General features: G+C 46.6%; 1 protein-coding gene across 1 annotated transcript; it reads left to right on the forward strand.

Annotated features, from left to right (window-relative positions):
• The first annotated feature begins 30,935 nt into the window (after positions 1-30,935).
• On the forward strand, positions 30,936-33,049 carry LOC149434752 (uncharacterized). Its single transcript, XM_089663441.1, has one exon. The coding sequence runs from the start codon at positions 31,235-31,237 to the stop codon at positions 32,381-32,383; it is 1,149 nt and encodes a 382-aa protein (XP_089519567.1). The 5' UTR covers positions 30,936-31,234; the 3' UTR covers positions 32,384-33,049.
• The last annotated feature ends 111,130 nt before the right edge of the window (positions 33,050-144,179 follow it).

A 144,179-nucleotide genomic window follows, 5' to 3' on the forward strand; every position in this document is an offset into this window, starting at 1 on the left:
CTGTGAGAAATCCTGGAGATGAGCATGGGAGGAGGAGACAAGGGAGCTAGAGAGTAGGAGGTCTTGCGAGGAGTGGAGAGTACGGTTTGGGTGGTATTTAGAGACAAGGTGGGTGATGTAGTTGAGGGCAGTGTTATGAACGGCTTTATACTTCAGTGTTAGTGTTTTCAATTTTATCCGCTGGGCAATTGGAAGCCAGTGGAGGGATTGGCAGAGAGGGGTGGAGGACACTGAGTGGAGGCCAGTGGAGGGATTGGCAGAGAGGTGGCTGATACAGAACGGTTAGTAAGGTGACTGAGTCTGGCAGCAACATTCATGATGAACTGGAGTGGAGATAGTCTGTGATGAGGTCGGCCAGTGAGGAGGGAGTTACAATAGTCAAGGCGTGATATAATAAGGGAGTGAATGAGTTGCTTAGTGGTTTACAAGGTTAGGAACGAGTGTATCTTGGAGATGTTGCGGAGGTGAAGTCTACATGAGTTTGTCAGTGATTAGACCTGGGGCTGAAAGGACAGATTGGAGTCTAGGATGACACCTAGTACCCTGGCATGAGAGGTGTCTTGGAAATTCGCTTTAACGAATTTCTCCTTACCGTGAGTACTCGCAGTTGGATGCGCAGAAATCCCCCATAAAGCTGTGCGAATCTCGCTTACCACGACTGCAGCTAAATTACACGATTCCTGCCCATCCAAATACTTTAGCTCTGTTGAAATGTGGGGGAATTGGAGCTCCGTTACCCTAGAATGATCACACGACACTCTAAGGCTAGTGTTGCAATCCACATAAGGGCCGGTTTCATACTCAGCCCCTGGTTTTATTAAAAATACACACATGCCCCCCACATGAATAAAGTCAATCCCCTCCCACCGAACAATGCAATGGGGATTGCCTATACACAGGATGTACATTCCGATTGGAGCATAGCCTTTCCTATTATCTATCACTGGTCCTCCCCCATGAGCCTTCTGAGGTCAGCAGACTTCCTCCCCTTCCCCCCCATGAGCCATCTGAGGTCATATTTCCTGTCCTACTAGCTCCCATTGGCATGCAAATCCTTTGTACAAGTATTCCCTAAGCTAAACACCAGTCTGTACCTGGATGGGCCCGATACGATCTTTATTAAAACACATCCATCCAAGATACAGTTTCAAGTCGGTAATGGGTTGTAAGATATGCATAAGCCTACACGTGGAGTTCACACCGCTTGGCGCCTTGCGTTATGAAGCCCATGTGGTACTATGCTGCTGATATGTGGATACAGGCCCACGGTCTACTGCCAGCAACATTCGCATCGAATGCCGTGGTGGTATACACGCCGGTCTATAAGCGCAGATCTGCCATCTCATCCATTACCAAGCTGAGTACTGTAATACATACATTGTACATGCGCATGGCCCAATTGCAGCCTTCAGAGCTTTAATTAAGCCACACGAGAGACATATGAATAACACGAATATATGACGCATTTAAAGTTCGACCAACAATACAAAATTTCCATGACAGAGGTGGGACTGAAAATTACTAAGATCTTCTCTGAAGCTCACCTTACCACCTGCCCCCTTGACCCTGTCCCTACACAACTCCTACGATCACCATCCTCCTCCATCCTACGCTCCCTCACCCACATCTTTAATCTTTCCCTCTCTACTGGCACATTGCCCTCCCTTCTGAAGAATGCGCACATCACTCCCATACTTTAAAAACCCTCCCTGGATCCCTCTGACCTAAACAACCTAAGACCCATCTTCCTGCTGCCATTTACATCCCAACTCCTTGAACGCTTAGTCTATAATCACCTGAGTTCCCACCTCACCGACAACAACCTCCTTGATCCCCTACAATCTGTCTTCCGTCCCCTACACTCCACTGAATCCGCTCTACTCAAACTCACCAATGACCTGCTAGCCTCCAAAGCCAATGGCCACTACTCAGTCCTTCTACTCCTCGACCTCTCTGCAGCTTTCGACACGGTCAACCACCCCCTCCTCCTCAAAAAACGATACTCTTTTGGCCTCAGAGACTCTGCTCTCTCCTGGCTCTCTTCCTATCTATCACAACGCTCCTTCAGTGTTACCTATAATGCTGCCACCTCTCCCTCTCTGTTGGGGTCCCTCAAGGTTCTGTCCTCGGGCCCCTTCTCTTCTCCATCTACGCCTCCTCCCTTGGTCAACTGATACACTTTCACGGCTTCAACTACCATCTCTATGACGATGACACTTAAATCTATCTCTCTACCCCCCGTCTCACCCCTTCAGTCTCCGCCCGAATCACTAGCCTTCTGAACAACATATCAGACTGGACATATCAGACTCCAATTCCTCAAATTAAACCTTGCCAAAACCGAGCTCCTAGTTTTCCCCCCAGCCCGTGCCCCCCCTGACCTCTTCATCACGACCAACAACATCACCATCAGTCCCACCCCACAAGTATTGGGTGTCATTCTAGACTCCAATCTGTCTTTCCAGCCCCAGGTCCAATCGCTGACAAATTCATACAGACTCCACCTCTGTAACATCTCCAAAATACGCACGTTCCTAACTCCAGAAACTACAAAGCAACTCATTCACTCCCTTATTATATCACGACTTGACTACTGTAACTCCCTCCTCACCGGCCTACCCCAACACAGGCTATCCCCACTTCAGTCTATCCTGAATTCTGCAGCCAGACTCATCCACCGTGTACTGTCTCCCATTATAATGTACAGCGCTGAGCAAACTGTTGGCGCTATATAAATACTGTATAATAATAATAGTGTTGTTGATCTTGATGGAAAAGTCGGGAGGGGGGGGGGCACGGGTTGGGGGGAATACTAGAAGCTCAGTTTTGGAAAGGTTGAGTTTGAGGAAGTTGAGTGACATCCAGTCCGATATGTCACTTAGTACCCTGGTGATGCGATTGGAGACTGAGGGGGTGAGGTGAGGGGTAGAGAGATAGATTTGTGTGTCATTGCCATAGAGATGGTAGTTGAAGCCGTGGGAGTTTATCAATTGGCCAAGGGAGGAGGTGTAGATGGAGAAGAGGAGGGGTCCGAGGACAGAACCTTGAGGAACCCCGACAGAGAGAGGGAGTGAAGGGGATGTGGCAGCATTATAGGTAACACTGAAGGAGCGCTGTGATAGATAGGAGGAGACCCAGGAGAGAGCGGAGTCTCTGAGACCAACTACATTGGAGACCCATACTTGAGGTATGATCCTGGAGACACGGGCCTCATTGAACGGTGTCAGATATCTATGTATGTACTGGGGGGAGTTACTTGCCGTGTACAGCTGAATTGTTCTAGGCTGTTTCTTCTTTTCTCTGTTCATTTGTTTATAAAAGGTAAAAGTGACACCATAGACAAAGCAAGTTATTGTTCTGTATGATCTGTAACAGTGCCACAACTGCCTATACGTGAGAATGTATGACTCCATTGTCTGGGCTGAATGTTGGGAATACTGTGCACACTTATAAACTTTGTTAATAAAATCTATTTGATTAAAAAATACTGTAGATAATGCTGTACATATTCTTTCTATTCATAAGATATATTTAGTAATGAACATTAAAAATAGAAAGCAACTTTATGTAGCCCTTTATATAGAATTATTTTTTCTTTCTCTACAGGTAGATTGATGAACCAGGTTTTAGGACATTTTGGTCTTCATGAATACAGCTGAGTCACATGGAAAATAAAACACATGGATGTCTTAATTGACTGAAAGTCTTTACTGCAGTTCACTGGAGGATTCACACGGGATACAAGTCATATCTGTGTTCTAAAAGTCATGGTTTGGATCCTCTTCCACATTGATCCAGCAGGAGAAAGGTAATTTCAGTGTTCTGGAAGTGACAATGGCTTTACAATAACGTCCAACCCCAGTATACATAAGAGGAGTCATTTCAAACTACTTGTTTGGAGATTTTACAATGGAGAGAAAATATATCATACACCAAAAGGCTTGCAATGGAGGGAAGTCATATCATTGTTCTGAATGTGATAAAGCTTTTACACGGGAGTCACATCTTATCACACACCAGAGGATTCACAATGGAGGGAAGTCATATCAGTGTTCTGAATGTGATAAAGCTTTTACTCAGAAGTCACATCTTATCGCACACCAGAGGATTCACACTGGAGAGAAGTCATATCAGTGTTCTGAATGTGATAAAGCTTTTATAGCGAAGTCAGATCTTATCAGACACCAGAGGATTCACACTGGAGAGAAGCCATATCAGTGTTCTGAATGTGATAAAGCTTTTACAGGGAAGTCAGATCTTATCACACACCAGAGGATTCACACTGGAGAGAAGCCATATCAGTGTTCTGAATGTGATAAAACTTTTACAGTTAATGCCGGTCTAATTTATCACCGGAGGATTCACAAATTTCTTCATTGATTAAATTCTGGAATAAAAGGGATATTAAAGAAGTTTCAGGTGTCACAAGTTAGTTTCACATCCCCAATGTCATCCCACAAACTAGAGAAAGGAAAAGATATAATGCTACTTTAAAAGACACAAACTAAAATCTGAGCAAACTGGAATGTAATGATTGGATGAACTGAGTTTAGTGCTTATGTCCATCAATACACAACTAGAAGGGATTTGAATATTTTATCTTTTGACAATCTTTTTAAGATAAGCATCAATAACTGAACAGCTTCCCTCATGATTCTCATCTTTATCTTTTTTATGGAGCTTTGAATGAACATGTAATGCATTTTCATGATTCACCAACTGAGTTGTGTTTCCAAGCATTTTCTTCATTTCTGGATCCTGAGGTAAAACATGCCCAACACTGCCTCAGTACCAGAGACTAGGATGGGGTCTATTGTCATCTTACCAAGTCTCTGAAGCCTCAGTGGGAGAGTCCATTCCAGGTTCTTCTGACTATTGATACATCATCAGCCAGGCTTGAGGTCTCCAGCTAAGCCCACCTTGTCCACTCCTCCCATTACCTGTTCCATCTCCTCTCCCATTATCAATGCCTGCTTTCCACATTTCATCTCTCATTAATATTATTATTATTATTATACAGGATTTATGGCGCCAATAGTATGCTCAGCGCTTTACAATATAACGGGAGACAATACAGCAACAATACAGTTCAATACAAGAGGGATAGGAGGGCCCTGCTCCTCGGAGCTTACAATCTAGGAGGGAGGAGCTAGTGGTACAAAAGGTAGTAACTGCGGGGGATGGACTGGTAGGAAGAGTAGAAGATTCCATTATTAGCTGAGGGCAGGATAGGCTTCCCTGAAGAGAGAGGTTTTCAGAGATCGCCTAAAAGTGAGAAGAGTAGGCGATAGTCTGATAAATTGGGGTAGAGAGTTCCAGAGGATGGGGGAAGCTCTGGAAACGAGCATGGGGGGAGGAGACAAGGGAGCAAGAGAGCAGGGGATCGTGCGAGAAACACAGGACGGTTTGGGTGATATTTGGCGACAAGATCGGTGATGTAATTTGGGGCAGAGTTATAAATGGCTTTATATGTTATTGTTAATGTTTTGAATTTTATTCATTGGGCAATGGGAAGCCAGTGGAGGGATTGGCAGAGAGGGGTGGAGGACACTGAGCGGAGGCCAGTGGAGGGATTGGCAGAGTGGGGTGGAGTACACTGAGCGGAGGCCAGTGGAGGGATTGGCAGAGTGGGGTGAAGGACACTGAGCGGAGGCCAGTGGAGGGATTGGCAGAGAGGGGTGGAGAACACTGAATGGAGGCCAGTTGTTAGGATCCGCCAGATGGTGCCTCAGGCTGCCAGCTGACAGACCTACCCAGAGCGTGGAGTCTAAGCCCGGTCTGTGCTTTCACCAGGGCCCCAGATGGTGGGGATGGACTTGTAACAGACCCGGGCCAGGTCACGACCTCCAAGCAGGCCCACCAGTGGCAGAGGAAGCCTCCGGGGACCTATGCAGGTACCGGGAGAGCCAGATGTGAAGAGGATGGCGGACCTAGCAGGGTGGTCACGGGCCGTGGTCCCGAGGGGGTAAGCGGAGTACCGAATCGGCAGGCAAAGAGTAGTCAGGTCACACGCAGGGTCAGCAGGGTAAGTCAGTCTGTAGAATGGTCAGACAAGCCGGGGGTCAGAGTAGGAGAAGGCAGAGTAGTCAGGGCAATCCGGGTCAAATCACATGAGAAGGCAGCGTAGTCAGGGTCAATCAGGGTCACTTAACAGGTACAGGAACTCAGGATCACAGATAGACCTTGCGGCAATCTGTGACAGTGCAGGGCATCTTTAAATAGTGCGCCCTGCATTGTCATTGGCCGGCCAGGACGCGCCCCCGGCTGTCATTGGATGCCTGAGGCGTGCCCGCGGCTCCTACTGCGCATGCGCGGCATCCTGTCAGCCGCGGCTCGCCGGGACCTAGTGCCTGTGTCCCGGCGTGATCTGCCGCCAGTGCGCATGCTCCGGGAGGGGGGCCACGGTCGCTGAACCCAGAGCCGCGATCCCTGACACCAGTGGAGGGATTGGCAGAGAGGGGTGTAGGCCAGTGGAGGGATTGGCAGAGTGGGGTGAAGGACACTGAGTGGAGACCAGTGGAGGGATTGGCAGATAGGGGTGTAGGCCAGTGGAGGGATTGGCAGAGTGGGCTGAAGGACACTGAGTGGAGACCAGTGGAGGGATTGGCAGATAGGGGTGTAGGCCAGTGGAGGGATTGGCAGAGTGGGCTGAAGGACACTGAGTGGAGGCCAGTGGAGGGATTGGCAGAGAGGGGTGTAGGCCAGTGGAGGGAGTGGCAGAGAGGGGTGTAGGCCAGTGGAGGGAGTGGCAGAGAGGGGTGGAAAACACTGAATGCAGGCCAGTGGAGGGATTGACAGAGAGGGGTGGAGGGATTGGCAGATAGGGGTGTCTGATACAGAACGGTAAGTAAGGTGGATGATGGCAGTAGCATTCATGATAGACTGAAGAGGGGATATCCTGCAATGAGGAGGGAGTTACAATAGTCAAGGCGAGATATAACAAGGGAGTGAATAAGTTGCTTAGTGGTTTCCGAGGTTAAGAACGGCCGTATCTTGGAGATGTTGCGGAGGTGAAGTCTACAAGATTTGGACAGCGATTGGATTTGGGAATGAAAGGACAGATGGGAGTCTAGGATTACACCTAGTACCCTGGAATGAGGGGAGGGACTGATGATTGTGTTATTGATCTTGATGGAGAAGTCAGGGGTAGGGGCATGGGCTGGAGGGAATACTAAGAGCTCAGTTTTGGAAAGATTGAGTTTGAGGAAGTGGAGTGACATCCATGCCGATATGTCACTCAGTAGGGTAGTAATGCGAGAGGAGACTGAAGGGGTGAGGTGAGGAGGAAAAAGATAGATTTGTGTGTCATCAGCATAGAGATGGTACTTAAAGCCATGGGAGTTTATCAAGTGACAAAGGGAGGAGGTGTAGATGGAGAAGAGTAGGGGTCCAAGGACAGAACCTTGAGGAACCCCTACAGAAAGAGGGAGTGGAGAGGAGGAGACAGAGTTAAAGGTATTGCTGAAGGAGCACTGTGATAGGTAGGAGGAGAACCAGGAGAGAGCGGAGTCTTGGAGGCCAAGAGAGTGGAGTTTTTTGAGGAGGAGGGGATGGTTAACCGTATCAAAAGCCGCGGAGAGGTCATGTAGTAAGAGTAAGGAGTAGTGGCCATTGGTTTAGCAGTTAGTAGATCATTAGTGAGTTTTAGTAGGGTAGTTTCAGTGGAGTGTAGTGAGCGAAAGCCAGACTGTAAAGGGTCAAGAAGGTTGTTGTTGGTGAGTTAGGAGCTCAGGCGATTGTAGACTAAGTGTTCTACTAGTTTAAAGGTAAACAAGAGCAGGGGGACGGGTCTTAAGTTGTTCAGGTTGGTGGGGTCCAGGGAGGGCTTTTTAAGTATGGGAGTGATGTGCGCATGCTTTAGAGGGGAGGGGAAGGCACCAGTAGAGATGGAAAGATTGAAGATTAAGGGAGCAAGGGATTGAAGATGTAAGGGATGGAAGAAGAGGTGACCGTAGTAGTTGTGAGGGGACAGGATCCAGGGGGCAGGTGGTGAGACAGGCTTCTGAGAAACCTTGTCTGGCAGCATGGAGGGAGGAATTGTATGTGAAGAAAGCAGATTTATATCGGGTGAATGCTTGGTGAGATTTGGTTTTACGCCACATTCGCTCCAGCACACGACTATGTCGTTTAAGATCTCTGGTGTTGTCAGTCTGCCAAGGTTGTAATGGTTGGGGCCTGATGCTTCATGTTGTTAGGGGAGCAAGTGAGTCTAATGTGGATGAAAGTGAACTGTTGTAGACAGCAGTGGCCAGGTCAGGGCAGGACAGGGGAGAGATTCTGTCATAGAGGCGGTCAGTTGCAGAGTGGAAAGGAGAAGGGTTCAAGTTGTGAAGGTTTCTGCAGGTAATTGCTGCTTGGAGGGATAGGTGTTTGAAGATGAGGAGACTGTGAAGGTGATGACATTGTGATCATAGAGAGGAAAGGGGGTGTTTGTGAGGTTGTAGGATATCTTCTCATGGGTGACAACCTTTCAGGCAGGTCTGTGTCTGTGACACCAGCTAGAAAGAAGTCTCTGTTCAGTGAGAAAACAACATCCCAAGCTGATGCAGGCCTTCCAATACTGAGTTACTGCTGATTTAGGGGATGTATTCAGCAGTAAAACGTAAGCCCAGCTGGCCACTTGTGTTCCATGTGGTTCTGCCAAATGGGATTCCATCAGGTGAAGATCACAAATCCTTGTTCCATGTTTTCTCTTTCCAGCTATTACTCCTCTCCATAGACTAATCACACAATACAACTGCCAGAGATCTGAACTTACAAAGTGCTGAGTGTGCGGTCATATTCCTACCACTTCTTCCGGGGGACTGACATTCCTCTGATTGGGGTTCACAATAATCACTCTGAGTGCACACATCTCTTTTTGGTGGAAAGTTTGTAAAGAAAACTTCTTCTCCCTGGAAATATTACAACGTTGGCACCAAAGTGTAACTATGGGCAAAATCACTAATGACATTAATAATGAAATCTGTCATTAGCAGAGCAGGTTTTGTTTTTCTGAGTCTCCTATTGTATTATTTTTTGTTGTCCCTCCCAGTAGATTTTCTTTGTCTACTTCCTGTAGAAGGCCAAGTCTTTTGGGAAAAATGGCAGTTGGAGGGGTTGGGGCAAATCCTATAACACTGCTGGGGGTGCTCACAACTGTCAGTTGTCATTCATATGGGGGGTTGGACCTTATAGAGAACCTGTTGCTGTAACTGCTGTAGAAGCGTTAGCTGAAGTTGGGCTTTACTTGTTGTGTGTCTTACTTATAATCTATCTAAGACTTCCCTGTACAGGGTGACAACGCTGCTGTGTAATGTTCCTGCAGAATGATCAGGGTTGTCACCCTGTTACAGAAGGTGGGAAAATAACAGATGTACAGACAGGACCAACAGCTGATACAACTATGTTGCAGAGGGAACTCTGGGAATGCTAATGACAGATTGCATTACACATTCAGTTAGCAGACTTCCTGCTGTTGGTCTGATGTTTGAATTGTGTTCTGATATTTACTGTCCTGCTGTAAAAGGTGTAAATGATCGCCCGCATGTTTCCTGTAGTAGCAGGGACTACAAACTCATATCAGGAATAGTAGGATGGCTACCTACCCAAGGGGGTCACCTTTTGGATTTGGGGGAAACATTTCACATGGTTTCTTTCCATTAATGACACCGACAAGGGGAGTCTCACTTCACTAACAATAGGAGAGCCAATCACAGGCCAGTAACATTTCATGGTGTCTCAATGTATTGCAGAATGTTTAATCCCCATTGGTCCAATGGATTCCTAGTCCTTCCAGATACATTGCTTCTTGTGTGGAAGGAGCACCCTAAAATGTCTTCCCTTCAATTCCACCCATAGCTGTACTTTAGGTGATGTTGCCCCTCCCCCATATCTGTAAGGGAAAGCCTTAATTTCTCCCAATACTCCCCTGGCCTTCCAGTGAGAAGAAACATTTTCTCTGGAGTGGAGATGTTTTATGCAGTGAGCCCTTCATAGACGGGATGGGGAATCTAAGTAATCTAAGATGAGTAAAATGAACCGGTGTACTGGAGTCATGGATCAGATAACCAATGACACCATTGATGGTATAGCCGAGCTGACAGCAGAAGTGGCTCCATCACCTAAGGTGGTGTCACAGAACTACATGGTGGCTGACTATCTCTCAGAAGATCAAGGTGGAGCCTACAAACTGGTGTCGGAGAGTGTTGTACATTTATATTAGATCATGAGGATCTCAGAAGGAGATATCTACACAAGGTAAAGGAGTTCCAGCAGTCACCTGGGTGGGGGGAAGTGGGATCCATTTTCTTGGATGGGTTTAGCTGGAACTTGGTTGAGTAATATGGTGGCTTTGCTCCTTAGGCCATTAGTTGCTACTATAGATTTGATGATAATTTTATACATTGTTGCTGTTGTGTGTTTTGCTGAGTTGATTTTGCTTTTTTATGCACATGATTACATTCACATTTTAGAACAGAAGATTACTTGAAACCCACAAACGTTTTGTTTTCTGAAGCAGAGACCCTGGAGAATATAATGGTGGTGGTTCCCATTTTCTATCTCACAGGATATTAGCACAGCTATTTGTCAAATGCATATTTTCTGTAAAAAAATCCCACTAAAGATAATTTTAATACACAAAAAACACAATATATGACCCAATTTGTTTGGTGAAATGTAAAATATTGAGTTGGCATCAAGTATATAGATACCAAACATGCCAAAATTGTGCGTATGTGTGAAATGGTGACAAACTTCAGTACCAGATATTGTCCATAGGTGACGCTTTAAAAGCCTTTACAGTCATCAGTTTATATAGTGAACCATGAATGATGGCCCTAGAGTTATTCCTCTCCCTCTGGTGTGTGCAGAGATATGTACAATGTGTAGTGTGATTGATGTTTTCCTACATAACCGCACCCAACCCTTGCAATTGCTCATGTATACGGGAACTGGGGGCTTTAAAATGTGTTTTGTGTGTTTTTTCATTTACAGTGTGTTACTTTACACTTTTCTTCCTCTGAACTTTATTATTGCCATATAGAGGGTTAATAGCCTCGCATGTGATAACATATTGCTGGTCACAGATCCTCTTTAAAGAAACACAAGAGGTCTATCAGACCCCTAATGTCACCTCTGGTCCCCAAAAAAGATAGTCAAGCACAGATCATGTTTGATCAGCTCCTTGAAGACACGAATGTACATCTGCCAAATCTATATCTGAGTAGGCCATAGAAGCAGCATTAGAAAGAAATGTGAGCATGGCTTCAGTCAGGCGATGGTCCTGGTGGTCATGGTCTTGTTCTCCTTCAGGTCCTCTCACCTTGTAGATGGTGACATGGACTTGTGTGGGAATGAGCAGGAGGGGCTCGGGGTTCTCTTGTACCCAATCAGCTTTTTATGGATAAAAGATGAAAGTGTCTTCTGGGAAGTTACAGGGATTTGGATGTTTAGAGGGTTACATAAGTGGGTGGGGCTGGTATTAATGAGGGGCGTGTCATATGTTAATCAGTTTCTTAGCATAGATGATATAAATAGATCCTTGAAATGTAAACAATCTATCTCTTTCCTTCTGTTGTTAAAGTGTCACATATATATGATGAATAAAGTTGGATGATATTTTCACCGCACAATACTGTGGTCTGGGTTCTTCTACAACACATCCCCCCAAAAATGTCCTCTTCCAGTTCTAGGAGTCTGGTGGAATGGGACACAAGCTGATGGTATCTCTTAGGCCCCTTGTACATGGGGGGTCCGGCCCCTGTGGGTGCAATGCTGGCCTTATAATACACCTGGTAGGCAAAGCATCCAGCTCCGCTGCCTGCAGCCTGTCAAAGTATCAGGGAACGAGAAGATCACCACGACGCATAAATCTGCACATGCATAGGATTCCAACAAGACATAGAGGCAGGCGGGCACTAGGACCCAGGTGCGCCCGTCACCAATGACAGTGCTGGCAGGCACTAGGACCCAGGCGCACCTGTCAGTACCGGGCAGGCTATTTAAACCAGCTCTTGCAATGCTCACATTGCCGGTCTTATTCCTGTGTTCCTGTTCCTAGTGCCTGAGATTGCCTTTGTTGCCGAACCTGCCTGACCCGGATTATCGTGACTCTCTCCTGCCCTGATCCCTGGCTTGTCTGACCATTCTTCTGCTTTCTCCTGTTTACCTGACCTCCTGTTGCTGAACCTGGCTTGTGACCCGTTTATCCTTTTGCATGCTGATCTGTACCGTCTGCCTCTGCTGTTACCGACCTGGCCTGTCTGACTACGTTACACACTACCTCTTCACATCTGGTTCTCACTTATTACCTATCACTGGCAAATCCACCTCTACCACAGCTGGTTGAACTCGGGGGTCGCGACCTGGTCTCAGGCTGCTTCAAGTCCATCCCCACCATCAGGGGCTCTGGTGAAACAGCAGACTGAGGCTTAGATTCCACGCCCTTAAGGGATTCCGGCCTGTGGGTCGCTAGAGGCTACTGCCAGTCGGTCCTTAACAGAACCATACGGCCATGACTGAGCCGGGAAGAGGTCCCTCACCCTGGGATGAGATATGCCAACACGTGGCGGCACTCACCCAAGCTGTCAAAACACTCCAAGAAAGCTACACCCACCTGGAGGGATGTATTCAGACCCTAACCATGCCAGCAACCACACCATCAGCTCCGGTTGATCCTACTCTGGCCAGGGGCCGCGCAGAACCTTCCGCTGGAGCAGTGTTCGCCATGCCTCCGCCAGAACCTCGAGTACCAACACCCGAGCGGTTCAGTGGGGATTGAGGGAAGTTCAGAGCCTTCCAGAATTCCTGTCTGCTGTACTTTGACCTACAGCCACTGACTTTTTCGTCAGAATCTGTAAAGGTGGAATTCATTATATCCTTACTCCAGGGGGAACCCCAAGGCTGGGCCCATCGCCTGCTGGAGAGTCGCCATTCACATCTGGACTCGGTTTCCTAATTTTTCAGAGCAATAGCAGAATTATACGATGACCTGCAACAAGCTGCTTCAGCCGGAGCAGTGCTACATACCTTGCAGCAGGGTCGCCGCGCAGCAGAGGACTATGCCTCAGAATTTAGGCGCTGGCGTGGGGACACCCAGTGGAATGACGCAGCTTTGCATTACCAATTCCGCCTAGGCCTATCTGAACCTCTAAAAGACGAGCTAGCCAGAGTAGGGGTACCTGACTCCTTGGAAGGATTGATAACTCTGGCAATTCAGATTGACCGCGTTCTTCAGGAACGGAGGTCTGAAAGATCCAGTCCAGGGTTAAAACCCACATGGATGCTACCACGGGTTCTGACCATTCCGAACTCCCCTACCAGTACTCGGAATCCGGAACCAGCAGAGGGAGCCGAACCAATTTGGGTTGATGCGGCCTTCCCTAACGTCTGAAGAGCGCCAGAGATGCCGGGTAAACAACCTTTGCCTATACTGTGGAGCAGCAGGCCATGTGGTACGTTCATGCCCGGAGAAATTAAGTAAGTGCTCTTCTCCTACTTTTTCTATGACTCGTGCTTGTGTAGATAAACCCTCTCTCTTAGCCATACCAATCTCATTTCAACTCCCCGGAAGAACCGTACAGGTGACGGCCATTATTGACTCAGGGGCCTGTAGTTGTTTTGTTGACCTCAATTTTGCAGCGCAACAGCAGATTCCCTTACTGACCAAGGAGCATGGCCTGAACATCCTCTTGGCTGATGGGACTCAAGTTAAGTCTGGGTTGGTAGATCGGGAGACCCCTCCTATATGCAAGAAGTCCTCCGCTTGGACACCATTGCGTCCTCACTATTCCCAGTTATTTTGGGGCTGCCTTGGCTACGTGCACACGACCCCCAAATTAACTGGAGAACTGGGTCAATTCAGTTTAATTCACCCTATTGCCAGGAACATTGCTACCCCAGGTCACCACCAGACACCCAGACTTTGCTTTGTATAAACACAGACACTGAGCTAGCACAAACGGTTCCTACAGCATACCACCACTACCTTGCTTGGAGGTCTTGGGGAACATGGTCTTCAGGGAGATGAATCAGAGGGAAGCCAGGACGTAACCTGCAGAGAAGGTGGTTGGTTGGTGAGGTCTTCCCCCGATCAGTGGTTGGAGTGGGATCCCCGGAGCGGGCATGGAGATGTGGTCATCTGCCCGAGCTTGGCTTACACGTTGATGAGGCAACAGGAACATCTCACCACGGCATATAAGAGGCAGAGGAAAAAGAGAAGCATCAGGACATACACTCCCATTTCCTTCAACCAAGATCCGATGGAGAACAGGAAATCTCCCAATCCTCCCAAACCCTTGAACGGATTCCAACCCTCACTAGCTATAGCTCTAGCTTTTCCCTGTAGTTCACTAACTTTGTCCATATGGGCCTGGACCTTGTCATCGGTGTCTTCTATCCAAGTACAACAATCCTCTCCGATGAACTCACAGAACCCCCCTTTGGCGGCTAAAAGATAATCAAGGGCCATCTTCTCCTGAAGCACTAAAATTCCCATCTGCCGTTGTTCTTGGGCAATTTCTCTGACAGCCTCTACGGTCTCGTTAAACATACTATCCACGATGACAGAAAAATTGTTCAGGCGCTTCATAAGTTCTATTCCCCAACCTGTCCATGAGGGGAACCAAGCCCATGCCTGGTCGCCCTCAGAGAACAGCTCCCTGCGAACTCTCCCTGCCATCCTTACCTTCTTGTGGACCATCAACTCTTCATGATCCATCACTACATAGGATGCGAGGACTAGCTTTATGAGGGCACACAAACCTTTCGCGTTCTGAGGAAATGTTCTATAGGCTGCCGAACCACACAGAAAATAGTATGGACCTGTCAGAGTAGAGCAGGAGGAGTTCCTTGTTCGGCCTCTGGCACTGAGCAACAGTTGCACAGACTGGGGGATTGTTCCCTCAGTCTGCACATCACATCTGTCCTTCCAACAAACGTGGTCTGGTCGGTCAGTGTGGTTACTCAGAAGGGAAGTAGGTTAGTCAGATTGACAGTTATACTTCCCTCACAGGTGGTAGTGCCAACAAACTTGTTACCTGTGCCAAAGCTGATGTTAAAGCACACCTGAGGGCTGCTTAGCTGTCCAGTTACCCATAATGGACTGACGAGGGTCCTACAGGAGCTAGAGCTAATATTGGTGCTAAAACTGATGTTACCTGCTAAAAATGTGTCAAATGTCTACGTGGGGGCTGACCAGGGGTCCCTTGCTTTTTCATGCCGACGCGGATGTCATATAGGGCATGAACAGCGGCCATTGCGGACATGTGATGACTGGGTGGAGGCTTAGAGCATACCCAACAATTGGTTTTGTTGGCGGTTCTGGCTAAACGCAGATGCATTTTAAATAAAAGGTTGGGGTATCTGCCGTCTTTTCCTCCGTTCACACACATGTATGACATACAAACAAAAAGAAAAAGGAAAATGACACCCCTCATTCTCTGGTGTAGCTGAAAAGCTTCTTGCAGTGGCTTGCGTGCACCCAGTTGTCTCGTCCCTCGAGCTTGAGTGAGGTAGGTGTCGTCAGCTGGACTTGGTATGGTCCGGTGAACCGTGGTTCGAGTCCGGTTCTTTGATGTTTCTTTAGGACGACCCAATCACCTGGCTCAATAGGAAGAACACCTGTTATTGCATTTGGATCGGGGAGCGATTCGCAAACCCGATGGTGTATCTTCTGCAGCTCCCGTTGCAGAGATTGCATGTAACCTGTTAGTTGTGAATGCAAAGACGACAACTGTTGAGGAAAGTACAACCCTGTTTTGGGAGGTCCCCCAAACAACACCTCGTAGGGTGACAGCCCATGTGGTTGCCGAGGGGCATTCCGGATGGAATAGAGGGCAATGGGGGGACACTCAGGCTAAGGTTTTTGGATATCGGCCATGATGTTGGAGATCCTGTTTTTAAGGATTCCGTTAAGACGTTCAACCTTACCGCTACTCTCGGGGTGATATGGGGTGTGTCGCTGCTGACTCCAGTTCCACCAAAGAAATGCAGTCGTGTCCTTTGGAAGAGAGGTTAGTAGTGGACAAAGAAGACATGTTAGCAGAAGAGGTGTTAGTATTGTTAGTCGGGTTGCAAAATTTAGCACTGTCGTTGCTGTCCCCCCCCCCCCTTCTCATCTTCCAACACAGGAAGAAGAGAAGCTGGGTTAAGAATAGTGCATCGTTTGATGGTGAGGTTAGTAGGGGTTAGGGGGGCTTTCCCCTGAGAGGGGTACCTTGCCTTGGATGTTGTTAGGAATGGACTGGCCAGCAATGGTGGGACTCACCTGCCTTTTGATCTGCAGTACCAGGGCTGGCCAGCGGGTGCTCCCAGCAATCAGAGACTCAACCTTTCAGCCAGCTAACACCTGGAACTGATGATACTGGTGTATTTAAGGGATGGCCAGACTTGCAGACTCTGCCTTGGTGTTGTGTTTGTCCTGGGCCCTGTATCTGTCCTGCATCCTGTTTCTGTTCCTTTGCTGACTTCTCCTGCTCTGATCCTGGCTTGTGACCCTGACCATCCCTCTGTCTGACCCTCTGTACTACGCTGCTTGCTACCTGTTCTGATCCCTGGCTTGTGACCCGGACCATCCCTCTGCCTGACCCTCTGTACTATGCTGCTTGCTACCTGCTGAACCTGGCCTGTGACCCCGACCATTCTCCGCTTGCTCCCCCCGTACCTACCTGCCCAATTGATATAGACCCGGCCTGCCTGACGACGCTTGCATTGTATGTACTGTTATCTGTGGGTGGTTGGTTGGTTTGTTTGCACTGTATTATGTTTTAGTATTGCACTGCGTTTATGTTTGTTTGGTTAGTGTTAATAAATTATATTGTTTATATCATATCTGAAGTCTGCGTTTCCCTGCTTCAGTCACACACCTCTGGTCATACCCGGGAGCCCTGACATTACACCAAGGCCAATCCTGACCAGAAGTGGCTGCACAGGGAAGCCATCTTGGCTTGTTGATGGGAAGGATGGATCTGGATGAGGTTGTGTATTTATATCTGCTAGTGTTTGATGACAGGGAGTATGCTTATCAGACTCTGAAGGAGTATCCCCGGGATGAACTGCTAGAATGTATACGGCTCGCTCATGTTCTAGTAGATCAGGGCACAGAGTTCTCTGAGGTGCAGCCATTGATTGAGGTTTGTGCAGAGTTGGTTTCATCTGGTACCCCCGAATGCAGGGATGAATTTTTGCCACCATTTAGTGCAGACCAGGTAGAGTCCCTGGTGTGGTTATTAGAGGATGATGTGGGTTACTTTCTGGAGCGTTATTCCACATGTTCACCACAGACACTAAGAGATTGTATAAACGCAGTGCAGTCATTGACCAGACAGACTTTGTGTAAGCTCAGCTTTGTTCAACCCATACTGCAGACATGGACAGACTTGTTGCACCCAGCCTCAGTCAGCTTACAAAGACCCAGTCCTGCTTCTAACTCTACTCCTGTATTCCCACCAGCTCCTCCAGTTACAGCCCAGTATACCCTGCTATCTACCGCATGTCAGTACCCTGTTCCCACTCGCTGCACCTATCCTGCCTTTAACCCTGTAAAAAAGCCCTCTGTAGCAACTGCTCCCTCTCCTGTTCCATCCTCCAGTTCTTTTCTGTCTCCAGCTGCTCCATTCGTTTGCAGACCTGCGTTTACTTGCAGTGCTCCAGTAATTAAAACCAGAAAAAAGCGAAAATTCTTTCCAACCAATACCATCCTGCCAGTATCCAAACCGGTGAGCCTGCCGTCTGAGAACCTGCCTTCCGTGGTTCAGACTGATGCCTGTACGCAGCCTGATGCCTCTACTCGGCCTGAAGCCTCTACGCGGCCTGAAGCCTCTCCTCAGCCTGAAGCCTCTACTCGGCCTGAAGCCTCTACTCGGCCTGATGCCTGTGCTCGGCCTGATGCCTGTGCTCGGCCTGATGCCTCTACTCGGCCTGAAGCCTCTATGCGGCCTGAAGCCTCTCCTCAGCCTGAAGCCTCTACGCGGCCTGATGCCTGTACTCGGCCTGATGCCTCTCTTCAGCCTAAAGCCTCTACTCGGCCTGATGCCTCTACTCGGCCTGATGCCTCTACTCGGCCTGAAGCCTCTACTCGGCCTGAAGCCTCTACTCGGCCTGATGCCTCTACTCGGCCTGAAGCCTCTACCCAGCATGATGAACTGATCCAGCCTGACGATCCTATTAGGCGAGTTGACTCGATGCCCGCTGTTGATCCAGATGATCCGGTACCTGATCCGGTGCCCGCTGTCGTGCCAATTGACTCAGAGCCCGCTGTCGTACCTGGTGACTCGGTGCCCGCTGGCAAGCCAAATGACCTGATGCCTGGTGACCTAGTGTCCGCTGTCATACCTGATGACCCGATGCCCGCTGTCGAGCCAGACAATCCGGTACCTGATGACCCGGTGCCCACTGTCGTGCCTGTTGACTCGGAGACCACTGCCTTGCCAGATGACGCGGTGCCCGCTGTCGAGCCAAATGACCTGATGCCTGGTGACCCGATGCCCGCTGTCCAGCCAGACGATTCAATGTCTGCCCCAGTGCCCGCGGTCATGCCAGTTGACTCGGAGCCCACTGCCTTGCCAGATGACGCGGTGCCCGCGGTCGAGCCAAATGACCTGATGCCTGGTGACCCGATGCCCGCTGTCCAGCCAGACGATTCAATGTCTGCCCCGGTGCCCGCGGTCATGCCAGTTGACTCGGAGCCCACTGCCTTGCCAGATGACGCGGTGCCCGCTGTCGAGCCAAATGACTTGATGCCTGGTGACCCGATGCCCGCTGTCCGGTCAGACGATCCAATGTCTGACCCAGTGCCCGCGGTCATACCAGTTGACTCGGAGCCCACTGCCTTGCCAGATGACGCGGTGCCCGCTGTCGAGCCAAATGACCTGATGCCTGGTGACCCGATGCCCGCTGTCCAGCCAGACCATCCAATGTCTGACCCAGTGCCTGCGGTCATACCAGTTGACTCGGAGCCCACTGTCGTGCCTGGTGTCTCGGTGCCCGTCGCTCCGCCTGGGGGCCCGAGACCTGTTGCTCCGCTTGGGGGTCCAGCGCCCGCCGCTCCGCCTGGGGATCCGGCGCCCGCCGCCCCGCCTGAGGGCCCGAGACCTGTTGCTCCATCTGGGGGTCCGGCGCCCGCCGCTCCGCCTGAGGGCCCGAGACCTGTCGCTCCTCCTGGGGGTCCGGCGCCCGCCGCTCCGCCTGAGGGCCCAAGACCTGTCGCTCCATCTGGGGGTCCGGCGCCCGCCGCTCCGCCTGAGGGCCCGAGACCTGTCGCTCCGCCTGGGGGTCCGGCACCCGCCGCTCCGCCTGAGGGCCCGAGACCTGTCGCTCCTCCTGGGGGTCCGGCGCCCGCCGCTCCGCCTGAGGGCCCAAGACCTGTCGCTCCATCTGGGGGTCCGGCGCCCGCCGCTCCGCCTGAGGGCCCGAGACCTGTCGCTCCGCCTGGGGGTCCGGCACCCGCCGCTCCGCCTGAGGGCCCGAGACCTGTCGCTCCACCTGGGGGTCCGGCGCCCGCCGCTCCGCCTGAGGGCCCGAGACCTGTCGCTCCACCTGGGGGTCCGGCGCCCGCCGCTCCGCCTGAGGGCCCGAGACCTGTCGCTCCACCTGGGGGTCCGGCGCCCGCCGCTCCGCCTGAGGGCCCGAGACCTGTCGCCCCGCCTGGGGGCACGATGCCTGTCGCCCCGCCTGGGGGCCCGGTGCCTGTCGCCCCGCCTGGGGGCCCGGTGCCTGTCGCCCCGCCCGGGGGCCCGGTGCCTGTCGCCCCGCCCGGGGGCCCGGTGCCTGTCGCCCCGCCCGGGGGCCCGGTGCCTGTCGCCCCGCCCGGGGGCCCGGTGCCTGTCGCCCCGCCCGGGGGCCCGGTGCCTGTCGCCCCGCCCGGGGGCCCGGTGCCTGTCGCCCCGCCCGGGGGCCCGGTGCCTGTCGCCCCGCCCGGGGGCCCGGTGCCTGCTGCCCCGCCCGGGGGCCCGGTGCCTGCTGCTCCGCCCGGTGGCCCGGTGCCTGCTGCTCCGCCTGGTGGCCCGCTGCCTGCTGCTTCGCCTGGTAATCCGATGTGCCTCTGCCTGGAGTCCTGCCCGATGTGCCTCTGCCTGGAGTCCTGCCCGATGTGCCTCTGCCCGATGTGCCTCTGCCTGGAGTCCTGCCTGATGTGCCTCTGCCGATGTGCCTCTGCCCGGAGTCCTGCCCGATGTGCCTCTGCCCGATGTGCCTCTGCCCGGAGTCCAGCCCGATGTGCCTCTGCCCGGTGTGCCTCTGCTCGATGTGCCTCTGCCCGGAGTCCAGCCCGGTGTGCCGCTGCCTGGAGTCCTGCCCGGTGTGCCAGTCTTTGATATCCCGCCAGTTGCCAGACCCGGGCGGTGGAACATTTTGCCCAGCTAGGACTGTTTGGAGCGTCCTGAGGCCGCTCCTTGAGGGGGGGGGGTACTGTTAGGAATGGACTGGCCAGCAATGGTGGGACTCACCTGCCTTTTGATCTGCAGTACCAGGGCTGGCCAGCGGGTGCTCCCAGCAATCAGAGACTCAACCTTTCAGCCAGCTAACACCTGGAACTGATGATGCTGGGGTATTTAAGGGATGGCCAGACTTGCAGACTCTGCCTTGGTGTTGTGTTTGTCCTGGGCCCTGTATCTGTCCTGCATCCTGTTTCTGTTCCTTTGCTGACTTCTCCTGCTCTGATCCTGGCTTGTGACCCTGACCATCCCTCTGTCTGACCCTCTGTACTACGCTGCTTGCTACCTGTTCTGATCCCTGGCTTGTCTGACCATCCCTCTGCCTGATCCTCTGTACTATGCTGCTTGCTACCTGCTGAACCTGGCCTGTGACCCCGACCATTCTCCGCTTGCTCCCCCTGTACCTACCTGCCCAATTGATATTGACCCGGCCTGCCTGACGACGCTTGCTTGTATATACTGTTATCTGTGGGTGGTTTGGTTTGGTTTGTTTGCACTGTATTATGTTTAGTATTGCACTGCGTTTATGTTTGTACTGTTAGTGTTAATAAATTATATTGTTTATAACATATCTGAGGTCTGCGTTTCCCTGCTTCAGTCACACACCTCTGGTCATACCTGGGAGCCCTGACACCCAGACTCAGATGGCACTAGCAGTACTAGTGAGACATCTTGGGTGTAGGGGTGTGGCATTGCATGCCGCCAAAGCCTAGGCTCCCAAATCTAAGCTAAAATGGAGCACAGGAGGGGGGGTGCAGAACAATCCCCAGGTTGCGGGGCAACCAAAATTTAACAGGTAGAGGGAGAAAGGATATCAATGGTGTTAACCGCAATGATAGTCAAAAAAGAACACCATTTGGTGTGTTTGGCAAAAAAAGGAAAAAAAAAGATAAGCGTTCAGTCCATGGTATCTTGTGAAGATAGGCCCGGAGACGAAAGACGCCCTCTTTTGTGGAGGCTTAGTTGACCTTCAGTTGTACGTGCGGGGAAGGACTTCCGCGGCGAGCAGGATGTGGACCTCCGCTTGGTGCTTTCTGAAGGCGTCGCTGGGGGATGTAGTTGTAGGATCTGCAAGGTGTCTAAAAGGTCCTCTGGAGTCTTGCAGGTGTAATCTCGGGTTTGGTATCGGAATCGCACTGCAAAGGGGAAGCTTCACCTATATGGTATAGCGTGTTGTTGAAGTACTTGTAGGTGAGGTTTCATAGCCCTGCGCTTGGAGATAGTTGTGGGGCATAGATCTTGGAATAATTGGTAGGTATGACCCTGGAACTGTAGAGATTCTGCGTTACTGCAGCTTGTAGGAGTTGCTCCTTGGTGCTGAAAAAGTGGAGCTTGGCTATGTCACGTGGCGGACCATCAGTGCGTCGTGATGCTAACGCCCTGTGAACTCTATCCAATTCTAATCTTTCGATTGGGATAGCTGGGGCAAGCTCTTGGAACAGAGCTGTTACTATTGATTGGACATCGACGATCGTTTCCGGAAGGCCACGGATACATAGGTATGAGCACCATGCTCGGTTTTCAAAGTCCTCCAGTCGTGTTAATAATGTTGCGTTTTCATCACGCAGGAGATCAAGGTCATCCGTATGTGTCTGAAGCGAGGCGTCAAGACCGTCTACTCTCTGTTCTAGAGTGCGTTGTCCTAGTTCACGGATTTCCCTAGATAGCGTGGCAGTGATGCGGTCCGAGGTTTGCTTCAAAGCTTTGTGTAGCATTTTTTCAAACCATGACAATAGGTCAGGGGGTGTAAGGTCAGGCGTCAGGGCTTTTCCAGGGACATCTGTCTCAGTGTCAGACTCACCCTCAGACGTGCAGGGATGGCTGGGCTGTGGATCCTGAAGGGCTGCATATGCCTCTGCCGCCTGCTTGCTTCCACGAGCTGGGGGGGTGGCCATCTTTGTGGAGGCCTTTGCCAGGGCCTCTTTGATTGTTTTGGTTGAAGGGGGGACCTGGTGCTGGGGTGCCCCCTTAACCATTTTGCTGCTTGTCAGGGGGGGGGGGCTGTTAGGCTGATCTCAGCCCCCCTGCTCTCTCTCCTCAGCCTCGGTGCTGTGTAGACAGCGGTGGGCAGGCCTGTGTATGGCTCACAATGGGGACAGAGTCCCCTGTTGGATTTCTCCGACCTGCTGCGGAGGATCCGCCGTAGACCAGGGTGGATCAGACCCTGGGAGGGTTGCTTTGGGGATCTGATCCCCCCCAGGCTGTATTGCGGGCCGGGACCCGCTGCTCCTTGGCACTGTCACCCGACGGGGAGACGGAGCCTCATCGGGACAGGTCCGTCCTGCCGGCCGCACATGCGCACTCTCCCCGGCGCCAGCATCCTTAGTGTGGACAGCCGGATGTGACATCATGTGGCTTCACAGCCGGCTGCCCACTGCACATGTGCGAGAAGCGCTGTGCTTTGTGAATGGCCCCGTAGTCTTCTCGGACCTGTCACGTGATCGTTTTTCAGAGATCGCCTAAAAGTGAGCAGAGTAGGCGATAGTCTGATAAATTGGTGTAGAGAGTTCCAGAGGATAGGAGAAGCTCTGGAGAAGTCCTGGAGATGAGCATGGGAGGAGGAGACAAGGGAGCTAGAGAGCAGGAGGTCGTGAGAGGAGTGGAGAGTACGGTTTGGGTGATATTTAGAGACAAGATTGGTGATGTAATTTGGGGTGGAGTTATAAATGGCTTTATATGTTATTGTTAATGTTTTGAATTTTATCCGTTGGGTAATGGGAAGCCAGTGGAGGGATTGAGGACACTGAATGGAGGCCAGTGGAGGGATTGGCAGAGAGGGGTGGCAGATACAGAATGGTTAGTAAGGTGGATAAGTCTGGTAGCTGCATTCATGATAGACTGAAGAGGGGATAGCCTGCAATGAGGTCGGCCAATGAGGAGGGAGTTACAATAGTCAAGGTGAGACATAACAAGGGAGTGAATAAGTTGCTTAGTGGTTTCCGTGGTTAGGAACGGCCATATCTTGGAGATGTTGTGGAAGTGAAGTCTACAAGATTTGGACAGTGATTGGATTTGGGACTGAAAGGACAGATGGGTGTCTAGGATTACACCTAGTAATCCTGTTATTGATCTTGATGGAGAAGTCAGGGGAGGGGGCACGGGCTGGGGGGAATACTAAAAGCTCAGTTTTGGAAAGATTGAGTTTGAGGAAGTGGAGTGACATCTATGCCGATATGTCACTTAGTAGGTTAGTAATGCGAGAGGAGACTGAAGGGGTGAGGTGAGGAGGAGACTGCAGGAGTGAGGTGAGGGGTAGAAAGATAGATTTGTGTGTCATCAGCATAGAGATAGTACTTAAAGCCATGGGAGTTTATCAAGTAACCAAGGGAGGTGGTGTAGATGGAGAAGAGAAGGGGTCCAAGGACAGAACCTTGAGGGACCCCAACAGAGAGAGGGAGTGGAGAGGAGGAGGAAGCATTATAGGTAATGCTGAAGGAGCGCTGTAGGAGGAGAACCAGGAAAGAGCAGCGTCTCGGAGGCCAAGAGAGTGGAGTTTTTTTGAGGAGGAGGGGATGGTCAATCATATCAGAAGCTGCAGAGAGGTCATGTAGTAAGAGTACGGAGTAGTGGAAATTGGTTGGGATGAGTACAGAGAAGTGGCCATTGGTTGGGATGAGTACGGAGTAGTGGCCATTGGTTGGGATGAGTACGGAGTAGTGGCCATTGGTTGGGATGAGTACGGAGTAGTGGCCATTGGTTGGGATGAGTACGGAGTAGTGGCCATTGGTTGGGATGAGTACGGAGTAGTGGCCATTGGTTGGGATGAGTACGGAGTAGTGGCCATTGGTTGGGATGAGTACGGAGTAGTGGCCATTGGTTGGGATGAGTATGGAGTAGTGGCCATTGGTTTTAGCAGTTAGTAGATCATTAGGGCGTTTTAGTAGGGCAATTTCAGTGGAGTGTAGTGAGCGAAAGCCAGACTGTAAAGGGTCAAGAAGGTTGTTTTCGGTGAGGTGGGAGCTCAGGTGATTGTAGACTAAGAGTTCTAAGAGTATAGATGTAAATGAGAGTAGGGAGATGGGTCTTAAGTTGTTCAGGTTGGTGGGGTCCAGGGAGGGCTATTTAAGTATGGGAGTGATGTGTGCATGCTTTAGAGGTGAGGGGAAGGCACCAGTAGAGAGGGAGAGATTGAAGATGTGAGTGAGGGAGCATACGATGGAAGAAGAAGGTGACCGTAGTAGTTGTGAGGGGACAGGATCCAAGGGGGCAGGTAGTGAGACGGGCTTCTGAGAAAACCTTAGTGACCTCTTCGGTAGTAGCAAGGTCAAAAGAGGAAAGTGTTGAGGGAGGTTTAGTATAAGGTATGCTAAGTGGGATGGATGTCTGTGCAGTGAAGATGCCCCTATGAATTGCATAAATCTTGTTTTTGAAATGATTTGCAATCTCGTGAGCAGTGAGTGAGGTACTGGGTGGAGGTGGAGAAAGTAGAGGGTTAAAAGTAGAGAAGAGACGACGAGGACTGGATGACAAGGTATTAATAAGAGTGACAAAGTAGGCTTGTCTGGCAGCATGGAGGGAGGAATTGTATGTTAAGAAAGCAGATTTATATCGGGTGAATGCTTGCTGGGATTTGGTTTTATGCCACATTCGCTCCAGCGCACGACTATGTCGTTTAAGATTTCTGGTGTCGTCAGTCTGCCAAGGTTGTAATGGTCGGGGCCTGATGCTTTGTGTTGTTAGAGGAGCAAGTGAGTCTAATGTGGATGAAAGTGAACTGTTGTAGACAGCAGTGGCCAGGTCAGGGCAGGACAGGGGAGAGATTCTGTCATAGAGGCGGTCAGTTGCAGAGTGGAAAGGAGCCGGGTTCAAGTTGTGAAGGTTTCTGCGGGTAATTGTTTGCTGCTTGGAGGGATAAGTGTTTGAAGATGAGGACACTGTGAAGGTGATGAGATTGTGATCAGAGAGAGGAAAGGGGGTGTTTGTGAGGTTGTAGAGAGTGCAAAGATGAGAGAAAACAAGGTCTAATGTATTCCCATCAGAGTGAGTGGAGGACTGTATACATTGTGCTAATGAAAAAGATGAGGTTAGGTTGAAGAGTTGGGATGTAGCCGGGTTGTTCACATTAATAGGGATGTTAAAATTTCCGAGAATGATGGTGGATATTTCAGAGGAGAGAAAGTAGGGGAGCCAGGTGGAGAAATCATCAAGAAAGTGGGACACGGGTCCAGGAGGCCGATAGATCACTGCAATCCTCAGAGAAATGGGAGAAAACAGCCGGATGCAGTGAGTCTCGAAAGAAGAGAAGGATAGAGAGAGAGCGTTAGGGAGGACTTGAAAGGTGCTCAATGGGGATAGAAACAAACCAACTCCACGACCTTTCCAACCACTGGGTCTGGGTGAGTGGGTCCAGAAGAGGCCTCCATAGGAAAGTGCTGCGGGGGAAGTAGAATCTGCTGCTTGAAGCCAGGTTTTTGTAATTACTAGTAGGTTAAGGGAGCGGGAGACAAAAAGGTCATGGACAGAGGTGAGCTTATTACAGGCAGAGCGGGCATTCCAGAGCGCACATGAAAAATGGAGGGTGGTTTTGGGAGCACGGGGACTGATATTAAATTGGGGGGATTGCAGCTATTCCCGGAGGAAAGAGGACACCTGGTGTGGGGGTGAGATACTGGAGGACCAGGGTTTGGGGAGATATCCCCAGAGGTTAGGAGAAGGAGGGTGCCTGGTGTGGGGGTGAAATAGTGGAGGACCAGGGTTTGGGTAGATATCCCCAGAGGTTAGGAGAAGGAGGGTGCCTGGTGTGGGGGTGAAATAGTGGAGGACCAGGGTTTGAGGAGATATCCCCAGAGGTTAGGAGAAGGATGGTGCCTGGTGTGGGGGTGAGATAGTGGAGGACCAGGGTTTGGGGAGATATCCCCAGAGGTTAGGAGAAGGAGGGTGCCTGGTGTGGGGGTGAAATAGCGGAGGACCAGGGTTTGGGGAGATATCCCCAGAGGTTAGGAGAAGGAGGGTGCCTGGTGTGGGGGTGAAATAGTGGAGGACCAGGGTTTGAGGAGATATCCCCAGAGGTTAGGAGAAGGAGGGTGCCTGGTGCGGGGGTGAGATAGTGGAGGACCAGGGTTTGGGGAGATATCCCCAGAGGTTAGGAGAAGGAGGGTGCCTGGTGTGGGGGTGAAATAGTGAGGACCAGGGTTTGAGGAGATATCCCCAGAGGTGAAGAGAAGAAGAAGGGTGAGGAAAGTAAGATGGGAGCGGGATGTACATGAGCGCACATGCCTTCCAGTCCTGGTGTTTGGGTCAGCAGGAGAGTGAAGTATCAGCAGGAGGTGATGAGAGCAGTAGTAGGGAGATGGTAGCAGTGAGGGGGAGATGTACAAGTTTTGGGGTGGAGCAGAGGGGTAAAGAGATGAGATTTTGGGAACACAGGATAGTAATATGAAGAGGAGGAGTAGAGGAGACATATTACAAAGGTACATGAAGTGGGACTCAGACTGAAAATGTTGGGAAAAAAGGTTTTCTTAGTTTGTGTCATGAAATGTTGCAAATAGGTCATTTCTCGGTGTCACTGATGAGCATTGATGAGGTGTCACTGATAGGCAGCTGTGCCAGCACAGAAGGAAAGGAATGTCAATAACTGGCAAGTGATGAGCTGTGATTGGCTTTTCCCCACAATCTGCGATCAGCTGTGTCAGAAGGACCCCAGGGGGCCATGTGGGGGGCGTTGTTCTGGGGGGACGTCCACGGATATCCTCCCAGAATGAGAGAGCCGCACTGCAGCCATCTTTCATTTAGAGTGCGGTCAGGAAGTGGTTAATAAACATCATCTTCCAAGTAAAGTCATATTTTACAGCCCCTCCCCTGAATAAACTCCTCCCCCATGATAAACTCCTCCCCCTCTATCTGACCAGTCTATTAAAGAAAACAATACCTCTCTAATGTAAAAGTCCTTTTATACTTTCCTGTATCTGTGATCACATGACCACCCCGAGTCTGCTATTGTTTACTTCCTGGTTTGGGTCCTTCTTTGGGTGACCACATTGGTGCCTGCCTGACACAGACACTTCCTATTGGATGGGCTCCAGTGGGGTCCTCTCAGAATAGAGAAGAGGATGATGTCATCTCGGGGGGACGGCAGAGGAGAGGTGATCTCAGGGGGGGAATTGCAGAGCTGGATCAGCAGTTCCCCCACCAGGACCCGGAGGTGAGGGACCTGTATGGGGGACGTGGGTGGCTCCATCCATATACCGCTCAACTACCAATGACCGTGTACCTGGCTCCACCCACATACCGCTCTACCAATGACCAATCACCTGGCTCCACCCATATACCACTTAATGACTGTGCACCTGGCTCCACCCACACATTACTTAATTACCAATGACTGTGCACCTGGCTCTATCCACATACCACTTTATTATCAATGACTGTGCGCCTGGCTCCACCCACACACCACTCTATTATCAATGACTGTGCGCCTAGCTCCACCCACATACCACTTTATCAATGACTGTGCACCTGGCTCCACCCACATACTACTCAATTACCAATGACTGTGCACCTGGCTCCACCCACATACCACTCTATTATCAATGACTGTGCGCTTGGCTCCATCCACATACCACTTTATCAATGACTGTGCACCTGGCTCCACCCACATACTACTCAATTACCAATGACTGTGTACCTGGCTCCACCCACATACCACTTTATTATCAATGACTGTGCACCTGGCTCTACCCACATACTATTCAATTACCAATGGCCGTGCACCTGGCTCCACCCACATACCACTTTATTATCAATGACTGTGCACCTGGCTCCACCCACATACCGATTTATTACCAATGACTGTGCACCTGACTCCACCCACATACCACTTTATTATCAATGACTGTGCACCTGGCTCCACCCACATACCACTCAATTACCAATGACCCCCCCCCTATTTTTGCCACACTCCATACATCATACAATACTCACCACATGTCTGTATCCCCCTTCCCTCCTCCTCCCCTCAGTTCTGACATGTTGATCATTACATTTTCAATATTCATTACAAACATATTTGCCCTCTTGGTTCCCTTTCCCCCCCCCCTTTTTTTCCCTTGTCCCCGAAGTCTGCCACTTCCATAGGTCAATTTCCATTATAGAACATATCACCACAACACCACATTCACCCCCTCCAGCCATCCTCCACATGGCTATGCTGACTCAGTTCCCTTCTTCCCTCCCCCCTGGGAGGAGCCTTGCAATCACTGCACCTGTTCATGTTTTGTTCCAGAGATACCAGGCATGAGTCATCCGGAGTTTACTTCCTGTCTTGTGGTTTGCATTCCAGCAGCCATTTCCCCACAGGTATAAAAGCACACTCCCACACCATCCCACTCAGGCATCAACAGCGAGGCTCTTACTTTACTTTCCATTCATCATACATCAGCATCAGAGGTATCTACACCATATTCATATGTCTCATCCATTCACTTAACCATTGCCTCCTAAAGGCCATTCATTTACCCACACACACTCTTTATTTTATGTTTTCTAATGTTCCCAATTTTTTTTTTTTCCCCTACAACAGTCCAATATCACTACACAGCACTCACACAGTGCTGAGAGTTTGCTCAGCGCTTCACGTTTGAAGAGATATATATGGTCTACAGCCACACTCATTACTTTGAACTGATAATCATCCACTATCCACTAGTCTTACTACTTTTATTTTTATGATGTTTACTAATATTACTATTTTTATCATCATTGCCAGTGTTACTACTATGATTATTTTCATATACATTATTATTTTTTATATATTTTATTTTAAAAAAAATGTTTTCTATTTATTTACATTTGCAGGTGCTATATTCATGTATTTTTAATAATAATTTAATAATTTTTTATTTGCTTTGTTTCTTAGTGCATGTATATCTCTTTGTATATATGTATATGCATGTGTATATATGTATGTATATGCGTTTATAAAAACTACACAAGATTGCACTTTAAATAACCCCCTCCAACCCCTCATCTTATAACAAGTAGAGGAGGTGGAGCTTTGCTCCCAAGGCATCTAGCCCTGGTTATTTACTACTTGACCTCCATACAGGTTGGTCATCAGCTCTGAGGAAAGGGATTCGTCCCCGAAACGAGTCAGCCATTTGACCGCACTGACAGTGAGAACACCTTGCCCGCCGTTGTGGCCATTGTCATTTTTCTATGCTTCTTAGATACATGCTTCGTCTGTGAGTATGTTTTTATGATTTAATTCCTACAATAAACCTTGGATAATGCACTAGGTGTGTGCGCCACCTGTTTTCTCTCTACCAATGACTGTGCACCTGGCTCCACCCACATACCACTTTATTACCAATGACTGTGCACCTGGCTCCACGCCCAGCATAAGGCAGCTCAGGCAACCATCCTAGGGTGTCAGGATTGGGGGGGCGGTTATATTTGAATCTGCAGCCACTTGCTGGAGATTTGGATTGTTAACAATGCTGCAGACGTGTTATTTCCCCACAGTGCCCACCGCTATACAGCCGGGAGTGTGTGGACTTTAGTAAATCCGAATGTCGGCTGTCATGTGGAAGTGATACAAGTGGCTGTGAAGCCACCTATCATTCCCACCACTGAGATGTGCCCCTCCCCCATGACACCATGCGGGACAGCAGAGCCCGGTGCTGTCATGGTGGGTGTCACTGGGAAGGGTGGCGGGAGCTCAGTGGACCTCCTGTACACAGACCAGGAAGTGACATGTATGACGTGGATGACATCACTTCCTGGACTGGAGCTGTCATTCTCCGGGATCAGTGCCTGGGAAGCAGATGATGGAAGGCGGTCTGTGTTCCATCATCTGCAGTGGAGCAGACAGGAGACATCCAGAGTCTAATAGACCCCGGGAATCTTCACAAAGAGAACCTGTCACCTATATGCCATCATATAGGAGGCTATTGGTCCCCTACATGATAGCAATACACATTACAGTGCCTTGAAATGCCCCCCATGTTGTCATGTTACAATGTATTTATTGGGATTGGATGTGATAGACCGACACAAAGTGGCACATAATTGTGAAGTGGAAGTAAAATGAGAAATGGTTTCCAACATTTGTGATCAATAAACCTGTGAAAAGTGTGGCGGCATTTGTATTCGGCCCCCCGGAGTCAGTACTTTGTAGGACCCCCTTTGGCTGCAATTCCAGCTGCAAGTCTTTTTGGGGATGTAACGGAACCGACCCCAGACTGCGCTTAACTACTTTCATTAGAATACCGCTTCCCTGTCCAAAAACCGACCACAGACACCACAGACACCGCAGTAGACAAAGCAAGTTATTGTTCTGTATGATCTGTAACAGTGCCACAACTGCCTATACGTGAGAATGTATGACTCCATTGTCTGGGCTGAATGTTGGGAATACTGTGCGCACTTAGAAACTTTATTAATAAAATCTATTTGATTAAAAAATACTGTAGATAATGCTGTACATATTCTTTCTATTCATAAGATATATTTAGTAATGAACATTAAAAATAGAAAAATACTTTATGTAGCATTTTAATTTTTTTTTTTGTACAGGTGGATTGATGAACCAAGTTTTCAGTCATGTTGGTTTTCATGAATACAGCTGAGTCACATGGAAAACAAGACATATGGATGTCTTAATTGACTGAAATCTTTATTGCAGTTCACTGGAAGATTCATACGGGATACAAGTCATATCTGTGTTCTAAAAGTCGTCATGGTTTGGATCCTCTTCCACATTGATCCAGCAGGAGAAAAGTAATTTCAGTGTTCTGGAAGTGACAATGGCTTTACAATAAAGTCCAACCCCAGTATACATAAGAGGAGTCATTTCAAACTACTTCTTGTTTGGAGATTTTACAATGGAGAGAAAATATATCACACACCAGAAGGTTCACAATGGAGGGAAGTCATATCATTGTTCTAAATGTGACAAAACCTTTAGACGCAAGGGACACCTTATAGTACACCAAAGAGTTCACACTGGAGAGAAGCCATATCAGTGTTTTAAATGTGATAAAGCTTTTAAACATAAGTCATATCTTATCGTACACCAGATTGTTCACACTGGAGAGAAGCCATATCAGTGTTCTGAATGTGATAAAGCTTTTACAGTGAAGTCAAATCTTATCAGACACCAGATTGTACACACTGGAGAGAAGTCATCTCAGTGTTCTGAATGTGATAAAGCTTTTACACAGAAGTCAGATCTTATCAGACACCAGAGGATTCACACTGGAGATAAGTCATATCAGTGTTCTGAATGTGATAAAACTTTTACTCAGAAGTCAGATCTTATCAGACACCAGATGATTCACACTGGAGAGAAGCCATATCAGTGTTCTGAATGTGGCAAAAACTTTACAACCAAGAGGAAGCTTAAAATACACCTGAGAATTCACACTGGAGAGAAGCCATATCAGTGTTCTAAATGTGATAAAACTTTTACTCAGAAGTCAAATCTTATCAGACACCAGATGATTCACACTGGAGAGAAGCCATATCAGTGTTCTGAATGTGATAAAACTTTTACACAGAAGTCAAGTCTTCTCACACACCAGATGATTCACACTGGAGAGAAGCCATATCCATGTTCTGAGTGTGACAAAGGTTTTAAAAGGAAGTCACATCTTATCATACACCAGATTGTACACACTGGAGAGAAGCTATATCAGTGTTCTGAATGTGAAAAAGCTTTTACTCAGAAGTCAGATCTTATCACACACCAGATGATTCACATTGGAGAGAAGTCATATCAGTGTTCTAACTGTGATAAAGCTTTTAAACATAAGTCACATCTTATCATACACCAGAGGATTCACACTGGAGAGAAGCCATATCAGTGTTCTGAATGTGATAAAGCTTTTACAGTGAAGTCAAATTTTATCAGACACCAGAGGATTCACACTGGAGAGAAGCCATATCAGTGTTCTGAATGTGATAAAGCTTTTACAGGGAAGTCAGATCTTATCAGACACCAGAGGATTCACACTGTAGAGAAGCCATTTTAATGCTCTCAATGTGATAAAGCTTTTACAGTCAATGCTGGGCTAATCTATCACCACAGGATTCACAAATTTCAGCATAGATTAAATTCTGGAAGAAAAGAGATATTAAACCCCCTGGCGGTATTCCTCAGTGTAGCTTGGGGTAAAGTTTCAGTACCACAAGCTGTAACCCTGAGCTACACTCAGGAATACACTGCAGTGTTGCTCCGGGATCCCTCGATCACTTACCTTGTCCTGCGCTCCCACGATGTGCCTCCTGCAGTGTCCCCTGTAATGTCCTGCGGCGGATGCCGGCATCTGTCATCTGGGTTCCGTCCCCTGCGAGCGTCGGGACGTACGGGGGATGGAACGGCGGGAAATTTGAAAATGAAAAAAAGTGACATTCACTAAATACACTAAAATCACATAGTATTCCATTCCTGTATCAAACCATTTCACATATATTTTGTCCCGAGTGCTTTGTCCAGCACCCTGCCTGCATTTTTACTGTTCTTTCTGCTTGGAAACTGAGAAACGTCCATGGCGTCCAAAAAGCGTCCCGTTAGGTCAAAATCGGTTTTAGACCGGCTAGAGGACAGCGATAGTAAATCAAAACCACTTGCAGAATTGAGTGATAATGATTTGTTGGGGAAATTCATCATCAGACACTGAAAACAATTTTGCGACTGAGCTCAGCGATGTGCGAACTTGGCGCTCTATTTCACATTTCAGTGTTTTTGGTTTGATTATATTATTTAATTAAATTTTATTATTATATTATTATTTTTTATGATTATTAAATTATTTTGTTTATTATTAAATGAATAATAATAATAAATTATTATTTATTAAATGATTTCGTGTTTCAAATTTTATCCTACCCAGGATATTTACTAGACTCGTGTTCGGATAGATTTCAGTGAGTTATTCCTAAAAATTACAGACCTACAATAAAAAAAAATACATATTTCCATGCAAAAAAGTACCACTTTGAGCACAGAAATATGGACAATATCAGACCGCTAGGGAGGTTAAAGAAGTTTCAGGTGTCACAAGCAAGTTTCACATCCCCAATGTCATCCCACAAGCTAGAGAAGAAGGGAAACAATAAAATGTTACTTTAAAGGAACAAACTAAAATCTGAGCAAACTGGAATGTAATGATCGGATGAACTGAGTTTAGTGCTTATGTCCATCAATACACAACTAGAAGGGATTTGAATATTTTACCTTTTGACAATTTTTTTTAAGATAAGCATCAATAACTGAACAGCTTCCCTCATGATTCTCATCTTTATCTTTTTTATGGAGCTTTGAATGAACATGCAATGCATTTTCATGATTCACCAACTGAGTTGTGTTTCCAAGCATTTTCCTCATTTCTGGATCCTGAGGTAATACATGACCAACACTGCCTCAGTACCAGAGACTAGGATGGGGTCTATTATCTTACCAAGTCTCTGAAGCCTCAGTGGGAGAGTCCATTCCAGGTTCTTCTGACTATTGATACATGATCAGCCAGCCTTGAGGTCTCCAGCTAAGCCCACCTTGTCCACTCCTCCCAATACATGTTCCATCTCCTCTCCCGTTATCAATGCTTCCTTTCCAAATCTCATCTCCTCTCATGGATGACAAACTTTCAGGCAGGTCTGCGGCTGTGACACCAGCTAGTAAGAAGTCTCTGTTCAGTGAGAAAACAACATCCCAAGCTGATGCAGGCCTTCCAATACTGAGTTACTGCTGATTTAGGGGATGTATTCAGCAGTAAAACGTAAGCCCAGCTGGCCACTTGTGTTCCATGTGGTTCTGCCAAATGGGATTCCATCAGGTGAAGATCAGAAATCCTTGTTCCATGTTTTCTCTTTCCAGCTATTACTCCTCTCCATAGACTAATCACACAATACAACTGCCAGAGATCTGAACTTACAAAGTGCTGAGTGTGCGGTCATATTCCTACCACTTCTTCCGGGGGACTGACATTCCTCTGATTGGGGTTCACAATAATCACTCTGAGTGCACACATCTCTTTTTGGTGGAAAGTTTGTAAAGAAAACTTCTTCTCCCTGGAAATATTACAACGTTGGCACCAAAGTGTAACTATGGGCAAAATCACTAATGACATTAATAATGAAATCTGTCATTAGCAGAGCAGGTTTTGTTTTTCCGAGTCTCCTATTGTTTTATTTTTTGTTGTCCCTCCCAGTAGATTGTTTGTTTTTTTTTCTACTTCCTGTAGAAGGCCAAGCCTTTTTGGAAAAATGGCAGTTGGAGGGGTCGGGGCAAATCCTATAACACTGCTGGGGGTGCTCACAACTGTCAGTTGTCATTAATATGGGGGGTTGGACCTTATAGAGAACCTGTTGCTGTAACTGCTGTAGAAGCGTTAGCTGAAGTTGGGCTTTACTTGTTGTGTGTCTTACTTATAATCTATCTAAGACTTCCCTGTACAGGGTGACAACGCTGCTGTGTAATGTTCCTGCAGAATGATCAGGGTTGTCACCCTGTTACAGAAGGTGGGAAAATAACAGATCTACAGACGGGACCAACAGCTGATACAACTATGTTGCAGAGGGAACTCTGGGAATGCTAATGACAGATTGCATTACACATTCAGTTAGCAGACTTCCTGCTGTTGGTCTGATGTTTGAATTGTGTTCTGATATTTACTGTCCTGCTGTAAAAGGTATAAATGATCGCCCGCATGTTTCCTGTAGTAGCAGGGACTACAAACTCATATGAGGAATAGTAGGATGGGTACCTACCCAAGGGGGTCACCTTTTTAGATTTGGGGGAAACATTTCACATGGTTTATTTCCAATAATGAAACCAACAAGGGGAGTCTCACTTCACTAACAAGAGGAGAGCCAATCACAGGCCAGTAACATTTCATGATGCCTCAATGTAATTGCAGAATGTTTAATCCCCATTGGTCCATTGGATTCCTAGTCCTTCAAGATGATATTGCTTCTTTTGTGGAAGGGAAGTTCTAAAATGTCTTCCCTTCAGTTCCACCCATAGCTGTACTTTAGGTGATGTTGCCCCTCCCCCATATCTGTAAGGGAAAGCCTCAATTTCTCCCAATACTCCCCTGGCCTTCCAGTGAGAGGAAACATTTTCTCTGGAGTGGAGATGTTTTATGCAGTGAGCCCTTCATAGACGGGATGGGGAATCTAAGTAATCTAAGATAAGTAAGATGAACCGGTGTACTGGAGTCATGGATCAGATAACCAATGACACCATTGATGGTATAGCCGAGCTGACAGCAGAAGTGGCTCCATCACCTAAGGTGGTGTCACAGAGCTACATGGTGGCTGACTACCTCAGAAAATCAAGGTGGAGTCTACAAACTGGTGTCAGAGAGTGTTGTACATTTATTTTAGATTATGAGGATCTCAGAAGGAGATATCTACACAAGGTAAAGGAGTTCCAACAGTCACCTGGGTGGGGGGAAGTGGGATCCATTTTATTGGATGGGTTTAGTAATATGGTGGCTTTGCTTTTTTATGCACATGATTAAATTCACATTTTAGAACAGAAGATTACTTGAACCCTGCAAACATGTTTTATTTTCTGAAGCAGAGACCCTGGAGAATATGAATGTGATAGTTGCCATTTTCTATGTCACAGAATATTAGCACAGTTGTTCTCAAATGCATATTTTCTGTAAAAAAAACATACTAAAGATCATTTTAATACACAAAAAACTCAATATATGACCCAATTTGTTTGGTGAAATATAAAATATTGTGTTTACATCAAGTATATAGATCAGAAACATGTCAAACTTTAAAAATTGTGCGTATTTGTGAAATGGTGACAAACTTCAGTACCAGAAATTGTCCATAGGGGACGCTTTAAAAGCCTTTACAGGTCATCAGTTAATATAGTGAACCATGAATGATGGCCCTCGAGTTATTCCTCTCCCTCTGGTGTGTGCAGAGATATGTACAATGTGTAGTGTGATTGATGTTTTCCTACATAACCGCACCCAACCCTTGCAACTGCTCATGTATACGGGAACTGGGGGCTTTAAAATGTGTTTTGTGTGTTTTTTTCATTTACAGTGTTTTACTTTACACTTTTCTTTCTCTGAACTTTATTATTGCCATATAGAGGGTTAATAGCCTCGCATGTGATAACATATTGCTGGTCACAGATCCTCTTTACAGAAACACAAGAGGCCTATCAGACCCTTAATGTCACCTCTGGACCCCAAAAAAGATGGTCAAGCACAGGTCATGTTTGATCAGCTCCTTGAAGACACGAATGTACATCTGCCAAATCTGTATCTGAGTAGACCATAGAAGCAGCATTAGAAAGAAATGTGAGCATGGCTTCAGTCAGGCGATGGTCCTGGTGGTCATGGTCTTGTTCTCCTTCAGGTCCTCTCACCTTGTAGATGGTGACATGGACTTGTTGTGTGGGAATGAGCAGGAGGGGCTCGGGGTTCTCTTGTACCCAATCAGCTTGTTATGGATAAAAGATGAAAGTGTCTTCTGGGAAGTTACAGGGATTTAGATGTTTAGAGGGTTACATAAGTGGGTGTGGCTGGTATTAATGAGGGGTGTGTCACATGATAATTGTATCAATTATATATACATGATGATTATAATCAGTTTCTTAGCATCAATCATATAAATGGTATAAATAGATCCTTGAAATGTAAACAATCTATCTCTTTCCTTCTGTTGTTAAAGTGTCACATATATATGATGAATAAAGTTGGGTGATATTTTCACCGCACAATACCGTGGTCTGGGTTCTTCTACAACACATCCCCCCAAAAATGTTCTCTTCCAGTTCTAGGAGTCTGGTGGAATGGGACACAAGCTGATGGTATCTCTTAGGCCCCTTGTACACGGGGGGTGTGGCCCCTGTGGGTGCAATGCTGGCATTATAATACACCTGGTAGGCACAGGTACAGCGTCCAGCCCCGCTGCCTGCAGCCTGTCAAAGTCTACACTACAGCTGGACGGGGCTCAATGCTGCACCACGTTTACCTCGTGTTTAGGGTGCTTTGTGTTCAGGGAGAAATGGCCGCCATCCTGATCAGACAAAGCATAGAGCAGATGTAGGCCGGTGCAGTCTGCTTCTTCCCCTGTAGGAGGCGCCCGACCAGAGTGACATCCCAGCCTGGAGAGGAAGTCGGGGGACACTTGGCTTCTCTGTGGTTTCCCGGTTCCTGGAGACGGTGTGGAATGAAGGGGTCCATGGAGTCCTAGAGTTCAAATTTTTTTTTTTTTTTTTTGTTTACACTTTTTAAAAATCATTTTATTCCTGAAGATCACTAAACCCCAAATCTGATGTATTCTTTGATAGCAGACACCCTATATAATACAATGTTGGGAGTTGTCATTTTCTATGTTACATGATATTAGCACAACAGTTTATGAAAGGCAACATTTCAGGAACAATATAGTAACGTTTATTTCTGAGCACATAAATGCAATTCATGACCTATTTTCTGGTGAAATATAAAAGATGAGGTTGTGCCGAGGAAATGGGATTCCCAACATGTCAAGCCGTAACACTGTGTGCACTTGGAACGCTTTAATAGCCCCTCCAGGTCATCAGTATAGAGTTACACAGGAGCACTGGTGCTCCAATCATTGCTCTCCCTCTGGCGTGTGCGCTGATATGTAACGTGTGTGGGGATCACTGTGTTCCTATGTAGGCACCCCAATGTACATGTCAAATCCTGGTCTGTGTATAGGAGGTGCGCTGAGCTCCCTCTGTCCTTCCCAGTGACACCCACCATAACAGCACCAGGCTCTGCTCTCCCACATGGTGTCAGGGGGAGGGGCACATCTCTGTGGTGGGTGTGGCAATGATAGGCGGCTTCACAGCCAATTGTATCACTTCCATATGACAGCCGAGATTTGGGTTTACTAAAGTCCACACACTCCCGGCTGTATAGCGGTAGGCAGTGTGGGGAAATAACACGTCTGCAGCATTGTTAAAAATCTGAATTCCCAGCAAGTGACTGGAGATTCAGATTCCCCCCCCCCATCCTGTCACTGTAAGATGGTTGACAAAGCCTCCTTAAGGTGGTCATTGGATTTTGGGACCTGTATGTGGCAAGGCTGCCAGAAAGTCTGTCACTTGTGGTGTCCTCATACTGGGGAGAAGTAGCAGAATGTGTTTTGGGGTGTAATTCCACATCTCCCCATGGCGTGTGCCAGAAATAGCTCATTAAATTACATTTTGTTTTTCATTTTCCAATAACTTATGGCAAAAACTGTAAATGTTCCATGGACACAACATGCCTCTCAGCACATACCTTGGGATGTATCCTTCCCATAAAGGGGACATTTGGGGATGTTTGTAAGTAGAGATGAGCGAATTTCTCAAAAATTCGATTCGGCTGATTTGGCGAATTCCAGTGTGAAATTCGATTCGATGCGAATTTCTTCGCTACGAAGATGACTTATAAAAAGGGTTTCTAGGCTTCAGAGAGCCTTTAAATTAGTGCAGAACACTGTACCTTTAATTTAAATGCCCTTGGAGATGAGGAAGGAGAAGGAGAAGGAGAAGGATGAGAAGAAGGAGAAGGAGAAGGATGAGAAGAAGGAGAAGGATGAGAAGAAGGAGAAGGAGAAGGATGAGAAGAAGGAGAAGGATGAGGAGAAGGAGAAGGATGAGAAGAAGGAGAAGGATGAGAAGAAGGAGAAGGAGAAGGATGAGAAGAAGGAGAAGGATGAGAAGAAGGAGAAGGAGAAGGATGAGAAGATGGAGAAGGAGAAGGATGAGAAGAAGGAGAAGGAGAAGGATGAGAAGAAGGAGAAGGATGAGGAGAAGGAGAAGGATGAGAAGAAGGAGAAGGATGAGAAGAAGGAGAAGGATGAGAAGAAGGAGAAGGAGAAGGATGAGAAGAAGGAGAAGGATGAGAAGAAGGAGAAGGATGAGAAGAAGGAGAAGGAGAAGCAGAAGGAGAAGGATGAGAAGAAGGAAAAGGAGAAGGATGAGAAGATGGAGAAGGAGAAGGATGAGAAGAAGGAGAAGGATGAGAAGAAGGAGAAGGAGAAGGATGAGAAGATGGAGAAGGAGAAGGATGAGAAGAAGGAGAAGGATGAGAAGAAGGAGAAGGAGAAGGATGAGAAGAAGGAGAAGGAGAAGGATGAGAAGAAGGAGAAGGATGAGAAGAAGGAGAAGGAGAAGGATGAGAAGAAGGAGAAGGATGAGAAGAAGGAGAAGGATGAGAAGAAGGATGAGAAGAAGGATGAGAAGAAGGAGAAGGATGAGAAGAAGGACAGTTCTGTGACAGTTTCTGTCTATTTCTGACAGTTCTGGGACATTCACTCCATACAGCTGTTTCAACCGCTGTATGGAGGGAATGTCATGGAACTGTCAGAAATAGACTATTAATGACAGTTCTGGGACTGTCCTTCCATGCAGCGGTTGAAACATTGTATGTATTTGTTTCCATAAATGGATCCATTTATGGAAACAAATACATACAATGTTTCAACCGCTGTATGGAAGGACAGTCCCAGAACTGTCATTAATAGTCTATTTCTGACAGTTCTATGACATTCCCTCCATACAGCGGTTGAAACAGCTGTATGGAGTGAATGTCCCAGAACTGTCAGAAATAGACTATTTCTGACAGTTCTGGGACATTCCCTCCATACAGCGGTTTCCGGCAAAAAGTGTATGTGCAGAGTTCCTCTATTCTGCAGATACACTTAGAGGAGCTCTGCACATACACTTTTTGCCGGCTTGGAATTATTCTTATTTTCATCCTACTTCTTCTTCTTCTTCTTCATCCTCATCCTCTTCTTCTTCTTCTGAGGATGAGGATGAAGAAGAAGAAGAAGAAGAAGAAGTAGGATGAAAATAAGATTAATTCCAAGCCGGCAAAAAGTGTATGTGCAGAGCTCCTCTAAGTGTATCTGCAGAATAGAGGAACTCTGCACATACACTTTTTGCCGGCTTGCAATTATTCTTATTTTCATCCTACTTCTTCTTCTTCTTCTTCTTCTTCTTCATCCTCTTCTTCTTCTTCTGAGGATGAGGATAAAGAAGAAGAAGAAGAAGAAGAAGTAGGATGAAAATAAGATTAATTCCAAACAGGCAAAAAGTGTATGTGCAGAGCTCCTCTAAGTGTATCTGCAGAATAGAGGAACTCTGCACATACACTTTTTGCCGGCTTGGAATTATTCTTATTTTCATCCTACTGCTTCTTCTTCTTCTTCATCCTCATCCTCAGAAGAAGAGGATGAGGATGAGGATGAAGAAGAAGAAGAAGTAGGATGAAAAGAAGAATAATTCCAAGCCGGCAAAAAGTGTATGTGCAGAGTTCCTCTATTTCTGACAGTTCTCTCACAGCTTCTTCACATGTACAGCGGTTGAAACATCTGTATCCTAAATGGAAACTAATAGATACAATGTTTCAACCGCTAAACATGTGTTCCTTCTGTCAGAGAACTGTCAGAAATAGCGGAGCTCACTGCAGGGACACTTTTGCCGGCTGATCGGGAAATGTTCGATTCGCGCACCCGAAGTAGGCAAAATTTCGGTTTCGCCGCGAATCGAATATTTCCTGAAATTCGACTCGAATTCCGGTTCGCCTGGTTCGATTCGCTCATCTCTATTTGTAAGGTCCGGGCATTTTAGTGCCTCAAGAAATGTGATCGGCAGTCAGAAAGTAACAGCGACGTAAAAGCTGCATAAATTCCATTCTATATCCCATAGTTTGTAGACGCCATAACTTCACACAGACCAATCAATATCCACGGATTCAGCTATGCTTCTACCAAAGACACGGAGCAGAATACACGTTGTACTACATTTATGAAGAAATCTTATTTTATGGTGTCACGGATCCAATCGACGCACACGCCCACAGCGACTAGCTAAACGAGGCGTGCACGTGCGGCCATGACTTGGGGTAAGAGGGAATAAGGGGGAGTTAATCTGAATATATATACATATATAAGACTGGCCATGATATACTATCATAGCCCGCACTACCTCTGGCCACCACTGGAGGGAGACTCCACTCCAATCCAGCTGGCTGACCACACACACGGGCAGACAGACAATCTGGTTCACACTAAGGGTTGAGGAGCAGCCTAGCAATTAACACCCTTCTAGGATTCCTCCAGCTATCCTACAAGCTAGAACCCCGGTGTTAGTTCCTCTTCCACTGTCCACATACCCCCACACCAGACACACAATGAACGGTAGCTTGCCACCACCCAACAGTTTTTGACTGGCCTGCTGGGCCACCACACACACACAGATCTCTGTCTGGCAGACCTGTCACCCTTACAATATGCCAACACGCAGTGGAATTGCATCCAGATTGGCAAGGAACTTGACCGAGTATATAAAGACACTTCAATACAATACAATCTAATCTCTCCGGAGATATGAGCCCGAGCTTAAATACCCAGAAGTCACTTATTAATTTTATGATTTAATATCCCAAAAGTGGGCGGTGCATAAAATATGTACAAAGTATAAAAAGTTACAAATAATACACAAAATACAAGAAGACACACAATTGGCTATTGACTATAAAATAAACGGGAATAAAACAGAAATAAAACTTTTACCCAGAGTCATCCTGCGACTGGAGCAAGTCAGAGAAAGTCAGCAATCCGTCAGTCAATAGAACGGGCTTCATACAAATCACCACGTCCATATCTCAGGGTCCTCAATTTATGGGAATATGGACTTAGGCTGGACATTACTCCTTGGCCAATCAACTTTGGGGAGTGTTCCTGTACCAGACCACAGGACATTCTGGGTACTGAAGTGCCCAAAGTCGATTGGACCAGGAACGGTTTGAATCACTAAGTCAGGGATTGAATTTCCGACACCAGCGCATCAGTCCGATCATGACAGTACTAATCACTGTTTAGCTGTCTCAATCAAGCACCATATAACCATTTCCTGCATTTCTCTGGGACCCCACATAAGCCACTAATACAGTTTTACATGCAGATGTTGCCCACAGAGTGTCCAATCAGAAGGAAGTATTTTCATCTCTATGCAACTATTTTAGCTTTTATGAGAGATGAAACATATTCCTTTGATCTACTGATATACTTCAAAGCTCTGGTCTCCCGCTGTGTCATGAAGCCAACCTGTCTAGAGCCCTTTCCTTCCAGGTTTCCCAGGAGTTGACAAATCTTATTGGCACTTAGGTGTCACTTTCAGCCTAGAAGCTGCTCTGTCTTTTCAGATACTAATGGGTGGGCACATGTCTCTGAGTACCTATGACTGAATATATGACTGAATACATCTTTAATAACAAGGAATGAAACTAAATTTATAATTACATATTGCTACAGATCACATCTCAGCTACTCACATCTGTACATTTATGTCACATCAATTCTGAACACATCTTATATTATTATAACATGGAATGCTAAATCTACATTGTCATATTTTCTACAGATCACATCTGAGCTACTCAAATCTTACATGCACGTTACATATGGGATATGTTTTATAACAAAGTAGAAAATATCATTTGTTTTCAGAATTAAAAAATAAAACCCCCCCATGGTGTTTAAATACCACCAAAAGAAAGCTCTTATGTCAATTTAATTTGTGTACAGTGTAGCATGACCACACAATTGCCAGTTAAAGTAGTGCAGTGCTGAACAGCAAAAAAAAATGCCCTGATCATGAAGGGGGTAAAACTTTCCAAAGCTGAAGGAGGTTATAAATCTTGCTGTCATCGTACGCAGTTTGGTTTCATTTTCTTACATTTCACAGGCTGCCATTCTTCTGAGTTCCACAAGGTGGTGATCACACATATACGGAGACAGGAAGTGATGTCAGGTACAGACAGGAAATGATGTCAGGTACAGATGTCAGGGATGTCAGACAGGAAGTGATGTCAGGCACAGACGGGAAGTGAGGTCAGGTTTATTCAGGAAGTGAGATAAGTTACAGACAGGAAGTGAGGTAAGGTACAGACAAGAAGTGATGTCAGGCACAGACAGGAAGTGATGTCAGGTACAGACAGGAAATTATGTCAGGTACAGATGTCAGGGATGTCAGACAGGAAGTGATGTCAGGCACAGACGGGAAGTGAGGTCAGGTTTATTCAGGAAGTGAGGTAAGGTACAGACAAGAAGTGATGTCAGGCACAGACAGGGAGTGATGTCAGGTACAGTCAGGAAGTGAGGTCAGGCAAAGGCAGGAATTGATGTTGAGCACAGATGGGAAGTGATGTCATGTACAGAATGGAAGTAATGTCAGGTACAGAGAGGTGATTTCAGGCACAGACATTAAATGAGGTCAGGTATATTCAGGAAGTGAGGTAAGTTACAGACAAGTGATGTCAGGTATAGACAGGAAGTGATGTCAGGCACAGACAGGAAATGAGGTCAGGTACAGACAGGAAGTGATGTCAGTAACAAACGGGAAGTGATGCCAGGCACAGAGGGGAAGTTATGTCGGACACAGACAGGAAGTGAGGTCGGGCACAGACAGGAAGTGATGTCAGGCACAGACAGGAAGAGAGGTCAAGCAAAGACAGGAAGAGATATCTGGCTCAGACAGGAAGTGATGTCGGGAACATACAGGAAGTGATGTCGGGCACAGACAGGAAGTGATTTCGGGCTCAGACAGGAAGTGAGGTCAGGTATATTCAGAAAGTGAGGGAAGTTACAGACAGGAAGTGATTTAAGTTACAGACAAGAAGATGTCAGGTACAGACAGGAAGTAATATCAGGCACAGACAGGAAATGGGGTCAGGTATATTCAGGAAGTGAGGTCAGTTAAGGCATAAAGTGATGTAAGGTAAAGAAAAGAAGTGATGTCAGGCACAGACAGGAAGTGAGGTCAGGTACAGACAGGAATTGAGGTCAGGAACAAACGGGAAGTGAGGTCAGGCACAGACAGGAAGTGATGTTAGGCACAGATGGGAAGTGAGGTCAGGCAAAGACATAAAGCAATATCGGGAACAGGCGGGAAGTGAGGTTGGGCACAGACATGAAGTGAGGTCAGGTAAAGACATAAAGCAATGTTGGGCACAGATGGGAAGTGAGGTCGAGAACAGGAAGGAAGTGAGGTCAGGTAAAGACATAAAGCGATGTCGGGCACAGATGGGAAGTGAGGTCGGGCTCAGACAGGAAATTATGTCAGGCACAGACAGGAAGTGATGTCAAGCTCAGACAGGAAGTGAGGTCAGGTATATTCAGGAAGTGAGGTAAGTTACAGACAGGAAGTGATATCAGGCATAGACAGGAAGTGTTTCAGGCAAAGATATAAAGCAATGTCGGGCACAGATGGGAAGTGATGTCGGGCTCAGACAGATAGTGATGTCAGGCACAGACAGGAAGTGATGTCGGGCTCAGACAGAAAGTGAGGTCAGGTATATTCAGGAAGTGAGGTAAGTTACAGACAGGAAGTGATGTCAGGAACAGACAGGAACTGATGTCAGAAAACGAACGGGAAGGGAGGTCAGGTACAGATGGGAAGTGATGTCAGGCACAGACAGGAAGTGATGTCAGGAACAGACAGCAACTGATGTCAGAAACAGACGGGAAGGGAGGTCAGGTACAGATGGGAAGTGATGTCAGGCACAGACGGGAAGTGAGGTCAGGCTCAGACAGGAAATTATGTCAGGCACAGACAGGAAGTGATGTCAAGCTCAGACAGGAAGTGAGGTCAGGTATATTCAGGAAGTGAGGTAAGTTACAGACAGGAAGTGATATCAGGCATAGACAGGAAGTGTTTCAGGCAAAGATATAAAGCAATGTCGGGCACAGATGGGAAGTGATGTCGGGCACAGACAGATAGTGATGTCAGGCACAGACAGGAAGTGATGTCGGGCTCAGACAGAAAGTGAGGTCAGGTATATTCAGGAAGTGAGGTAAGTTACAGACAGGAAGTGATGTCAGGAACAGACAGGAACTGATGTCAGAAAACGAACGGGAAGGGAGGTCAGGTACAGATGGGAAGTGATGTCAGGCACAGACAGGAAGTGATGTCAGGAACAGACAGCAACTGATGTCAGAAACAGACGGGAAGGGAGGTCAGGTACAGATGGGAAGTGATGTCAGGCACAGACGGGAAGTGAGGTCAGGCACAGACAGGAAGTGATGTCAGGTAAAGACAGAAAGTGATGTCAGGCACAGACAAGAAGTGAAGTCAGGCAAAGACAAAGTGATGTCGGGCACAGACAGGAAGTGATGTCAGGCACAGTCAGGAAGTGATGTCAGGCACAGACAGGAAGCTCCATGTGGGAGGAATTATAGAGGAGACGTTGCTGGAAGTGTGAGCAGAGGAGGTAATGAGATTGTATTTGATGATATCTCCCATCACTCTCCCTTGTGTGACACCATATTTCTCTGTCCCTCTTTGCCCTGTAAATGTCCCTCTTTTCGGTGTGATGTACACACAGACATATGAACAGACAATAGAACGGCCCAAAGTCTTCATACGGCTCTCAGATTTCTCTCAGATTTCACATTATTTCCCATATTGAAGTGAAAACTCGGATAGAAAAGAAAAGTAATAGTGAGATCAGACATAAGTGGGTGTCACTGATCACATTGTCCCCAAACGTCACCCCAGATAAACGTTTTCCTGGTCAGGCTCCGGTCACACCAGGAACTGCACGTTTCTCATGACTCCCCACATGTGAGGTTACGTGCGTTCGCAGGACGTTTTTATCATCGGGAAGCACAGGTGATCAGAGGGGCCAGACTTGTATTTTGCTCCCAGAGTCACATTTATGTGCATTGCATTGCGTTTACTCACATTTACATGCGTTTATGCGCTCACAAAATCAGAAGATTAAAGTGGTTGTCAAGGTTCAGAATTTTTAAATAACAAACATGTCAAACTTACCAGCTCTGTGTAATGGGTTTGCACAGATCCACCAGGATCCTCCTCTTCTCGGGTCCCCACACCAGCATTCCAGGCAAGATGCTTACTTTGGGGCACTCATGTGTGCTCACTCCCGAACCGCCTCTATATAACTATGAGAAACACAGAGCACGGTCTGTCCCACCCCCACTCCCTCCTCACTGGCTGCTGTATCTCAGCCAATGAGGAGTCAGAGACCCTGGAGAGCTTCTATTTTTGTGCACAGTGCTGGATCGGGATCAGATAAGTATAAAGGGGGAGGAGCATCACACTGAAGGTAAAAAACCTTCAACTTCTAGATCCTCCCCTTTAACCCCTCGCCTACCGGGCACTGTCACCCCCTTCCTGTCCGGGCCAATTTTCAGCTTTCAGCGCTCTCGCACTTTGAATGACAATTGCGCGGTCATGTAACACTGTAGCCATATGAAATGTTTATCATTTTTTCACACAAATAGAGCTTTCTTTGGTGGTATTTAATCACCGCTGGGGGGAGGGGAGTTATAAACAAAAAAAAAGAGAAAAACATTTGAAAAAAAAAAGCTTTGCTTTGTTTCTATTATAAAATTTTGCAAACAGGTAATTTTTCTCCTTCACTGATGTGCATTGTTGAGGCGGCACTGATGAGGTGGCAAGGATAGGCAACACTGATGTGCATTGATGAGGCACCACTGATGGGAGGCACTGATAGCCATCACTGATGAGATGGCAATGACTGGTAGCACTGATGGGCGCTGATAGGCTGCACTGATGAGGTGACACTGGGGGGCATTGATGAGGAGGCACTGATATGCAATGATGGTCACTGATAGGAGGCACTGATGGGTGGCGTTGACAGCCCTGACTGGCAGCACTGCTGGGTAGCACTTGTAGGGGACACTGATGGGTGGCACTGCTGCATCCTGGTGGGAGGCACTGCTGGGCAGCACTGCAAGGCACTGATCATGAGGGCCCTGATGATCAGTGCTGATCTATGCTTTGATAGCTGCTGGTTACTGATAACCAGCAACTGTATTTACTGCTTGATCTGCTCTGTCATTGGATACAGCTGATCACGTGATAAAAGGCCTCATCGTCACATGATCAGTTGTGTCCGTAGGGCTCAGTGATCACGGATGTCGCCAGGTGCTCACCCCTGGGGGTGCGCTGCAGTGCATGTTCTGGAAGGACGTCATATGATGCCCTTCCATAACTGGGTAACCAGGGGTATATTGGAGAATATATAATTGGAGGAGCAGCAGCTGCTGCAGCTATATAACCCAGGCAGGCCGACGCATGGATTTTTTATTTCATTTTTGCATTTTTCAAAATCTTTTGATAAAAATTAGATCTGCAAAATACCATGCCTCTGATCAAATACTTTGGGGTGTCTACTTTCTAAAAAAGGGTCATTTGGGAGGTGTTTGCACTTTCCTGGCAATTCAGGACCTCTGAAACTGGAATAGGTAGTAAGGAAGCTAAATATGACCTTTGAAAGCCTGAACGTGGTCATTAGATTTTGGACCCCTGTACATGGCTAGGCTTCCAAAAATGCTCTCATATGTGGTATCCCCAGAAGTAGCAGAATGTGTGTTGGGGGTGTAATTCCACATATATCCATGGCTTGTGTGAGAAATATCTCGTCTCTGACAACTTTGTGTAAAAAAATAAAATCTTGCATGCACTCAACATGCCTCTCTGCAAACACCCACATCCCATATACAAGGGGCCTAAGAGATACCATCAGCTTGTGTCCCATTCCACCAGACTCCTAGAACTGGAAGAGGACATTTTTGGGGGGATGTGTTGTAGAAGATCCCAGACCACGGTATTGTGCGGTGAAAATATCATCCAACTTTATTCATCATATATATGTAACACTTTAACAACAGAAGGAAAGACATAGATTGTTTACATTTCAAGGATCTATTTATACCATTTATATCATCTATGCTAAGAAACCGATTAACATATGACACACCCCTCGTTAAAACCAGCCCCACCCACCTATGTAACCCTCTAAACATCCAAATCCCTATAACTTCCCAGAAGACACTTTCATCTTTTATCCATAACAAGCTGATTGGGTACAAGAGAACCCCGAGCCCCTCCTGCTCATTCCCACACAAGTCCATGTCACCATCTACAAGGTGAGAGGACCTGAAGGAGAACAAGACCATGACCACCAGGACCATCGCCTGACTGAAGCCATGCTCACATTTCTTTCTAATGCTGCTTCTATGGTCTTCTCAGATACAGATTTGGCAGATGTACATTCGTGTCTTCAAGGAGCTGATCAAACATGATCTGTGCTTGAACATCTTTTTTGGGGTCCAGAGGTGACATTAGGGGTCTGATAGACCTCTTGTGTTTCTTTAAAGAGGATCTGTGACCAGCAATATGTTATCACATGCGAGGCTATTAACCCCCTATATGGCATTAATAATGTTCAGAGAAAGAAAAGTGTAAATAACACACTGTAAATGAAAAAACACACAAAACACATTTTAAAGCCCCCAGTTCCCGTATACATGAGCAATTGCAAGGGTTGGGTGCGGTTATGTAGGAAAACATCAATCACACTACACATTGTACATATCTCTGCACACACCAGAGGGAGAGGAATAACTCTAGGGCCATCATTCATGGTTCACTATATAAACTGATGACTGTAAAGGCTTTTAAAGCGTCACCTATGGACAATTTCTGGTACTGAAGTTTGTCACCATTTCACAAATACGCACAATTTTGGCAAGTTTGGTATGTTTGGTATCTATATACTTGATGTAAACACAATATTTTACATTTCACCAAACAAATTGTGTCATATATTGTTTTTTTTGCGTATTAAAATGATCTTTAGTGGGTTTTTTACAGAAAATATGCATTTGATAAACAGATGTGCTAATATCCTGTGAGATAGAAAATGGAAACTACCACCATTATAGTCTCTGATTTAGAAAATAAAGCATGTTTGTGGGTTTAAAGTAATCTTCTGTTCTAAAATGTGAATTTAATCATGTGCATAAAAAGCAAAGCCACCATATTACTCAACCAAGTTCCAACTAAACCCATCCAACAAAATGGATCCCACTTCCCCCCACCCAGGTGACTGTTGGAACTCCTTTACCTTGTGTAGATATCCCCTTCTGTTATCCTCATGGTCTAATATAAATGTACAACACTCTCTGACACCAGTTTTTAGACTCCACCTTGAGCTTCTGAGAGATAGTCAGCTGCCATGCAGTTCTGTGAAACCACCTTAGGTGATGGAGCCACTTCTGCTGTCAGCTCTGCTATACCATCAATGGTGTCATTGGTTATCTGATCCATGACTCCAGTACACCGGTTCATCTTACTTATCTTAGATTACTTAGATTCCCCATCCCGTCTATGAAGGGCTCACTGCATAAAACATCTCCACTCCAGAGAAAATGTTTCTTCTCACTGGAAGGCCAGGGGAGTTTTGGGAGAAATTGAGGCTTTCCCTTACAGATATGGGGGAGGGGCAACATAACCTAAAGTACAACTAGGTGGAATTGAAGGGAAGACATTTTAGGGCGCTCCTTCTACACAAGAAGTAATATCATCTGGAAGGACTAGGAATCCATTGGACCAATGGGGATTAAACATTCTGCAATACATTGAGACACCATGAAATGTTACTGGTCTGTGATTGGCTCTCCTATTGTTAGTGAAGTGAGACTCCCCTTGTCGGTGTCATTAATGGAAAGAAACCATGTGAAATGTTTCTTCCAAATTCAAAAAGGTGACCCCCTTGGGTAGGTACCCATCCTACTATTCCTGATATGAGTTTGTAGTCCCTGCTACTACAGGAAACATGCGGGCGATCATTTACACCTTTTACAGCAGGACAGTAAATATCAGAACACAATTCAAACATCAGACCAACAGCAGGAAGTCTGCTAACTGAATGTGTAATGCAATCTGTCATTAGCATTCCCAGAGTTCCCTCTGCAACATAGTTGTATCAGCTGTTGGTCCTGTCTGTACATCTGTTATTTTCCCACCTTCTGTAACAGGGTGACAACCCTGATCATTCTGCAGGAACATTACACAGCAGCGTTGTCACCCTGTACAGGGAAGTCTTAGATAGATTATAAGTAAGACACACAACAAGTAAAGCCCAACTTCAGCTAACGCTTCTACAGCAGTTACAGCAACAGGTTCTCTATAAGGTCCAACCCCCATATGAATGACAACTGACAGTTGTGAGCACCCCCAGAAGTGTTATAGGATTTGCCCCAACCCCTCCAACTGCCATTTTTCTCAAAAGACTTGGCCTTCTACAGGAAGTAGTAAAAAACAAACAATCTACTGGGAGGGACAACAAAAAATAATACAATAGGAGACTCGGAAAAGCAAAACCTGCTCTGCTAATGACAGATTTCATTATTAATGTCATTAGTGATGTTGCCCATAGTTACACTTTGGTGCCAACGTTGTAATATTTCCAGGGAGAAGAAGTTTTCTTTACAAACTTTCCACCAAAAAGAGATGTGTGCACTCAGAGTGATTATTGTGAACCCCAATCAGAGGAATGTCAGTCCCCCGGAAGAAGTGGTAGGAATATGACCGCACACTCAGCACTTTGTAAGTTCAGATCTCTGGCAGTTGTATTGTGTGATTAGTCTATGGAGAGGAGTAATAGCTGGAAAGAGAAAACATGGAACAAGGATTTCTGATCTTCACCTGATGGAATCCCATTTGGCAGAACCACATGGAACACAAGTGGCCAGCTGGGCTTACGTTTTACTGCTGAATACATCCCCTAAATCAGCAGTAACTCAGTATTGGAAGGCCTGCATCAGCTTGGGATGTTGTTTTCTCACTGAACAGACTTCTTTCTAGCTGGTGTCACAGACACAGACCTGCCTGAAAGGTTGTCGCCTATGAGAGGAGATGAAATGTGGAAAGAAGGCATTGATAATGGGAGAGGAGATGGAACAGGTAATGGGAGGAATGGACAAGGTGGGCTTAGCTGGAGACCTCAAGCCTGGCTGATCATGTATCAATAGTCAAAAGAACCTGGAATGGACTCTCCCACTGAGGCTACAGAGGCTTGGTAAGATACAATTGGACCCCATCCTAGTCTCTGGTACTGAGGCAGTGTTGGTCATGTATTACCTCAGGATACAGAAATGAAGAAAATGCTTGGAAACACAACTCAGTTGGTGAATCATGAAAATGCATTACATGTTCATTCAAAGTTCCATAAAACAGATAAAGATGAGAATCATGAGGGAAGCTGTTCAGTTATTGATGCTTATCTTAAAACAATTGTCAAAGATAAAATATTCAAATCCCTTCTAGTTGTGTATTGATGGACATAAGCACTAAACTCAGTTCATCCAATCATTACATTCCAGTTTTCTCAGATTTTAGTTTGTTTCTTTTAAAGTAGCATTTTATCTTCTCCCTTCTTCTCTAGGTTGTGGGATGACATTGGGGATGTGAAACTAACTTGTGGCACCTGAAACTTCTTTAATATCTCTTTTCTTCCAGAATATAGTCTATGCTGAAATTTGTGAATCCTCTAATGATAGATTAGACCGGCATTAACTGAAAAAGTTTTATCACATTGAGAGCATTAAAATGGCTTCTCTCCAGTGTGAATCCTCTGGTGTCTGATAAGATCGGATTTCCCTGTAAAAGCTTTATCACATTCAGAACACTGATATGGCTTCTCTCCAGTGTGAATCCTCTGGTGTGTGATAAGATCTGACTTAACTGTAAAAGCTTTATCACATTCAGAACACTGATATGGCTTCTCTCCAGTGTGAATCATCTGGTGTTTGAGAAGATGTGACTTCTGAGTAAAAGCTTTATCACATTCAGAACACTGATATGACTTCTCTCCAGTGTGAATCCTCTGGTGTATCATAAGGCTTGACTTCCTTGTAAAAGCTTTGTCACACTCAGAACACAGATATGGCTTCTCTCCAGTGTGAACAATCTGGTGTGTGATAAGATGTGACTTCCGTGTAAAAGCTTTATCACATTCAGAACACTGATATGACGTCTCTCCAGTGTGAACAATCTGGTGTATGATAAGATCTGACCTCTGAGTAAAAGCTTTATCACATTCAGAACACTGATATGGCTTTTCTCCAGTGTGAACAATCTGGTGCCTGATAAGATGTGAATTCCGTGAAAAAGCTTTATCACATTCAGAACACTGATATGGCTTCTCTCCAGTGTGAACTCTTTGGTGTACTGTAAGGTCTCTCTTGTGTGTAAAAGTTTTGTCACATTCAGAACACTGATGTGGCTTCCCTCCCTTGCGAACCTTCTGGTGTGTGATATATTTTCTCTCCATTGTAAAATCTACAAACAAGTAGTATGAAATGACTCCTCTTATGTATACTTGGGTTGGACTTTATTGTAAAGCCATTGTCACTTCCAGAACACTGAAATTACTTTTCTCCTACTGGATCAATGTGGAAGAGGATCCAAACCATGACTTTTAGAACACAGATATGACTTGTATCCCGTGTGAATCCTCCAGTGAACTGCAGTAAAGACTTTCAGTCAATTAAGACATCCATGTGTTTTATTTTCCATGTGACTCAGCTGTATTCATGAAGGCCAAAATGTCCCAAAAACCTGGTTCATCAATCTACCTGTAGAGAAAGAAAAAATAATTCTATATAAAAGGGCTACATAAAGTTGCTTTCTATTTTTAATGTTCATTACTAAATATATCTTATGAATAGAAAGAATATGTACAGCATTATCTACAGTATTTTTTTAATCAAATAGATTTTATTAAGAAAGTTTATAAGTGCGCACAGTATTCCCAACATTCAGCCCAGACAATGGAGTCATACATTCTCACGTATAGGCGGTTGTGGCACTGTTACAGATCATACAGAACAATAACTTGCTTTGTCTATGGTGTCACTTTTACCTTTTATAAACAAATGAACAGAGAAAAGAAGAAACAACCTAGAACAATTCAGCTGTACACAGCAAGTAACTCCCCCAGTACATACATAGATAGCTGACACCGATCAATGAGGCCCGTGTCTCCAGGATCATACCCCAAGTATGGGTCTCCAATGTAGTCACCATTCAGTAGGATACAACTGGCCGTTCTCCTTCTATGGGGCTAAAAGAGATAAGATTTTAAAATCCTATGAAGAACTAACTAGGAGAGAGCAAGGAGTATCCAGCCAGTTCTGCCAGACATACATCTCCTGGGGGAATTACAATGTTGGTAAGTTTGTTTTTCACATGTTAATGTGGAGATCACCTGCTCAATTCACTGTTGTCTGCTGGGAGTTTGAGATGATAGCCAAGATCGTAATATTTTTTATGGTCAATAAACAGCAGCCTCACTATTGCTATATGATTTGTAATAGGAGGAGGTGTAAATAATTCCTCCTCTATTGAGACCAAGAGGCACACCTGAGGAATATTGAATACCAACATTATAATACTGGTCATATCGTTCCACTTTTTGAATATCTCCAAAACACGTATCAAATCACCAACATCACCGCTACAATTGGGGTCAAAGGGGAAATCCCTCCTGTCCTAGCTGAACAATTGAGCTGGAGTCCTGAAAGCTCTATGCAAAAGAAATGACTGAGTTTCTGTGAAGAGGACAGAGAGATGAGAGGTATGGAGGTCACAATCACCTCCCACCACTTTCTCTTATTTTCTCTGTCTGTTTCCCATTTCTTTCTATAAGTCTTCAGTAAGAGTCAAAAGACTGGAATAAATAGATGAGAGATCATGCCTTTCCCACTGGTGCCATCTGAAGCCCATTAACAAGTGTGAGAGTGATGTGAAATCTGTATCTGATGGAAGTAGCAATCGATGGATGGGATCTAATGTGTCTACTAAGTCCCACCTGGTAAGATGTTGAAGTTGGGCAGCTATAAAATAAAGTCTAACATTTGGTATTGCTAGGCCTCCTTGGTCTTCACCATACTGTAGAGTAGTGAGTTTGATTCTAGCTGACGGCTTCTTCTAAATGAGTTCCCCAAACTGGGAGTCTATACTGGAGAACCACTTACGAGGTGTCCACATGGGAGAATTGTGGAGTATATAGAGGAATTGTGGGGTCCATATCTTCTCTTGTTCATAGATGTTATTGGAAAGAGATAATAGTTTTACAAGGAGCTCATAATGTGATTGCAGGACTCAACAACAGTGTCAGGGAAGATCGCTGCGGCGCACGAATCTGCGCATGCGAAGGATCCTGACAAGGCATACAGGAAGGCGGGCACTAGGACCCAGGCGCACCTGTACCAATGACGGCGGTGGGCAGGCACTAGGACCCAAGCGCGCCTATCGGTGCCAGGCGGGCTATTTAAACGGGCCACTGCAGGATCCAAATTGCCGTATGGTCTTATTCCTTTGCCTGTGATTCCTGACTCTGAGTTGTTTCCTGTTGCCAAACCTAGCCTGTTCCTGACTACCATTGACCTTCTCCTGCCCTGACCCCTGGCTTGTCTCTGGATATTCTTCTGCCTGCTCCTGGTCATTCTGACCTTCTGTTGCTGAACCTGGCCTGTGACCCGACTATGCTTCTGCCTGCTGCTCTGGTCTGCTCTGCCTTTTGGGACACCAAACCCGGCCCGCCTGACTCCGCTACCTGCCACATGGATCCATCTGCATCCTGCTCTGATCTGCTCTGCCTTTTCACATCAGGCTCACTACTAAATTACGTGACACTAGAAGTCTCCTCTACCGCAGCTGGGCATACCTTGGGGCCACAACCTGGTCTCAGCCTGCTCCAAGTCCATCCCCACCATCAGGGGCTCTGGTGAAAAAGCAGACTGGGGCTTAGACCCCGTGCCCTAGGGAACCCCAAACTGTGGACCTATAGAGCTACCGCTAGAGTCGTGACAGTACCATACGGCCATGTCTGAGCCTGGAAGAGAACCTTCTCCCCTGGATGAGATATGTCATCATTTGACCGCACTTACCCAGGCTGTTAAGATCTTACAGGATGGATATGCACATTTGGAAGAACGTATCCAAACCTTGGCTACACCAGCTTCTGTACCAACAGATCCGGCTACTTCTCCCTCGGCCAGTGATTCCTCAGAAACCCATACTAGTACGGTGGTCCAGTTACCTTCACCTTAACCTTGTGTGCCTACTCCAAAACGATTTATTGGGGATCAAAGTAAATTCAGGGCATTCAGAAACGCATGTCAGCTGTATTTTGATCTGCAAGCACAAACTTTCTCTACAGAGGCTTTTAAGGTGGGGTTCATCATCTCCTTGCTGCAGGGAGAACCTCAGGGTTGGGCCCACTGCCTGCTCAAGAGTCACCATCCACACCTAAACACCATGACTACATTCTTCAATGCCATGGCCCAGCTATACGACGATCCACAGCGGACAACTACAGCTGAAGCAGCATTACATGCGCTTCAACAGGGTCGCCAAGCAGCAGAGGACTATATCTCAGACTTTAGACGATGGAGTGGTGACACAAACTGGAACGATGCAGCCCTACAACATCAGTTCCACCTGGGCCTGGCCGAACCCCTCAAGGACGAGCTAGCTCAGGTAGGCATACCTGGTTCCTTGGAAGATCTGATTGCGTTAGCCATCCAGATTGACCGTCGGCTACGATAACGCAGGTTGGAAAGATCCAACCAAGCTCTGAGGCCTACCTGGGTGCTACCCAAGTTTCCAGCCCAGCACAATCCCCCTGCTAGAACCCGGGATTCTGAGGATACGGATGCCCCGGAACCTATGCAACTCGGGCTAATACATCCTTCACTAACTACCGAGGAATGCCAAAGATGTCGGGTCCACAACCTCTGTTTATACTGTGGAGAACCAGGCCATTATGTGCTCAGCTAAATTGCGTAAGTGCATCTTTGTTTCTTCAGCTGCTCCTCCATCATGTTCAAATAGTTCAACTCACCTGGCTGTTCCCATTTCCTTCCAGTATCCCGGAAGAACTGTGTAGGTGACGGCAATTATTGACTCGGGGGCCTGCAGCTGCTTCATAGATTTAAACTTTGCCGCCCAACAACATATCCCATTACTGCCAAAAGAACACGGGTTAAACATTTTTATTGCTGATGGAACCCGTATTAAATCCGGACTGGTAGACAAAGAGACCCCGCCAATCCATACTACAGTAACCAACCATCATCAGGAATTTTTACTTCTAGATGCTATCACCGCCCCAACTGTTTCCTCTCATACTGGGCCTTCCTTGGCTATGGGCACACGAACCTCAAATTAACTGGAAGTCGGGCTCGATCCAATTTCCCTCTTCTTACTGCCAGGAACATTGTTTGCCCAAGGTATCCTCAGGTCCACCTACCCTACTGTGCATGGACTCTGATACGGAACTCTCTCAAACAATTCCTCCAGCTTACCATGACTATCTTGACGTATGCAGTAAACGGGGAGCAGATACATTTCCTCCTTATCGATCCTATGACTGTCCGATCGATTTGCTTCCCGGGTCTGAAACCTCCATTGGGCAGATCTTCCCCTTATCTAAATGGGAACTAGGAGTTATAAAGGAATATATCGAGGAGAATCTTCAGAAAGGGTTCATTTGGCCCTCCACTTCACCAGCTGGAGCTGGAATATTCTTCGTAGAAAAAAAGGACAAGTCCTTGCTGCCCTGCGTGGATTATCGGAAACTAAATAAGATTACCGTTAAGAACCGGTATCCCCTTCCCTTGGTTCCTGAACTATTCCAGAGACTCAAGACTGCCACTATCTTCACCAAGTTGGATTTGAGAGGGACATAAAACCTGGTCCGCAAACAGGAAGGGGACGAATGGAAAACGGCCTTCCGCACCCGTTTCGGCCACTTTGAATACCTGGTCATGCCATTTGGGTTATGCAACGCGCCTGCTACTTTCCAACATTTCATTAATGACATTTTCAGAGATTACCTGGATGTTTTTGTTGTCATCTACCTGGATGATATATGTAAATCCTCCTGCGCTTCTATGTCTCCTAGGATGAGTAAAAGGAACAGCCGCTCACATCCAAATCTCACCTTAAGATAGAACTAATAAATCTAATATATAAATGATGTAGCGCTGTAATAACTCATGAGTATGGTTATAAACATATCACTCTACTGACATCCAAAAGATAGCAATTGTGACATATATAAGTGATGTGTGCAATATAGAATACACTTATATATGGTTGCACTTCTCTACGGTTGGTGAATCACAGGATTCCCAAACATCATACTTATGAGCATCCTACCATTGCCTGACTAAAGAGGAATAGAGGAAGGAGGAGGAGAGAGTATAGAAGGTGGTGGAGTCATTTCTGGCCTGGAGGAATCGTGTAGGATCCAGGGTGATCCAAGAGGCTTATTTGGCCCCTGTGGGTCGCAGGGGGAAAGTGAGCGGGCACGCCTGCCATATAGGAGTACTTCTCACTACCTGCACTGGCACAGCAGCACATGGTGTGATCATTGCATTGTGTGGATTTGTGAGACACAACTTGACACCGAATATAGTGGACTTTTTATCACCATTGTTTATATAAGTCACTTATCTGATGATGCATAACCCTGTATAGGGAAGCACTGTGTGACAATGATGATATGATCACTTGTTTATGATCACTTGGATATTTATAAGTGTATTCTATATTGCACACATCACTTATATATGTCACAATTGCTATCTTTTGGATGTCAGTAGAGTGATATGTTTATAACCATACTCATGAGTTATTACAGCGCTACATCATTTATATATTACATCTACCTGGATGACATTCTGATTTTCTCCGCATCTCTGGAGGTACACCGAGACCATGTGAGATGCGTTCTGGGACGGCTTAGCCAGCATGGACTATATGCTAAGGCAGAGAAATGCAACTTTGAGCAACAGAGCATTCCATTCCTGGGCCTGATCATCTCTACTGCCAGAATTGCAATGGATCCCCAAAAGATCACAGCAATTTTGGAATGGCCGGTACCCTCAGACAAAAAAGGAATTCAATGGTTCATCAGATTTGCAAATTTCTACTGGAAATTCATTAAGAACTTTTCAGGCCTCATTTCACCTATCACTCACCTCACCAAGTTAGGAGTCCACTTCCATTGGACCCCAGAGGCGCAAACGGCTTTTGAGACAGTGAAGAAATTATTCACAGCAGCCCCCATCTTAAGCCATGCAGACTCCTCTCTTCCTTACACCTTGGAAGTAGATGCGTCCTAAAACGCAGTAGGGGCAGTTCTTTCATGAAGGAAAGGCCTGAAGGAACTAATGCATCCAGTAGCCGTCTTCTCTAGGAAACTTACCTCAGCTGAAAGGAACTACGACATTGGGGACCGAGAAATCTTGGCAATAAAGACAGCACTGGAGGAATGGAGATACCTGCTGGAAGGGGCCATACATCCAATTCTGATATATATCGATCACAAGAATTTAGAATATTTAAGGACTGCTAAACGTCACAAACCACGCCAGGCTAGATGAGAACTGTTTTTCTCCAGATTCATTATTCACATCACCTACAGGCCAGGATCCAAAAACACTAAACTAGATGCGCTTTCACGTATGTTCGAGGATACAAAAGAATCTCCAAAACCGGACACCATTCTACCAGCAGGGAATTTCTTGCTATTAAAGTCTGAACTTCTGTCTCAATTGCAGCAGGCCTCAGTAGGAGCCTCTAGTCCACCTGGAATCACTGTACAAAACGGAAGGGCTTTTATGGAAAGGGGAGCAAATTTTGGTACCCGAAGAGGCACAAATTCTTGTTCTGGGTTACTGCCATGATCACCCGTTAAGCAGGTCACTTCGGGGTTTCCAAGACATTGGAATTGGCCCAACGCTCGTTCTGGTGGCCGAATATGGCTAAGGATTGCAAAACATATGTAAGGACTTGTGCCATCTGCAATCGGAACAAGACCACTCGAAACAAGGCCTGGGGTTTACTTAAACCTCTACCAGTGCCTGATAGGCCTTGGAAAATGATATCCATGGACTTTATAGTGGAACTTCCGCCTTCCCAAGGACATACTGCTATTTTTGTGGTTGTGGACCGGTTATCAAAAATGGCCCAATTTTTGCCACTAAGGAATACACCCTCTGCTTCTGAGACTGCTCGGATTTTCATTAAAGAAATCGTAAGACTCCATGGAGTTCCTGTGAACATTGTCTCGGACCGAGGGGTACAATTTACTTCGAGATTTTGGAAAGCGCTATGCGAAACCCTGGAAATCAAGTTATCCTTTTACTCTGCCTACCACCCACAAACAAACAAACGGGCAAACCGAACAAACCAATCAGACCCTGGAACAATACATCAGATGTTACACATCCTTCCTCCAAGACGACTGGGTGGCAATCTTACCTCTGGCAGAGTTCGCATATAACAATGTTAGCCATTCTGCCACCAAACAATCACCATTTTTTGCTAACTATGGGTTCCACCCTACCTTTTTACCTGACCTGGTCCCAGAAACTTCCGTTCCTGCTGCTCAGAATATACTAAATGTCTTTGTCTCTAACAATAAATTGTTACAAGAGGCGGTCACAAAAGCCCAGGAAGACAACAAGAGGGTCTTCGACAGAAAGAGAAGGGAAGAACTGATTCTGCATCTGGGAGACCAGGTCTGGCTGGCTACAACTAATCTGAAGATGGCGTGCCCTTCGAGGAAGTTGGCACCAAGGTTTGTGGGCCCATTCTTGATAAGACACAGAATTAAAGTCACATATGAATTGGCACTTCCGGAGTCCATTAGAGTACACCCAGTTTTCCACGTGTCACTGTTGAAACCTGCCGTACCCGATCCATTTCCTAGTCATAGGTCAAGGCACGCCGAGTCCATAGACGTGGACAGGGAAGAGGAATTTGAGGTCAAGGCTGTTGTGGACTGTAGGAAAAGGAGGGGTCAGACACAGTACCTTATTAAGTGGAAGTGGTATGGTCCGGAGGAAAACTCATGGGAACCAGCTCAGAATGTTCATGCCACAGACCTAGTTCAGGAATTTTTTCGCAGTCACCCGCAAAAGAGGAGCCAATAGGGCATCCAGAGGCTGCCCATAAGGGGGGGGCAATGTCAGGGAAGATCGCACAAATATGTGCATGCGCAGCATCCCGATAAGACATACAGGCAGGCGGGCACTAAGACCCAGGCGCACCTGTCACCAATGACGTCGCTGGGCAGGCACTAGGACCCAGGCACGCCTTTCGGCGCTGGGCAGGCTATTTAAACTGGCCACTGCAGGATCCAAATTGCCGTATGCTCTTATTCCTTTGCCTGTGATTCCTGACTCTGAGTTGTTTCCTGTTGCCGAACCTAGCCTGCTCCTGACTACCATTGACCTTCTCCTGCCCTGACCCCTGGCTTGTCTCTGGATATTCTTCTGGCTGCTCCTGATCATTCTGACCTCCTGTTGCTGAACCTGGCCTGTGACCCGACTATCCTTCTGCCTACTTCTCTGGTCTTCTCTGCCTTCTTGGATACAAAACCCGGCCCGCCTGACTCCGCTACCTGCCGCATGGATCCATCCGCATCCTGCTCTGGTCTGCTCTGCCTCTTCACGTCAGGCTCACTACTAAAGTATGTGACACTAGCGGTCTCCTGGACATACCTGGGGGCCGCGACCTGGTCTCAGCCTGCTTCAAGTCCATCCCCACCATCAGGGGCTCTGGTGAACAAGCAGACTGGAGCTTAGATCCCGCGCCCTAGGGAACCCCAAACTGTGGACCTATAGAGCTACTTCTAGAGTCTTGACCAACAGTAAGTCAGAAGGGGTACAACCCTTAGAGGTAACATACAGGTTGTAATTTGTACACTACAAATAATATCTTCATACATTAAGATTCATTAATACATTTTTCAAAAAATTTGAAAAAAAAAAAGTTTGTTTCTATTATAAAATTTAGGAAACAGGTAATTGTTCTACTTCACTGATGTGCGTTGATGAGGCTGCACTGATAGGCGGCACTGATAGGTGACACTGATGAGCTGGCACTGATAGGCAGCACTGATGATGGGTACTGATAGTCGGCACTCATAGGCAGCACTGCTGGGCACTGACTGGAGGCACTGCTGGGCAAAGGTGGGTGGCACTGCTGGGCACTTGTGGGCGGCACTGGTAGGTGGCTCTGCTGGGCACTGATCCTCAAGGCACTGATCATCAATGATCGATGCCGATCCCTCCTCTGACAACTGCCAGCAGTACTTTCCTCATGCTCTGACAGGGTGAGGAAAGTGCAGTCAAGACCCGGCAATTGCATTTCCTGATGACCAGCGTGTCATAGGACACGGCAATCACGGAGATCACGGGGGGCACGCAGGAGAGCGTGTTCTGGGAGGATGTCATATGACGGCCTACCAGGACTGGCCAGCCACAGTGCAGACGTCATTTGGCTACCTGCGGTCATCAACTAGTTAAAGCAGCACTTCCCCTTTTGGGTGGAGCTCTACTTTAACTTCAGCAAGAGATAACAGTGCTATAGTATCAAGGGAGGAGTGAATGTAGGGAGTGAAACATGTTATATACTCTATAGTATCATTTCTGGTACTCTCACAGTGGGAGTATAGATACCATACACATCCCTCCCCAGCTTCTCACCCCTCCCCCATACACATCCCTCCTCAGCTTCTCACCCCTCCCCCATACACATCCCTCCTCAGCTTCTCGCCCCTCCCCCATACACATCCCTCCTCAGCTTCTCGCCCCTCCCCCATACACATCCCTCCCCAGCTTCTCACCCCTCCCCCATACACATCCCTCCCCAGCTTCTCACCCCTCCCCCATACACATCCCTCCTCAGCTTCTCGCCCCTCCCCCATACACATCCCTCCTCAGCTTCTCGCCCCTCCCCCCATACACATCCCTCCCCAGCTTCTCGCCCCTCCCCCATACACATCCCTCCTCAGCTTCTCGCCCCTCCCCCATACACATCCCTCCTCAGCTTCTCGCCCCTCCCCCATACACATCCCTCCTCAGCTTCTCGCCCCTCCCCCATACACATCCCTCCTCAGCTTCTCGCCCCTCCCCCATACACATCCCTCCTCAGCTTCTCGCCCCTCCCCCATACACATCCCTCCTCAGCTTCTCGCCCCTCCCCCATACACATCCCTCCTCAGCTTCTCGCCCCTCCCCCATACACATCCCTCCTCAGCTTCTCGCCCCTCCCCCATACACATCCCTCCTCAGCTTCTCGCCCCTCCCCCATACACATCCCTCCTCAGCTTCCCGCCCCTCCCCCATACACATCCCTCCTCAGCTTCCCGCCCCTCCCCCATACACATCCCTCCCCAGCTTCTCGCCCCTCCCCCATACACATCCCTCCCCAGCTTCTCGCCCCTCCCCCATACACATCCCTCCCCAGCTTCTCGCCCCTCCCCCATACACATCCCTCCCCAGCTTCTCGCCCCTCCCCCCATACACATCCCTCCTCAGCTTCTCGCCCCTCCCCCATACACATCCCTCCCCCATACACATCCCTCCCCAGCTTCTCGCCCCTCCCCCATACACATCCCTCCCCAGCTTCTCGCCCCTCCCCCCATACACATCCCTCCTCAGCTTCTCGCCCCTCCCCCATACACATCCCTCCTCAGCTTCTCGCCCCTCCCCCATACACATCCCTCCTCAGCTTCTCGCCCCTCCCCCATACACATCCCTCCTCAGCTTCTCGCCCCTCCCCCATACACATCCCTCCTCAGCTTCTCGCCCCTCCCCCATACACATCCCTCCCCAGCTTCTCACCCCTCCCCCATACACATCCCCCCCAGCTTCTCAAACCTCTCTCATACACATCCCTCCCCAGCTTCTCACCCCTCCCCCATACACATCCCCCCCAGCTTCTCAAACCTCTCTCATACACATCCCTCCCAGCTTCTCACCCCTCCCCCATATATATATCCCTTCCCAGCTTCTCACCCCCTCCCCCATACACCCCTTCTGAGCTTCTCACCCCTCCCCCATACACATCCCTCCCTAACTTCTCACCCCTCCCCCATACACATCCCTCCCTAACTTCTCACCCCTCCCCAGCTTCTCACCCATCCCCCATATATATCTTCCTTAGCTTCTTGCCCCTCCCCCATACACAGCTGTAATGGAACCGACCCAGACTGCGCTTGAGTACTTCCGTTAGACTACCACTTCCCCCTCCGAACACCGACCACAGACACCACAGCCGACCATACAAGACTAGACACCAGTCCTGAAGTAAACCAGGAGGTAGACTAGTTGATTTGAACAAATATACACTCGGGACAATCCCCCCTCCTTGTATAATGACACAGGGCGGGGCAATCTACATTTAGTAACAAGAGACACCAGCATATTGATCTGTCTATAGCAGGGACAGGAGCCGGGACCAGGAATAGGAGATCCACCTGACTTACCCGTGTGCTCTGACATGGAGAAGATCCCATGCTGGCCCTATGGTGGCCGTGTGTTCAGGATGGAGACCGACAATCACAGGATCGTCTGGAAGCCGATCTAAAATGGCTGAAAGGAGGAAAGTGTTCCCGGGACAGGAAGTGACACAGACAGGAAGTGACAGAGAGAAGCGAGGGACAGAAAGTGACACTGCCAAGAAGTGACTCCAGACAGGAAGTGACTCCAGACAGATTTATACAGAGGGTGCAGTATGGAGAGCAGACACTAGATGGTGCTGGTCCAAAAAAAGCTGAATAGCATAAAAAAACTGAAAAACAAAAGATGATGGCGGCTCGTAAACTTCTATTGTGAATGGATTAGATCTCCCTCCATTTTGTTGTAGCCAGCCTGTCCCTCCTTTTTCCCTTAGTCTAATATCAATGTTTGTACAGTTATCACATTACATTGCAGTGTATTAGAGCTCCCCCCTCCATTTTATTGTAGCCCTCCTGTCCCTCCTCCGGCGGCCATTCTCCCTTAGTCTGATATCTAGGTTCTCGCAGTTATACACATCACATAGCAGTGGATTATTTTTCACGCCATAAACAAAAAAAGACCAAAAATTTAGAAGAAAAACAATATTTTGTACTTTCGGCTATAAAATATATAAAGTAACCTCAAAGTTAGTTATAAATTTCACCAAAATGTCTCCCACTCCATGTTTATGGGAAAAGGACCCCAATAAGTGGATATTGATTGCTTTGTGTGACCGTTATATCGTCTGCAGACTATGGGGAGATCATGGAATTTGTGACTTTTTTTTGCTATACAGCACTGAGCTAGTTTAACTGACAATTGCGCGGTCGTGCAATACGATACATAAATAAAATGTATGTCCTTTTTTCACACAAATAGAGCTTTATTTTTTTGGTATTTGATCACCTGTGTGCTTCTTATTTTTGGCGCTATAAACAAAAAATGTTTTGAGAAAAAAAAACATATTCTGATGGGGTGGGGGGCCCATGGAACACAGCTCACTTTGGAGAGGTGGGGAGACCCCTGTCTAAGCTCCCCATATCCCTCTTATGTGTAAGTCACCCTGTGCCTGTTAGGAGTATAGGGGGATCTGTCCTAATATTGTGTAGACATGTATAGGAGATAGGTGGGGTGGGGGGATGTGGATTGTTTGGTGTTGTGTGGCTGCATCCTATTGTTTGTCTGGCTTGGGAGCAAACTATTATGGGATGTATGTGTTTATGTGTATTGGCTTGGTGGGGGGGTCTCCAGCAGCCCTCCCTCCTCCTGGGTAATGCAGTATAGGTGGATGGGGTAATACAATGTAGGCTGGAGGGGTAATACAAGGTTGGTGGAGGGGTAATACAATATAGGGGGAGGGTTAATACAATGTGCAATGAAGGAAATGTGTTTTTGTTCCCCGGCTGATGTTGAACGTTTGCCCCTCACACAGAAATGATCGGTCTAACAATGGAATGTTCGGTGTAACACTGAGAGACAGAATATTGTCATGGAAATTTTGTATTGTTGGTTGAACTTTAAATGTGTCATATATGAGTGTTATTCATATGTCTCGTGTGGCTTAATTAAAGCTCTGAAGGCTGCAATTGGGCCATGCGCATGTACAATGTATGTATTACAGTACTCAGCTTGGTAATGGATGAGACGGCAGATCTGCGCTTATAGACCGGCGTGTATACCACCTATCGATGCGAATGCCGCCGGCGGTAAGCCGCGGGACTGTATCCACATATCAGCAGCATAGTACCACATGGACTTCATAACGCAAGGCGCCAAGCGGTGTGAACTCCGTGTGTAGGCTTATGCATATCTTACAACCCATTACCGACCTGAACTGTATCTTGGATGGATGTGTTTTAATAAAGATCGTATCGGGCCCATCCAGGTACAGACTGATGTTTCTAGGGAATGCTTGTACAAGGAATTTACATACCAATAGGAGCTAGTAGGACAGTAAATATGCCCTCCACAGAGGGCTCATGGGGGGAAGGGGAGGAAGTCTGCTGACCTCAGAGGGCTCATGGGGGAGGACCAGTGATAGATAATAGGAAAGGCTATGCTCCAATCGGAATGTATATCCTGTGTATAGGCACTCCCCATTGCATTGTTCGGTGGGAGGGGATTGACCTTATTCATGTGGGGGGGGGGTGTGTCTGCTTGTAAATAAAAATCCGATGCTGGAGTCAGATCGGGGCTTATGTGAATTCAAACATCATCCTGAGAGTGTCGCCTGATCATTCTAGGGTAACAGAGCTCCATCCCCCACATTTCAACAGAGCTAACCCAGTTGGAGACGCAGTAATCATGTAGTTTAGCTGCAGTCGTGGTAAGCGAGATTCGCACAGCTTTATGGGGGATTTCTGCGCATCCAACTGCGAGTACTCACGGTAAGGAGAAATTTGTTAAAAGCAAATTTCCAAGACAGTTTGGCGAGCCAGTGGATACTAACGCGAATTCTGGGATAGCTAACCAAGTTCGAGGGGGGAATGAGCCATCATGAACTAGCAAAAAGTATGCCGGCACATTTCAGGTCTCTCTGCCATTAAGAGGATCGCTTTTTGCGCGTTCGTGTGGCTGATTTTGCTCTCTGTTAGCTAACGTGAATTCCGCTTAACAAGGACCTATTTTGTCCTAAAATCTTGATTTGTGGGTGAAAGACGAGGGTTTGTCTCTGCTGAGAGCAGCAGAGGGGTGGGTTTGGTTGGCTGGATTTGGTCAAGTTTAAAAATCTTCCAACCAAAAATTAAACGGGTATATGTTTTAGCGGGTAAAAGTTGTTGCATGTTTAGGTAAGTATTTGCGGGTTGTAGGTACTGTGGTAGTTGCTCTACCCCCTCCACGTGAGGTAATTATTACAGTGCTGAAAGGTTTAGGTTAATTGTTAACTATTGTAAGATCTTTGTGTGTATGTAGTCTGTGCAATGTTTTGTGGTACTACTGCTCCCAGCAAGCATGCAGCAGGGGGTCCTTTCTGTTACATGTGCATGTTAGTGTGATATGTTGGTGTTTTATGTCCATTCTGTGATCGTGCCAAATTGTGTTGTATGTGTGCTGTATATTGTTGTGTAATTGTCCAGTGTATGTTCTGTCCAAAAGTCTGTTTTATGTAAGAGGTTAGAGGCAATTTTGAGGCTAGTGTTCCCATGTGCTTCCCCTGTTGGTGGCCATTTTGTTGACTACCACATGTGTTTTCTCTGGTGGCCATTTTGTTGACTACCACATGTGCAGTAATCTCTATGCAATGTGCATGCAGCTTTCTATATGCATTTTACCCATATTGTGTTTTTAATCCAAATTTTTTACAGTTTAATTTGTTTCCTTTTAGCTTTAAATTTGCGTATTGCCGGCCAATTTAAAATATGTTAAGTGAGTTTTCCCCTCACGTGTTCCACATTTAGTGAGCGCGGTGAAGTCTGGGTTTTTGCACATAGATTTCTTGTATAGTGATTATGTTTTTCTTGTGTTTTTCCTGTTAAAAGTAGTTCCTTATTGTAAAGCGGGTTTGTTTTAAGCTTCTGCGTCACGTGTTTCACGTCCAGCAGACTTTTTGTGTAAACGGTTTTAGGTGGTTGCAGTGAAGATTGTGTGTGTAGCGCAGATCGTTTAGCGGTGCTAGTAGGAGTGATTTTTGCGTCAGCAACAAGGTTATTTTTGGCACAGTTTTTCGGTTTACCTCCGTGTAATTGTTTTACTGCGAAATGTCCCGTGTTTTTCATAAGGATCCACTTTGTCCTTTTTAACGGTTTTTCAGGTTGAGAAGGGGTTTTTCTGTGTGTATTAGGAAAGTTTTTTTCTTTACAAAAATTTCCTAAAGGTCAGTTAGCAGCTTTCCGGCCAATCAGTGACCCCGAAGTAACATCCAAGAACCCCTCTTTTTGTTTTGACTTGTGTTAGCTACTGTGTGCAGGGAGAGAAAAGCCACTTTCATCATTGTGCGGTGTGGCCTGCCAAACACAGTGGGTGATGAGAGCCACATAAATTGCGCTGTGCGAGTGGGCGGTCCAGGGAAGTATAACACTTAGCCTGGTTACCACAAACACTTCGGGTGGTCAGGATCACATAAATTGCGCTGTGGGAGTGGGAGGTGTGCTTTCAGTCTGACCGCCACTTGATGTGCTTCGGGTGATCGATAAGTATCACATAAATTACGCTGTGCTGGGAAAGTGGTGGAATCAGGCCTCTCGGTAGGATCCCACCGAGTGCTCCAGGGGGTAAACAGGTACCCGGACGCGGGATATATACCAGTGACTAGTCACGATGGGCAGTAGTCAGTCCCTGAAGAGAGAGGGGGAACCAGCCCTCTTCAGGGTAAGGACAGCTGCACAACTGATGAAGGTGAGTTTGGGGGGGAAGTCTACAGAACCCCTCAAAAGGTGGAATAAATGGTCGAAGGGTACCAGATGGGAAATTCCCCGGGAAGGTACATTTGACGCATGGAGGTGGGAAAAATTCATCTCTGAATTTGAACCACGGATGCAGGCGTCAGAACTAGAGATCGCACAGCTATGGCTTCACAGGTCAATCCGATTAGGGAAGCAGGGCATACATAAACTGGTGTCTGTCCGGAAGAACCAGGTGATGTATACCTGGCCTCCAGAGGGAATAAAACAGGAGGATCCGGTGTCAGAGGTGGAGGAAGCTCTTTCAGGGCTGACTCTACTAAGGCAGGCAGGATCAGGGTCTGCTGGGGTTCCCAAACAACCAACAGTGGCTGAGATAAGTATAACTGCACCTGTCTCTTCTGTTAGTGACGTCACTCTTGACGTACCTTCCGTGTCTTCTGTATCTATGCCTCAGCCTCTACCTCTCCCTCCTCCCTGCTTCACCCCAGCTCCTTCTGTTTCCAACTATGAAGCCTTCTCAACAACCGATTTGCAGACTATCTGTGAATCAAGTGGAATAGACACCCGGTTAAGAAACAGGGCGGATTGCATCAAAGCGCTACGAACCACTGATCAGACCCCTGCCCCCCAGCTATACCCTGATCTGAGGGACCTCAAACCTGAAGGTGCAGTAAGCGAGGTGGTTAATCTAAGCCCACCGATGAAGCTGGGCCAGCCCTTGCACTCTTCCCGGACCGAGGCCTATCCAGTTAGGGTGCAGCAATTTGAAGGTCCTCCCAATGCACAGGGGGAATGGACTTTAGGGGAACGGGTAGTTTGGCATGTCCCCTTCAACCCGGCAGAGATCCGCACTATTCTGGCTGAGCTCCCGGACTATCGAGTCAATCCGAGAGGATTTGCTCGAATGTTTGGACAAAACCAGTTCAGCTATGGTATGAGCGGGTCAGATTGTGCGCAGATCATGCGGGCAAAGGTGGGCATGGAAGTGGCCAGTACAGTGATTGCAGGGTGCTCTATAACCACTCATGAGGAGATGACTTCAGGGGGCAAAGAGTTCTGTGCACAGCTAAAGGCAAAGCTTCCAGAAATGTATGGTGCTACCTCTACTACGGACATGATGAAGCTCACCCAGGGTCCTAATGAGGAAAGCGCCTGCTTCTGGCGCCGTCTCAAACAGACGGCACTGGATGCGGATCTGGAAGTTAGACCTGATGCTCCAACTGAAAGGGTAAAGGTGACCGCGACGCACATTCTGTTGCGGGCCAAATTTTTGGAAGGCATCGATACTAAAATTCGGGAAAGGCTGGTTCTGGCCCGACCCGAATATAATGAGATGTCTATCCCTGCTATCCTTTCCACTCTTGCGGCAATAGAGAGGGAAATGGATAGAACAAAACAGGACAAGGCCAAAGTTCTTATGTCCCAGACCCCACACGAAAAACCAAGGGATCTGGGTCACAGGAAGGATAGGCCCCCACCCAGGTGCTTCCAGTGCCACCAAACGGGGCACATGAGGAGGAGCTGTCCCCAATTACCTAAAGGTCGGTGGCAGTTCATTCCTGATGAGTCCTCCACCCCAGTGACCACCATGGTAAGTAACTCCTATGAATCCTCATAGGAAGTTGACAAATCGGTGTCGGCCCAGATCCATCTTTTTCTAGAGGAATTAAAATATCCCCTCCCTTGCCTCACCGACACCAGTGCAGCAAGAACGGTCTTGCAAAAACAGGACATCCAAGGCAAGGTACCCCTCTCAGGGGAAAGCCCTCCTAACCCCTACTAACCTCACCATCAAACGATGCACTATTCTTAACCCAGCTTCTCTTCTTCCTGTGTTGGAAGATGAGAAGGGGGGGGAGGACAGCAACGACAGTGCTGAATTTTGCAGCCCGACTAACAATACTAACACCTCTTCTGCTAACATGTCTTCTTTGTCCACTACTAACCTCTCTTCCAAAGGACAAGACTGCATTTCTTTGGTGGAACTGGAGTCAGCAGCGACACACCCCATATCACCCCGAGAGTAGCGGTAAGGTTGAATGTCTTAACGGAATCCTTAAAAACAGGATCTCCAACATCATGGCCGATATCCAAAAACCTTGGCCTGAGTGTCCCCCCATTGCCCTCTATTCCATCCGGAATGCCCCTCGGCAACCACATGGGCTGTCACCCTACGAGGTGTTGTTTGGGGGACCTCCCAAAACAGGGTTGTACTTTCCTCAACAGTTGTCGTCTTTGCATTCACAACTAACAGGTTACATGCAATCTCTGCAACGGGAGCTGCAGAAGATACACCATCGGGTTCGCGAATCGCTCCCCGATCCAAATGCAATAACAGGTGTTCTTTCTATTGAGCCAGGTGATTGGGTCGTCCTAAAGAAACATCAAAGAACCAGACTCGAGCCACGGTTCACCGGACCATACCAAGTCCAGCTGACGACACCTACCTCACTCAAGCTCGAGGGACGAGACAACTGGGTGCACGCAAGCCACTGCAAGAAGCTTTTCAGCTACACCAGAGGGGTGTCATTTTCCTTTTTCTTTTTGTTTGTATGTCTTACATGTGTGTGAACGGAGGAAAAGACGGCAGATACCCCAACCTTTTATTTAAAATGCATCTGCGTTTAGCCAGAACCGCCAACAAAACCAACTGTTGGGTATGCTCTAAGCCTCCACCCAGTCATCACATGTCCGCAATGGCCGCTGTTCATGCCCTATATGACATCCGCGTCGGCATGAAAAAGCAAGGGACCCCTGGTCAGCCCCCACGTAGACATTTGTCGGTAGAACTTAATGACACATTTTTAGCAGGTAACATCAGTTTTAGCACCAATATTAGCTCTAGCTCCTGTAGGGCCCTCACCAGTCCATTATGAGTAACAGGACAGCTAAGCAGCCCTCAGGTGTGCTTTAACATCAGCTTTGGCACAGGTAACAAGTTTGTTGGGACTACCACCTGTGAGGGAAGTATAACTGTCAATCTGACTAACCAGACTTCCCTTCTGAGTAACCACACTGACCGACCAGACCACGTTTGTTGGAAGGACAGATGTGATGTGCAGACTGAGGGAACAATCCCCCAGTCTGTGCAACTGTTGCTCAGTGCCAGAGGCCGAACAAGGAACTCCTCCTGCTCTGCTCTGACAGGTCCATACTATTTTCTGTGTGGTTCGGCAGCCTATAGAACATTTCCCCAGAACGCGAAAGGTTTGTGTGCCCTCATAAAGCTAGTCCTCGCATCCTATGTAGTGATGGATCATGAAGAGTTGATGGTCCACAAGAAGGTAAGGATGGCAGGGAGAGTTCGCAGGGAGCTGTTCTCTGAGGGCGACCAGGCATGGGCTTGGTTCCCCTCATGGACAGGTTGGGGAATAGAACTTATGAAGCGCCTGAACAATTTTTCTGTCATCGTGGATAGTATGTTTAATGAGACCATAGAGGCTGTCAGAGAAATTGCCCAAGAACAACGGCAGATGGGAATTTTAGTGCTTCAGGAGAAGATGGCCCTTGATTATCTTTTAGCCGCCAAAGGGGGGTTCTGTGAGTTCATCGGAGAGGATTGTTGTACTTGGATAGAAGACACCAATGACAAGGTCCAGGCCCATATGGACAAAGTTAGTGAACTACAGGGAAAAGCTAGAGCTATAGCTAGTGAGGGTTGGAATCCGTTCAAGGGTTTGGGAGGATTGGGAGATTTCCTGTTCTCCATCGGATCTTGGTTGAAGGAAATGGGAGTGTATGTCCTGATGCTTCTCTTTTTCCTCTGCCTCTTATATGCCGTGGTGAGATGTTCCTGTTGCCTCATCAACGTGTAAGCCAAACTCGGGCAGACGACCACATCTCCATGCCCGCTCCTGGGATCCCACTCCAACCACTGATCGGAGGAAGACCTCACCAACCAGCCACCTTCTCTGCAGGTTACGTCCTGGCTTCCCTCTGATTCATCTCCCTGAAGACCATGTTCCCCAAGACCTCCAAGCAAGGTAGTGGTGGTATGCTGTAGGAACCGTTTGTGCTAGCTCAGTGTCTGTGTTTATACAAAGCAAAGTCTGGGTGTCTGGTGGTGACCTGGGGTAGCAATGTTCCTGGCAATAGGGTGAATTAAACTGAATTGACCCAGTTCTCCAGTTAATTTGGGGGTCGTGTGCACGTAGCCAAGGCAGCCCCAAAATAACTGGGAATAGTGAGGACGCAATGGTGTCCAAGCGGAGGACTTCTTGCATATAGGAGGGGTCTCCCGATCTACCAACCCAGACTTAACTTGAGTCCCATCAGCCAAGAGGATGTTCAGGCCATGCTCCTTGGTCAGTAAGGGAATCTGCTGTTGCGCTGCAAAATTGAGGTCAACAAAACAACTACAGGCCCCTGAGTCAATAATGGCCGTCACCTGTACGGTTCTTCCGGGGAGTTGAAATGAGATTGGTATGGCTAAGAGAGAGGGTTTATCTACACAAGCACGAGTCATAGAAAAAGTAGGAGAAGAGCACTTACTTAACTTCTCCAGGCAGGAACGTACCACATGGCCTGCTGCTCCACAGTATAGGCAAAGGTTGTTTACCCGGCATCTCTGGCGCTCTTCAGACGTTAGGGAAGGCCGCATCAACCCAAGTTGCATTGGTTCGGCTCCCTCTGCTGGTTCCGGATTCCGAGTACTGGTAGGGGAGTTCGGAATGGTCAGAACCCGTGGTAGCATCCATGTGGGTTTTAACTAGAGATGAGCGAATTTCTCAAAAATTCGATTCGGCTGATTCGGCGAATTCCAGTGTGAAATTCGATTCGATGCGAATTTCTTCGCTACGAAGATGACTTATAAAAAGGGTTTCTAGGCTTCAGAGAGCCTTTAAATTAGTGCAGAACACTGTACCTTTAATTTAAATGCCCTTGGAGATGAGGAAAGAGAAGGAGAAGGATGAGAAGAAGGAGAAGGATGAGAAGAAGGAGAAGGAGAAGGATGAGAAGAAGGAGAAGGAGAAGGATGAGAAGAAGGAGAAGGAGAAGGATGAGAAGAAGGAGAAGGATGAGAAGAAAGAGAAGGATGAGAAGGAGAAGGATGAGAAGAAGGAGAAGGATGAGAAGAAGGAGAAGGAGAAGGATGAGAAGAAGGAGAAGGATGAGAAGAAGGATGAGAAGAAGGAGAAGGATGAGAAGAAGGAGAAGGATGAGAAGAAGGATGAGAAGAAGGAGAAGGATGAGAAGAAGGAGAAGGAGAAGGATGAGAAGAAGGAGAAGGATGAGAAGAAGGAGAAGGATGAGAAGAAGGAGAAGGAGAAGGATGAGAAGAAGGAGAAGGATGAGAAGAAGGAGAAGGATGAGAAGAAGGATGAGAAGAAGGAGAAGGATGAGAAGAAGGAGAAGGATGAGAAGAAGGAGAAGGATGAGAAGAAGGAGAAGGATGAGAAGAAGGAGAAGGATGAGAAGAAGGATGAGAAGAAGGAGAAGGATGAGAAGAAGGAGAAGGATGAGAAGGAGAAGGATGAGAAGACGGAGAAGGAGAAGGAGAAGCAGAAGGAGAAGGATGAGAAGAAGGAAAAGGAGAAGGATGAGAAGATGGAGAAGGAGAAGGATGAGAAGAAGGAGAAGGAGAAGGATGAGAAGAAGGAGAAGGATGAGAAGAAGGAGAAGGATGAGAAGAAGGATGAGAAGAAGGAGAAGGAGAAGGATGAGAAGAAGGAGAAGGAGAAGGATGAGAAGAAGGAGAAGGAGAAGGATGAGAAGAAGGAGAAGGATGAGAAGAAGGAGAAGGAGAAGGATGAGAAGAAGGAGAAGGAGAAGGATGAGGAGAAGGAGAAGAAGAAGGAGAAGGATGAGAAGAAGGAGAAGGAGAAGGATGAGAAGAAGGAGAAGGATGAGGAGAAGGAGAAGGATGAGAAGAAGGAGAAGGATGAGAAGAAGGAGAAGGATGAGAAGAAGGAGAAGGAGAAGGATGAGAAGATGGAGAAGGAGAAGGATGAGAAGAAGGAGAAGGAGAAGGATGAGAAGAAGGAGAAGGAGAAGGATGAGAAGAAGGAGAAGGATGAGGAGAAGGAGAAGGATGAGAAGAAGGAGAAGGATGAGAAGAAGGAGAAGGATGAGAAGAAGGAGAAGGAGAAGGATGAGAAGAAGGAGAAGGATGAGAAGAAGGAGAAGGATGAGAAGAAGGAGAAGGAGAAGGAGAAGCAGAAGGAGAAGGATGAGAAGAAGGAAAAGGAGAAGGATGAGAAGATGGAGAAGGAGAAGGATGAGAAGAAGGAGAAGGAGAAGGATGAGAAGAAGGAGAAGGAGAAGGATGAGAAGATGGAGAAGGAGAAGGATGAGAAGAAGGAGAAGGAGAAGGATGAGAAGAAGGAGAAGGAGAAGGATGAGAAGAAGGAGAAGGAGAAGGATGAGAAGAAGGAGAAGGATGAGAAGAAGGAGAAGGATGAGAAGAAGGAGAAGGAGAAGGATGAGAAGAAGGAGAAGGAGAAGGATGAGAAGAAGGAGAAGGATGAGAAGAAGGAGAAGGATGAGAAGAAGGATGAGAAGAAGGATGAGAAGAAGGATGAGAAGAAGGAGAAGGATGAGAAGAAGGACAGTTCTGTGACAGTTTCTCTCTATTTATGACAGTTCTGGGACATTCACTCCATACAGCTGTTTCAACCGCTGTATGGAGGGAATGTCATGGAACTGTCAGAAATAGACTATTAATGACAGTTCTGGGACTGTCCTTCCATGCAGCGGTTGAAACATTGTATGTATTTGTTTCCATAAATGGATCCATTTATGGAAACAAATACATACAATGTTTCTGACAGTTCTATGACATTCCCTCCATACAGCGGTTGAAACAGCTGTATGGAGTGAATGTCCCAGAACTGTCAGAAATAGACTATTTATGACAGTTCTGGGACTGTCCTTCCATACAGCGGTTGAAACATTGTATGTATTTGTTTCCATAAATGGATCCATTTATGGAAACAAATAGATACAATGTTTCAACCGCTGTATGGAAGGACAGTCCCAGAACTGTCATTAATAGTCTATTTCTGACAGTTCTATGACATTCCCTCCATACAGCGGTTGAAACAGCTGTATGGAGTGAATGTCCCAGAACTGTCAGAAATAGACTATTTATGACAGTTCTGGGACATTCCCTCCATACAGCGGTTTCCGGCAAAAAGTGTATGTGCAGAGTTCCTCTATTCTGCAGATACACTTAGAGGAGCTCTGCAGATACACTTAGAGGAGCTCTGCACATACACTTTTTGCCGGCTTGGAATTATTATTATTTTCATCCTACTTCTTCTTCTTCTTCTTCTTCTTCTTCATCCTCATCCTCATCCTCTTCTTCTTCTTCTGAGGATGAGGATGAGGATGAAGAAGAAGAAGAAGAAGTAGGATGAAAATAAGATTAATTCCAAGCCGGCAAAAAGTGTATGTGCAGAGCTCCTCTAAGTGTATCTGCAGAGCTCCTCTAAGTGTATCTGCAGAATAGAGGAACTCTGCACATACACTTTTTGCCGGCTTGCAATTATTCTTATTTTCATCCTACTTCTTCTTCTTCTTCTTCATCCTCTTCTTCTTCTTCTGAGGATGAGGATAAAGAAGAAGAAGAAGAAGAAGAAGTAGGATGAAAATAAGATTAATTCCAAACAGGCAAAAAGTGTATGTGCAGAGCTCCTCTAAGTGTATCTGCAGAATAGAGGAACTCTGCACATACACTTTTTGCCGGCTTGGAATTATTCTTATTTTCATCCTACTGCTTCTTCTTCTTCTTCATCCTCATCCTCAGAAGAAGAGGATGAGGATGAGGATGAAGAAGAAGAAGAAGAAGAAGAAGTAGGATGAAAAGAAGAATAATTCCAAGCCGGAAAAAAGTGTATGTGCAGAGTTCCTCTATTTCTGACAGTTCTCTCACAGCTTCTTCACATGAACAGTGGTTGAAACATCTGTATCCTAAATGTAAACTAATAGATACAATGTTTCAACCGCTAAACATGTGTTCCTTCTGTCAGAGAACTGTCAGAAATAGCGGAGCTCACTGCAGGGACACTTTTGCCGGCTGATCGGGAAATGTTCGATTCGCGCACCCGAAGTAGGCAAAATTTCGGTTTCGCCGCGAATCGAATATTTCCTGAAATTCGACTCGAATTCCGGTTCGCCTGGTTCGATTCGCTCATCTCTAGTTTTAACCCTTGACTGGATCTTTCAGACCTCCGTTCCTGAAGAACGCGGTCAATCTGAATTGCCAGAGTTATCAATCCTTCCAAGGAGTCAGGTACCCCTACTCTGGCTAGCTCGTCTTTTAGAGGTTCAGATAGGCCTAGGCGGAATTGGTAATGCAAAGCTGCGTCATTCCACTGGGTGTCCCCACTCCAGTGCCTAAATTCTGAGGCATAGTCCTCTGCTGCCCGCCGACCCTGCTGCAAGGTATGTAGCACTGCTCCGGCTGAAGCAGCTTGTTGCAGGTCATCGTATAATTCTGCTATTGCTCTGAAAAATTAGGAAACTGAGTCCAGATGTGAATGGCGACTCTCCAGCAGGCGATGGGCCCAGCCTTGGGGTTCCCCCTGGAGTAAGGATATAATGAATCCCACCTTTACAGATTCTGACGAAAAAGTCAGTGGCTGTAGGTCAAAGTACAGCAGACAGGAATTCTGGAAGGCTCTGAACTTCCCTCAATCCCCACTGAACCGCTCGGGTGTTGGTACTCGAGGTTCTGGCGGAGGCATGGCGAACACTGCTCCAGCGGAAGGTTCTGCGCGGCCCCTGGCCAGAGTAGGATCAACCGGAGCTGATGGTGTGGTTGCTGGCATGGTTAGGGTCTGAATACATCCCTCCAGGTGGGTGTAGCTTTCTTGGAGTGTTTTGACAGCTTGGGTGAGTGCCGCCACGTGTTGGCATATCTCATCCCAGGGTGAGGGACCTCTTCCCGGCTCAGTCATGGCCGTATGGTTCTGTTAAGGACCGACTGGCAGTAGCCTCTAGCAACCCACAGGCCGGAATCCCTCAGGGCGTGGAATCTAAGCCTCAGTCTGCTGTTTCACCAGAGCCCCTGATGGTGGGGATGGACTTGAAGCAGCCTGAGACCAGGTCGCGACCCCCGAGTTCAACCAGCTGTGGTAGAGGTGGATTTGCCAGTGATAGGTAATAAGTGAGAACCAGATGTGAAGAGGTAGTGTGTAACGTAGTCAGACAGGCCAGGTCGGTAACAGCAGAGGCAGACGGTACAGATCAGCATGCAAAAGGATAAACGGGTCACAAGCCAGGTTCAGCAACAGGAGGTCAGGTAAACAGGAGAAAGCAGAAGAATGGTCAGACAAGCCAGGGATCAGGGCAGGAGAGAGTCACGATAATCCGGGTCAGGCAGGTTCGGCAACAAAAGCAATCTCAGGTACTAGGAACAGGAACACAGGAATAAGACCGGCAATGTGAGCATTGCAAGAGCTGGTTTAAATAGCCCGCCCGGTACTGACAGGTGTGCCTGGGTCCTAGTGCCTGCCAGCACTGTCATTGGTGACGGGCGCACCTGGGTCCTAGTGCCTGCCTGCTTCTATGTCTTGTTGGAATCCTATGCATGTGCAGATTTATGCGTCGTGGCGATCTTCTCGTTCCCTGATACTTTGACAGGCTACAGGCAGCGGAGCTGGATGCTTTGCCTACCAGGTGTATTATAAGGCCAGCATTGCACCCACAGGGGCCGGACCCCCCATGTACAAGGGGCCTAAGAGATACCATCAGCTTGTGTCCCATTCCACCAGACTCCTAGAACTGGAAGAGGACATTTTTGGGGGGATGTGTTGTAGAAGAACCCAGACCACGCTATTGTGCAGTGAAAATATCATCCAACTTTATTCATCATATATATGTGACACTTTAACAACAGAAGAAAAGAGATAGATTGTTTACATTTCAAGGATCTATTTATATCATCTATGCTAAGAAACTGATTAACATATGACACACCCCTCATTAATACCAGCCCCTCCCACTTATGTAACCCTCTAAACATCCAAATCCCTGTAACTTCCCAGAAGACACTTTCATCTTTTATCCATAACAAGCTGATTGGGTACAAGAGAACCCCAAGCCCCTCCTGCTCATTCCCACACAACAAGTCCATGTCACCATCTACAAGGTGAGAGGACCTGAAGGAGAACAAGACCATGACCACCAGGACCATCGCCTGACTGAAGCCATGCTCACATTTCTTTCTAATGCTGCTTCTATGGTCTACTCAGATACAGATTTGGCAGATGTACATTCGTGTCTTCAAGGAGCTGATCAAACATGACCTGTGCTTAACCATCTATTTTGGGGTCCAGAGGTGACATTAGGGGTCTGATAGACCTCTTGTGTTTCTTTAAAGAGGACCTGTGACCAGCAATATGTTATCACATGCGAGGCTATTAACCCCCTATATGGCAATAAAAAAGTTCAGAGAAAGAAAGTTTAAAGTAAAACACTGTAAATGAAAAAACACACAAAACACATTTTAAAGCCCCCAGTTCCCGTATACATGAGCAGTTGCAAGGGTTGGGTGCGGTTATGTAGGAAAACATCAATCACACTACACATTGTACATATCTCTGCACACACCAGAGGGAGAGGAATAACTCTAGGGCCATCATTCATGGTTCACTATATAAACTGATGACTGTAAAGGCTTTTAAAGCGTCACCTATGGACAATTTCTGGTACTGAAGTTTGTCACCATTTCACAAATACACACAATTTTGGCATGTTTGGTATCTATATACTTGATGCCAACTCAATATTTTACATTTCACCAAACAAATTGGGTCATATATTGTGTTTTTTGTGTATTAAAATTATCTTTAGTGGGATTTTTTTACAGAAAATATACATTTGACAAACAGCTGAGCTAATATCCTGTGAGATAGAAAATGGGAACCACCACCATTATATTCTCCAGGGTCTCTGCTTCAGAAAATAAAACATGTTTGTGGGTTTAATCTTCTATTCTAAAATGTGAATGTAATCATGTGCATAAAAAAGCAAAATCAACTCAGCAAAACACACAACAGCAACAATGTATAAAATTATCATCAAATCTATAGTAGGAACTAATGGCCTAAGAAGCAAAGCCGCCATATTACTCAACCAAGTTCCAGCTAAACCCATCCAAGAAAATGGATCCCACTTCCCCCCACCCAGGTGACTGTTGGAACTCCTTTACCTTGTGTAGATATCTCCTTCTGAGATCCTCCTGATCTAATATAAATGTACAACACTCTCTGACACCAGTTTGTAGACTCTGCTTGAGCTTCTGAGAGATAGTCAGCCACCATGCAGTTCTGTGACACCACCTTAGGTGATGGAGCCACTTCTGCTGTCAGCTCTGCTATACCATCAATGGTGTCATTGGTTATCTGATCCATGACTCCAGTACACCGGTTCATCTTACTTATCTTAGATTACTTAGATTCCCCATCCCGTCTATGAAGGGCTCACTGCATAAAACATCTCCACTCCAGAGAAAATGTTTCTTCTCACTGGAAGGTCAGGGGAGTATTGGGAGAAATTGAGGCTTTCCCTTACAGATATGGGGGAGGGGCAACATCACCTAAAGTACAGCTATGGGTGGAATTGAAGGGAAGCCATTTTAGGGCGCTCCTTCCACACAAGAAGCAATATATATGGAAGGACTAGGAATCCATTGGACCAATGGGGATTAAACATTCTGCAATACATTGAGACACCATGAAATATTACTGGCCTGTGATTGGCTCTCCTATTGTTAGTGAAGTGAGAATCCCCTTGTCGGTGTCATTAATGGAAAGAAACCATGTGAAATGTTTCCCCCAAATCCAAAAAGGTGACCCCCTTGGGTAGGTACCCATCCTACTATTCCTGATAGGAGTTTGTAGTCCCTGCTACTACAGGAAACATGCGGGCGATCATTTACACCTTTTACAGCAGGACAGTAAATATCAGAACACAATTCAAACATCAGACCAACAGCAGGAAGTCTGCTAACTGAATGTGTAATGCAATCTGTCATTAGCATTCCCAGAGTTCCCTCTGCAACATAGTTGTATCAGCTGTTGGTCCCGTCTGTAGATCTGTTATTTTCCCGCCTTCTGTAACAGGGTGACAACCCTGATCATTCTGCAGGAACATTACACAGCAGCGTTGTCACCCTGTACAGGGAAGTCTTAGATAGATTATAAGTAAGACACACAACAAGTAAAGCCCAACTTCAGCTAACGCTTCTACAGCAGTTACAGCAACAGGTTCTCTATAAGGTCCAACCCCCCATATGAATGACAACTGACAGTTGTGAGCACCCCCAGCAGTGTTATAGGATTTGCCCAACCCCTCCAACTGCCATTTTTCCCAAAAGACTTGGCCTTCTACAGGAAGTAGACAAAGAAAATCTACTGGGAGGGACAACAAAAAAATAAAACAATAGGAGAATCGGAAAAACAAAACCTGCTCTGCTAATGACAGATTTCATTATTAATGTCATTAGTGATTTTGCCCATAGTTACACTTTGGTGCCAACGTTGTAATATTTCCAGGGAGAAGAAGTTTTCTTTACAAACTTTCCACCAAAAAGAGATGTGTGCACTCAGAGTGATTATTGTGAACCCCAATCAGAGGAATGTCAGTCCCCCGGAAGAAGTGGTAGGAATATGACCGCACACTCAGCACTTTGTAAGTTCAGATCTCTGGCAGTTGTATTGTGTGATTAGTCTATGGAGAGGAGTAATAGCTGGAAAGAGAAAACATGGAACAAGGATTTCTGATCTTCACCTGATGGAATCCCATTTGGCAGAACCACATGGAACACAAGTGGCCAGCTGGGCTTACGTTTCTGCTGAATACATCCCCTAAATCAGCAGTAACTCAGTATTGGAAGGCCTGCATCAGCTTGGGATGTTGTTTTCTCACTGAACAGAGACTTCTTTCTAGCTGGTGTCACAGCCGCAGACCTGCCTGAAAGGTTGTCACCCATGAGATTATATCCTACAACCTCACAAACACCCCCTTTCCTCTCTCTGATCACAATCTCATCACCTTCACAGTCTCCTCATCTTCAAACACTTATCCCTCCAATCACCAATTACCCGCAGAAACCTTCACAACTTGAACCCTTCTCCTTTCCACTCTGCAACTGACCAACTCTATGACAGAATCTCTCCCCTGTCCTGCCCTGACCTGGCCACTGCTGTCTACAACAGTTCGCTTTCATCCACATTAGACTCACTTGCTCCTCTAACATGAAGCATCAGGCCCCGACCATTACAACCTTGGCAGACTGACAACACTAGAGATCTTAAACGACATAGTCGTGTGCTGGAGCGAATGTGGCGTAAAACCAAATCTCACCAAGCATTCACCCGATATAAATCTGCTTTCTTCACATACAATTCCTCCCTCCATGCTGCCAGACAAGCCTACTTTGTCACTCTCATCAATAGCTTGTCATCCAGTCCTCGTCGTCTCTTCTCTACTTTTAACTCTCTACTTTCTCCACCTCCACCCAGTACCTCACTCACTGCTCACGAGATTGCAAACCATTTCAAAAATAAGATTGATGCAATTCGTAGGGACAACTCCACTGCACAGACATCCATCCCACTTAGCATACCTTATACTAAACCTCCCTCAACACTTTCCTCTTTTGACCTTGCTACTACCGAAGAGGTCACTAAGGTTCTCTCAGAAGCCCGTCTCACTACCTGCCCCCTGGATCCTGTCCCCTCACAACTACTACAGTCACCCTCTTCTTCCATCCTATGCTCCCTCACTCACATCTTCAATTTTTCCCTCTCTACTGGTGCCTTCCCCTCCCCTCTAAAGCATGCGCACATAACTCCCATACTTAAAAAGCCCTCCCTGAACCCCACCAACCTGAACAACTTAAGACCCATCTCCCTGCTGCCATTTACCTCCAAACTATTAGAACTCTTAGTCTACAATCACCTGAGCTCCTCCCTCACCGACAACAACCTTCTTGTCCCTTTACAGTCTGGCTTTCCCTCACTACACTCCACTGACACTGCCCTACTAAAACTCACTAATGATCTACGAACTGCTAAAACCAATGGCCACTACTCCGTACTCATCCCAACCAATAGCCACTACTCCGTACTCCTCCCAACCAATGGCCACTACTCCGTACTCGTCCCAACCAATGGCCACTACTCTGTACTCGTCCCAACCAATGGCCACTACTCCGTACTCGTCCCAACCAATGGCCACTACTCCGTACTCATCCCAACCAATGGCCACTACTCCGTACTCATCCCAACCAATGGCCACTACTCCGTACTCATCCCAACCAATGGCCACTACTCCGTACTCATCCCAACCAATGGCCACTACTCCGTACTCATCCCAACCAATGGCCACTACTCAGTACTCATCCCAACCAATGGCCACTACTCCGTACTCATCCCAACCAATGGCCACTACTCCGTACTCATCCCAACCAATGGTCACTACTCCGTACTCATCCCAACCATTGGCCACTACTCAGTACTCTTACTACTTGACCTCTCTGCAGCTTTTGATACAGTTGACCATCCCCTCCTCCTCCTCAAAAAACTGAACTCTTTTGGCCTCCAAGACTCTGCTCTCTCCTGGTTCTCCTCCTACCTATCGCAGCGCTCGATCAGCATTGCCTATAACTCTGCCTCCTCCTCTTCACTCCCTCTTTCTGTAGGGGTCCCTCAAGGTTCTGTCCTTGGACCCCTTCTCTTCTCCATCTACACCTCCTCCCTTTGTCACTTGATAAGCTCCCATGGCTTTAAGTACCACCTCTATGCTAATGACACACAAATCTATCTTTTTACCCCTCACCTCATCCCTTCAGTCTCCTCCTCACCTCGCCCCTTCAGTCTCCTCTCGCATTACTAACCTACTAAGCGACATATCAGCATGGATGTCACTCCACTTCCTCAAACTCAATCTTTCCAAAACTGAGCTCTTAGTATTCCCTCCAGCCTGTGCCCTCTTCCCTGACTTCTCCATCAAGATCAATAACACAATCATCAGTCCCTCCCCTCATGCCAGGGTACTAGGTGTAATCCTAGACTCCCATCTGTCCTTTCAGTCCCAAATCCAATCACTGTCCAAATCTTGTAGACTTCACCTCCGCAACAGCTCCAAGATACGGCCGTTCCTAACCTCGGAAACCACTAAGCAACTTATTCACTCCCTTGTTATATATTGCCTTGACTATTGTAATTCCCTCATTATTGGCCAACCACATTGCAGGCTATCCCCTCTTCAGTCTATCATGAATGCTGCTGCCAGGCTCATCCACCTTACTAACCATTCTGTATCAGCCACCCCTCTCTGCCAATCCCTCCACTGGCCTTCACTCAGTGTCCTCCACCCCTCTCTGCCAATCCCTTCACTGGCCTCCATTCAGTGTCCTCCACACCCCCCTGCCAATCCCTCCACTGACCTCCATTCATTGTCCCCTACCCCCCTCTGCCAATCCCTGCACTGGCTTCCCATTGCCCAAAGGATAAAATTCTAAACATTAACAATAACATAAAAAGTCATTTATAACTCCACCCCAAATTACATCACCAATATTGTCTCCAAATATCACCCAAACCGTACTCTCCGCTCCTTGCACAACCTCCTGCTCTCTAGCTCCCTTGTCTCCTTCTCCCATGCTCATCTCCAGGACTTCTCCAGAGCTTCCCCCATCCTCTGGAATGCTCTACACCAATTTATCAGACTATGGCATACTCTGCTCACTTTTAGACAATCTCTGAAATCCTCTCTCTTCAGGGAAGCATATCCTGCCCTCAGCTAATAATGGAATCTTCTACTCTTCCAACCAGTCCATCCCCCACAGTTACTACCTTTTGTACCACTAGCCCCTCCCTCCTAGATTGTAAGCTCTGAGCAGCAGGGTACTCCTATCCCTCTTGTATTGAACTGTATTGTCTCCTGTTATATTGTAAAGCGCTGAGCAAACTGTTGGCGCTATATAAATCCTGTATTATAATAATAATGAGAGATGAAATGTGGAAAGAAGGCATTGATAATGGGAAAGGAGATGGAACATGTAATGGGAGGAATGGACAAGGTGGACTTAGCTGAAGACCTCAAGACTGGCTGATCATGTATCAATAGTCAGAAGAACCTGGAATGGACTCTCCCACTGAGGCTTCAGAGACTTGGTAAGATGACAATAGACCCCATCCTAGTCTCTGGTACTGAGGCAGTGTTGGTCATGTATTACCTCAGGATCCAGAAATGAAGAAAATGCTTGGAAACACAACTCAGTTGGTGTATCATGAAAATGCATTGCATGTTCATTCAAAGCTCCATAAAAAAGATAAAGATGAGAATCATGAGGGAAGTTGATCAGTTATTGATGCTTATCTTAAAAAAATTGTCAAAAGATAAAATATTCAAATCCCTTCTAGTTGTGTATTGATGGACATAAGCACTAAACTCAGTTCATCCGATGATTACATTCCAGTTTGCTCAGATTTTAGTTTGTTTCTTTTAAGGTAACATTTTATCTTCTTTCTTCTTCTCTAGCTTGTGGGATGACATTGGGGATGTGAAACTAACTTGTGACACCTGAAACTTCTTTAATATCTCTTTTCATCCAGAATTTAATCTATGCTGAGATTTGTGAATCCTCCGGTGATATATTAGACCGGCATTAACTGTAAAAGTTTTGTCACATTGAGAGCATTAAAATGGCTTCTCTCCAGTGTCAATCCTCTGGTGTCTGATAAGATTTGACTTCATTGTAAAAGCTTTATCACATTCAGAACACTGATATGGCTTCTCTCCAGTGTGAATCCTCTGGTGTGTGATAAGACTTGACTTCACTGTAAAAGCTTTATCACATTCAGAACACTGATATGACTTCTCTCCAGTGTGAATCCTCTGGTGTGTGATAAGATCTGACTTCTGTGTAAAAGCTTTATCACATTCAGAACACTGATATGACTTCACTCCAGTGTGAATCCTCTGGTGTGTGATAAGATCTGACTTCTGTGTAAAAGCTTTATCACATTCAGAACACTGATATGGCTTCTCTCCAGTGTGAATCATCTGGTGTGTGATAAGACTTGACTTCTGTGTAAAAGCTTTATCACATTCAGAACACTGATATGACTTCTCTCCAGTGTGAACAATCTGGTGTGTGATAAGATCTGACTTCTGTGTAAAAGCTTTATCACATTCAGAACACTGATATGGCTTCTCTCCAGTGTGAATCCTCTGGTGTGTGATAAGACTTGACTTCCGTGTAAAAGCTTTAACACATTCAGAACACTGATATGGCTTCTCTCCAGTGTGAATCCTCTGGTGTGTGATAAGATTTGACTTCTGTGTAAAAGCTTTATCACATTCAGAACACTGATATGACTTCTCTCCAGTGTGAACAATCTGGTGTCTGATAAGATATGACTTCCATGTAAAACCTTTATCACATTCAGAACACTGATATGGCTTCTCTCCAGTGTGAACTCTTTGGTGTACTATAAGGTATCTCTTGCTTGTAAATGTTTTGCCACATTCAGAACAATGATATGACTTCTCTCCATTGTGAACCTTCTGGTGTGTGATATATTTTCTCTCCATTGTAAAATCTCCAAACAAGAAGTAGTTTGAAATGACTCCTCTTATGTATACTTGGGTTGGACTTTATTGTAAAGCCATTGTCACTTCCAGAACACTGAAATTCCTTTTCTCCTGTTGTCCTCTGAGGCTGGATCAATGTGGAAGAGGATCTAAACCATGACTTTTAGAACACAGATATGACTTGTATCCCGTGTGAATCCTCCAGTGAGCTGCAATAAAGACTTTCAGTCAATTAAGACACCCATATGTCTTGTTTTCTATGTGACTCAGCTGTATTCATGAAGAACAACATGACCGAAAACTTGGCTCATCAATCCACCTGTACAAAAAAAAAAAATTAAAATTGTATATAAAGGGCTACATAAAGTTGCTTTCTAATTTTAATGTTCATTACTAAATATATCTTATGAATAGAAAGAATATGTACAGCATTATCTACAGTATTTTTTTTAATCAAATAGATTTTATTAAGAAAGTTTCTAAGTGCGCACAGTATTCCCAACATTCAGCCCAGACAATGGAGTCATACATTCTCACGTATAGGCAGTTGTGGCACTGTTACAGATCATACAGAACAATAACTTGCTTTGTCTATGGTGTCACTTTTACCTTTTATAAACAAATGAACAGAGAAAAGAAGTAACAACCTAGAACAATTCAGCTGTACACAGCAAGTAACTCCCCCCAGTACATACATAGATAGCTGACACCGATCAATGAGGCCTGTGTCTACAGGATCATAACCCAAGTATGGGTCTCCAATGTAATCACCATTCAGTAGGATACAACTGGCCGTTCTCCTTCTATGGGGCTAAAAAAGCTAAAATTTTTAAAACCTATGATGTTAATGTGGAGATCACCTGCTCAATCCACTGGTGTCTGCTGGGAGTTTGAGATGATAGCCAAGATCGGGATATTTTTTATGGTCAAGCAGCCTCACTATTGCTATATGACTTGTAATAGGAGGAGGTGTAAATAATTCCTCCTCTATTGAGATCAAGAGGCACACCCGAGGAATATTGAACACCAACATTACAAAACTGGTCATATTGTTCCACTTTTTGAATAATTTTGGACATCTCCAAAACATGTGTATCAAATCCCCGACATCACCGCTACAATTGGGGTCATAAGGGGAAATCCCTCCTGTCCTAGCTGAACAATTGGGCTGGGGTCCAGAAAGCTCTATGCAAAAAAAATGACTGAGTTTCTGTGAAGAGGACAGAGAGATGAGAGGTATGGAGGTCACAATCACCTCCCACCACTCTCTCTTATTTTCTCTGTTTCCCATTTCTTTCTATAAGTCTTCGGCAAGAGTCAAAAGACTGGAATAAATATATGAGAGATCATGCCTTTCCCACTGGTGTCATCTGAAGCCCATTAACAAGCGTGAGAGTGTCAGGAATGGACTTGCCAATGGTGATGGGACTCACCTGCCTTGTGGGCTGCAGTACCAGGGCTTGCCAGCGGGTGCTCTCAGCAACCAGAGACTCACTCCTGCAATCGGCCATCACCTGAGGCTGATTGCAGGAGGTGTATTTAAGGAATGGCCGGGCCTGTGATCAGTGCCTTGATGTATGTTTCCCATGAGCCCCTGTATCTTGTTATCTGTGCCTGCTTTGATCCTGATCCTGTTGACTGTCTCCTGCACTGACCCCTGGCTCTTTACATGACTACTCTCTGCCTTCTCCTCCTGTACCTACCTGCCTGATAGTTACCGACCCGGCCTGCCTGACTATGCTTGTGTTCCCACACATATTGGGACTAGCTTAAGGTTTGGTTTTGCACTGTGTTCTGTGTATTGTGTAACCTTAAATAAATTATATTACTTTTACACCATCCTTGAGTCTGCGTTTCCCTGTGTCAGTCCACACATCTCTGGTCATACCTGGAGCCCTGATAGAGAGTGATGTGAAGTCTGTATCTGATGGAAGTAGCAACCGATGGATGGGATCTAATGTGTCTACTAAGTCCCACCTGGTAAGATGTTGAAGTTGGGCAGCTATATAATAAAGTCTAGCATTTGGTATTGCTAGGCCTCCTTGGTCTTCACCATACTGTAGAGTAGTGAGTGTGATTCTAGCTGACGGCTTCTTCTAAATGAGTTCCCTAAACTGGGAGTCTATACTGGAGAACCACTTACGAGGTGTCCACATGGGAGAATTGTGGAGTATATAGAGGAATTGTGGGGTCCATATCTTCTCTTGTTCATAGATTTTATTGGAAAGAGATAATAGTTTTACAAGGAGCTCATAACAATGTGATTGCAGGACTCACCAACAGTAAGTCAGAAGGGGTACAACCCTTAGAGGTAACGTACAGGTTGTAATTTGTACAGTACAAATAATATCTTCATACATTAAAGTGGAGTTCCAGTGAAAATAAAAAAAATAAAAGTCAGCAGCTGCAAAAACTGTAGCTGCTGACTTTTAAAAGATGGGCACTTACCTGTCCCTCGATCTCGTGGTGTCCTCCCCGCAGCCCGTTTCACCGGCCGCCCTGTGTTTCCAGTTCCGGCATCTTCAGTGTGGGCACCCAGCTGTGACAGTTTGCAGCTTCACATCCGGGTGCCCACTGAGCATGTGCGAGTATCTCTGTGCTTTGTGAATGGTCCTGTAGTCTTCTAGGACCTTTCATGTGTCCCAGAAGACTACAGGGAGGGAGGGGGGAGGACAACCTCCGCTTCTGATCACCTAGGTGATTGCAGCAGAAGTGCGAGCTGTTACCTGTCAATTTGGGTTATCCCCCCAAAAGGTGCCAGTGGGGTCCTTAACCACTTGCCTACCAGGCACTTACAGTGGGGATCGAAAGTTTGGGCACCCCAGCTAAAAATTTGTATTAATGTGCATAAAGAAGCCAAGGAAAGATAGAAAAATCTCCAAAAGGCATCAAATTACAGATTAGACATTCTTATAATATTTCAACAAAAGTTAGATTTTATTTCCATCATTTACACTTTCAAAATAACAGAAAACAAAAAAATGGCGTCTGCAAAAGTTTGGGCACCCTGCAGAATTTATAGCATGCACTGCCCCCTTTGCCAAGCTGAGACCTGCCAGTGTCATGGATTGTTCTCAATCATCGTCTGGGAAGACCAGGTGATGTCAATCTCAAAGGTTTTAAATGCCCAGACTCATCTGACCTTGCCCCAACAATCAGCACCATGGGTTCTTCTAAGCAGTTGTCTAGAAAACTGAAACTGAAAATAGTTGACGCTCACCAAGCTGGAGAAGGCTATAAGAAGATAGCAAAGCGTTTTCAGATGTCAATATCCTCTGTTCGGAATGTAATTAAGAAATGGCAGTCATCAGGAACAGTGGAAGTTAAAGCAAGATCTGGAAGACCAAGAAAAATATCAGACAGAACAGCTCACAGGATTGTGAGAAAAACAATTCAAAACCCACGTTTGACTGCACGATCCCTCCAGAAAGATCTGGCAGACACTGGAGTTGTGGTCACTATTCCACTATAAAGAGATACTTGTACAAATATGGTCTTCATGGAAGAGTCATCAGAAGAAAACCTCTTCTACGTCCTCACTACAAAAATCATCGTTTGAACTTTGCAAATTAACATATAGACAAGTGTACCGGAACCGGAAACCAGACCGCACCGAGTTTTTCTGTTATACTACAGCTTCCCCTGTCCGAACACCATCCACGGACCACACCCTGAAATCCCTCAGGAAAAAGACAGCACCCAGCTCTTCTTAAGACAGAAGCCAACAACTTTTATTGTACACAAAAAACATGTTTTATACAGAGGGCGGGGAAAGACAACCAGGGACAGGAAACACATCATCAGCCCACCCTATCAGTGGGAAGGGCTACAGTATAGGCAGGAAACACCTCATCACCCCTCCCCATCCAACCAAGACACAGAACAATGGGATGCAGCCATGCGGCAAAGGACATTGACCAACCCCCACACCAATACACAAACAGTACATCCCATAATAGTTGGCTGGACAGGAAGGCACAGCACCATGGGGGGGAGCACATGGCAAACAGACAATGGACAGCCATGTGGCCTAGACAAAGGAACACACACTATACACAAGACTAAGACATTCACATACACACCCTGTACCCCTTAACAGGCACAGGGTGCCTTAAACATAATGGGAATTTGGGAGGATGATACAGAGGTCCCCCCACCCCCAAAAGTCACTCCCGTCACAACAAGTCTGATGCATTTTGGAAACAAGTTCTGTGGACCGATGAGGTTAAAATTTAACTTTTTGGCAGGAATGAGCAAAGGTACGGTTGGAGAAGAAGGGGCACAGAATTTAATGAAAAGAACCTCTGTCCAACTGTGAAGCATGGGGTTGGATCAATCATGCTTTGGGGTTGTGTTGCAGCCAGTGGCACAGGGAACATCTCACGAGCAGAAGGAAAAATGGATTCAATAAAATTTCAGCAAATTTTGGATGGTAACTTGATGCCATCTGTGAAAAAGCTGAAGTTTAAGAGAGGATGGCTTCTACAAATGGATAATGGTCCTAAACACACCTCGAAATCCACGGGGGATTACATCAAGAGGCGTAAACTGAAGGTTTTGCCATGGCCTTCACAATCTCCTGACCTCAACATCATTGAAAATCTATGGATAGACCTTAAAAGAGCAGTGCGTGACAGACAGCCCAGAAATCTCAAAGAACTGGAAGACTTTTGTAAGGAAGAATGGGCAAAGATACCTCAAACAAGAATTGAAAGACTCTTGGCTGGCTACAAAAAGAGTTTACAAGCTGTGATACTTGCCAAAGGGGGCAGTACAAGATATTAACTCTGCAGGGGGCCCAAACTTTTGCAGACGCCATTTTTTTGTTTTCTGTTATTTTGAAAGTATAAATGATGGAAATAAAATCGAACTTTTGTTGACATATTATAAGAATGTCTAATCTGTAATTTGATGCCTTTTGGAGATTTTTCCATCTTTCCTTGGCTTCTTCATGCACATTAATACACATTGTTAGCTGGGGTGCCCAAACTTTCCATCCCCACTGTATACCCCCTTCCTTACCAGGCCAATTCTCAGCTTTCAACGTTGCCACACTTTAAATGACAATTGCGCGGTCATGCAACATTGTACTCATTTTTAGCATTTTTTTGACACAAATAGAGCTTTCTTTTGGTGGTCTTTACTCCCCGCTGGGTGTTTTATTTTTTGTGCTATAAACAAAAAAAGAGCAAAAAATTAAAAAAAAAAAAGTTTCTATGTTTCTATTATAACATTTTGCAAACAGGTAATTTTTCTCCTTCACTGATGTGCACTGATAGGCAGCACTGATGAGGCGGCACTGATAGGTGCCAGTGGGGTCCTTAACCACTTGCCTATCAGGCACTTATACCCCCTTCTTTACTAGGCCAATTTTCAGCATTGTCGCACTTTAAATGACAATTGCGCGGTCATGCAACATTGTACTCATTTGAAATTTTTATCATTTTTTTTTACACAAATAGAGCTTTCTTTTGGTGGTATTTACTCCCCGCTGGCTGTTTTATTTTTGCGCTATAAAAAAAAAAAAAAAAGCAAAAAATTTGAAAAAAAAGTTTCTTTGTTTCTATTAAAATATTTTCCAAACAGGTAATTTTTCTCCTTCACTGATTGCGATAGGAGTCCCAGAGTGGCTGGTCCAGCCCCATAGTGTTGATGCCCAAACCGGATGGGAGCTGGCAATTTTGTAATGACTTCCGACAGTTAAATAAAGTTACAAAGTTTGACACCTACCCCATGCCGAGGATAGATGAATTAATCGACCGTCTGGGAGCAGCCCGGTACATGACGACGCTCGATTTGACCAAAGGATATTGGCAGATACCCCTAGCTGAGTCAGCAAAGGAGAAGACTGCATTTGTAACCCCAGAAGGGTCATTCCAGTATAGAAGAATGCCGTTCGGGTTACAGAATGCACCGGCTACCTTTCAGCGCAAAATGGATCAAATTCTTCGCCCCCATCAGAAGTATGCTGCAGCTTACCTGGACGATGTGATTGTCCATAGCGCAGATTGGACCTCACATTTGCCAAAAGTTCAGGCTGTACTAGACTCAATACGGAAAGCTGGGTTTACGGCCAACCCAAAGAAGTGTATGATTGGACAGGAAGAGGCCAGGTACACCATTGGGAGAGGAGTAATAAAACCCCAGATCAACAAAGTTGAAGCAATAGAGTTGGCCACGCCCAAACAAGAAGACGCAGGTACGGGCATCCGATGTTGGCTTAGGAGCAGTGTTGTCCCAGGTTTGGAAGGGGGAGGAGCACCCGGTAATCTACCTGAGCAGAAAGCTTAAGTCTCACAAGGAAAATTACACCACAATTGAGAAGAAGTGTTTAGCAGTAAAGTGGGCTCTAGATTCCCTGCGGTACTATCTGCTAGGCAGACATTTTGACCTAGTCACGGATCACGCTCCCTTGAAATGGATGGCTCAAAATAAAGAGACCAATAGAAGGGTAAATAGGTGGTTCCTGGCCCTACAAGAATTTAACTTCATGGTAAAGCATCGCCCTGGAGTTCAGGTGGGAAATGTGGATGCTTTAGCCCGGGTTCATGCCTGCCTGGCTACTGGTGTTACAACCCCAAGGTTGAAACAAGAGGGGGGGTATGTGACAGTAGGCAGGTGAAATCACCTGGTTGCGTCCTGGATGGACGATACATCTGTCCAAGGTTTAGACTATATGGGGATTTGTTCCACTAGGGGGGGAGTGCTGAGTCCTTCAGCACTGAGGTAATGAGCCCAGCTGAAGATAGTGCGCTCATTAAGGCCTTTATAAAACTTCCCAGCCTGCTTTGTGAGTTGCTCCAACCTGGAACCAGATCTGTGCCTGAACTGACTGGGGAGCAACATCCTATCTGTGTGCAATGAGACAAAAGCCTGTGTGGCTAAGCCTCCAACTAACAGGGGCTAGGTATAGCATCAGGCTATACCTGGTGGGTAGCTAGGGAAGCTATGTTGTACAGTAAGTATCCAAGTTGGCCAGGATTTGATGTTTCTTTTTTTTTTTTACGTTTTTCTGTAAATATTGTAAATAAACTGCACCTTTTTGTTTTTTCACCTCCACTGTTGTGCTGTGCCTGTGTTTTGTGTTGTGCACCCATCCAGGGGGTCACACACACCCACTGCCGAGCGAACCCCGTTACAGTGTTCAAACCTGGTCATGTCTGGGAGGGAGGGGGTTGGTGTGTAAGTGGGAGGAACAAAAGTGATTGATCTGAAGATATCTAAAAAGTTCAGGTCTAGATATTTTGTGGGAGTCACATAGGGTTTGGAAGGGTATAAAGGAGTCTGGTGTTGTGAAATTGTAAGTTTGAACTAGACTAGCTCTAGGACAATCATGAAAAGAAGATGGAGGCATCCATGCCGGATAAAAGCCTGGAATGAGGAGGTATGCCATGAGTGGGTTATGGGGTGACAGTAAGGTGTATCAGAACTTTAGACTGTCCCAGATAGATGGGTAGTGTGCCGGAGCGTAGGCAGGACAGAACACACAGAGTAGATGGCAAACGCACAAAGCTTTATTGAGACAAACAGACGGCAGTCACCGAATAGGGGAGTTCGTAGGGAGGGTGAATACGCCAGTCCAGGATGACACAGAAGGACCAACACACTTAAAGTCCAGCACCGAGAGCCAAGGGAGAGTCTCTGTAGCAAGTAAAGTCTTCCCCAGCTGTGGGAGAAGGGGGGTCCTAGGCAGCCTTGGGTCTCTGCCAAGCCTGGCCACAAAAGGTCCCGGCCACAGCTCTTGGGCTCCTCACGTCAGCTACCCAGCAATGAATACCTCGGGAGCTCTGCATCAGCTTCTTAAAACTGGTTGGACCCCCCTAGTCACCTAGGCAACCGGGGGGGGGCAGAGCTAGGGTGGCTCAAGCTTGCCTTAGGAATTCCTTTCATATTTGCAGGAGGGGGGAGGGGCATAGATGAGAGATGGCAGAGAGAGAGCAGGGACAGAGAAGGGGCTGGGGAGGGCAGCTGTGACAGGTAGTGTTGAGTAATTAAGTTTTGCAGTGAGCGATGGTCTCTGGAGTGTAGCCATAGTAAATTGGCAACTGATAAGGGGTCACAATCTACTGACTCTATAGCGACCCATGGGGGGGTAACTTTTACTGCGTGATATTTGGGGAGTTGAGCAAGATGTGCAGCTTGGAAATATTTTGCAAAGTTCGGAAGCCCCAGACCACTCTAAGTTTCGGTAAGGTACGGATGGACCTGGGTAGATGCAGTTTAATAGTGCCCCATACATAAGTGGTGCCGCGACACTAATATGCAGAGGAAACAAAAAGGTATATATATGGGTAGGACCCAATAAAGGTATAATATTTTGTGCAGAATTGTCATTTTTTACAGCCGTGATACAACCCATCCATGAGAGGGGTAGTCTGGACCAGGATGTCATCAGATTAGTAAGGTGTGTTAACATAGGAGGGTAGTTAGCAGAATATAGAATACTGAGGTCTGCCATCAGCTTGGGTCCTAAATCAGGAATATATTGACTGGACCAAGAGAAGGGTGGAGGACGTTGTAGTTGTGACACAGTTAAGGAGGGTAGAGAGATATTAAGAGCTGTAGACTTTTTGGGATTCACAACCAGGTCTAAAATCGCTGCAAATTGGTCCAGGCATTGGAGAAGGTTGGGTGCTGAGATCAAAGGAGAGGATTTGAAGAGGAGATTGTCATCAGAGAAAAAGCATAACTTATGATGATGACCGCCAAGTTCTAATCCTTTAATATTTGTGTTAGTTCTTATCAGCTGTGCTAAAGGTTCATTCGCAAGAATGAAAAGGAGGGAGGGGGGCAAGGGGCAGCCTTACCTCATTCCCCTTTGTATGGAAAAAAAGTCTGACTTGTAACCCACATATCTCAAGTAAGCCCTTGGGGAGGTGTAATGGGGTGGTATCCATTGGAGTCAAAGGCTTTTTTTATGTCTAAGGAAAGGAAACAGCCGGGTATGCGGCGTATGCAAGCTGCATGTTCTAGCAAAATCACTCTGTGGTCTCGGCTTGGCAGAGGAGGGTTAAAACCCATCTGATCCTTGTGTATCAAGGTGCCTATGATGGAGTTCAGCCATGCAGATAGGATTTTTCTAGGATTTTAACATCCAAGTTAAGAAGGGAGATTGGTGTGTAATGAAGCCATGTGGTGTGATCTGATTGGGGTTCAGGTACCATAGAAATGACTGCTGTTAGGGAGTCTGAGCAGAAAGAATAACCTTTGAGTAAGGCATTAAATGCATTAACCAATAAAGGTGGAAGGAGGTTAGTAAATATTTGGAATATAGGGCTGTAAGCTGTCTGGGTCAGGCCGCTTATTAGACTTTAGGGACTTGATGGAGTTCGGGGACCTCAAGTTCTGTAATAGGTGTTTCCAGGGAAGAACATTGAGAAGCTGAGAGTGTTGGTAGAGATAGGCTTGAGAAAAGTCCAGTGGCCTGCAATTCATCATAGGAGCCGGTCTCAGAGTATAATTCTGCTAGATGTTTGTGGAAGACCTGTAATATTTTATTAGGATGGCTGGTGTGTGAAGTTTTTGTAATCTTTAAATGGACAAGTCTGTGTGTGTGGTCTGAGGTTCGCAGTCCCAGGGCTAGAAAAGTGTCAGGTTTGTTTGCGTTCATATAATGTTCATGCCTGGATTGGCGTAGAACTTTATCATCTGATTCTATCAAGAAAACATCTATTTCTAGCCTGGTCTTGTCCAGGACAATCTATGAGAAGGTGAGGGGTCTGATTGGAAGGCTTTGTTGGCCTGATGAAATGAGGTTTCTAAGCGGTGATGGATTGCTCGCTGTCCTTTCTTGAGATGTGAGGCTTGGCTGATACAGGCTCCTCTAATTACAGACTTATGGGCTTCCCAAAAGGTCAGGAGAGAGATGTCATCAGTTGTGTTATGTGTCAGGTATTCTTTGATGGCTAATTCAATGTCCAGTCTGTGGGATGGGTGGGCCATTTAGACTCCATGTAGTGCTAGTTTGTTGGGGTACTAAGGAGGAGAGGGTCAAGAGGACAGCTTTGTGACCAGTCCAGGGGTAAGGTATGATGGTTCAGGATAGGAGGGCTGGGGACATACCTCTAGTCAGAAATATATGGTCAATGTGGGAGAAAGTTTTCTGTGGATATGAGTAGTATGTATAGTGTCTTCTAGCTGGGTTAGCTTCTTGTCATGTGTCTATGAGAGAGTGTTGTTGGAGTTGTTGCTGGAAGGAGGATGTGGATGGATAAGAGGTTATGGGGGATTTGTCTAAAAAGGGATAAACTAGCCGATTGGAATTGCCACATAGTAAAAGTGTACCTAATTTATGGGAATCTATTACCTGTAGCAAATGGGAGTTAGGATTGGGGCATAGTATGAAGCTATAGTGACCTCTGAGTCAAGGAGGTGACCCACTAGAAAATATAACGACCCTCTGGGTCCCAGATCCCTGCCTTGGGTGTAAAGGGAGTAGAGCAGTGGAAAGCTTTGAGTACACCTGTGTGTTTAGTTGCGGCAGAAGCCATATAAACCTGTGGGTAGGAAGAGCTGAGATATTTCGGCATATGGCTGGCACTGAAATGAGTCTCCTGCAGGCACACCCCATGTGCTTTGGCAGAGGCAAAGGATTTGAAGGCCTTAATTTTTTTATTCCCCGAACATTCAGGGTAAGTATATTTATTGGAGCCATGATAAAGGACAGATGCAAAGCTGATTGTAGGTGTCGCATCATGGTGACATCATCACTCCTGGGACAGGAAAAAAGAGAAAGAAAGAGGAGAGAAGTGGGGGAAGCAGGGTTAGTAAAGAGAGAAATGTCTGACAAAACAGGTCAGGAGGCCAAAAGGCCATGATGTGAAAACAGGTAGGTTGTCCATCTGTCTATGTCACTGGGATATACATAGATGGAAAAAAACAGTCCTGGGCAGGCCCAACTCGGGGCTACCAAGGAAAATGTGAGGGAGCAGTGAACATCTTCAGAAGCCACAGAGGCCAAAAAATAGGATATTAAACATCTGTTGTATAGAGGAGTCAGGCCAAGGATAGACTATTGGGATGAAGATGTCAGCCTGCAGATATAAGCAGTTGGTAAGTGTATGCATTGTTCAAAGAGGCTATGCTTGGCTGGGTATCATGGGCATTAAACAGCATTAGACCACAGCTGGATGAAAGGGCGATCCGTTTGTTATTTTGTTGTCCAGCTATTGGTAGAAGGTTTAGCTAACAGCATTGTGCTATTAGTTGCAAAAATTGTAGAATTATACTAAATATATATTTTTTTGTTTACAAACATTTTTATTTTTGAAGAAATAGACTTCAAAATGGCATTACAGCTTCAAATAGAATATACAAGAGAAACAAGGAACAACTGCAGTATTCATTTCAAAAGGTGAAATTATGTAGAATAAAGGGAAAGAGAAACGAAATTAAGTACATGAGCAATATAGGTAGAGAGGGAGGCAGAGTTATAAAACGACCAACAAAGTAACTCAATCAATCAAAGCATAAATGGTCCTTATTGATCTAGTAAATGCCTGTGAGTTCTCCAAAGTTCCCATTTTCTGTCAAATAAATGCATCTTATCCAATAGAGTATAATGAATTCTCTCCATGAGCATCACCGCATCAACTCTGCAGAACTGTGGTCAATGGTACTGTGAGGGATTTCCAATGTAGGGCAATAGCCCATAGGGTGGATATACAAATGCTATGGATTAGCCTCATAACCTCAGTCTGAACTCCCGAGATAGGGGCTCCCAGTAGGCAGGACTGCATAGACAGATGCACCGGAGCACCTGCCACTGTAGAGGCAACTTTAGAAATTTTGCGTCACACCAATGAGAGGCTTGGGCAGGCCCAAAATATATGCACTAGAGTACCAGCAAGGCCACAGCCCCGGAAACAAAGGTGGGACGTCCCTGGATACATGGCGTGTAGTCTAGATGGGGTATGATACCATCTGGTTATTACTTTGAGGGCCGTCTCACGGACAGAAAGAGATCTAGAGCTCTTACACACATTATCCGCCATGGAATCCCAATCCTCATCAGAAAAAGTGACATCACTATCAGCCTCCCATTTCTGTCTATAAAGAGGGGGTGAGGGAAAGAAAGTAACCAAAAATTGGCGATACAAATCTGAAATAAGACCCCTGCCCCTAGGAGAGTCACGGCTAATACGTTCAAAAAATGAAATCGGAGATGAAGACGTAAGACCAAAATGTGAATTAAAAAAAATGTCTAATCTGTCGATAATGATAATATTCACGAAGTGGGATATCAAAAAGTATGCGTAGCATCTCAAAAGTGATACAAGATCCTCCTCTCTGAAAGTCATATAACCTAATAAAGGACCTATCATACCACCAACGGAATAGACAGACCTAGGCCTCCTGCCCATTGTGACCGGTAGAGGACCGATGAAGTAAAACGAGGGCGTTTGTTACGCCAAATAAAATGATTAATAATCCTGTGAAAGCGATCTAAGAACGTTTTTGAGACAGGGATTGGGAGTGATCTAAATAAAGTAATTTAGGGAAGACATTCATTGTTACTGCCGTGACTCTGCCAAGAATGAGATAGGGGATCCATGCCAGATCTTCAATAGAGGTGAGAGGCGTGACACACATGGTGGCCAATTAGCAGCAAATAATTTTGAGTATCTGGGGGTGAGGTTTATACCTAGGTATGAAATCTGATCTGTGGCCCAACGAAATGGAAAAGAATTGCGGAGAGATGCACCCAGGGAATCAGGAACATTAATAGGCAGAACTACTGATTTAGTAAAATTTACAGTAAGACCTGATACTGTTACAAAGTCATTCAATAATGAGCAGAAGTCAGGCAATGACACCAACAGTTTAGTAAGGAAAAGCATAACATCATCTGCATACATACAAATTGTGAAATGTGAACCAATAATGGGGAACCAGAAATGTCTGAGTGTGATTATTGCAATTGCCAAGGGTTCCAAAACAAGCGCCTATAATAAGGGTGAAAGAGGACAACCCTGACGGGTACCTCCGCCTAGTGTACAAAATACAGAATTGCAGCCTGGAAGTCTTATTCTTGTTTTGGGGGGAGTCATACAAAGCATGTACACCAGACAGAAATTCATCACTAAAGCCCATCTTCTGCAGTAATGAAAACAAGTATGGCCAGAGGACACCATCAAAGGCCTTGTTAATGTCCCGGCTCAGCAACAAAACTTCTTTAGAATGCAAATTGATGTCCTAAATAACATTTAATGTGAGAGGAATATTGTCCGTGATAAGTCTGCCTGGGATAAATCCTGATTGGTCCAGTGAGACCAAAGAGGAGATAATGGGGCCAACCTATCTGCCAGAATGCAGCTAAATATTTTCAGATCATTGTTCATCACTGAGATTGGTCTATAGTTTTGAGGTAAATGATGGTCTTTCAGGGGTTTAGGTAATAGAGACAGGTTAGCCAAGAGTATCTCCTCAGGAAACCTACCGCCCTGCAAAACATCATTGAATAATGACATCAAAGAGGGAGCCAATGTAGGAGCAAAATGTTTATAATAACTGGCCGTGAACCCATCAGGGCCGGTGCTGTGGAAGTTCTGAGTGCGCTAATCAAACAGGATATTTCCTTCAAAGTGCATGGGGCATTGGGAGAGGATATCTGAGAGGGTGTGAGAGAACAGGGAGGGGAATAGAATCAAGCCATGAGACGTTTGAGGAAGCAGAAGTTGGTTGCGGGGGAACTAATAGGGTGGAATAAAAATTTTCAAAAATACCCAGGACTTCACGAGGAAGAGAGCAGATACTGCCGGATTTAGTACATAACTTGTAGATATGTGAGGGTCATATTTAAAGGTTTAATTTCTGTGTGAACATAGTAGACCCTGAATTACTATGTAATAAAAAGGAGGCCTTTGACCAGCGTAGAGCTTTTTCAGTTTTCTGGGATAGTAAAGTATTCAGTTCTAGACGCTTTTGCGATATCATGGTTTTGTTAAGGAGAGATGGATTGCCATCATGAGCCCTATAATGTGATTCTAATTCTCGGGTAAGTTTCTGAATTTGTTTCCACCGCTCTCTTTTTCTAGAAGAAGCCATAGAAATAAGGTGACCTCGCAGGAACGCCTTATGGGCTACCCACAAGATGGCCGGGGAGATATCGGGAGTTGTGTTTGACTGAAAGTATTCTTGAATGGAAGTAACTACTTCATGGCGGGTGTTAGTATCCGTAAGCATAGAGTCGTTAAGTCTCCAGGAGTAGGGAGTAGGGGCTAGACCTATAAAAGTGATAGACAGCGCGATAATATTATGATCTGACCAGGGGCTTAAATGAATGCAAGCTTTCCTAGAGTTAGCCAGCAGAATGGGGGAGCAATAGATATAATCTAGTCTAGCATAAGAGTCATGTGGGTGGGAGTAAAATGAATAATCTCTAGCTCCTACATTATGTGCCCTCCAGGAGTCTACCAGTTGAAGGGTGTCTAATTTTTTGGTAAGGGATTTTGGGAAGGCCTGGGAGGATGGTGAGAACGAGCTTTGGTCTAAAAGGGGGTTAGCCACCAAATTAAAATCACCTCCCACCAATAAACGAGGGGATAGAAACCTATAAAGAATTTTGAAAAAACGGGAAAAGAAGGATGCTTGTGCCAAATTTGGTGCATAGGCATTAGCGATCGTGAGTTTACGACCCGAGAGGGTGCCTTTAATAATGACAAATCTGCCCTCAGGGTCACGTGCCCGAGGTTTTTTTTTACTACAAACACATGGGAATAACATGCCCTTCCCTGCTCATCCCGGGGAACTCTGGTAAGGATCTGCTGATCTACCAGGTCCCCAATTAGGACACGCAGGGCCTGCACCCTTTCCCGATCCTTGGGAAGGTGGGTTACCAGATACCTGGTGGGGAGACTGAAGTTGAACTCCAACCTGTACCCCTTCTTGATCAAGTCCAGGATGTACAGACTCGAGAAGATTGAAGCCTACTGAGAGAGAAAGGTCCCCAGTCTTCTTTCCATTGGGACATTCAAGTCATTGAGATGAGACTTGGTGGGCCTTGAGGAGGATTGAATAAGATTCCTCCTCTTCCCCTATTCCTGTGCCCTGTCCAATGTTTCTTAGGCTGAACCTCCTTAGCCTGCTGGGCCTGTGTTTTTCGACAAAAAACCCTACTAGAGTAAAACCTTTTCTTACTCTCTGGGAATGTCCTCTTGTTATGGGCTGTACATTCCATAGCCTCCTCGAGACCTGGACCAAAAAGATTATCACCAATAAAGGGTAAGGCACAAAGGTGCAGTTTGAATGCGGAGTTCCCTGCCCAGGTTTTTAACCAAAATGCCGTTTTAGCTGAATTCACTAGGGCAGAGGTTCAAGCCGCTAGCTTAATTGATTTGGCCGAGGCATCCACAAGGAAACCAACTGCTTTAAACAGCAAAAGAAATTATTTCAGGATTTGCTGCCTGGAGGTCCCTGCTGAGAGATGCGACTATAACTATGTAAGCCAGCATTCCAAATTTCTGGTGACACAGGTAGCCGATAAAGCTGGCCTAAAGCTGATGGAAGTGGAATCCCAGGCCCTGCGGAGTAAGACTTCATCCCTCTTATCCATAGGGTCTTTCAGAGCCCCCATATCTTCAAATGTTAAGTCTCTCCTTTTAGAGACTTTAGATAAGGGGGTGTCTAATTTCTGAACCTTGTTCCATTGCTGGGACCCGTTATCCTAAAAAGGAAACCTCCTATTAAGATTACTTGAGAAAAAGGGTTTCCTCTCAGGGCTTTCCCATTCCTGCCTAATGGTATCAGCCAGGGAACTATGGACTGGAAAGACACTAGTCTTTCTAGCATACAAACCTTGATACATGAGGTCATGCTTAGATAGGCAAACATCCTCCTCCTCGATCTCTAAGGTCTCGTAGATAGCTTTAAGGAGGTTGTCCACATCTTCCAGGGGCAATTTGTTCCTGAAATCTCTAGAGGAGCAAACTTCACCGTCCTCCTCTTATGAGCCTGAATCTACCCTGGACCTAGGATCCTTCTCCGGGTCCTCCTCCCCTCTTAATGCATCTGCTACCTCCGAAACCGCCGATTGGGTCCAAGGACCCAGTGGCAACTGCATTTTTCAACAGGGATCTAAAGGAGTGAAATGTAGACAACATGTCATCCTTAATGGAGGTGAGCACTTTATGGCAGGCTGTAAATGACTTATCCTTAATTAGGCTAGCCACACAATTGCAGCATAAGGGTTTTTCCCAAGCTGAACCCAATTTAGCTGCACAAACTGCACACTTCTTCTTGGGGGTCTGACTCTGCACCTTGTCCTGGGCATTAACCTACAATAAGCAAGAAAAAACATAATACAGAAAATAATCAGCCCAGGGCCCCGCATACAAAACCACTGTGCTGGGGGAGCAAGAAAAGGAAGTGTGCCCACCAGGGTCAGCAAGAGGGATCAGAGTCCCCAAGCTTACCTTAGAGGAGCCAGTGCCTGAAGGACCAGGGTCTGCCTGAGAAGTGCCAGCGCCTTTCATCCATCCCTCTTGGTGTGAAGCCAAAGGCTCTGCTGGGTTTGTACACCAGACTGGATGCCTAACCAGATGCTAGTGTCGCTATGGAGACTGGAACCACGAGTCTCAGGCGCCCATCGATGACATCACTGCAGCCAGAACTTCCGGTTTCTGGACAGCACCCAGAAGTTGCGGCTACTCACACGCCTGCTTGGCAGTCACTCTGCTCCACTGTGCATCGGATGCTGAAGCCCCCCCCCCTCCCACACGGGAAGGAGAATGACAGGCATCAAAGGTCCAGGACCCCCCAGGACATCCCCGATGGTCATCTTCCATTGAGGCATGGAAAGATATCAGGAGCGCAGCCCCACTCCCCCTGAAGGGATCACGTCGGGCAGGAGGAAGTAAGATAGACCAGAAGCCACCAGCAACCTCTAGGGCCCAGGACTTCGACAATCAGTTCCTTGATGACTGCACCCATCCTTGCAGAGGAAACACTAAAAACTCAGGAGGGAGGCCTGGTGGTCCACCTTTTATAGTACTGTGCTTACGTGTTTCCTGTCCCAGAGGGAGGAGCTCTGTCTCAGGAAGGATGTCCTGGAGGACGTTTGGAGAAATGAACATTAGAATGACTGAGAGACAAAAGCCAGAAATAGATCAGTGGCTGCATGCACGCCTCATTGTTAGGCTGCAGGTAGAGAGGCAGAGATGAGGCAGGATTTATCATGAAATACAAATTAAAGTGTATTATTATCAAAACAGCCAAGAATATTTCACAAGGTCTGAAAAGTATGTAAGTCATCGAGTTATTCCCCAATTTAAGAAGAAGAGCATAACTGCAGGTAGTAAATGTAAGAGAGGAGTTGCAGATGATACGATGGTGGGTAGTATGTACAGGAGAGGAGTGCGGGGGGTATGACAGTGATCGGTATGTACAGGAGAGGAGTGTGGAGGTATGACAGTGATCGGTATGTACAGGAGAGGAGTACGGAGGTATGACAGTGATCGGTATGTACAGGAGAGGAGTGTGGAGGTATGACAGTGATCGGTACGTACAGGAGAGGAGTGTGGGGGGTATGACAGTGATCGGTATATACAGGAGAGGAGTGTGGAGGTATGACAGTGATCGGTATGTACAGGAGAGGAGTGTGGAGGTATGACAGTGATCGGTATGTACAGTAGAGGAGTGTGGGGGGTATGACAGTGATGGGTATGTACAGGAGAGGAGTGTGAGAGGTATGACAGTGATGGGTATGTACAGGAGAGGAGTGTGGAGGTATGACAGTGATGGGTATGTACAGGAGAGGAGTGTGGAGGTATGATAGTGATGGGTATGTACAGGAGAGGAGTACGGAGGTATGACAGTGATGGGTATGTACAGGAGAGGAGTACGGAGGTATGACAGTGATGGGTATGTACAGGAGAGGAGTGTGGAGGTATGACAGTGATGGGTATGTACAGGAGAGGAGTACGGAGGTATGACAGTGATGGGTATGTACAGGAGAGGAGTACGGAGGTATGACAGTGATGGGTATGTACAGGAGAGGAGTACGGAGGTATGACAGTGATCGGTATGTACAGGAGAGGAGTACGGAGGTATGACAGTGATCGGTATGTACAGGAGAGGAGTACGGAGGTATGACAGTGATGGGTATGTACAGGAGAGGAGTGTGGAGGTATGATAGTGATGGGTATGTACAGGAGAGGAGTACGGAGGTATGACAGTGATGGGTATGTACAGGAGAGGAGTACGGAGGTATGACAGTGATGGGTATGTACAGGAGAGGAGTGTGGAGGTATGACAGTGATCGGTATGTACAGGAGAGGAGTACGGAGGTATGACAGTGATGGGTATGTACAGGAGAGGAGTACGGAGGTATGACAGTGATGGGTATGTACAGGAGAGGAGTGTGGAGGTATGACAGTGATGGGTATGTACAGGAGAGGAGTACGGAGGTATGACAGTGATGGGTATGTACAGGAGAGGAGTACGGAGGTATGACAGTGATGGGTATGTACAGGAGAGGAGTACGGAGGTATGACAGTGATCGGTATGTACAGGAGAGGAGTACGGAGGTATGACAGTGATGGGTATGTACAGGAGAGGAGTACGGAGGTATGACAGTGATCGGTATGTACAGGAGAGGAGTACGGAGGTATGACAGTGATGGGTATGTACAGGAGAGGAGTACGGAGGTATGACAGTGATGGGTATGTACAGGAGAGGAGTACGGAGGTATGACAGTGATGGGTATGTACAGGAGAGGAGTGTGGAGGTATGACAGTGATGGGTATGTACAGGAGAGGAGTACGGAGGTATGACAGTGATGGGTATGTACAGGAGAGGAGTACGGAGGTATGACAGTGATGGGTATGTACAGGAGAGGAGTACGGAGGTATGACAGTGATCGGTATGTACAGGAGAGGAGTACGGAGGTATGACAGTGATGGGTATGTACAGGAGAGGAGTACGGAGGTATGACAGTGATCGGTATGTACAGGAGAGGAGTACGGAGGTATGACAGTGATGGGTATGTACAGGAGAGGAGTACGGAGGTATGACAGTGATGGGTATGTACAGGAGAGGAGTACGGAGGTATGACAGTGATGGGTATGTACAGGAGAGGAGTACGGAGATATGACCGTTCCCAGGGAGGAGTATCTCAGGAAGGGTCTATACTCCACCATAACTCTGGTTCTCGGAGTGTCAGGTCCCAGCGGGTTCTCCTGGTGTCTCTCCTGTTATTCTGTCTCGGACACATCAGAGGAACATGGTGGGAGATCGGCCTGAATGTCCTTCCTAGGAGGGAATACCGGAGCCATTCTGAGGCCCATTTAATGGCCGGCAATGAGGAGGAAACCAACACTGAGAAGTAGATGCTGAGATATATACAGCACGGGGCAGCACAGTGGCTGAGTGGTTAGCACTTCCACCTGGCAGTACTCGGGTTGTTGGTTCAAATCCCAACCATGCCACCACCTGCCTGGAGTTTGCATGTTCTCCCTGTGGCTGTGTTGGTTTCCTCCGGGTACTCTGGTTTCCTCCTACACTACAAAGACATGCTGGGAGGTGAATTGTCTCCTGGTTAAGTTGTCCCTAGTATGTGTATGTATGAATGTGAGTTAGGGCCCTTAGATTGTATGCTCCTCGGGGGCGGGGACTGATGGGAATGTACAATATAGATGTAAACTGACGGCGCTATATAAGTACCTGGAATAAATAATAATAATACACCCAGATCATCGATGACGAGGAGGAAGGTTCGGTCACAGATGATTGGTCCGTCTATAGCAGGGACAGGAGCCGGGACCAGGAATAGGAGATCCACCTGACTTACCCGTGTGCTCTGACATGGAGAAGATCCCATGCTGGCCCTATGGTGGCCGTGTGTTCAGGATGGAGACCGACAATCACAGGAACTTCTAGAAGCCGATCTAAAATGGCTGAGAGGAGGAAAGTGTTGCTGGGAAAGGAAGTGACAGACAGGAAGTGACTCCAGACAGATTTATACAGAGGGTGCAGTATGGAGAGCAGACACTAGATGGTGCTGGTCCAAAAAAAGCTGAATAGCATAAAACAACAGAGAAAAAAAACTGAAAAACAAAAGACGATGGCGGCTCGTAACCTTCTATTATCACAGTTATCACATTACAGTGGATTAGATCATCCTTCATTTTGCTGTAGCCCGCCTGTCCCTCCTCCGGTGGCCATTTTCCCTTAGTCTGATATGAATGCTGGCACATTTTGTCCCCTGATATTAGACATTAGCCGGGTGATTGTATACACACAGCGGGCAGATCTCAATCAATGTCACCCACTAGTCTATACTGTCACGGGGTTGGCCAGCCAATCATGTGGCTCCTATTCTGTCCTTCCAATGACCATTCCTAGTACATAGGACTCATCTTCCATACTACATTCATGATACAACAAGATGGAAACTCCCAATATACAGAGAAAATCTCCCATAAAATACATAGAAATCACATCTGCCCTAAAGGGCCATAAACATAAGAAGATTGCCCCCGACGCCCCCAGATTCATCTACAATACTAGCCAAGGTGTCATTGGTCCCCCTAATACACGGATAGTACCCCAATCCTGCATTCATACATGTGACAATACACCATGGATTCCTCCCGCTCTATATTATGTCTCCATACAAATCAGTCGCCATCCAATCCATCCATCTCACAAAAGCTCCAATACCCAGCAAATGTTTCCGTCTCCTCCTAGTAATAACCATGTGATCTCCATGAGAATAAAGCGCCAATTTGTGTCCTTATCCCCTCCCCCTACGCAGGATGTACACCCCTTCATGGCCACGCCTCTTTATGTAACTGACAATTGCGCGGTCGTGCAACGCTGCACCCAAACTAAATATCCGTCCTTTCTTCACACAAATAGAGCTTTCTGTCGGTGGGATGTCATCACCTGCGCGCTTTTTATTTTTCACGCCATAAACAAAAAAAGACCAAAAATTTTGAAGAAAAACAATATTTTGTACTTTCAGCTATAAAATATATAAAGTAACCTCAAAGTTAGTTCTAAATTTCACCAAAATGTCTCCCGCTCCATGTTTATGGGAAAAGGACCCCAATAAGTGGATATTGATTGCTGTGTGTGACCGTTATATCGTCTGCAGACTATGGGGAGATCATGGGGTGTACACAGCTTGTACTTCTCACTGCACAGCACATTTCTGGGGGGCTAAGATACCAGGACACCCCCAATACCAGAACACCCCCAAATACCAGGACAGGACACCCCCAATACCAGGACACCCCCAATACCAGGACACCCCCAATACCAGGACAGGACACCCCCAATACCAGGACACCCCCAAATACCGGGACACCCCCAATACCAGGACACCTCCAATACCAGGACAGGACACCCCCAATACCAGGACACCCCCAAATACCAGGACACCCCCAATACCAGGACACCCCCAATACCGGGACACCCCCAATACCAGGGCACCCACAAATACCAGGACACCCCCAATACCAGGACACCCCTAATACCAGGACAGGACACCTCCAAATACCAGGATACCCCCAATACCAGGACACCCGCAAATACCAGGACACCCCCAAATACCAGGACGGGACACCCCCAAATACCAGGACACCCCCAATACCAGGACACCCCCAATACCAGGAACCCCCCCAAATACCAGGACTGGACACCCCCAAATACCAGGACACCCCCAATATCAGGACACCCCCAAATACCAGCACAGGACACCCGCAAATACCAGGACAGGACAAACACCCCCAAATACCAGGACACCCCCAAATACCAGGACAGGACACTCCCAAATACCAGGACACCGCCATATACCAGGACGGGACACCCCCAAATACCAGGACAGGACACCCCCAAATACCAGGACACCCCCAATACCAGGACAGGACACCCCCAAATACCAGGACACCCCAATACCAGGACAGGACACCCCCAAATACCAGGACACCCCCAAATACAAGGACACCCCCAAATACCAGGACAGGACACCCTCAAATACTAGGACACCCCCAAATACCAGGACACCCCCAAATACCGGGACAGGACACCCCCAAATACCAGGACGGGACACCCCCAATTACCAGCACAGGACAAACACCCCCAAATACCAGGATAGTACAAATCCTCCCAAATACCAGGACAGTAAAAACACCCCCAAATACCAGGACACTACAAACACCCCCAAATACCAGGACAGGACAAACACCCCCAAATACCAGGACAGCACAAACACCCCCAAATACCAGGACACTACAAATACCCCCAAATACCAGGACAGGACAAACACCCCCAAATACCAGGACAGGACAAACACCCCCAAATACCAGGACAGCACAAACACCCCCAAATACCAGGACACTACAAACACCCCCAAATACCAGGACAGCACAAACACCCCCAAATACCAGGACACTACAAACACCCCCAAATACCAGGACAGCACAAACACCCCCAAATACCAGGACACTACAAATACCCCCAAATACCAGGACAGGACAAACACCCCCAAATACCAGGATAGTACAAACACCCCCAAATACCAGGACAGGACAAAGACCCCAATTACCAGGACAGGACAAACATTTTGTAACACAAGCCTCCAGTTGTTACCACCCCCCTCACAGATGTTCTTACAGTCATGTAAATGATCCTGGCTGAAGCTGTAGGAACTCATGTTACATATACCTCATATAGAGGGGGAGGAGAGATGGGCGGGGTCAATGAGGGAGGGGAGAAGGGCGGGGTCAATGAGGGGAGGGGAGAAGGGCGGGTCAATGAGGGAGGGGAGAAGGGCGGGGTCAATGAGGGGAGGGGAGAAGGGTGGGGTCAATGAGGGGAGGGGAGAAGGGCGGGGTCAATGAGGGGAGGGGAGAAGGGTGGGGTCAATGAGGGGAGGGGAGAAGGGCGGGGTCAATGAGCAGAGGCTTTTTAAGCTGAAAGAGAGCTGAATACTGGTGCCAATTCAGCTCCCACTGGACAAAGGGGCCACACAGGCAGAGGAGAGGAACCCGACCAGAGGAGAGTCATCAGAGGAGCTCCACATCCACCTCCAGACCAGGACACCATCAGCCAGGTATTCATCCCCCAATTCACTCTACTACCCCCCTACTGCTCCTCATCCACCCCTCTGTCTCCCCCCCACTGCTCCTCATCCACCCGTCTGTCCCCCCCCACTGCTGCTCATCCACCTGTCTGCCCCCCCCCCACTGCTCCTCATCCACACGTCTGTCCCCCCCACTGCTCCTCATCCACCCGTCTGTCCCCCCCACTGCTCCTCATCCACACGTCTGTCCCCCCCCACTGCTCCTCATCCACCCGTCTGTCCCCCCCCCCACTGCTCCTCATCTACCCGTCTGCCCCCCCCCACTGCTCCTCATCCACCCGTCTGTCCCCCCCCACTGCTGCTCATCCACCCGTCTGCCCCCCCCACTGCTCCTCATCCACACGTCTGTCCCCCCACTGCTCCTCATCCACACGTCTGTCCCCCCCCACTGCTCCTCATCCACCCGTCTGTCCCCCCCACTGCTCCTCATCCACACGTCTGTCCCCCCCCACTGCTCCTCATCCACCCGTCTGTCCCCCCCCCCCACTGCTCCTCATCCACCCGTCTGTCCCCCCCCACTGCTCCTCATCCACCCGTCTGTCCCCCCCACTGCTCCTCATCCACCCGTCTGTCCCCCCCCACTGCTCCTCATCCACCCGTCTGTCCCCCCCCCCACTGCTCCTCATCCACCCATCTGTCCCCCCCCACTGCTCCTCATCCACCCGTCTGTCCCCCCCACTGCTCCTCATCCACTCGTCTGTCCCCCCCACTGCTCCTCATCCACTCGTCTGTCCCCCCCCACTGCTCCTCATCTACCCGTCTGTCCCCCCCACTGCTCCTCATCCACCCCTCTGTCCCCCCCCCACTGCTCCTCATCCACCCGTAATAAACCTCCTACAAAACAAATTGTGCAGCTAGCATATAATGTGTTCCCACATGGAAACCGTAAATCACAATACAAATGCAGCGCAGCAATATAAACTCCAATGGTGCTAATAATACAAATGTACATATATGAAGAGTGAGAACAGAAATGGTGTTTGTGACAATAAATATGTGCTACACCCAATATCTTCTCAATGCAGACACATAAATAATCACAGACTTGCACATAACAGTGCTGAAATAAATAGAAATACCAAATAAAATGTACTCAATAGTGAACTGTCCCTTTAAATCTCAGATATCTTCACATGTGCTTGTCCAGTATGTCTCCTATATATCGTGATCCAAATACACCGGCAACAAGTGTCTCATAAATAAAATCTCCAAACATTGGTGAACCGTCCCTTTAAATCCGCTGTACTCCAAGTGGATCAGTGTAATCACACTACTGCATACACGTGTCCGGTGCTCCCGTGTCACCCCTTAGTGTACATCCACCTCCAACACACTATTGAGCTCACCTCCAGGTTTGACCCGTAATGCCAGGTCAGACTACGCTTCTCCCTTTAACCCGGGAGGGTATACTGGTACACAGATCTTCACCATTGTCAGCACTTTAAAACTCTCCAAAATGCTCCACAATCATAGGAACAAAATGCTCCATATAGTGTAGTATTGCCAAGTAAAACCGACTTTATTAAAACAAAATAAACTCACATATAAAAGTGTCCACCTGGGACACTGCAGGGCAAAAACTCACTATATAGTATGTCTTGTGAACAAAGTACAGGAATCACTTTTCCAAAATGGTGTCATGTGCACTTCCGTGTTGTAGCTTGACATCATTGGTGTACCTTACGCGTTACGTCACGTGGTGGGTCTGGAAATTGTCAGTGGGGATCAGATCCAGACCCACACAGGTATATGTGCAGCTTGAGATCACCTCTAATCGTGATCTATTGCTGGCTGCAACCAGCATCTCTAGAGTGGATATGTAACGGAACCGACCCAGCCTGTGCTGAGTACTTCCATTATAATACCGCTTCCCTGTGTGGACACCGACCACAGACACCACAGCCGACCATACAAGACTACACAACACCAGTCCTGAAGTAAACCAGGAAATAGACTACTTTATTTTAACACAGATACAAGATATATACATTCAATGAAACAACCCCCCCTCCCTGCATAATGACACAGGGCGGGGCAATCTACCTTTAACAACAAGAGACACACCAGCAGACAGTCCCATCAGGAGGGAGGGCTGCTGGAGACACCCTCACAAAGCCAATACACATACATCCCATAATAGTTTTCTCCCAAGTCAGACACACAATAGAACAATGAGATGCAACCACATGGCATTAAACAATCTACAACCCCCCACCCCAATATTAGGACAGATCACCCTGTACCCCTAACAGGCACAGGGTGACTTACACATAAGAGGGATATGGGGAGCTGAGACAGGGGTCTCCCCACCTCTCCAAAGGGGGCTGTGCTCCATGGACCCCCACCCAAAGTGAGCTGTGTTCCAGGGACCCCCCCACCCAAAGTGAGCTGTGCTCCATGGGCCCCCACCCAAAGTGACTCCCATCACAGGATACATTGTATACAGCAAACTCTTCATAAACAGGATGGGGAATCTACATGACAAGTAAGGGGAACCTGCATACTGGAGTCACGGATCAGATCACCATTAATGTTTTGTTTTCCAGTAATAATAATCAGGACATACAATTCGGTGACATTACCAGGACTGAGAAAGCATGCATGGCATGGAATGTGTTTCATCATCTAACAGGGAGATACAATACAGACATTGAGGGGATAATAGTCCGATGGAAGTGCTACATCCATATTCAGGAGAAGAGAACATGTCACAGAAAATTGCTTCAAGAAACTCCCAACTTGGACAAACCTCCAGTAATAAACAATCTTCAGTGTATTCACCTCATCAATATTGTGTTGTCTAGCAAAGTGTATGCCGGAGGGTTCAAATCGGATGTTGCAGCTTGGCAGGGTGTAGCTCAGTCCTGCCACAGAGGAAGCGGACAATTTGGGCAAGTTTGTGACCAGCACTTACACTGCCTGTAACGTCTACTTGTGTGTGGGGGAGGGTAAGAGGGTGGGGAGAGGGAAATCAGAAAAGTAAAGGGGATGACACCAGAGGTGTAGGTAAAGGGGTGCAAGACCAGTGGGGGCTAAGGAAAAAAGGGGGATTTTAAATTATGTATAAGTACAATGATCTTATGATCTTCATTACGGGAGGGTTATGATTTGAGGTCAGCCATGAGGGGGGAGGAGTCAGACAATGTCTCAATAAATATCTACACAAGTATAATTGGATGTGTGAGACCCCATTATCCAGTATATTCATCAGAGGACTGGAAGTGGATCCAGCATGCCCAGATAGAGGTGACCCTAGAAGGGGAGCCGTGACAAATGGAAATGAGCTCTTCCATCTCTGCAACCATTGATGGTATATCAGAGCTGACACCAGAAGTGGCTCCATCACCTGAGGTGGTGTCACAGAACTGCATGGCGGCTGACTATCCCTCAGAAGGTCAAGGTGGAGTCTACAAACTGGTGTCACATAGAGAGTGTTGTCCATTTATATGAGAACATGAGGATCTGAGAAGGAGATATCTACACAAGGTAAAGGAGATCCAACAGGCACCTGGGTGGGGGAAGTTGGATCCAATGTTTTTGGATGGGCTGAGCTGGAACTTGGTGGGTTTGCTGCTTAAGCCTTTAGATGTTACTAATAGTTCTGATAGTAATTCTACACATTGCTGGGATTTCTCTCGCTGCCAGAGTGGAGTTGGCCTCCACTGAACAAGGCTCATTTTAGGCCTTCAGACTAGACATAGTTACATAACTAATCTGATAGAAAGAAGACACAAGTCCATCCAATTCCACCAATAGAGGGGGGGAGGGGCACACACATAGAAACCCTCCATATACACGATCCTATACCCACAGCTCATCCGGAGGAAGGAAAATCCAATCTGCTCAAACAAAGGAAAATCATTCCTTCCTGACCCCCCGAGAGGCAATCGGATATTCCCGGGATCACCTTCCCTATAAATGTTCTATCCAGTTATATTCTGTGTATCCAAGAAAGGATCCAGGACTTCTGTAACGCAATCCACCAAAAACACAGCAAGGGCAGGGGGGGGGGGATAGGGGGCTTAGATATGCTGAAGCACCCCCATAATTCCCCCAGCACCCCCATAACCCCCATAATTCCCCCAGCACCCCCATAGATCCCCCAGCACCCCCATAATTCCCTCAGCACCCCCATAAATCCCCCAGCACCCCCATAATTCCCTCAGCACCCCCATAGATCCCCCAGCACCCCCATAGATCCCCCAGATTCCCAATAGATCCCCCAGCACCCCATAGATCCCCCATGTTCACAGTCAGATCTTGAATATCTCTTTTTGTGTATCAGTTGCCCAGAACTGGGAGTATTGTAGATCCCAGACAGGGGACTTTGTCCTGATGTGCGGAGGGATCCAGCGGCTCAGAACTGCAGACCCCGATGCTGTGGTTCTAGTTGTGGCTGCAGGGACCCCGGTGGATTGCTATCTCCCTGTGCCCAGAAGAAGTCCTCTGAGGTCCTCGGGGTGAAGTGGTCACACCGGGAGGAGGATTGCAGCTGCCGGCATCCTCCCCATATCACAATGATCAGCCGGAGATTCAGCAGCTATACAGCCACTCCATCCCTTCCACAATTGGAGGAAGGGGGTCCCCCCATCCCACTGTCCCCTTTCCTGGCCCCTCCCATCCCACCGGGGAGCCGGGACTCATCCAACTGGTGGCATCCTGAGCACTGAGCAGACACAGAGGAACTGACATTGTCCCTCCTTCTCTGTGACATCAGAACCCGGAACCAACCAGGATTCCATCCCTTCCGCTTCTGCTTTGGGGACAACCTTGTTAGTGACACCACCAACACAGGACATTTCTTTCCTTCCAGTGACACCACCAACACAGGACATTTCTTTCCTTCCAGTGACACCACCAACATAGGACATTTCTTTCCTTCTAGTGACACCACCAACACAGGACATTTATTTCCTTCCAGTGACACCACCAACATAGGGACATTTATTTCCTTCTAGTGACACCCACAACACAGGGACATTTATTTCCTTCCAGTGACACCACCAACACAGGGACATTTATTTCCTTCCAGTGACACCACCAACACAGGACATTTATTTCCTTCTAGTGACACCACCAACACAAGGACATTTATTTTCTTCCAGTGACACCACCAACACGGGACATTTCTTTCCTTCCAGTGACACCACCAACACGGGACATTTATTTCCTTCCAGTGACACCACCAACACAGGACATTTCTTTCCTTCCGGTGACACCACCAACACAGGACATTTCTTTCCTTCCAGTGACACCACCAACACAGGACATTTATTTCCTTCCAGTGACACTAATACAGGACATTTCTTTCCTTCCAGTGACACCTCCAACACAGGACATGTATTTCCTTCCAGTGACACCACCAACACAGGACATTCTTTTCTTCCAGTGACACCACCAACACAGGACATTTCTTTCTGCTGGTTGTCTCTCTGTGGAAACCAATCATTCCCATCCAGGACTCTCTGGGTTTTCTCTATGGAAGAAACAAATACAGAGAGAGGTGGGCTGAGAGAGAACTCCACTTCTTTCAGTGTTTAGTCCCCGGTCACATGGGGTGTCACTCGGCATGCCATTTCCATGCTATGCTTCTTGTAGATCACAAGTCGCCCCCTACTGCCCACAATGACGGGTCATATCGGGGGGTGTGACTTGGTGGGAGTCGCAGCGATTTCTAAAGTCATCCCTGCACTACTATTGGTGGGATTGGCATAGACATCGGTGTCACTCCTGAAATCGGTATTTCCCCCGACTTGGAAATCGTACGACTTCACTGTAAGCTGGATGTGACCGGGGGGTTAGAGGACAAAACCGGGAACTCCGCAAATGAGGCGTCCCACCATGATTAGTGACACCATCTTTCCTTCTTTCTCTTTCCCTCTCAATTCAATGAGCTTTATTGGCAGGAACAAATGACATTGTAGCATTGCCAAAGCAGTTTGTATGGGAAGAGGGGAAATATAAAGGGGGAGGGGTCCATGGGAAGGATTATGAAGTCCTCAGTGTTTCATGTCCCTCTCAGTCTGTGGCATGGTGTCACATGTGGTGCAGCTATTTCCCCCATTGGCTCCTCTTCTCCCAGTAGAATTTGGAGTTTCCTCCTTTCTTCTATAGAAGTGAAGTCCGGGATGAGAGCGGAGAGTCTCTGGAAGTGAGTGTCCCTGACTGATGAGTACTTGGGGCCCCGTACTGTCCTCCTCCCTCTCTCCCCCCCAGGTCCCAGAGGACGGCGGCCCATTCACAAAGTGCAGTGCGATTGGCCCATGGCAGGAGGAAACCGAGGAAACGTGCAGTTCCTGGTGTGACCGGAGCCTGACCGGGAAAACGTTTATCTGGGGTGACGTTTGGGGACAATGTGATCAGTGACACCCACTTATGTCTGATCTCACTATTACTTTTCTTTTCTATCCGAGTTTTCACTTCAATACGGGAAATAATGGGAAATCTGAGGGAAATCTGAGAGCCATATGAAGACTTTGGGCCGTTCTATTGTCTGTTCATATGTCTGTGTGTACATCACACCGAAAAGAGGGACATTTACAGGGCAAAGAGGGACAGAGAAATATGGTGTCACACAAGGGAGAGTGATGGGAGATATGATCAAATACAATCTCATTACCTCCTCTGCTCACACTTCCAGCAATGTCTCCTCTATAATTCCTCCCACATGGAGCTTCCTGTCTGTGCCTGACATCACTTCCTGTCTATGCCTGACGTCACTTCCTGTCTGTGCCTGACATCACTTCCTGTCTGTGCCTGCTGTCACTTCCTGTGTGTGCCTGACCTCACTTCCCATCTGTGCCTGACCTCATTTCCTGTCTGTGCCTGACCTCACTTCCCGTCTGTGCCCGACCTATATTCATGTCTGTGCATGACCTCACTTCCCGTCTGTGCCTGAAGTCACTTCCTGTACCTGACCTCACTTCCTGTCTGTGCCTGACATCACTTCCTGTCTGTGCCCCACATTGCTTCCCATCTGAGCCTTACCTCATTTCCTGTCTGTGCCTGACATCACTTCCTGTCTGTGCCTGACATCACTTCCTGTCTCTGTATATGTGTGATCACCACCTTGTGGAGCTCAGAAGAACGGCATCCTGAGAAATGTAAGAAAATGAAACCAAACTGTACGATGACAGCAAGATTTATTACCTACTTCAGCTCCAGAATGTTTTACCACCTTCATGACCAGGGAATTTTTATTTTCTGTTCAGCACTGCACTACTTTAACTGACAATTGTGCGGTCATGCTACACTGTACACACATTTTACTGATATAAATAGAGCTTTCTATTGGTGGTATTTGATCACCACTGGGGGGGGGTTATTTTTTAATTATGAAAACAAATGATATCTTCTACTTTGTTATAAAACATATCCCATAAAATCAGATTTCTTCATACATGTAGTACAACGTGTATTCTGCTCCGTGTCTTTGGTAGAAGCATAGCTGAATCCGTGGATATTGATTGGTCTGTGTGAAGTTATGGTGTCTACAAACTATGGGATATAGAATGGAATTTATGCAGCTTTTACGTCGCTGTTACTTTCTGACTGCCGATCACATTTCTTGAGGCAGTAAAATGCCCGGACCTTACAAACATCCCCAAATGTCCCCTTTATGGGAAGGATACATCCCAAGGTATGTGCTGAGAGGCATGTTGTGTCCATGGAACATTTACAGTTTTTGCCATAAGTTATTGGAAAATGAAAAATAAATTCTATTTACACCAAGTTGTCATTTAATGAGCTATTTCTGGCACACGCCATGGGGAGATGTGGAATTACACCCCAAAACACATTCTGCTACTTCTCCCCAGTATGAGGACACCCCAAGTGAGAGACTTTCTGGCAGCCTTGCCACATACAGGTCCCAAAATCCAATGACCACCTTAAGGCGGCTTAGGCAACCATCTTAGGGTGCCAGGATAGGGGGGGGTGGTAAAATATGAACCTGCAGCCACTTGCTGGGGATTTGGATTTTTAACAATGCTGCAGACGTGTTATTTCCCCCCACACTGCCCACCGCTATACAGCCGGGAGTGTGAGGACTTTAGTAAATCCGAATGTTGGCTGTCATGTGGAAGTGATACAAGTGGCTGTGAAGTCGCCTATCATTCCCACCACTGAGATGTGCCCTCCCCCTGACACCATAGCCATGTGCTGCCATGATGGGTGTCACTGGGAAGGACAGAGGGAGCTCAGCAGACCTCCTATACACAGACCAGGACATGTACATTGGGGTGCCTACATAGGAACACAGTGACCCCCACACATGTTACATATCAGCGCACACGCCGGAGGGAGAGCAATGATTGGAGCACCAGTGCTCCTGTGTAACTCTATACTGATGACCTGGAGGGGCTATTAAAGCGTTCCAAGTGCACACAGTGTTACGGCTTGACATGTTGGGAATCCCATTTCCTCGGCACAACCTCATCTTTTATATTTCACCAGAAAATAGGTCATGAATTGCATTTATGTGCTCAGAAATAAACGTTACTATATTGTTCCTGAAATGTTGCCTTTCATAAACTGTTGTGCTAATATCATGTAACATAGAAAATGACAACTCCCAACATTGTATTATATAGGGTGTCTGCTATCAAAGAATACATCAGATTTGGGGTTCAGTGATCTTCAGGAATAAATGATTTGGTGTAAAAGGTGGAAATACAAAATAAAATATGTCCCCAGGACTCCATGGACCCCTTCATTCCACGCCGTCTCCAGGAACCGGGAAACCACAGAGAAGCCAAGTGTCCCCCGACTTCCTCTCCAGGCTGGGATGTCACTCTGGTTGGCACCACCTACAGGGGAAGAAGCAGACTGCACCGGCCTACATCTGCTCTATGCTTTGTCTGATCAGGATGGCGGCCATTTCTCCCTGAACACAGAGCGCCCTAAACACGAGGTAAACGTGGTGCAGCATTGAGCCCCGTCCAGCTGTAGTGTAGACTTTGACAGGCTGCAGGCAGCGGGGCTGGACGCTGTACCTGTGCCTACCAGGTGTATTATAATGCCAGCATTGCACCCACAGGGGCCGGACCCCCCATGTACAAGGGGCCTAAGAGATACCATCAGCTTGTGTCCCATTCCACCAGACTCCTAGAACTGGAAGAGGACATTTTTGGGGGGATGTGTTGTAGAAGAACCCAGACCACGGTATTGTGCGGTGAAAATATCATCCAACTTTATTCATCATATACATGTGACACTTTAACAACAGAAGGAAAGAGATAGATTGTTTACATTTCAAGGATCTAGTTATACCATTTATATAATCGATGCTAAGAAACTGATTAACATATGACACACCCCTCATTAATACCAGCCCCGCCCACTTATGTAACCCTCTAAACATCCAAATCCCTGTAACTACCCAGAAGACACTTTCATCTTTTATCCATAACAAGCTGATTGGGTACAAGAGAACCCCGAGCCCCTCCTGCTCATTCCCACACAACAAGTCCATGTCACCATCTACAAGGTGAGAGGACCTGAAGGAGAACAAGACCATGACCACCAGGACCATCGCCTGACTGAAGCCATGCTCACATTTCTTTCTAATGCTGCTTCTATGGTCTACTCAGATACAGATTTGGCAGATGTACATTCGTGTCTTCAAGGAGCTGATCAAACATGATCTGTGCTTGACCATCTATTTTGGGGTCCAGAGGTGACATTAGGGGTCTGATAGACCTCTTGTGTTTCTTTAAAGAGGATCTCTGACCAGCAATATGTTATCACATGCGAGGCTATTAACCCCCTATATGGCAATAATAAAGTTCAGAGAAAGAAAAGTGTAAAGTAACACACTGTAAATGAAAAAACACACAAAACAGATTTTAAAGCCTCCAGTTCCCGTATACATGAGCAATTGCAAGGGTTGGGTGCGGTTATGTAGGAAAACATCAATCACACTACACATTGTACATATCTCTGCACACACCAGAGGGAGAGGAATAACTCTAGGGCCATCATTCATGGTTCACTATATAAACTGATGACTGTAAAGGCTTTTAAAGCGCCACCTATGGACAATTTCTGGTACTGAAGTTTGTCACCATTTCACAAATACGCACAATTTTTAAAGTATCTATATACTTGATGCCAACACAATATTTTATATTTCATCAAACAAATTGGGTCATATATTGTGCTTTTTGTGTATTAAAATGATCTTTAGTGGTTTTTTTTACAGAAAATGTGCATTTGCCAAACAGCTGTGACAGAAAATGGCAACCACCACCATTATATTCTCCAGGGTCTCTGCTTCAGAAAATAAAACATGTTTGCGGGTTTCAAGTAATCTTCTGTTCTAAAATGTGAATGTAATCATGTGCATAAAAAAGCAAAATCAACTCAGCAAAGCACACAACAGCAACAATGTATACAATTATCATCAAATCTATAGTAGCAACTAATGGCCTAAGAAGCAAAGCCACCATATTACTCAACCAAGTTCCAACTAAACCCATCCAAGAAAATGGATCCCACTTCCCCCCACCCAGGTGACTGTTGGAACTCCTTTACCTTGTGTAGATATCTCCTTCTGAGATCCTCATGATCTAATATAAATGGAAAACAGTCTCTGACACCAGTTTGTAGACTCTGCTTGAGCTTCCGAGAGACAGTCAGCCACCATGCAGTTCTGTGACACCACCTTAGGTGATGGAGCCACTTCTGCTGTCAGCTCTGCTATACCATCAATGGTGTCATTGGTTATCTGATCCATGACTCCAGTACACCGGTTCATCTTACTTATCTTAGATTACTTAGATTCCCCATCCCGTCTATGAAGGGCTCACTGCATAAAACATCTCCACTCCAGAGAAAATGTTTCTTCTCACTGGAAGGCCAGGGGAGTATTGGGAGAAATTAAGGGTTTCCCTTACAGACATGGGGGAGGGGCAACATCACCTAAAGTACAGCTATGGGTGGAATTGAAGGGAAGCCATTTTAGGGCGCTCCTTCCACACAAGAAGCAATGTATATGAAGGACTAGGAATCCATTGGACCAATGGGGATTAAACATTCTGCAATACATTGAGACACCATGAAATGTTACTGGCCTGTGATTGGCTCTCCTATTGTTAGTGAAGTGAGACTCCCCTTGTCGGTGTCATTAATGGAAAGAAACCATGTGAAATGTTTCCCCCCAATTCAAAAAAGTTGACCCCCTCGGGTAGGTACCCATCCTACTATTCCTGATAGGAGTTTGTAGTCCCTGCTACTACAGGAAACATGCGGGCGATCATTTACACCTTTTACAGCAGGACAGTAAATATCAGAACACAATTCAAACATCAGACCAACAGCAGGAAGTCTGCTAACTGAATGTGTAATGCAATCTGTCATTAGCATTCCCAGAGTTCCCTCTGCAACATAGTTGTATCAGCTGTTGGTCCTGTCTGTACATCTGTTATTTTCCCACCTTCTGTAACAGGGTGACAACCCTGATCATTCTGCAGGAACATTACACAGCAGCGTTGTCACCCTGTACAGGGAAGTCTTAGATAGATTATAAGTAAGACACACAACAAGTAAAGCCCAACTTCAGCTAACGCTTCTACAGCAGTTACAGCAACAGGTTCTCTATAAGGTCCAACCCCCCATATGAATGACAACTGACAGTTGTGAGCACCCCCAGCAGTGTTATAGGATTTGCCCCAACCCCTCCAACTGCCATTTTTCCCAAAAGACTTGGCCTTCTACAGGAAGTACAAAAAAAAACAATCTACTGGGAGGGACAACAAAAAATAATACAATAGGAGACTCGGAAAAGCAAAACCTGCTCTGCTAATGACAGATTTCATTATTAATGTCATTACTGATGTTGCCCATAGTTACACTTTGGTGCCAACGTTGTAATATTTCCAGGGAGAAGAAGTTTTCTTTACAAACTTTCCACCAAAAAGAGATGTGTGCACTCAGAGTGATTATTGTGAACCCCAATCAGAGGAATGTCAGTCCCCCGGAAGAAGTGGTAGGAATATGACCGCACACTCAGCACTTTGTAAGTTCAGATCTCTGGCAGTTGTATTGTGTGATTAGTCTATGGAGAGGAGTAATAGCTGGAAAGAGAAAACATGGAACAAGGATTTCTGATCTTCACCTGATGGAATCCCATTTGGCAGAACCACATGGAACACAAGTGGCCAGCTGGGCTTACGTTTTACTGCTGAATACATCCCCTAAATCAGCAGTAACTCAGTATTGGAAGGCCTGCATCAGCTTGGGATGTTGTTTTCTCACTGAACAGAGACTTCTTTCTAGCTGGTGTCACAGACACAGACCTGCCTGAAAGGTTGTCATCCATGAGATGATATCCTACAACCTCACAAACGCCCCCTTTCCTCTCTCTGATCACAATCTCATCACCTTCACAGTCTCCTCATCTTCAAACACTTATCCCTCCAATCAGCAATCACCTGCAGAAACCTTCACAACTTGAACCCTTCTCCTTTCCACTCTGCAACTGACCAACTCTATGACAGAATCTCTCCCCTGTCCTGCCCTGACCTGGCCACTGCTGTCTACAACAGTTCACTTTCATCCGCATTAGACTCACTTGCTCCTCTAACATGAAGCATCAGGCCCCGCCCATTACAACCTTGGCAGACTGACAACACCAGAGATCTTATAGACATAGTCGTGTGCTGGAGCGAATGTGGCGTAAAACCAAATCTCACCAAGCATTCACCCGATATAAATCTGCTTTCTTCACATACAATTCCTCCCTCCATGCTGCCAGACAAGCCTACTTTGTCACTCTCATCAATAGCTTGTCATCCAGTCCTCGTCGTCTCTTCTCTACTTCTAACTCTCAACTTTCTCCACCTCCACCCAGTACCTCACTCACTGCTCACGAGATTGCAAATCATTTCAAAAACAAGATTCAAGTAATTCGTAGGGACATCTCCACTGCACAGACATCCATCCCACTTAGCATACCTTATACTAAACCTCCCTCAACACTTTCCTCTTTTGACCTTGCTACTACCGAAGAGGTCACTAAGGTTTTCTCAGAAGCCCATCTCACTACCTGCCCCCTGGGTCCTGTCCCCTCACAACTACTACGGTCACCCTCTTCTTTCATCCTATGCTCCGTCACTCACATCTTCAATCTCTCCCTCTCTACTGGTGTCTTCCCCTCTAACGCATGCGCACATCACTCCCATACTTAAATAGCCCTCCCTGGACCCCACCAACCTGAACAACTTAAGACCCATCTCCCTGCTGCCATTTACCTCTAAACTCCTAGAACGCTTAGTCTACAATCACCTGAGCTCCCACCTCACCGACAACAATCTTCCTGACCCTTTACAGTCTGGCTTCCATCCCCTACACTCCACAGACACTGCCCTACTAAGACTCACTAATGATCTACTAACTGCTAAAACCAATGGCCACCACTCCATACTCATCCCAACCAATGGCCACCACTCCGTACTCATCCCAATCAATGGCCACCGCTCCGTACTCATCCCAACCAATGGCCACCGCTCCGTACTCATCCCAACCAATGGCCACTGCTCTGTACTCATCCCAACCAATGGCCACTGCTCCGTACTCATCCCAACCAATGGCCACTACTCCGTACTCATCCCAACCAATGGCCACTACACCGTACTCATCCCAACCAATGGCCACTACACCGTACTCATCCCAACCAATGGCCACTACTCCGTACTCATCCCAACCAATGGCCACTACTCTGTACTCAACCCAACCAATGGCCACTATTCCGTACTCATCCCAACCAATGGCCACTACTCCGTACTGATCCCAACCAATGGCCACTACTCCGTACTCTTACTACTTGACCTCTCTGCGGCTTTTGATATGGTTGACCATCCCCTCCTCCTCAAAAAACTCCACCCTTTTGGCCTCCAAGACTCTGCTCTCTCATGGTTCTCCTCCTACCTATCGCAGAGCTCTTTCATCGTTACCTTTAACTCTGCCTCCTCCTCTCCACTCCCTCTTTCGTTAGGGGTCCCTCAAGGTTCTGCCTTGGACCCCTATTCTATTCCATCTACACCTCCTCCTTTGGTCACTTGATAAACACCCATGGCTTTAAGTACCATCTCTATCCTGATGACATACAAATCTATCTTTCTACCCCTCACCTCACCCCTTCAGTCTCCTCCACACCTCACCCCTTCAGTCTCCTCTCCAATTATTAACCAACTAAATGACATAATCGGCAGGGATGTCACTCCACTTCCTCAAACTCAATCTTTCCAAAACTGAGCTCTTAGTATTCCTTCCAGCCTGTGCCCCTCCCGACTTCTCCATCAAGATCAATAACACAATCATCAGTCCCTCCCCTCATTCCAGAGTTCTAGGTGTAATCCTAGACTCCCATCTGTCATTTCAGTCCCAAATACAATCACTGTCCAAATCTTGTAGACTTCACCTCCGCAACATCTCCAAGATACGCCCGTTCCTAACCTCGGAAACCACTAAGCAACTTATTCACTCCCTTGTTATATCACGCCTTGACTATTGTAACTCCCTCCTCATTGCAGACTATCCCCTCTTCAGTCTATCATGAATGCTGCTGCCAGACTCATCCACCTTACTAACCATTCTGTATCAGCCACCCCTGTCACGATTGTGGCGTCAGACCCCAGACCTTCTCACCAAACTCATGACTGAAGGACTAGCCAATCTAAAACCGTGATGTCACATGCTTAACAATGCCACACCCAGCTGCACCCTGCACAACGATTTTCCTGCTAATGGACCACAGATCGATTTACCGGCAGCCTGAGCGATTATTACTGGGTCCGGTTAATTACGCAACTAACCCTTCACACTGCCACCACCTCCTTTTTGTACAGAGAAACTCGGCGATATCCGCTATAACACTATAATGATTGAGATAATCGTCTGCATACTACGGTCATCGCAGGCTGATTATGCAGAGGGTTAAACAAACACAGTAGCGTCTCTTTAGAGGCCGGAATTTGTAAATTGCAATACAGAGCTATAGTAACAGTTCAACACTTTCAGAAAGAAAGATTTATTACTAAAAAGGTCAAACGGGTGCAATAAAAGTATTTACAGAAAAATATGTAAGATTATATATATATATAAAAATAAATATACAGAGAATAACAGCACAGCAAAGAGATAACAGAGAGAGGTGAAAGGGTTAAGGTACTTGCCATTAAGCCTTGGATGTAAGCAGATCAAGTTTCTGAGCAGAAGGGCATGGAGATTAACAAAATGGCAGACTGCGTCAGACTCTGGTGTGCACGTTTGCGACAAGCCCTACTGCCAATCCCTCCACTGGCCTCCACTCAGTGTCCTCCACCCCTCTCTGCAAATCCCTCCACTGGCTTCCCATTGCCCAACAGATAAAATTCAAAACATTAACATATAAAGCCATTTATAACTCTGACCCAAATTACATCACCAATCTTGTCTACAAATATCACCCAAACCGTACTCTCCGCTCCTCGCATGACCTCCTGCTCTCTAGCTCCCTTGTCTCCTCCTCCCATACTCGTCTCCAGAGCTTTTCCCATCCTCTGGAACTGTCTACTCCAATTTATCAGACTATTGCCTACTCTGCTCACTTTTAGGTGATCTTTGAAAAACTCTCTCTTCCGGGAAGCCTATCCCACCCTCAGCTAATACTGGAATCTTCTACTCTTCCTACCAGTCCATCCCCCACAGTTACTTTTTGTACCACTAGCCCCTTCCTCCTAGATTGCAAGCTCCGAGGAGCAGGGCCATCCTATCCCTCTTGTATTGTACTGTATTGTTGTTTAATTGTCTCCCATTATATTGTAAAGCGTTGAGCTGTTGGTGCCATAAATCCTATATAATAATAATAAAATTAACAAGAGATAAAATGTGGAAAGAAGGCATTGATAATGGGAGGAGATGGAACATGTAATATGAGGAATGGACAAGGTGGGCTTAGCTGGAGACCTCAAGCCTGGCTGATCATGTATCAATAGTTGGACTCTCCCACCAAGGCTTCAGAGACTTGGCAAGATAATAGACCCCATCCTAGTCTCTGGTACTGAGGCAGTGTTGGTCATGTATTACCTCAGGATCCAGAAATGAAGAAAATGCTTGGAAACACAACTCAGTTGGTGAATCATGAAAATGCATTGCATGTTCAGTCAAAGCTCCATAAAATAGATAAAGATGAGAATCATGAGGGAAGCTGTTCAGTTATTGATGCTTATCTTAAAAAAAAATTGTCAAAAGGTAAAATATTCAAATCCCTTCTAGTTGTGTATTGATGGAGATAAGCACTAAACTCAGTTCATCCGATCATTACATTCCAGTTTGCTCAGATTTTAGTTTGTTTCTTTTAAAGTAGCATTTTATCTTCTCCTTTCTTCTCTAGGTTGTGGGATGACATTGTGGATGTGAAACTAACTTGTGACACCTGAAACTTCTTTAATATCTCTTTTCTTCCAGAATTTAATCAATGCAGAAATTTGTGAATCCTCCGGTGATAGATTAGACCGGCATTAACTGTAAAAGTTTTGTCACATTGAGAGCATTAAAATGGCTTCTCTCCAGTGTAACTCCTCTGGTGTCTGATAAGATGTGACTTCTGTGTAAAAGCTTTATCACATTCAGAACACTGATAGGACTTCTCTCCAGTGTGACTCCTCTGGTGTCTGTTAAGATCTGACTTCTGAGTAAAAGCTTTATCACATTCAGAACACTGATATGGCTTCTCTCCAGTGTGAATCCTCTGGTGTGCGATAAGATTTGACTTCTCAGTAAAAGCTTTATCACATTCAGAACACTGATATGGCTTCTCTCCAGTGTGAATCCTCTGGTGTCTGATAAGATGTGACTTCACTGTAAAAGCTTTATCACATTCAGAACACTGATATGGCTTCTCTCCAGTGTGAATCCTCTGGTGTGTGATAAGATGTGACTTCTGAGTAAAAGCTTTATCACATTCAGAACACTGATATGGCTTCTCTCCAGTGTGAACTCTTTGGTGTATTATAAGGTATCTCTTTCTTATAAAAGTTTTGCCACACTGAAAACACTGATATGGCTTCTCTCCATTGCAAGCCTTCTGGTGTGTGATATATTTTCTCTCCATTGTAAAATCTCCAAACAAGTAGTTTGAAATGACTCCTCTTATGTATACTGGGGTTGGACGTTATTGTAAAGCCATTGTCACTTCCAGAACACTGAAATTACCTTTCTCCTGCTGGATCAATGTGGAAGAGGATCCAAACCATGACTTTTAGAACACAGATATGACTTGTATCCCGTGTGAATCCTCCAGTGAACTGCAATAAAGACTTTCAGTCAATTAAGACATCCATGTGTTTTATTTTCCATGTGACTCAGCTGTATTCATGAAGACCAAAATGTCCTAAAACCTGGTTCATCAATCTACCTGTAGAGAAAGAAAAAAGAATTCTATATAAAGGGCTACATAAAGTTGCTTTCTATTTTTAATGTTCATTACTAAATATATCTTATGAATAGAAAGAATATGTACAGCATTATCTACAGTATTTTTTTAATCAAATAGATTTGATTAAGAAAGTTTCTAAGTGCGCACAGTATTCCCAACATTCAGCCCAGACAATGGAGTCATACATTCTCACGTATAGGCAGTTGTGGCACTGTTACAGATCATACAGAACAATAACTTGCTTTGTCTATGGTGTCACTTTTACCTTTTATAAACAAATGAACAGAGAAAAGAAGAAACAACCTAGAACAATTCAGCTGTACATAGCAAGTAACTCCCCCCCAGTACATACATAGATAGCTGACACCGATCAATGTGGCCCGTGTCTCCAGGATCATACCCCAAGTATGGGTCTCCAATGTAGTTGGCCTCAGAGACTCCGCTCTCTCCTCCTATCTATCACAGCGCTCCTTCAGTGTTACCTATAATGCTGCCACATCCTCTTCACTCCTTCTCTCTGTTGGGGTCCCTCAAGGTTCTGTCCTCAGACCCCTCCTCTTCTCCATCTACACCTCCTCCCTTGGCCAATTGATAAACTCCCACAGCTTCAACTACAATCTCTATGCCGATGACACTCAAATCTATCTTTCTACCCCTCACCTCACCCCCTCAGTCTCCAATCACATCACCAGCCTACTAAGTGACATATCGGCCTGGATGTCACTCCACTTCCTCAAACTCAACCTTTCCAAAACTGAGCTTCTAGTATTCCCCCCAACCCGTGCCCCCCCCCCCCCCCCCCCCGACTTCTCCATCAAGATCAACAACACTATTATTATTATACAGTATTTATATAGCGCCAACAGTTTGCTCAGCGCTGTACATTATAATGGGAGACAGTACACGGTGGATGAGTCTGGCTGCAGAAATCAGGATAGACTGAAGTGGGGATAGCCTGTGTTGGGGTAGGCCGATGAGGAGGGAGTTACAGTAGTCAAGTCGTGATATAATAAGGGAGTGAATGAGTTGCTTTGTAGTTTCTGGAGCTAGGAACGTGCGTATTTTGGAGATATTGCGGAGGTGGAGTCAGCGATTGGACCTGGGGCTGGAAAGACAGATTGGAGTCTAGAATGACACCTAATACTCTGGTCGTGATGAAGAGGTCAGGGGGGGGCACGGGCTGGGGGGAAATCTAGGAGCTCGGTTTTGGCAAGGTTTCATTTGAGGAATTGGAGTGACATTGTCCCTCGATCTCGTGGTGTCCTGCCCACAGCCCATTTCACTGGCCGCCCTGTGTTTCCAGTGCCGGCATCTTCAGTATGGGCACCCAGCTGTGACAGTTTGCGTCTTCACATCCGGGTGCCCACTGAGCATGTGCAAGTTTCTCTGTGCTTTGTGAATGGTCCTGTAATCTTCTAGGACCTGTCATGTGTCCCAGAAGACTACAGGGGGGGGGGGGGACAACCTCCGCTTCTGATCACCTAGGTGATTGCAGCAGAAGTGGGAGCGGGTACCTGTCAATTTCGGTTACCCCCCGAAAAGGTGCCAGTGGGGTCCTTAACCACTTGCCTACCAGGCACTTATACCCCCTTCCTTACCAGGCCAATTTTCAGCTTTCAGAGTTGTCGCACTTTAAATGACAATTGTGTGGTCATGCAACATTGTACTCATTTTTATCTTTTTTTTTAGACACAAATAGAGCTTTCTTTTGGTGGTATTTACTCCCCGCTGGGTGTTTTAATTTTTTTTGTGCTATAAACAAAAAAAAAAAAAAAGCAAAAAAGTTTTTTTCTATTATAAAATTTTGCAAACAGGAAATTTTTCTCCTTCACTGATGGGCGTTGATGAGGCTGTACTGATAGGCAGCACTGATAGGCAACACTGATAGGCAACACTGATAGGCAGCACTAATGAGGATGGCACCAATAGGTGACACTGACAGGCAGCACTGCTGGGCACTGACTGGCAGCACTGCTAGGCACTGACTGGCAGCACTGCTGAGCGGCACTGCTGGGCACTTGTGGACGGAACTGGTGGGTGGCACTGCTGGGCACCGATTCTCAGGGCACTGATTAGTGCCCTGATGTTCCCTCCTCTGATAACTGCAGGCAGTACTTTCTGACAGCATGAGGAAAGTGCAGTCAAGACCCGGCAATTGCATTTTCCAATGACCAGCGTGTCATAGGACACAGCAATCACGGAGATCACTGGGGGCATGCAGGAGAGCGCGTTCTGGGAGGACATCATATGACGGCCTCCCAGAACTCGCCGCCTGCAGTGCAGCCGTCATTTGGCTACCTGCGGTCATCAACTAGTTAAAGCAGCACTTCCCCTTTTGGGTGGAGCTCTACTTTAACTTCAGCAAGAGATAACAGTGCTATAGTATCAAGGGAGGAGTGAATGTAGAGACTGAAACATGTTATATACTCTATAACATCATTTCTGGTACTCTCACAGTGGGAGTATAGATTTAGTACTTCAACCTGTATGCAGATATCAGTGGCAGACGAGTGGGTGACCTGTCCGCCTCACTGAAAATTCAAACTGATAGTGTAGGTTCCCCCAGTTGGGAAAACCCCATAAGGGATAAAGAGCTAATGAGAGGAAAGGTGAAAAGGAAGAGAGCAATGGAGAGATAAGAGCAAGAGTAGTGAAGAAAGGGGTACAGATATGGGGGGAGGAGGGGAGGTCCCCAGGGGGGAGGGTGTGTGCCTGTATAGAGTAGCAACTGAGTAGTGGGTTACCTAATGGACTCAGGACTACAAAGAGAGTAAGGTTTCATCAGAGTTTGAGGGTAGGAAATGGTCAACCCATGGTTGCCATAGTTGTTCATTTTTATGCACTCTGTCTAATAGGACGGCTTCTACTTTGACATGTATCGTGGCTCGAGTGACACTATTCTTAGTTTCAGTGGTATTGAGGTGGGGGGATTTCCAGGCCTTCACTATGGTTTGCTAAGCCGTGATGGTGACTTACAGGAGTAGTTTGAATTGCCAGTGTGTCACTTCTTGGGCCTTATGCAAGTAAAGGAATGGACGCTGGTCAACTGACCCCAGTCCAACATTGAGGAATGTCCTCAGCTGCCATTCTAGCCACGCCCTCTGATGCATTTCACCCCGCCCACTAGGGCTTGGTCACACTGCATCCATCCCTTTACTTGTATTGGCTGACACTGGAATTGCTCTGACTCATGCTCCCTTCTTCTCACTTGCCGGTGGGGTGATCCCTTTCCTTCCATCCATAGCTTGGAGACACACCATAAGGTATACTTCTTGGGGCTTGTTATTAAATGAGGCAGTGGCCGGATGGATATATATACTGTAACTTCTTCATAAAGAACTGTAGGCATATGGAATATTTTGCACCAAGACGTTTGAACAAGCGGGCAGGTCCACCACATGTGAAGGTGGGTAACTGCTTCATAGCAGCCATGGAAACAAGTCAGGGATCAGGATGGAATGAATGCAGTAATCCGGGCAGGGACCAGGTACCTGAGGGGAGAGGTCTTTGCTATAGGCAGCACTGGTCACACATATATATATTAGGGCATCAACTCTTGTCAGCTTCAGCTCTGAGGAAAGGGACATGTCCCCGAAATGCATCAGCAGGCTGACAGCACCACCAGTCGGACGCTGCCACCTGTTTGGGCCATCACTGTGACTTTTTAGGCTTTTCCATGTACATATTTTGGATGTTTTTTGTCTTTTTCTTTTTTTAAAAAAATAAAGCTTGGATAATGCGCTAGGTGTTTGCACCGCCTGTGTGATTTTTTTTTTACCAGAGCATGAGAGTTTTGTGGTTAGTCTCCATGGCTACTATATTTTGGGAGGAGGATTTCCAAATGTAGATTTAATCCCATTCCCACTTGGATGTATATGGTATGAAATGTAAGGTGGTGGAGCTGGTAGCTGTGTACAGTGGGGATCGAAAGTTTGGGCACCCCAGCTAAAAATGTGTATTAATGTGCATAAAGAAGCCAAGGAAAGATGGAAAAATCTCCAAAAGGCATCAAATTACAGATTAGACATTCTTATAATATGTCAACAAAAGTTAGATTTTATTTCCATCATTTACACTTTCAAAATAACAGAAAACAAAAAAATGGCGTCTTCAAAAGTTTGGGCCCCCTGCAGAATTTATAGCATGCACTGCCCCCTTTGCAAAGCTGAGACCTGCCAGTGTCATGGATTGTTCTCAATCATCGTCTGGGAAGACCAGGTGATGTCAATCTCAAAGGTTTTAAATGCCCAGACTCATCTGACCTTGCCCCAACAATCAGCACCATGGGTTCTTCTAAGCAGTTGTCTAGAAAACTGAAACTGAAAATAGTTGACGCTCACAAAGCTGGAGAAGGCTATAAGAAGATAGCAAAGCGTTTTCAGATGTCAATATCTTCTGTTCGGAATGTAATTAAGAAATGGCAGTCATCAGGAACAGTGGACATTAAAGCAAGATCTGGAAGACCAAGAAAAATATCAGACAGAACAGCTTGCAGGATTGTGAGAAAAACAATTCAAAACCCATGTTTGACGGCACGATCCCTCCAGAAAGATCTGGCAGACACTGGAGTTGTGGTCACTATTCCACTATAAAGAGATACTTGTACAAATATGGTCTTCATGGAAGAGTCATCAGAAGAAAACCTCTTCTACGTCCTCACCACAAAAATCATCGTTTGAACTTTGCAAATGAACATATAGACAAGCCTGATGCATTTTGGAAACAAGTTCTGTAGACCGATGAGGTTAAAATTGAACTTTTTGGCTGGAATGAGCAAAGGTACGTTTGGAGAAGAAGGGGCACAGAATTTAATGAAAAGAACCTCTGTCCAACTGTTAAGCATGGGGTTGGATCAATCATGCTTTGGGGTTGTGTTGCAGCCAGTGGCACAGGGAACATCTCACAAGTAGAAGGAAAAATGGATTCAATAAAATTTCAGCAAATTTTGGATGGTAACTTGATGCCATCTGTGAAAAAGCTGAAGTTAAAGAGAGGATGGCTTCTACAAATGGATAATGATCCTAAACACACCTCGAAATCCACAGGGGATTACATCAAGAGGCGTAAACTGAAGGTTTTGCCATGGCCTTCACAATCTACTGACCTCAACATCATTGAAAATCTATGGATAGACCTTAGAAGAGCCGTGCGTGACAGACAGCCCAGAAATCTCAAAGAACTGGAAGACTTTTGTAAGGAAGAATGGGCAAAGATACCTCAAACAAGAATTGAAAGACTCTTGGCTGGCTACAAAAAGCGTTTACAAGCCGTGATACTTGCCAAAGGGGGCAGTACAAGATATTAACTCTGCAGGGTGCCCAAACTTTTGCAGACGCCATTTTTTTGTTTTCTGTTATTTTGAAAGTGTAAATGATGGAAATAAAATCTAACTTTTGTTGACATATTATAAGAATGTCTAATCTGTAATTTGATGCCTTTTGGAGATTTTTCCATCTTTCCTTGGCTTCTTTATGCACATTAATACAAATTTTTAGCTGGGGTGCCCAAATTTTCGATCCCCACTGTATATAAGGTGGAAATCAAACCTCTGACATGGGAGTCACATTTACATATGTGTTCAAACCTTGTCATGTCTGGGAGGGAGGGGGTTGGTGTGTAAGTGGGAGGAACAAAAGTGATTGACCTGAAGATATCTAAAAATTTCAGGTCTAGATATTTTGTGGGAGTCACATAGGGTTTGGAAGGGTATAAAGGAGTCTGGTGCTGGGAAATTGTAAGTTTGAACTAGACTAGCTCTAGGACAAGCATGAAAAGAAGATGGAGGCATCCATGCCGGATAAAAGCCTGGATTGAGGAGGTATGCCATGAGTGGGTTATGGGGTGACTGTAAGGTGTATCAGAACTTTAGACTGTCCCAGATAGATGGGTAGTGTTGAGTAATTGGGTTTTGGAGTGAGCGATGGTCTCTGGAGTGTAGCCATAGTAAATTGGCAACTGATAAGGGGTCACAATCTACTGACTCTATAGCGACCCATGGGGGGGGAGGGGTCACTTTTACTGCGTGATATTTAGGGAGTTGAGCAAGATGTGCAGCTTGGAAATATCTTGCAAAGTTCGGAAGCCCCAGACCACTCTAAGTTTCAGTGAGGTATGGATGGACCTGGGCAGATGCAGCTTAATAGTGCCCCATACATAAGTGGTGGGGAGACACAAATATGCAGAGGAAACAGGAAGGTATATATATGGGTAGGACCCAAAAAAGGTATAATATTTTGGGCAGAATTGTCATTTTTTACAACCGTGATACAACCCATCCATGAGAGGGCTCGTTTGGACCAGGATGTCTATCATGTTTCACATGACTGTCATATGCCTTTCAGTGTTCTCTATATTTTGTCTCTGCTCCTCCCTTTCCTCTGGTTCAGTTCCTGCTGTAGAGATAGCCCATCCCCCTTCCCAGTAATGCATTTCAGCAAGCCTCATGTCTCATGAAGCAGAGCACATTGTGATCTTTTGACCTAACATGTTCATTCTTGTAAGATTCTCTCAGTATATGGAATAAACTTCACAAGATCTACAAGAGATCATCTCGATTGAGTCACTGACTGTGGTATCCAACTGAGATTGGAGAGACAGAACAGTCAACAGATCAGTGAAATGTCTTCACAGGATCCTTGCTATCTGCACACAGTGAGATGTTATATAGATGGATATAGCAGCTACAGAGAGTGCCACCATCTCTACACACGCCTGTACATGTCTGCAAGTATATCTCAGCATAACACCCATGAGTGTCAGGACAAATTATTGATGTGAATGTCTTACAACTGCAAGTTTATACACTGCATCTGTATGCATTAGCACATGGCTTGTCTGTGAAATTATAAGTGAAAGAAAACCTTTCTGCAATCATTGCCTAGGAAACCTGAACTCACCCACAGAAAAATTGATACATTTCTCTGTAAACTTTCTATCAACCCCTCTCCTTGCTAACATGATGTTTCAGGAAAGTAATATACAGTCTGGGGAAACTAATACACAACCGTAATCAGCGCTTCATCCAGAGCAGGACTTAAACCCTGAATTATACAAAAGAGAAAAACGCTTAAGAAAACCATCCTGGAAAATGCAGGAGAATCTTCATGCTGACAAGTTAGAATTGCTGTCTAATATTAATGACTTATGGACTAATACTGTTAAATGCATGTCTGCTGCCTCCCAACAATCTCATGAGCCAATACAACTAGGGGGCGCTATCCAGCAATTGAATGTTGCTTATGAGAATTATCAAAGACTGTGTGTTAAATATATTACTCTCTTAAAGTGGTACAACACTCAAAGGTCATTGGAAGAATTAATGAGTTTTGAGGCGCTCAATCCTGAAAGAGACAATGTAGTGGAGCGAACAAAGACAAAGGCAGAAGTGGGAATAACACAGCTCCATGAATCCAGATCTTATCGCTCTGCATCTACTAGATGCTCCTCAAGATCTTCCAAATCCATACAATCAAGGTCTTCTACACTCAGTCAACAACTAATAAAAGCCTGTGCTGATGCTGAAGCTTCTAAAATTCAGGCAGCTTTCACCCAAAAGAAAGCAGAAATGGAGGCTCAGGCCGCACATCAGAAAGCAGAGAAAGAAGCTGAAGCCACACGCCAAAAGGCAGAAATTGAAGTTTTGGAAAAACAATGTGAGCATGCCACAGCCATGGAAAGGTTAAGGGTCTTAGAACAAGCCGCTAGTGAAAACGAAAGAGACAACAGTTCCAGACACTCAGTTGTATCTTATGCATCAGATTCTTCTCACACCTCTCCAGAACGTCAACTTCCTGTCACAACAGCCAAACTACTCAAAGTCTCTTCTCTCCACCTACTGTACCTCAAGATGATTTGCCCTTATATCCTCCAATACATCAGACTGCAGCATCTCAGCTAGCCGCAGACACTGGTGTGTATTTAATAGACAGTCCATCATACTTTGGCACCAACAGAGTACCTCCTAGCAAATGCACTACTCTACAAACTAACATGCCAATGGACTTTAAGCCAGTTCCAGCACTGAATGACTTAGCAGCAACATATGTTCCCAAGTCACTTCACGTAAGTTCACCAACCGTCACAACCAACTCTGTTCCACCTGCAGTCATGCACCCAAAATCAGAAAACACGGACATGTCAAAGTCTGCTAAATACATGCTCTGCAGAGAACTTGTTAAGACAAGCCTCACCAAGTTTGATGACAAGCCTGAAAATTACAGAGGCTGGAAATCCACTTTTAAGGCCACAATGACTGACCTAGACATCAATGCCACGGAGGAATTAGATCTACTCATCAGATGGCTAGGTCCCCAGTCCACTGAACGCATCAAGAGGCTCAAAGCAGTTCATATTGACAACCCTGCTGCAGGCCTTAATGCTGCTTGGGGCAGACTTGAACATACCTTTGGCAGCCCAGAGGCCATTGAAGATGCTTTATTCAAAAGGTTGCAAAGCTTCCCATGGATTTCTGCTAACAACAATCTTCAAGAACTCAGCAATGTTCTATTAGAGCTTCAACTTGCTAATTCTGACATCAACTTACCTAGTCTTAGTTACCTTGACACCTCTCATGGCATCAAACCTATTGTTCTCAAGCTACCATATGGAATACAAGAAAGATGGGCAGTGTTTGGATCAAAGTATAAGGAATAACATAGAGTTGCCTTTCCTCCTTTTTCCTACTTCTGTGAGTTCATCGAAAGAATTGCAGACACTGAGAATGATCCAAGTTTCTCATATGGGGACTGTAACCTTCTCAGTACACTCTCTCCAAGACCTATGAACACACATATGTTGCGCAGAGACTGTAGAGGTCCAGCGTTAGTGAAAAGGACTAATGATCTACCTGCACCTGCTACAGTTCTTGAAAAGACTGATCAAAACAAGAGAATTGAGGACTCAAATCGCCAATGTCCAATACATAACAAACCACATCCACTTAAGAAATGTATCGGCTTCAGAAAGAAAACCCTCAAAGAACATAAAGAACTTTAGAGGAAATGTGGGGTTTGCTACAAATGCTGTGCCTCCATGGAACACTTTGCAAAGGACTGTAAAGCGATCAAATGTATAGAGTGTGACAGTGATGACCATGTGCAAGCTCTTCATCAATATTCGCACAACTCTGCTACACTTACAAACAATCTTCCTGAGGCAAAACAAGGCGTGGAGCGTCCAGATCAAGCAGCACCTACCACCCCAGTGTTCTCTACATGTACAGAGGTCTGAGGAGAAGGATTCTGTGACAACTCCTCTGCAAAGATATGATTGGTCCGTGTATACCCCAAAGGTCAACCTGAAAAGGCCATAAGACTGTATACTATTCTGGAGGATAAGAGTAACAGATCTCTTGCAAGAACTCAGTTTTTTGAACTGTTGAACATAAGTGGAGATGCTCTGCCTTATACTCCAAGCACTTGTTCCGGCACTACAGAAGTCTTAGGTAGGAGAGCCAGTGGTCTTGTAGTTACTCCTCTGAATGACAATGTGGAAATATCTTTGCCCACTATCACTGAGCGCAACCAGATTCCAAACACCAAAGAGGAGATCCCTACTCCTAAAGCTGCTTATCACCATTCTCATTTAAAGCACATAGCCAGCCGAATACCAGCCCTCGATGAAAGTGCCGATATCCTGCTGTTACTCGGCCAAGACATTATTATTATACAGGATTTATATAGCGCCAACAGTTTGCTCAGCGCTTACAATGTAATGGGAGACAATACAGCAACAATACAGTTCAATACAAGAGGGATAGGAGGGCCCTGATCCTGGGGGCTTACAATCTAGGAGGGAGGGGCTACTGGTACAAAAGGTAGTAACTGTGGTTGATGGACTGATTGAAAGAGTAGAAGATTCCATTATTAGCTGAGGGCAGGATAGGCTTCCATGTAGAGATAGGTTTTCAAAGATCGCCTAAAAGTGAGCAGAGTAGGCGATACATTGGGGTAGAGAGTTCCAGAGGATAGGGGATGCTCTGGAGAAGTCCTGGAGATGAGCATGGGAGGAGGAGACAAGGGAGCTAGAGAGCAGGAGGTCGTGCGAGGAGCAGAGAGTACGGTTTGGGTGATATTTGGCAACAAGATCGGTGATGTAATTTGGGGCAGAGTTTTAAATAGCTTTATATGTTATTGTTAATATTTAGAATTTTATCCATTGGGCAATGGGAAGCCAGTGGAAGGATTAGCAGAGGGGTGGAGGACACTGAGTGGGGGCCAGTGGAGGGATTAGCAGAGAGGGGTGGAGGACACTGAGTGGGGGCCAGTGGAGGGATTAGCAGAGAGGGGTGGAGGACACTGTGTGGAGACCAGTGGAGGGATTGGCAGAGAGGGGTGGCTGATACAGAACGGTTAGTAAGGTGGATGAGTCTGGCAGCAGCATTCATGATAGACTGAAGAGGGGATAGTCTGTGATGAGGTAGTCCAATGAGGAGGGAGTTACAATAGTCAAGGCGAGATAGAATAAGGGAGTGAATGAGTTGCTTAGTGGTTTTCGAGGTTAGGAACGGGAGTATCTTGGAGATGTTGCGGAGGTGAAGTCTACAAGATTTGGACAGCGATTGGATTTGGGACTGAAAGGACAGATGGGAGTCTAGGATTACACCAAGTACCCTGGCATGAGGGGAGGGACTGATGATTGTGTTATTGATCTTGATAGAGAAGTCAGGGGAGGGGGCACGGGCTGGAGGGAATACTAAGAGCTCAATTCTAAGGGTGCACAAAGTTTGTCATCAAATCAACGGTCCACACAATGCCCCATATGCTCAGTGTCTGGACCTAGCATGGGTCATCATAGGCAATGACTGCCTAGACCAGGACAGGAGGTCCTACTCAGTCTCTTTCCCTAAAACACATGTCCTGTCAAATGGACAAACAACTTGTTCTGGAACATCGGTGACACAGTGTTCGAGGTAACCACTAAAGACAATGAGTTGGCAGCTACCATAGAAGACAACGAATTCTTGAAAACCATGAGTCAGGAGCTCTACCAAGATGATTCCAACAGTTGGGTAACACCTCTACCATTTTGGACCCAAAGAAAGAGACTACCAAATAAAAGGTACATGCATAATCACGGTTTGTTTCTTTAAATCGCAGTTTAAACCAGAAGCCTGAGATGAAAAAGCACTTTGTGGACTTTTTGCAGAAGGTGTTTGAGAAAGATCATGCTGAGCCTGCACCTCCTCTTACAGAAGGAGAAGAATGTTGGTATCTACCATGCTTTGGTGTCTACCATCCTCGCAAGCCTGATCAGATTAGGGTGGTCTTTTACTCAATTGCTCATCATGAAGGTATCTCCCTCAATGACAATCTTCTCAATGGGCCTAATCTGAACAACAATCTCATAGGAGTTTTACTTCACTTCAGACAAGAACCATTTGCTGTTATGGCTGACATTCAGCAGATGTTCCACTGTTTCATCGTCCACAAAGATTACAGAAACTTCCTCAGGTTCCGATGGTACCGCAATAATGATGCCAATGATGAAGTCATAGACTACCGAATGAAGGAACATGTTTTTGGTAACAGTCCTCCTGCAGTAGCAATTTATGGACTGAGGAAAACAGCTAAAGAGGATGAGAAAGAATTTGGATCTGATGCAAGACAGTTCATCGAAAGGAATTTCTATGTAGATGACGGACTCAAATCTGTGCCCAATGAAGAAGAAGCTATTGACCTTCTTACTAGAACCCAGAATATGCTTGCCACTGCAAACCTCAGACTTCACAAAATCATCTCTAACAGCGACAAGGTAATGATAGCCTTTCCTTCTGATGATCATGCTGTCAATGTGAAGAAATTCCAACTAGGATCTGACCTGTTACACAACGCAGTCTCGGATTGCTTTAGAATGTTAAACAAGACACATTCACATTTCAAACATCAGCCTGTGACAAGCCCTTCACAAAGTGAGGAGTATTGTCTACAGTGAACAGCATTTATGATCCCTTAGGTTTCATTACACCGTTCACCATTCAGGGTAAGATACTGCTGAGACAACTTACTTCTGAAAGCTCAGACTGGGATACGCCCTTACCCAAGGAGAAACAACAAAGGTGGGAATCCTGGAAACAGTCTCTAAAAGAATTAGAACTCCCCCAGATACCACGCTCTTACACCCAAGCATCCTTAATGAATGCCACAACAAGAGAGATTCATGTCTTCTCCGATGCATCCAATGAAGCCATTGCTGCGGTGGCTTATCTTCGAGCTACGGATCCCAGTGTAGGGATCCCAGTGTAAAGTGGGTGTAGGATTTATCATGGGCAAGACCAAGCTCACACCAAAACCTGCACATACTATTCCAAGGCTTGAACTTAGTGCAGCTGTGTCAGCTGTGGAAATTGCTGAGCTCATAGAACTTGAAACAGATGTTGAAATAGACTCCTTTGACTTTTATACAGACAGCAAAATAGTGCTAGTCACACAATAGTCACACAAGACAGTTCTACATGTATGTCGGCAACAGAGTGGAACGCATAACGAAGTTCTCTACACCTGAACAATGGCACTATGTTCCAACTAGCCTCAACCCTGCTGACAGCGGCAGTCGTGCAGTACCTACCACTGCATTTCTGGACACATCTTGGCTATATCCACCAGTACTCTTGAATGATAAACTTATCTCAAGTTCAACAAATTCTACCTTTGAACTGGTTCATCCGGAATCTGATAAGGAAATCAGAGCTGTTACCATCACACTCAACACCTCTATGAAAGCAAGGGCAGGGCTGAGTCCTCACCGTTTTGAATGCTTTTCTAAGTGGTGCTCTGTTGTACGAGCCATTGCACGTCTTGTTCACATTGCTCATCAGTTTGCAAACAGCTCTAGCACTGAAAAAGTGTGTCACAACTGGCACATCTGTAAAGCCCCCCCCTCCACACCTTTGAGGAGGTCCTTCAAGCAGAAAGGGTCATTATTCAATGTGTCAAACATGAAGTGTACTCACAAGAGATTGCTAACATATCAAAAGGACTCAACCTAAGGATAGCTCTCTGTGCAAATGAATTCCAGTAATTGATCACAACAAGCTATTGTGAGTCGGTGGTCGCATTGGAAGATCCGATTCGTCCAGAGAAGAGAGAAATCCCCTCATTATTAAAGGACGTCATCACATTACTGCTCTGTTAGACATTTCCATGAGCGAGTTCAGCACCAAGGTCATCACTTTCCTGAGGGAGCAGTAAGGTCTGCAGGTTTCTGGATCGTCGGCATGAAAAGGTGTATATCGTCCATACTCCTCAAATCAAGTGTCAAAAACTAAGAGGGAAGTGTAACGGAACCGGACCCCGACTGCACTAGGGTATTTCAGTCAGACTCCCGCTTCCCTGTCTGAATACAGACACCACTCAAAGTAAAACCAGGAAATAGACTGCTTTATTTTAACACAGACACAAGATATAAACATTCAAGGGAACAACCCACCTCCCTGCATATGGACACAGGTGTCACGTACCTGATGGGAGACTGAAATGATGAGGCCGGCCTCACTTGTGTCACCAGCCCTGACCCCACTGGAGTTGGAACAGAGGGAGTCTAGGACCCAGGGGAGCAAGAGCGCCAGTAGTTGTTGTTTGCAGCTATTGCAGAGGATGACTCTGGAAGACCGATGATCTTCTGATTCAGGCACAGTAGTAACAAGCAGAGCAGGTCTTGACGATTGGCAGGCGTGCACCAGTCCATCCCCACCATCAGGGGCCCTGGTGAACAAGCACCCTGGGACTTAGACTCCGTGCGCTGGGGACACCTATTCAGTGGAGAGCTAGTGGTACTGCCAGGCGGTCCCTTACAGTACCAGAAGGCCATGACTGAGTCTAGAGGAGGGCCCTCGCCGCTTGAGGAGATCTGCAGGCACCTGTCTAATTTGACACAGGCCGTATCGGCCCTGCAGGACAGATGTCAGCAGATTGAGAATCAATTCCAGACCTGCACTATATCCGTTCCTGCCCCACAGGCCACGGTCCCCGCACCCCCGGCCGTAGCAGCCCCTGTTCCGGTTTCTGGGGCGTCTGCACCACTCCCGGCGGCCGAACCCCGAGTACCCTTACCGGAACGTTTCCACAGGGACCGCACATGCTTCAGGTCGTTCCGTGAGTCCTGTCTTCTCTATTTTGAGTTGCAACCACGAACCTTTGTGACTGAATCCGTGAAGGTGGGGTTCGTCATCTCCCTCCTGCAGGGTGAACCCCAAGACTGGGCCCACCGACTGCGGGGAAAAAAATGACCCTCACCTTAGTTCGGTTGACAATTTTTTTGACGCAATGGCCATCCTATACGATGACCCACAGCGGGCAGCTTCTGCTGAAGCTACTTTGTACACGCTCCGGCAAGGCCGCCGAGCCGCGGAGGAGTACGCGTCTAAATTTAGGCGCTGGATGGGGGACACACGCTGGAACGAGTTTGCACTCCTGCATCAGTTCCGTATAGGCCTATCAGAAGGCCTGAAAGATGAGCTCGCCCGGGTGGAGGTGCCTGAGACTTTAGAGGACTTAATTGCGCTGACTATCAAGATTGACCGTAGACTGCGGGAACGCAGGTTTGAGAGGTCCGGCCAGGGTCATGGAAATCCCTGGGGGTCATTTCAAGGTCCCAGTCAAGCACCTAGGCCAAACATCCAGAACCGGCCATCTGGAGATATCCCTGAACCCATGCAACTCGGCCTGGCATGGCCTAAACTATCTCCAGAGGAACACCAGCGCAGACTATCCCAGAACCTGTGCCTCTACTGTGGTGAAGCTGGTCATATGGTACGATCCTGCCCGCAGAAACTGAGTAAGTGCACCTCTTCTTCCTTGTCCATTGGCAATGTTAGTCCATCCCAATACTTAGTGGTGCCCCTTTCCTTTCAGCTTCCGGAAAGGACCGTGGAAGTATCGGCCATAGTTGATTCGGGGCATGCAGCTGCTTCTTGGACATTAATTTTGCTCACCAGCAGGGTATTCCTCTCCAATTGAAACAGAAGGGGTTCAATATTTATTTGGCCGACGGTTCCCGGATAAAATCGGGGGTAGTGAACCAGTTAACCCCCTCCATCGCCACTGTCATTGCCGGCCAGCACCAGGAACTCCTCCGCCTGGATGCTATAGCTTCACCCCTCTTCCCAGTCATTTTGGGGCTCCCATGGTTACGGCCCATAACCCCCAAATTGACTGGGAGACCGGAGTAATCTCGTTCCCTTCCCCATACTGTCGGGTATACTGCCGCACTTCGGGCCCGGGGGTCCCCCAAATCCTCCTGTGCTCTGAGGGGGAAGCCTAATTAAAACAAGTAATCCCTGCAGCCTACCATGAGTTTCTAGATGTGTTCAGCAAACGGGGAGCCGATACTCTACCCCCCCACCGCCCTTATGACTGTCCCGTTGACCTGTTACCCGGTTCAGAAATTCCTTTTGGGCGAATCTTCCCCCTTTCAGAGCTCGAATTGGGGGCCCTGAAGGAATATATCGAGGACAGCCTCCAGAAGGGGTTCATCCGCCCCTCCACTTCACCGGCGGGGGCGGGAATTTTCTTTGTTGAAAAGAAGGACAAAACCTTAAGGCCGTGTATAGCTTACAGGGAGTTGAACAGGGTCACGATAAAGAACCATTACCCACTGCCGTTAGTACCGGAGTTATTCCAAAGCTGGATTTGAGGGGAGCGTACAACTTGGTTCGCATAAGGGAGGGGGATGAGTGGAAGACGGCCTTCCGCACCCGCTTCGGCCACTTTGAATATTTGGTCATGCCGTTCGGGTTGTGCAATGCTCCGGCCACTTTTCAACACTTTGTGAATGATATTTTTAGGGACTTCCTGGATGTCTTTGTTATCGTCTATTTAGACGACATTTTGATTTTCTCCCCTTCTTTGGGGAAACACAGAATACATGTAGCGAGGGTATTGGGGCGATTGCGGCAGCATGGGTTGTACGCCAAGGCAGAGAAATGTTGTTTCGAACAATCCAGCATTACTTTCTTGGGCCTGATTATCTCCACCGCGGGGGTCGCGATGGATCCTCAGAAAGTCGCTGCAATACTGGATTGGCCTGAACCCACGGACAGGAAAGGCGTCCGATTTATTGGTTTTGCAAATTTTTACCGGAAGTTCATCAAGAACTTCTCGGGTCTGGTCTCCCCCATTACTCAGCTAACCAAGCTGGGAACCCGGTTCAGATGGACACCAGAGGCTCAGGAAGCTTTTGAAGCCTTGAAGAAGCTGTTCACCTCGGCACCCATTTTGGGTCACCCAGACGCCGCCCTGCCCTACATCCTGGAGGTGGATGCATCGGAGAATGCGGTAGGTTCCATCCTCTCCCAGCGGAAAGGCACCAAGGAATTGCTCCATCCTGTAGCATTCTTCTCACGGAAGCTTACCCCAGCGGAGAAGAATCATGATAATCGGTGATCGAGAGCTACTGGCGATCAAAACGGCATTGGAGGTACCTGCTGGAAGGTGCTGTGCACCCCATCTTAATATTTACTGACCACAAAAACCTGGAATATCTGAGAACCGCCAAGCGTCTACGCCCGCGACAGGCAAGATGGGCACTATTCTTTTCAAGATTCAACTTCCACATTACGTACCGGCCTGGATCAAAAAACACTAAGCCAGATGCGTTATCACGTATGTACAAGGACGCCAAGGAGATCCCAGTACCTGACACCATCCTGTCCTCGGGTAACTTCTTGGCCCTTCAGTCGGACCTTCGTTCCAAGATAATGGAGGCATCCACAACCGTCTCTACCCCAGCCGGAGGGCTCCTCCAGAACAAGGGGGGACTCCTATGGAGGGAAGATCTGATTGTGGTGCCGGAGGAAGCTCGAACCCTGGTCTTGGGGCATTGCCATGACCACCCGATGGCGGGCACTTTGGCCCAGAAAAGACCCTGGAACTTCTCCGACGCTCCTTCTGGTGGCCGGACATGGCTAAAGATTGTAAGGGCTATGTAAGGTCCTGTATCACCTGCCAAAAGAACAAGCCATCAAGATACAAAGTTTGGGGTCTGCTGCGACCCTTACCGATTCCTGAACGGCCTTGGCAAAAGATCTCGTTAGACTTTATAGTCGAGCTTCCGCCATCACTAGACCACACGGCAATCCTGGTGGTCGTGGACCGCTTGTCCAAGATGGCCCACTTCATCCCGTTGAAGAAAACCCCCTCGGCAGCCGAGACTGCGCGAGTCTTCATTCGTGAGGTAGTAAGGCTGCATGGGGTCCCCGAAGACATTGTCTCGGACCGAGGGGTCCAGTTCACGTCAAGATTTTGGAGAGCACTGTGCAAAGCCCTGGACATCAAATTGTCCCTCTCCTCTGCATTCCACCCTCAAACTAACGGTCAAACCGAAAGGACCAATCAGACCCTGGAGCAATACTTGAGATGCTACACTTCGTTTACTCAAGATGACTGGATGCCACTTCTCCCCCTAGCGGAATTTGCGTACAACGCCCGCCACTCAGGGACAGGACAGTCCCCGTTCTTTGCCAACTATGGTTTTCACCCCGTCTTCCTCCCGGATTTGGTCTCGGAATGCCCAGTACCAGCAACGCAAGATGTGGTAACGTTTTTCTCCGCGAACAATAAGAAGCTTCAAGAGGCCATCAGTCGGGCCCAGGAAGACTACAGGAAAGCATTCAACAGGAAACTGAGGGGAGATCTGGTGTTGCGGCCTGGGGAGAAGGTTTGGCTAGCGACGTCCAATTTAAAGATGCTTTGCCCGTCGAAGAAATTGGGACCCAAATTTATAGGCCCCTTCTGCATTAAAACGGATGGTCAACGAAGTGGCCTACGAACTCGTCATTCCTGACACACTCAAAATCCACCAAGTCTTCCATGTGTCCCTGCTGAAGCCAGTAATCCCAGATGCCTTCCCTGACCGAGAATCTAGACCCCCGGAAGCCATAACGGTCGAGGGAGAAGAAGAATTTGAGGTGGAATCAATCCTTAAGTACCGAAGGAGGGGGGGCCAGACCCAATTCCTAATCAAATGGAAGGGCTATGGCCCTGAGGACAATTCTTGGGAACCAGCCCAGAATGTCCATGCACCTAGACTTGTCCGGAGGTTCTTTCGCGATCACCCGTGGTGGAGAGATCGGGTGGGCATCCGGAGGTTGCCCGTAGGGGGGGGGGCAATGTCAGGGATCCGACAAAAGAAGGAAAACGTAAACAGCTCAGGTATTTTTAACCTCAGTAGTAAGACCCTCAATAATGAAGAATTAAATCTTTTAAACAAGGGACTAAAATTTGCTCCACCGGCTAAACTAAACAAAT

Source organism: Staurois parvus, unplaced genomic scaffold, assembly GCF_062004578.1.
Source record: "Staurois parvus isolate SC_StPar_1 unplaced genomic scaffold, SC_StPar_1.0 ptg001688l, whole genome shotgun sequence".
Lineage (NCBI taxonomy): Eukaryota > Metazoa > Chordata > Amphibia > Anura > Ranidae > Staurois > Staurois parvus.

What these genes read in the sequence shown, in the direction of transcription:
- LOC149434752 (XM_089663441.1), top strand. Translation starts at nt 31,235, where the DNA reads ATGGAGAGAAAATATATCACACACCAGAAGGTTCACAATGGAGGGAAG.